The 144,179-nt window shown below is 34.4% G+C and overlaps 1 protein-coding gene across 1 annotated transcript; it reads right to left on the bottom strand.

Moving 5' to 3' along the window:
* Positions 1-65,705: 65,705 nt before the first annotated feature.
* On the bottom strand, positions 65,706-140,996 carry RSPO3 (R-spondin 3). Its single transcript, XM_039854342.1, has 5 exons — positions 140,330-140,996; positions 109,659-109,850; positions 107,971-108,117; positions 103,995-104,192; positions 65,706-66,922 (listed from the first exon to the last, which is right to left on the bottom strand). Exons 1-5 carry the CDS (start codon positions 140,424-140,426, stop codon positions 66,738-66,740), a joined length of 819 nt encoding a protein of 272 aa, XP_039710276.1. The 5' UTR covers positions 140,427-140,996; the 3' UTR covers positions 65,706-66,737.
* Positions 140,997-144,179: the final 3,183 nt, after the last annotated feature.

The raw sequence follows: 144,179 nt of genomic DNA, 5'->3' as shown, positions 1-144,179 counted from the left end.
CACCTATTAGGTTCCCAGCATATTATAAAAATATGCCATTTGGGACTCTACTCTGTCTCCATTCCAATTTTTATAATATTTCACAAGTGTTGTCTTGACCAGTTATAAACTCATGACTAAACTCTCTCAATTTCCTGTGTGCACATTTTGCTAAGCAACTATCTCAATCATTTTTTTTTCAATCTGGATTCCAACCTCTGGGACCATTAAGTATATACCCCAAACACCTTCCCTTATCAAGCTTTTACATCCTAGGGCTAGGAATAGCCCTAGGACAACTAGGAATAGCCCCCATGTCCTGGGATCTATGAACTTATTCAAATTAGCAATTCCACAGGGAGCCCAGCAAAACCTAGTTAACCCCATCCTGAATGCCAAACTTAAACTGCTTTCTGCAGCTCCACTTTATTGTTACTCTGTCCCTGGGTACAACCTTTTGTGTGGCACTGAGTGGTAGTCTTTGCTGGTGTGTAGCTGTAAGTAACAAAGAGTTTTTTCTTTCACCCAAGTGTCATGTCAGTGTGTTATGGCCATCAAAATGATTTTTAGGAGTGACGTCAGCAAGATAGCAGAAAAGGAAGCTCTGGACCCTGATTCCTTCCATGGCCACACCAATTCAACAACAACATATGAACAAATTTCTTTTGTGAGAAATCCAAAAACTAATTGAGAGACTCATATACCAGAGAAAGTACTAAACCAGCTATATTAAAGCCAGTAGGAAAGTTTGATATATCCTTTTGCCATAATCCTTACCTCTGGCACAATGCCATATAATCTTATAGAAATTCTCAGCTTCCAAATACTCACTTTCTGAGGAAGGAGAGTTGGCTTGTGTATCCAACGTTTCAACTTTTCCAAAGACTGCACAAGAGATTGCCTTCCATACCAACTTTTTCAGTTTATGTATCATTGGCATACCCCCAATGCATGGGGCCAGTGAGAATAAACACACCAAGCAAGAAATCACTACAGCCCTTCTCTACAGATCAGTGCAGTGTAACACCCTGAGATCTCAACTTCTCTGTGGGCAAGAGTTGGCTCACAGTCCGATATGCCAATATTTCTGTGGGCTATCAAAGGGACTGGTTTCTGTATCACCTGTCATGAAGCAATGAAAGAACTCAGCATATCTTAGATGCTTGGGGATGTTAAGAACCAAATATGGTGGTTTGGACTAGTATGAAAGTTTGAGAAGCCTCGGAATATTTGGCCAGGCTGATTGTTGAGGGTCTTTTATTTTATGAGAGTATCTCATGAAAACTGGGAGAGGTAGCTGTTTTCTCTAATGCTAAGATACCAATGCAAAGAGTTAAGGAAAATGAGAAAACAAGAAATTACTTCCCAAGCAAAAGAACAAGCTAAATCTCCAGAAAATGACACTAATGAGATGAAGATATGTGATTTACCTGACAGAGAATTCAAATAAATCATAAGGATGGTCAAAGAGGTCAAGAGAACAATGCATGAACAAAGTGAAAATTTCAACAAAGAGATAGAATGAATATGAATACACGCGCGCGCGCACACACACACACCAAACAGAAATATTGGAGCTGAATAATACAATAATTAAACTGGAAAAAAAAAATCACTAGATGGTCTCTACAGCAGACAAAATCAAGCAGAAAAAATAATCAACAAACTCAAAGACAAGTCACAAGAAATTGCCCATTAGAAGTTCACAAAGAAAAAAGATAAAAAATAGTGAAGAAACTTTAAAGGCCTTTTGGGATACCATTAAACAGACTAATATATGCAATATGGGAGTCTCAGAAGGAAAACAGAAAAAGTAAAAGGCAGAAAGCTTATTCAAAGAAATAATGGCTGAAATTTTCAAATCTAGGGAAGAAAATGGACATCTAGGTCTAAAAGCCAGAACTGCAGATATGATGAACCAAAAGAAATCCACACTCAAACACACAATCAATAGTAAATGTTGAAGACAACAAGAATTTTGAACTCAGCAAGAGAAAAGTGACTTTTCATCTATGAGGAAATCTTTTTAAGACTATCAGTGAATTTCTCAGCAGAAACTTTGCAATTCAGAATGGATTGGGAGGAAATTTTTAAAGTGCTGAAAAAAAATAAAAGTATTAAATAAGAATAACATAGCTGGTGAAAGAGTCCTTCAAAAATGAATGAAAGAAGCTTACCAAGACAAAGAAAACAGAGGGAGCTTATCACCACTAGATTTGTCTTACAAGAACTGCTGAAGGGAGTTCTTCAAGTTTAAACACAGAACACTAAATAACTATACAAAATCACATGAACATATAAAACTTAATGGTAAGGGTAAATACACAGACAAATACAGAATACTGCAATACTATAATAGTGGAAAAAATCACTTTTAAATCTAATGTGAAATGTAAAAGACAAAAGTATTAAAAATAACTATAACTATAAAAATATGTTAATGAATATACAATGCAAGAAGATGTAAATTATGACACCAATAGCATCAAATGTGAGGAAAGATGTAAAAGTATATATAATTCAACCATAAAAAAGTAGACTCTGCCATTCTGGAAAATCTAGATGGGCCTCAACTACAATATGTAAAATGGAAAAGTCAGACAGAGAAAGACAAATATTGTATTATCTTATTTACTTGAGAAATTTTTAAAAATCTGAACTCACAGAAGCAGAGAGTAGAATGGTGGTTGCCAGGGGCTGGAGGTAGAGGGAATGGGGACATGTTGGCCAAGGGTACAAACTTCTAGGTATAATAAAAATAAGCTCTGGAGATCTAATGTAGAGCATGGTGACTATAATTAACAATATGCACTTGAAGGTTTCTCAGAATGGTGATCTTAAATATGTCACCACAAAAACTAAAATGAGAATTATGTGAAGTGATAGATATGTTAACTAACTTTATTGTGGTAATCATTTTGCAATATATACAAGCATCAAATTATTACATTATACACCTTAAATTTACATAATGTTATATGTAATTGCTTCTCAAAAAAATCTGTGGATATGAAAAAGAATTAACTCAATCCTCTCAAATCCTTCCAAAATACTAAAAGAAACACTTCCAAGTTCATTTTTACAAGATCAGAATTACTCTAATATGAAAGCCAGATAAGGACATCACAAGAAAATAAAACTATAGGCAAATATCCCCAATGAACATTCATGCAAAACTGTCAATAAAATATTAACAAACCAAATTCGACAGTACATTAAAAGAATTATGTACCATGGTCAAGTGAGATTCAACCCTTGGATGCAAGATGAGTACAACATAGAAAAATTAATTAATGCAACATATCATGATAACAGAATGAAGAACAAAAATCACATAATACCAGAAGGAGCAGAATGAGAGGAAGGAGCAGAAGTAGTATCTGAAACAGTAACAACTGAGAATTTCTCCATATTAATGTCAGAATAATCCACAGATCCAGAAAGCTCAGAGAACACCAAGCAGAATAAATGCCAAAAAACTATGCACAGATATTTAAAATTAAAAAAAAAAAATCAAAAAAAAAAAAAAATCAGAGATAGTCTTGAAAGAAGCCAGAGAGAAAAAATTCCTAACCTGTAAGAGGTGGAAACATATGACTTCTACTTGGAAACCATGCAAGCAAGAAGAAAATAGAGTGAAATATTTAAATTGTTGAAAGAAAAAAGACATTAAGATAGAATTTTGTACTCTGCAAAGTTATCCATAAAAAAGATCAATAAAGACATTTTTAGATAAACAAAAATAGAGGAATTTTTGCAAATAGGTCTGTCTTGCAAAAAATGTAAAAAAAAAAAGTTGTTTACAGAAAATGAAATTTATGTAGGTCAGAAACTCGGAACTACCTAAAGAAAGTAAGAGCACTGCAGAAAGAATAAGTGAAGATAAATTTAAAAAGTTTTATTTTTCTTATGCTTAAATGATATAACAAATATCAGTTCAAAATACTACAGTTCAAAATATTTGATTATATATGATTCTATGTGTGCTCATGTGTGCTTACATATAAATGATGAATGACATCAATAATATAAAAGATAGGAGAGAGGAATTAGGAATATTTTGTTCTAAATTACATGCCTGATCTAGCAAGTGGTATACTGTTATTTAAAAGTAGAACTGAATTAGTTGTAAATAAATTTTGTAAACTTTAGTGCAACCACTAAAAAAAGTAAACAAAGAAGTATAATCGATATGTTAAGGAGAGAAAAATGAAATCATACAAAAATACTAAGTTAAAACTTCAAAAGGCAGAAAAGGTGTTTAAGACAAAAAGCAAGAACAAAGGACAAAGGCAACAAATAGGGAACAGTAAAAAATATGGTTAATATTAATACAATGATATTAATAATCACCTTAAAATTCAGTGATTTAAATACACCAAGTAAAAGCCAAAGACTGTCAGAGCAAATAAAAAAAAAAGACCAGCTATGTGTCATTTCCAAGAAACTCATTTTAAATATAAAGACACATATAGATTGAAAATGAATCGAAGAAGAAAAATATAAGATGCTAACATTAATCAAAAGAAAGTGAGAGTAGAGAGAAAAAAATGGCGTAGATGATAGAGGTTCTGTTCATCCCTCTGGTGACCAGATCAAAGTTGTGATGGAAACAAGAAGCAGCAGCAAGGAAAAATTGCCTGGGATCTTGATGAATAAGCCATACAACTAGAGAAAAGTCCAGGAAATCACCCTGCAATGGCAGAAGGTAGAACAGGGCAAGGACATGGGGCTGTCAGGTCCCATGAGGCTGAGTGAGACGGAGGCTGCGGCAGAGGTAGAAGCCTCTTAAAGGGTCTGCGTCTGCAAGGGGATTTTCTAGATTACCAATCTGCTTACTGAGCACTGTGTCAATTCACCTGAGCACACGGGGCACCACGGATTTACAGGGAGACATTGTCGGAGTGAGGGCTGAAGCGAGACTTGCTCTGTACAGAAATGCCTGCAATATCCATTGTTCTCTCTTGAGCCCTCCCTCTTCCCAGTGTGTGGACACAGTGCTGCCATAGCCCCATAGCCGTGAGGTCATCAGACTGGATAACAGAGGTTGCTTCATCCAGAAGATTTGCTGAAATCCCACCTCCCCTAACTTGCGACCGTACCCAAGACACATCTTGGTATAGCCTCAGCAAGTCAGGTGCTCCTTGCTGAGCAGCACCTCGACTCACACTGGAGGCAGCTGGCCTCGGTTTCTTGTGTGGCCTTTGGGACAACTATAAGCACAGCATCTGTGGATCCCTTGATGAATCTTAATAGGTAGAGGCTTGGACTAAGTTTGGCCTGCATCTGAACCCCTCTCAAGATTATGCCACTGGACACCTACTTAACAAATCCACACTAATAACTGGGGAACAGGAGCTTTGCTTAGTATGTAGAAACAGACATGGAAAGGCAGCCAAAATGAGAAGATAAAGAAGCAGAAACCATATGAAAGAACAGAATAGATATCCAAATACAAAGGAGGAGTCTTACAGATGTAATCTGTTAATTAATCTAACAGTTGCAGAGTTCAAAACACTGGTTATAAAGATGCTCAATGAACTTTTGGGAAGTGTAGATAAATTCAATGAGAACTTTAACAAAGAGATTAAGAAAACATAAAAATGGAAATGGAAATTATAAAAGGGAAACAGTCTGAAATGAAGAACACATTATCTGAGCTGAGAAGTATATTAAATGGAATAAACAAAGGAATAAGCAAAGTGAATAAAGAAAAGCATCAAATGCCCGATCTAGAGGACAGGAAAGCCAATCAGGACACTCAAGAATGGCAAGAAAAAGATACCAAGACTATAAAAATAATTTAAGGAGGGTATGGGACACTATTAAGGCTCCAAATATAAGTCTGATTGGTGTAACTGAAGAAAATCAAGATGTTGAACAGCTGTTTGATGAAATAATGATGGAAAACTTCCCTAACTTGGTGAAGGAAATGGACATAAAATCCCAGGAAGCTCAAAGAATTCCAAAACTCAGGGATTCAAAGAGGCCCACACCAAGACACATCATAATTAAAATACCAAAGATTAAATACAAAGGAATATTAAAAGCAGCAAGAGAAAAACAAATAATTATATATAAGGGAAAACTCATAAGATGGGCAGCTGATTTCTCAAAAGAAACTACGCAGGACAGAAAGGGTTGGCAAAAAATATTTGACAGGATGAAGACCCAGGATCTACAACCAAGAATAATTTATCCAGCAAAGCTATCATTTCGAGTTGAAGGACAGATAAAGAGCTTCCCAGACAAAAATAAGCTAAAGACATTTATCACACCAAGCCAGTATTTTCTTAAAGAAGAAAGAACATGTATCAAAAACAGGAATAAAGAATGGTAACAACTACATTCCTATCAATAAGTACCTTAAATGGAAAAGAATTAAGTGCTCCAACCAAGGGATGAAGTGGCTGAAAGGATAAGAAAACAAGACCCCCACATATGAAAAGGAAGGAAATGGAAAAGATATTGCTTTGATGAAACTAGAAGGTATTTAAGTCAGACAGAGAAAGATAAACACTATATAATTCCCTTATATGTGGAATCTAAGGAATAAAAAGAACAAGCTAATCAAAAACAGACTATAGTGGATAATTTGGTGTCAGACAGAGGGGAAGCGGGTTTGGGGAACTAGGAGAATGGGGTGAAGGGCTAAAGAAGTACAAATTAGTAGCTGATGGATGGTCACAGGGATGGGGAGCACGGCATAGGGAATGCAGTTAGCATTAATATGTTGACTAAGTGGAGGGTCAGGGAAGGAAATGTGCAATTGGGGGGATCATTTTATGAACTATATAGATGTCTAACCAATGTACTGTATACTTGAAACTAAATTAAAGTAGGAGTAGCTATAATAATTTCGGACAGAGCAGATGACAGAGCAAGGAATGTTATCAGGGATAAAGAAAGGCATTACATAATGATAAAGGGATCAATAATCCAAGAAGACATCACAGTAGGTAATGGGTTTATGCCTAACAAAAGAGCAACAAATTCTATGAGGTAAAATAAAACAGGATTGCAAAGAGAAACAGATGACTCCACTATCAGAGACTGTAACACCGTTCTATCACAAATGGACAGGTCCAACAGGCAGAGGCTCAGGAAGGACATAACTGAACTCAAGAGCACCATTAATCAACTGAATTTTAGTTGAAGTCTATGGACTTTAAAAGGATAATAAAGGAACACAATGAACAACTGTGTGCCTACAAATTTTATAATTTAGATGAAATGGACCAATTTTCTGAAGAACATAATCTGTTAAAATTTATACAAGAAGACATAAACAATTTGGATAGGTCTGGATCCAGTAAATAAATTGAACCAATCATTAAACCTTCCTAAACAGAAAACATTAGGCCCCTATGGGTTTACTGGCAAATTCTACTAAATATTTAAGGGAGAAAGTTATTCCAATTCTCTACAATCTCATTCAGAAGACAGAACAAAGGTAATACTTCCTAAATCATTCAATGAGACCAACATTACTCTAATACCAAACCAAACAATAAAATTACAAGAAAACAACAGACTAATATCTCTTATGCACATAGATGCAAAAATCTTCAACATATTATCAAATATAATCCACAAATGTATAAAAGAATTATATGCCATGACCATGTGGGATTTATCCCAGACAAATCAATTCATTTAATCTACCTTCTCAACAAGCTGAAGAAAAATCCCATGATCATATCAATAAATGCAGAAAAAAGCATTTTACAAATTCCAAAATCCATTCATGATTAAAAACTCCAAGCAACTAGGAATAGACAGAAACTTCTACTTGATAAAGGACATGTTAGAGCTAAAACCATACTTTATAGAGGGAAACAAACAGTCCCATTAAAATCAGGAACAATGCAAGGATGTCTTCTCTCACTATTGCTTTTCAACCTCATACTACAAGCCCTAGCTAATGCAATAAGACAAGAAAGGAACAAGAAAGGTATATAGAATGGGAGGGAAGAAATAAAATCATTTTTATTTACAGATGACATGATCATCTATGTCAGGGGTCCCCAACCCCTGGGCTGCAGACTGGTACCAATCCATGGCCTGTTAGGAACTGGGCCACACAGCAGGAGGTGAGCAGTGGTAAAGTGAGCAAAGCTTCATTTGTATTTGTAGCCACTCTCAAGCATTAGCATCCCACCTCAGCTCCACTTCAGACCATTAGGCATTATTCTTACAGAAGCACTGGTGTCAGAAAGGTTGGGGACTACTGATCTATGTTGAAAATCTGAAAGAATTTCAAAAAAACAAAACAAAACAAAAAACTCTTGGAACTAATTAGTAATTACAGCAAAGCTGCAAGGCTGAAGGATACAAAGTTAGTATACAAAAGTCAATTGCTTTTCTATATACCAGCAAAGGACAAATGGAATTTGAAATTAAAAACATAGTTTCATTTATGTTATTAATGAACCTCAATGAAAATCCCAGTAAGTTATAGTGTAGATATCAATAAAGTGATTCTAAAGTTTATATGGAGAGGCAAAAAGATCCAGGACAGCCAACTCAATATTGAGAGAAAAGAACAAAGTTGGAGGACTGACATTACCCAATTACAAGACTTACTATAAAGATACAGTAATGAAGACAGCATGGAATGTGTGGAAAATAGACAAATAGATCAATGGAGAACAAAGTCCAGAAATAAACACACATAATTATAGTCAATTGACATTTGACAAAGCATTAAAAATAAATGAGATAATAAACCCCAAAAAGACGTGGTGGAAACTTAAATGCATGTAACTAAATTTTTTTAAAGCCGATCTGAAAACTACACACTATACAATTGCAACTATATGGCATTTTGGAAAAGGCAAAACTATGGAGACAGTGAAAAGATCAGTGGTTCCAGGGGCGAGGCGGAAAGAATGAGTAGGTGGCATACAGAGGATTTTTAGGGCAGTAAAACTATTCTGTATCATGGATATATGTCATTATACATTTGTCCAAACTCATGGACCACACAACACCAAGAGTGAATCTTATTGTAAACTACGAATTTTGGGTATTAATGATGGGTCAGTGTAGGCCCATTGATTATAATGAATGTACCACTCTAGTGCAGGATACTGATATTTGGGAAGATCATAAGTGTGTGAGGACAGGTTATAATAAGAAATCTCTGTACTTTTCTCTCAATTTTGCTAGGATCCTAATAGTACTCTAAAAATAAAGTTTATTAGTGAAAAATTTTTTAAAAATTCAGACCCCTGGGTTTTATCTCCAGTGCACTTATTCAGATCTCTGAAGTTGAGTCCCAGACAATTACATGCTAAGGAGTTTCTCAAATTATGTTTATACTTAGAGTAAGAGAGTCACTGCACTGAAGATTCAGCAGAATCTCTAAAACCCAGTATGATCACAAAGTACAGTTAGATAATTATAAGCTCTTGTCCTGGATTATGAAACTACTGAAATTGGCAGCTATGAGATAAGAGATAGACTCAATTTCCCATAGGCATAGTGTCTGTTTCCTGTTGTCATTTTGACAGGAACTGTTCAAAATCTGGAAGCAGCAGCTCTGTCATGACATCTGGAATTTGCTTTCAGAGGTTTCCAGCTGTGTTTGCAAATTGAAACATCAGTTTGGCCAGATAATGCAGAAAACTTCTATGCTCATAAGAAGTTTTATGGTTTGTAAAATTATTTGAGCCATAGAATCAGCTTTTCTACCAGCAACTTAACCAAATTTAGTACAATCATATGAGAAGTTCTTTTATCAAATAGTCAAACAACAATAACAACAATTTTACACTTTGCTGAGAGCTAAAAAGCAGGCCTGCAAAATATCAAAAAGCAGGCCTGCAAAATATCAAAAAGCAGTGCTTTAGAAATGATTTCCTACCCGGTAAAATATATTTGATGCTATTTTTACTAGGGTCATAGACTGTGACGTAAGTTTATAAAAATAGGCACTAAATTTTCTAAGGGCTGTTCTTCAGGAACATCATGAGCTATTCACTCAGGTGTTTTAGTATTTTTAAAATATTCCAGACCATTGTTTCTGAATTTAACTTATAATACAGTGACACTCCAACAGGAGGGAAAACAAATAGAAAAAATAAAAGAACAATATTAATAATGAGGGAATGAGGAGAGCTAAGGAATGGGGTATGGAATTTTACTTTCTTATTGTGTCATATCACAGTTGGGAAGCATGGTACTAGATCACAGTTTTAGATTTTACTGAAGGTCTTTATTGCCTATAGCATAAATGCTGTAATTTTAAGTCTTGTTTATTCAAGCCTTAGTCATATGGAGTTCTTCTAATGAACATATTGTGTTAATTTGTTAATACTTTTTTACATTCTGTGACTCGTCTTTTGGCCTGTCCAAGGAGAATGCCAGTTGTTCCATAATTTCACAAAGAAACATCTTAGAGAATAATATAATTACTAATCAAGCAACTATAATTTATTAAATGCATAAAACAGTGGTGGGCACTACAAAGAATGCAGTAGAAATATGTAACAGGAAGTTTTCAACTGCAAGTAACAGAATATTTGTTTAAGTGTTAAATCCTGTGAGGACACATTTTCTTATGTTAAAAGAAGTCTCATACAATGGAATATTACTCAGCCATAAGAAGAGATGAAATACTGCCATTTGCAACAATACAGATGGACCTTGAAATAATCATACTACGCGAAATAAGCCAGACAGAAAAAGTTGAAAATCACATATCACTTATATGTAGGATATAAACCTAAAAGCAACAAATGAACAGGACAAACAGAGACTCGTGGACATGGACAATAGACTAGTAGTTACCAGAGGGTAGGGGAAAGGGGGTCGTAGGTAGGGAGGAGGTAGACGGGGGAGAAAAAATTAAATCATTTCTTCAATTAAATAAGTAAATACCTAGGAAGACCAGGTGCTGTAGGCGTAAAAATAAATAATAAATAAATTAATTACAAATTTTAAAATAATTTCTTCAATTTAATTAACTTAAAAAAAAAAGTCTCACAGGGCTGTAGGAGGGTTGATAATAGTTAATAAATACCTTTGAGGATCTAGTTCCATTCTACTACCCTCGCTCTCATTTGCAAGATGAGTACCACAGCTCTAGGTATGACATCTTGACACAACACCATCTTAAGACAGAAAAAAAAAGGGGGGGGAGGGGTCATATTATCTTTGCACATTTTTGTTGAGGAAAAAACCTTTCCAGAAATTAGTTCCTTTTGCAGATTTTCTTACCGGTTCTACTGGACAGGACTGTATCATATGCACATGCTTTGGCTGCAAGGGAAGCTGGGAAAGAATGGACCAGGGGTTTTCTGTCTCTAGAGATAGAGATAGGCTCTGTCATCTAGGGGAATTGCGCAGTTGGGTAGGGAGGGGAAAGGATAGATGCTGAGGTAATAAGCAATAACATCTGTCTCAAAAGATTAATCTATTTCAAACCCTCGATAATAACTGTGCTTTTTGCAGAATTATTGTTTATAAAGTATCTTCAAGTAGATCATCTCAATCCTTAAAATTAGCATATATAATGTAAACATATCTACCTCTATTTTTATACACAAGCAATCTCAGTATCACAACAGATAATGAATGATGAGTCATATAGCACAATTTAGGCTTTCTTATGAGAGTACTAGTATCAAGGGTCAAACGATATTAATTATAACATTTGAGTTCAGTGTGTTGATATAAGCATATATAGTACTGGAGCAACTGACTCTAGGCAAGATGATTTTGGCAGAAAGATACAGGATGAGCTCGGAAGAAAAGGGAATGTTTGAGGCAGAAAGACTAAATACAAGGCAGAGTTAGAAGCCAAATTTTCACAAGCTCTGACTTAAAAGAAGTGATAAGGAAATAAACAAGCCCATGGTAACTGAAATTGGAGGAATTGGTGACACGAAAATATTTCAGAAGAAAAAAAGTCAAGATTAGATAGATGATAGAAGAGATTGAAGGGAAAACATTAAAAAAAAGATCTATTCTGAAATAGAACAATAATGCTATCACAGAAAAGGGGCTTCTGTAACACACAAATTTAGAAGATCAAATAATGTCAAGTTTGAAATAAGCTAATTTAAGATGAGTGAACTTAATAAGCATTCAAAGGAAATCATGTAAAAGTGAAATCAAGAATCGAGTTATTTAGAAATTAACTATAAAAACAGTAATTTTTGGAGGGATGCAAGATAAAACAGTATAAACATGACATTAACAAGCAGAGGACACACTTGTGCTCATTTAAAGCTGGAAAATCTGTTGCTGGTCAATTTCTTCAAATGTAGGGATCTAAAAGCAAAATTAAGTAAAAGTCAAATTACATGGAGTCTTTTAAGAAAGAGCAGTGTCTGGTCACCTAGTATGCCACCCATCCTACACTCTGCTCTGCACGGCACTGGTCTTTTTTGTTCCCTGAAAATTCAAGCTTTTTTGCATTTGCTTTTGCACTTGCTCTTCTCCTGCCTGAATTCTGCACTTGAATCCTAGCTCTATCTCTTTCTAACGTATGATGTCAAGGAAGACAATATTTCTGAGTTTTATTTTCCATATTTGGGAAATAAGGATACTACATATATAATCTACCTTAGAGGGTTATTAGCATTACATAAATTAATATGCAAAAAATTTCTCAAAGAGGCATCTATATATACATAAGCTTAAAGAATTCTGTGACAGCTTAAGCATTATCTGTTTTCAAGTGTGTGGCAGTTCAGACCCGGATCAAGATAAGTATGAAAAGTTTAGGAAAATGCAACTTTATGAGAGCCTCATATTGGTCTTTTTTGTCAATATAGTGTGTTTTGTCAATATATGTGATCTGTTTGCTGTCAAACCCTCTCTGCCTCTGCCCATACCCACACAACCCCAAACAGTTCTTCCTAATTATTGTCTCATCCAAGACTAGCCAGGCTGGAACTGATTCCTCCCATGACAGAAACCACACAAAAGTCCAGAGCCCAAGGCAATGCTCTGCCTCCCTTGTCGAGTGTTCTTCCTTGTTACCAGTGATATATCTATTTCTCTGTTTCATTTGTCCTGCTTGTTCAGTTTCAGCAATTGCTGGCCCAGTTCCTATTTGCCCAGGTCTTAAAAAACCATCCTTCATCTTGGTGTCTAGGACAGTCAGGTCACTAATTGGTTTGCACAGCTGCTGCTTAACTTTGAGCATCATCTCTTTTCTGTGACCTGGTTCTGAAATCAGTACCTGAATGAACCCTCCTCTGGATGACTTCAGGGATTTCAGACATTCATCTCTGCTTTGATGACAGGTTTCTAGTTGGAGCTAAGTCCAAATCCTAACCATATTTATATCTTATCATAACAGTGTTCTGTTCTTGGGAGTTGTGGTTTGGTTTTGTTATCATTGTCCTCATTATGTATCTATGTATGTTTAATAACTGAGTACCTCCTCTGTTTTAGAGTCTAAGTGGAATCTCATACAGTACCCACTCCCCAACTTTGTCTGCAGGGGATACGTTCCAAGACCCCCAGTGAATGCCTGAAATCACGGATAGTACAAAACCCTATACTGTTTTTCATATACATACATATACTTTACAGCTTCTCTTTAGCATGTCCAAATTGCCAGCATCACTACTCTTGTGCTTTAGAGGCATTATTAAGTAAAACAAGGGTTGCTTGAACACAAGCAGTGTGATACCTCAACAGCTGATCTGATGACAGAGAGGCTACCCAATGACTAGTAGCATATGCAGCATGGAGACACTGAACAAAGGGATGAGTCACTTCCCGGGCCAGACAGAAGTGGATGGCACAAGGCTTCATCATGCACTTAGAATGGCGTGCTATTTAAAACTGATAAACTATTTCTAGAATTTTCCATTTAATATTATCAGACCATAGTTGACCACAGGTAACTGAAACTACACAATGTGAAACTACGATAAGGGGGGATTGCATTGTATACAAAAGATGAATGAATTGCTCTACTTAAATCTGGAGAAGATAGGGAATTTTGTGCTGCCATTTCCCTCTTCTCCATAGTGAATTCTTCAGAGACTGCAGACTTATATGGAGAACTACTTTCATCTTTATCTATATATTTCTGTATTTTTCTTTAAACAAGCTTGTATTAATGTATATCTTGTGTAATTTCATACACAAAAGAATCTGTGTTAGTAGGAAAGCTTTGACCAAGAAAGTTTACAATAATTATGGATAGACTGATGGAAAGAGTATCAGAAAGGTAATAACAGTCTCATCAAACAAAAAAAAAAATCAGGGAAAGGGCAGCAAAATGTAGAGTGTTGTCTCAGGATGATTAGGGGACACTGAGTAAATTTTAACTCCAAGAGAAAAAAGTCCATATTCTTGATAGACTTGTTCAAAGGATCTGGAGGTACAGCTGTGCTAATTTTATTTGAGCTCTATACACAGCTATTTAACAAATATAAAGAAGAAGCAAGGTAGTCATCATGCATCAGAATTACCTAGATATATGTAGTGTACTAGACTTGCTCTCCTGAGGTTCAGTCAGATCCTTGCACTTTGTAGGATGCTCTCCTTTATTCTCTTCCCACATGGATACATCTCCTACTGCTTTAAACTAAAGCAAACAAATGCTTTAAGTCTTTTTCTTCCCCCTCTGTATTAAAAAATATGAAAACAATGTTAACTTGGTTTTACAAAATGTGGCTAAGGCAGGAAGCAGGAATGGATAACTGACAATGAAGTTCAGGAGGAGATGAGGCAAGTGGGAGGCAAATTTCTATGTAACAGGGTAGCAAGAAAAGTACAAATGCAAGTTGATCTACATATTGAAACAGGACTCCAGGAAAAATAAACTGACTGGGACCCGAAAAAAGGGAAGGGAAGGGGAAGTGGAGGGGAGGGGAGGGGAGAAAGAAAGAAAAAGACTTCTGCCCTACCACTTTGAAGGCAAGTGGTAGACCCAAAATTCCTAAAGACAATTTTTACCTTTTAAAAATAGTCAATTTGTTTCATTCTCTCAAGATTGACCTGCATCTTTCCCTACCTCTTCCCTCTCTCTATATATACTTCTCTCCTCTGTTTGACAGAGGGCTTTTATCCTCACAAGCTATACTGCTATATTCGGCTCTCTCTCCCATACACGTAGGATTCTCATTGTTGGTGGAAAATTATTCAGTACTAAAAGACTAATGTGGTGGCTTGCTTTTAGTACCTCCGGATCCTCAGGTGTTATGTAGTTTCCACAGAAAGTTGTAATAGGCTGGCAGGGAGACCACAGTCTTAATTTTTTAGGCAACTTGGCCTTATAAATGTTCTATTTCCATCAATTAATATTTTAGGGTTTAATGTGAGTCAGAGTCCTGATAAAAGGGATAGCCATGTAATTTGGCATCTTGTCAGAGTTCACAACATATCAAAGAAAGGCACAAATTATATTACATGTGAAACCTTTTTGTCACTCTCTTTCAATTTTGTTTTGTATTTCTGAAAAAAATATAGAGAGAGAAAAACTCTGCATGAACATGCTATAGACAGGTTCTTGTGAAAATAATGCAAATATGAAGGGGATGCAGCCACTGGCAAATAGAAATGAGGTGTGGATATTTTACAGCTAGATAATACTATTTATTAAATGATTAAAGATTTCATTTAAGATAAAGTTGCAGTTCAAAGTTTTCTCTTAAAACATAAAGTAACCTTACTCTGACTTATAAGCAACTTTCTCCAACAAATTGGACAAATACTATGCTTAGCCTGAAAAACACTTTAAAACAGATGACTTCTACTTTTTGATTCTGAACTCTTCTCAGAAAAGCATCCTAAAATGAGTTTTTCACAAGGAGGAATCATAAATAGAGCAATGACAAGAGGTGTCTCTCCTTTAGTGTTCTTTGCCATCGTCTGACCTTCAAGCATATGGAGAATCAAGATTTGTGGTCTGTACCTTTTGACATAAACTGTGCTGAACACATGGTCTTTCCAAAAATACTTCAGGGAACAGTTTCTCTGAGTGTCATTCATCATTTCTTGCCACAATGATATCTCATAGCAAAGAAAAGTGAAAATTGTTAGGAGGTGGAGAGTTGATGAAGAATAGAAAAAAGTTAACTTGCTAGCTAATAAAAGACACTGAAAGATAATCTTCAGTGACACTGATATATTTTGTCTATAATTCATGCACCAGAGAGTGCATGGAAACCGGAGTTTTGTGAAGACAAGCAGAGGGACATGTATGCCTTCTCTCTTGGGACGCTTATCATTTATGTTTGTGATAATGCTTCTGGTGATAACGGAAATCTATTCAAACATATTTATGAAAAATAATTTTAAAGCCATATTGTGGATTTCTGCATGTATATAATGCATATCTTGAAAACAGATTAAATAAACATATGCCCAATATACTAACATCTTTTAGATCAACAGTGGACAAAGAAAATAAAGTATTTCCTTTCAGTTTAAACTAAATATCTAATTTTAGTTTGGATATATTTGGATAAGCTAGATTTATTTTTCCTATAGAAAGTTAAAATTATTTTTGAGGAATTATTGTGTGATGCGTTTTGCAATATGTTTTCTTTTTTAATAATCATATACCTTCGAGTTGGGGATTAAGATATTAAACAGGATCAAAATGGTTGCCAATGAGCCAACAGTTACTACATAGTTGGAGTAGAATTTGAACTTGGATCTGTTTGGTGCCTAAATCTTTGCCCTGTCCACAATACTACAGAATGGCACAGAGGCTGATCCGTGAAACCCTATTTTGAGTTTATAATAAAGGAGATTTAGAGAAAAGTTTTTGCCAAGGGACCAAACAATATTAGCTCTCAATTTGAAAAAAAGAAATATCAACATTAAAGAGGATTATAGGGTCCAATATCTGTATCCAGAATTTTTTTTCCCATCTGATTGGCTTGAAACAAAACCATGAACTTAGTGGAGATTACAGTTGTTGACCCAGCTCCCCTTCTGCCATGACCTTTCCCTCATTTGATTTCTCTGTACATCCTCCTCAATTACATTTGCAAATGAAGTTAAAATACAAACAACTCTGCATAACGCACATTAATTTCAACATTTCTTACTAAGATGTCAACATTATATTAGATCCTTAAATACAAATAAATGTTAATGAAGTACTGATTATCATGTTTTGATATTTTTCTGGCTTAAGAGGTAGCTACAATAACTGAGTAGGTAGAGAGATACACATCAACAAGAATTTTACCATCATACTAGTTGATTGTTTCCATAAAAAAACTTTTTCTCAAACAGAATGACACACTACCTCTCAAGGTCAAGCTTTGTAATTGAATCATCAATATAAACAGCAGTGATCCAGCAAACTCATATGTTAGGAGAAAGAACAGTGTTTACAGACTTTTATCCACTGTTGGAAGAGTACATATAGAGTAGCCAAAAATTCCATTTTTAAGTGACAATTCAGACCTAAATCGAGTATTGAGTATTGTCTCTATGTTCTCAAAAATCCAAGTTTTAATATACTAGAGGTCAATCAAGAATATTTCAAATATTTTTAAATCAATTTTCCTTTATATTTACATATTCATATTACTCTATAGTTTATTTCATTGGCTTTTACTTAGTCAATTATTCATTCAAAATGAATGATTAAGTCATCAAAAACCAGGAAAGTCTGAAACACTATCATAGTCTAGAGGATCCTAAGGACACATGACAACCAAATGTAATATGTTAACTTGGATGGAATCCTAAGACAGAAAATGGACATGAGGTAAAAACTAAAAAAAGAGCATAGAAAGTATGGAACTTAGTTAATAATAATAAAACATCGATATTGGTTCATTAGTTATAACAAGTGAACCATACTTAAATAAGATATTAACAGTGTGGTAAACTGATTCCAGCATACACAGACCTCTTTAGATTTTATGTACAATTTTTTCTATAAATCTAAAACCATTTATTATTTTATTTTATTTTTTATTAAGTTTATTGGGGTAACACAATACAATTATATAATTTTCAGGTGTACACTATAATTTCACATCTATATATTTTATTGTGTGTTTACCACCCAAAGTCCAGTTTCCTTCAGCTACCTAAAACCATTTTTAAATTAAAATTTGATTACAAAAATAAAGAATGACTAGTCCAAGTTGAGAGATGCAGTGGGAGAAAGAGCAATATTTATTGTGTCTATAATCTCATTAGGTAAAGCAGAACTAAATATGTAGCAATTAAATTATTTTACCTGAGAAACTAAAAAAGAAGTTATAATAAATCTTTGTTATCCTCATTAAACCTCCCTCTGTGTCCTCTTTCAAATTATGCTGCTTTTCAAACTATGTTGCCGACTCAAGGAAAATGTGGCACATGTTTAGTTTTTCCCTACCATGAAGATGATTTGTTAACAATCCAATCATTACCTTACTCAAATTGCCTCATTCAGTGTTTTGCACATTCAGTGTTACTCCGTATGGATATGAAGCAGGGTGCCCAAGCAGGTCAAAAGCCTGGAAATAAAGAATGGGCTACGTGGAACTCGAAGTCATTTTCAAGTGCTCAGCATAATCAGCAGACAACTCTAAAGAGCTATGTTAACAGACAGTTCTGTCTTCTTGCCCTTACAATAAACAGATGAAAAACACCCAATTTCAACCTGAAGGGTGAAAGAAAATGTGGGTAGCACCATGATTTCTTTTGACTCTGTAGCCTTCTACTTCTAATCAACAATTTTACTCTGAAAAATGACATACTTTTACAAAGGCATTTAATCATTTAAAAAAAAAAATACAGAGAAGCATAGTATTTGGCCAAGCTTTGTTTCAGGCAGCAGTCACCTGAAGTATTTCTCAAACATCTTTTGGCATGAATCAATACTCTAAGGAAATATGGGGAAAGTGGAAAGCCTGATTCTCATCTTCTACTCAAGATTATTCTTTACTATTTTCTTCTTAAAAGGAAGAGATCACTCAATATTAATCTATCTTATTTAATTTGAAATGGCATATTACTTGCAAATGTTACTCAGAACCAGATATAACAAAAACAAGGTTATTTCTGATACTTTCTAATCTTATCCAGACAGCAATTTAAGCATAATAACGTCTGACTTCCAAAGCTTCCTTATTGTTTTCTTTGCCTTTTGCTCAAGTATTATCCTTCCTTATTACTCTACCTCCCCAAACTCACCTGACGGCAATACCTAACATTTTCTCTCAGTTTCCTGCCATGGCACCTTTAGTTTCAGGAAAACTTATGTAAACCAGATAGTGGGTTATGATGTACTACTCCCTCATAATGCCTTTCAGTTCTGTGGGAGTATATTAGACCATATCCCATGCAATGGATCGAAAATTTCATGAAGCAAAAGTTTTTTTGCATATTATAATATTTCCAAAAGTGATATTTTACAGCAACCTAAACCCTGTAATGAGCAATCTTGTCAAGAGGCTCCTGGCAATTTGATTTAGAGCATCCTCAATGACGGTGTTCATAATCTAGGTTAATTGTTCTGATATTGTTATATAATTACATACATCTCATATGGCACATACAAGAATGTTATAAACCATATCTTGGTTTACCTAGATTCATTCTATGGGTTTATAATCATTATTTTACCTAATAATCAGCTGGGAAAGCTTACTGAGAATATTGATACTTCAGATCATTTCCTGGGGATTTTTACTTAGATTAGGGTAGTGTGGAAGAATTGGAATTTAATGAGCACTCCACGAAATTATGAAGCAGATGGTCAACTGAATGGGCTTTGGAAATACCTCTCTTCTCTCTGATGTGTTAGTCAGACCTAAGGTAAAAGAAAATTCAAAATATTTCCTGAAGAGTTTTACTTTAGACTATAATAAAATAAAACAAAATGCATAGTTATTCTTCCCTATGAACAACTATTAATAATGGGGAAAAAAAAACACTCACCCCAAATATATTTGTTCAGAGATCTGAAAGGCAAAGGACAACTGTGAATGCTGAGATAATAAAATGAAATGAACTTTAGAATATCCTTATTTTCTGGAAGCGATTTTAGGATGATGGACTAAGGTAGGAGAGACTCATCCATATCCTGAGTTTCCAAGATCTGAGGAGGTGTACATTGGAGTTAAGGGTGACTGAACATTGTGAAGCTGAAGTGAATGGACAATGTGGGGCAGAGTTTTAGAAACAAAGGGGCTATACAGAAAAAAATACCCACAAAAATCTTTTTAGAGTCCCTTTTAGAATCTGCTTAGTTAAAGGCTATTTATAACGTCAACGTCTGCAAAGCTAGTGAAGAATAACTAGCAAATAGAAGCCAAACAATTCCTAGAGCACAGAGAATAAAGATAATTCCATTCCATTTAGCCAGAGCACAGACTGATGAGTGCTAACCTGAGGTATTCAGTGGAGATCCAGAGGACTGATGCCCTAAGAGGAGGGCTAAACTATCCATACAGGGAATAATATTCTTGACTCATTCAAGGAAACTCTTTTGACCACCCAAGCAAGCTTTAGAAACAGGTATTAAATACATATGGTGACTGAAGGAGATTTGACTTTGGGTAGTGAACACGCAATGCAGTATACAGATGATGCATTATAAAATTGTACACTTGAAACCTATGTGATTTTATTAACGAATGTCACCCAAATAAATTAAAAATGAAAATTAAAAAAAAAATCCAGGTTTCAAATAGATCAAACTCATCCATAAGTAACTTCTAGTTTCTGTTCTGTTGGCCATAGAGAATGTAAACTTTAATCCTGGCCATTTTAGAGATTATAATTTTGCTAATAAAATTCTTTTTTTTTGTAAGTAGCTAGAATTTTATTTCTGACACCGAGAAATCAATTAAATGTACACTCAGCTCATTTCCTGTCATTAACTTTATGCTGCAGCTATATCAACTCCCTCTTGTACTGGCTGTCATGTTTTCTAATACTTTTGTGCATTTGCATATACCATTCCCTCAAATGAAGACCTTTCAGTCATTCTTGAAGACCATGCTCATTGGAGTTTTTATTCTTCCATAAAATTTATAGTGACTATCTTTACTCTCTTCCATGGCAATGTTTCTAGATGACCCTCACAACATGTATTCATAATTTATAAGGTCTCTCTCATAGTCAATGAGCAACTCGGTGAGAAGTGATGTCTTGTGCTTTTTATAGTATCTCAGAAACTAGCACAGGGACTGAAGTCAAGTAGTAGTAAAGTAGTAGGAGTAGAAATAACAATAATAATTGTAAATATGACAGCATATAGATATAAATATGTGATGCATATACTCTTCTAAGCATTTGACATGTATTAATTATATCATTTAAACCTCAATTATACAAGTGAAATATTTTTATTATTTTCCCTGTATTATAGAAAAAGAATAGGAAACAAAAAGACAGTTTTTATAACAAATTTTAGCATAAATTGAAAATGTTTAACTCAATATTTAGAAAAAAAAATTTTAAAAGTGATTCCTGGGGACAAAAAGGCCCACCTTGCCCATGTCCTTCCAATGTTACTCTTTCACATGTTCTTATTTTTCTCTCTAATTAAAACCCGCACTAACTGATCTCAATTCCTCCCTTGGTGCATCAAAAAGAATAACCAACCATGTGCTCTAATATCTTTGTGAAGTAGCAGGTAATATTTCTGAATTTTCAAAGCCTTTTACTGAGGACAATTAAAATGTTTAATATAAAATCTAGCCCTGAGAACAGAACACCGCTATCACTCTCCCACCCTCATGTAAAAACAAAGTTGAACTTTCTGTTCATGAACAATATAGTAACAAATATGATTATTTGCTTATATAGGCTGGCAATGCTTATTTCTCATTTCTTAAATAAAAAAATTACTAAAACTTTTCTTACAGCAAACAATAAGTTCTGCAATATGATAGAATCATGATTATTATCCACATTAGAATTAATGTATGCACTCAGAGAAAAAAAATACAAATTAATAAAACCTACATCTTCTTTTTAAACATGTAAAATAATTTAAATTGTGTGTTCTAGGTGAAAAAAATATTTATGTTTTATGCCCTGATATTATTAATGAAACTATATTGTTATATATTATAAATTATAAAAAAGGCCAGTGTAACTAAAATGTTAGAATGCAAAGGGAAAAAGCAGGCAAGGGAGAATTAGTAAAATTGGTATGTCATCGTAAATTACGTATGATTTACTTAATCTTTGTCAATATTAACCTCACAGTTTAGGTCATGTTCTAGAATAAATATTATTGTCCTTAATCCTTTGGTACAATAGACAGCAGAGATTTTGAACCATTTTCAGCTTTTGGTTTTATTGTCAGTAGGCGATACATACAAGAGAGACTTCAGGAACCTCTAAGTGTATTGTTAACCTCTAAGTGCACTATATACAATGCCTAATGGATCTGTATTCCGAGAATCTCAGCAAGTGTATTTTCAAGGAACTTGGAAATTCCTTTGGGAAAACAGCTATAATAAAGAAAATAAAAGGTATAATTGAGAAAGTTATAGCTCAAAATGAAGTAATACAATTTTTTGCTTAAAAATATTATGTTTTTCTTTCTTTGACAATTTTTAGTTTGAAAACCAAGATCGTCTTTCACCATAATAGGCAATTATATAGAATAAGATGTCTTGAAAAAATAAATGTACTAAATTTTTAAAGTCAAAAATTAACTTAATGCAATGTGAGGAGATACCCAGGTATATATCCATTTTTTTTTCTGAAAACTGAAGATATACTACTCCAAAAGCAAGTCAAAGTTGACCTTTCCTTCAAACAAACAAATATAAAATTATTTTTATCATTGCACTGTTTTCTTTGTCATAGTCATCATCATCATCATATCATTTTGATTATTCAGGTCCAATTACACAACTGTGTCTTATAACATCTTTTTTATTTTAGACAATCGAGCAATTATCAGGCCTCCCTTTCTCAGGCCTCTTCCAAGAACAGGTTGAATTCTCCCTGGAGGAGGAGAAGGAAAACACTGTCCTAAAGATTATTCTGTGGAAAAGTCAGAGATGCCACACACTCTCAGACCTTTTTCTACTCTCTCTAATTGCACTAAAAACTCTTCCATCTTAGAAGTAAAATTTCTGTCATGGAAAATGAGAATAAAGGAATAGATGACCCTGGCTTATAAATCTAACAGCATAAAATTTGAAAAATATGTTATATAGTATGCCTTATTTGAAAGCTTTCACTTCATGAAACACAAAAATAGAAATATTCTTTTCTTAGAAAAAAACATTTTATTTTATGGAACACAAGAATAAGAAAAGTAATCTACATGCTATTTATAAGAGACAGCTCTAAAGCAATGTGATTTAAAATCAATAGAGAGGAAGAGGTAGTTTAAAAATATTAAATGCAGCCTGATTCTGTCTGATCTCAGAAGCTAAGCAGGGTCAGGCCTGGTTAATACTTGGATGGGAGACCACCTAGGAAGACCAGGTACTGTAGGCAGAAAAATAAATAAATAAATAAAAATAAGGGATTGTAAGCTGCCAAAGTCCTTGCAATCTGTGAGGTCAGAAAGCAAAAAGGTTGCCTACTTAAAAGTGTGCAATGCTATAAAATTAAATGTTTTGAAAAGAGAAATTCATTATCACCAAGATGGGGTGTGAAAAAAATATAAAGGTATTTGAATGGTAGTGTCAAAATGAGGCTCCCACTGAGTATCAGAAAGAAAAAGACAAAATGGAATTTTTTGTGAACTCTAGTATGGGAAGTCTATGCTAATCGGACTCGATATGATGAACAGAGCAGACTGTTCATCATATACAGGGTCTTGAGCTTAGAATTTAAGAATTCATGAACTTGCAAAGACATAAGCAAGTTGACATCACCTTTAGAAGTATGGTTACTCAGGTGAGAATATTATTCATTGGTTGGCAGGCAAAGGCATGTTTATTGGTATGAGTTTGTTCCTGATTGGCTGACTTCCAGGAATCAGAGGGTACAATTAATTGACTGGCTTATAAAAGCATGTTTACTGAAGCTAGCTGTTGTTGACTGACTAAATACATTTATAACCAATCCTGAATGCTACTCATTGTCATGGCTACATAATAATTAGTCTTTTTCCAAGTTTGTGGAAACATTTTTAATTTTCACTAACTATAAAACAAAATTTTTTTTTAGTTTCATATTTTATTTCATCTTTTGGTTTATGTGGTAGATTGAATGGTGCACCTGGAAAAGATATATTTGGTACATGCAACTGTGACCTTATTTTGAAAAAAGGTCTTTGCAGAGGTAATTACATTGAGGATATTGAGATATCATCCCAGATTATTTTACATTTTTTTCTTTGACAATTTTTAGTTTTGAAAACCAAGATCATCTTTCACTATGATAGGCAATTATATAGAATAAGATGTCTTGAAAAAATAAATGCACTAAATTTATTAAAGTCATAAATAATAAATTTATTTTTTATAAATTTATAAATAAATTTATTTTTAGGGTAGAGCAAAAGTCTGTAAGAAGACAGTGGCAGAGATTGGAAACATACAGCCACAAGGAACTCCTGGTGACATCACAAGAAGCAGAGGATTCTCTCTTTGAGGCTCCAGAGGGAGTACAGATCTGCTGACACCTGTGTTTTAGACTTTTGGCCCCCAGAACTGTGAGAAAATAAACTTCTGTTGCTTTAAGCCTCAAGTTTGTGGTAATTTGTTATGACGTCTATAGAAAAACAATACAGCATCCTAGAAAAAAGCCTTCCATAAACTTATTTTTCGAGAGAAATGCATGTGTGGCATAGTTTATAAGTCCTTACATATATAAACTCTTTTGTTGCTAATACAAATGGAATCATCTGACTTATGAAAGAAAAAGGCAAATTGGTATGATCTCCATAACTATGCTACAGATTCTTTTATTATTGTCAAATATGAAACCACAATTTAGGATGCTATAGATTATTTTGGTCAAAAATGTTCCCTTTAAAAGCTTGTAGAGTTTGTTCCATGATGTTATAATTTTTAATATTTAATATGGAAGTAGAAGCTGAGGTCAATCTGATATTTATTTCTTTAGATATATTTGTTTTTATCCATCTAGATCAGTCTAAGATTATTTCTTTGAACTATAATTTTGAAAACTTCACAAGGGCAAGTTAAACTTATTTACAGTAGCTGCCGCTAGTGAAAACATTTATCTAAATGCATATATTTTTTTCCAGTGCTAGGAACAGTTTTGGCTATTAAATAGTTAATTATTTCATATGCACCATTCAGTTCTTCATTTGGGTTTGAGTATGTAATCTGAATCTTGAGCTGTTCTATAATCTTCATAGCTTTCATCTGCTATTTAATCCTTTTAATGAAATTTTCCAAATGCTCTGCTTTCAGGTAAATTCTCTCTAGAATATACTCTGTATAATTTACTGTTCCACCTCTTCTTAGTAGCAATTACGCTCTTTATTTCCTGTATCATTTATTTTTAGTCAGGTTATCAGGTGACTCAGGTTCTTTATATTTCTCATTTAAGTTTATTTTTCTATTTATTTCCCACTTACTATTTTTATTAAAGCTGTGTTTTACTTTCATAATGTACACATATTCTTAAATTTTATAAATTACATGAAATAAAATTAAATCAGTTAAAACTTAATTTGTGTTTCCTATTATAGAGATTTTAAAAATATTACTTTTAATAAAAGTATTCTTTTTATTTTTTTTATGTTGAAGAATCACTTTGAGGATCTAATATTCTTTTATTCTCTGTTTTATTTTATTTTCTTTTTTAGTCTTTGAGGTTAAAAATGTCCAGAAATTTTGCTTTTTAGATTTCCTTGGAGTTACTTAATATCTATTTAAATCTACTTAAAATTATCCTGTTAGAAATTAAACCTATCTGTTGATTGTTTTGTTTACTTTACTAGTCCAGTGGTTCAACACTGAAAGATTTACGAGGACAAGAGATATTTTTGAGTATATGTATTAGTTTTGGTAAAAATGTGATTCTGAGGACAATCTTTCATATTTACCTTACCTTTTGGTCTGGTCTCCATCCTGGTAGGTGATGGGACCTGCTCAATGCTGAAGCTATAGAGGTTATGACAAAGCTCTGCTACCACACCAGGAAGAATAAACACAATATCCACTACACCACCCTCCCCCCGACAGTTTTGTATTTAGGGAACTTATAATTTTTCTTTAGAATTCCAATACAACTCCTTTCAAATGCTGTTGATTTATAGTGGTAAAAGCTGTTGTGTTTTGACTGAAGTATGTCTCTCCAATAGACCAAGAGTTTCTAGAGGGCACGGATCTCGTAGAATTATTCCTTGAATAATTACCAATTATCATATTGTCTGACATGGAGAAAAATCTTGGTAAGTATCTATTACATGTTGAATGAGTTTTAATAAAGAATCAGAATTTAATGAAACATTTTTTAGTAGTGTTAAGGCTAAGACCAAGTGATGCAAATAAGCCAGTTGATACTGATGTCTTTGTCCTTTTTTTTCATCTTATTCTTTTCTTTCCTCTTTTTGTTTGTTTCCTTGTTATAATTTTGTTTCTCTCAGGTGGTCTAGTCTACTGCATTGGTTACTGAAATTATTAGAATTGAAACTAATTGAACACATTAAATTGTACTAAGCAGGTTTTTTTTTTTTAAAGGTAGGTTATAACTTCCTAATCTATATTACTCATAAATAGCTATAATTTTATATGAATCTTTTTTATGAATCTTTAATATTTTCTGTTTCCTGGGTTCATCAAAGATGAATCACTGAATATGTAGATATTTGTATCCAATACAAGTATTTTACTGCCTTTAAAATGTTATTGTATTGCCATATAAATGAGGGCCAAAATTGGAGCAAAACATTTCAGTTTATTTCATGTCAGTTCAGCCTAAAATATATTGGTGATTTGCTATAATACATCTGACATTCTAACGTGAGTGAAAAGAAAATATTCATGATGTACCTGCAGAGAGAAGAGGTTATGAATAAACTGATTGACTCATGACTGCCTGGAGTTCTTTCAGAAACAACTTAGATAAAATTATACATTTATATTATTCTTAACTTTATATGCCACATAGAAACAATTTTCAGAGTGTAGATGGAGAGATATACCATTTAAATAATACTAAATGTAAAAATATCTTAATTTTATTTTTACTACCACAAAATATAAAATTATTATAATACCAGTTGAAAAGAAAGCATTTTCAAACTATTCCTCTTATAATGCTTTTATAATTTCTATAAGAGTTTTATTAAATTGACTATATGAAATTGCTATTTTTGTAATAAAAGTCAAGTATTGGTAATTTTATATGGTTCAAACTAAATGTATATTTGTAGTTTGAATTTTTAAAGCCAGCCCAATGTAACTATATATTTTCATATATTTTTCATCCTGCACAAAAACACTGTAGAAGTTGAAATTTGCTATGATAGTAGAACTTAAATGTTCTCACCAAAAAAAGAAAAAGCAATCTGTAGGATGATGTGTTAATTAAATTGATGGAGGAAATCTTTTCACAATGTATATGTAAATCAAATCATCATGTTTTATATGTTAAATTTCTTACAATATTTGTCAATTACATCTTTAAAAAAACTTTAAAAAGTTACTATTTTTTAAGCTACAAATATAATATTTTGTCCAAAAGAAGGTTTTAAAAAACTGAGGTTTGAAAGAAACTGTTAATTGTCTGTAGAATATCCAGTATTTCTCTCTGCTAGTATTTACTGAAGTTTAAGGAAAATCAACCATTCTTCTATGCCTTCCAAGCTTTGAACCTATTGAGAGGTAGATACAAGAGTCAGAAATCCAACTTATTCATGTTAAAATTGGATTGGAGACTATTTCTTGTAAATTGTTAAAATGTCCTTCCTACTCCTCTTCCCTGCCCCAACAAATGAAATTACCCACACAAGGATAAATAACACAGCTAAACACTCAAGGTCTCTCCCACATGGATAAGGTCTGCCTGAGTGGGGAGGCAATGAGGAGGCAGAGAGGTAAACCTGTGAAGCATGCAGCCTGATTATCCAGAAGGAAAAGCACAGATATGCCTTAGATGTTGGATGTTTCCTCATATAACCAATCAGATAAAGCATTTCTCTTCCGTGGAGAGGAAAAATAGAGTGAAGAGTAATACTAGAAGTGTTCTACCAATACCATTTTCTCTGAAAAAGAATGGATGACACCTTGCCCCAGTGAAAATGTAAAGAATGGGTAAAAGAAAAAAAAATCCTGCATAAGTCTATAAAATATAATTCTAATTTATGAAAGAAAGTTTGGAAAATAAAGGCCATGAGATTTTTGATAATTTAGACAGATGATAGAAACAAATTTTACTGAAGATAAATATTGATAAGAGGGAAATTCCAATTAAAAATATATCTTTTTCCTATGCTATATATAAATTGGTTTTAAATTGGTATATATATTGAAAAATTGAAAAATAGTCTTCTTCATCATATCCCAAAATAACCAGGTACCATGTGCATTGGAATTAAATGAGGCACCATCAACACATAGAGCATAACTGCCTAATTCATTTATTTATAAATCCATTCACTTACTTACTGATATTTAGAGAACATTTATTATATACGAACAATGATGTGCTCAGTACTGTAGAAGTTATAAAAATGAAAAAGACATAGCCTATGCTCTCAAAATTCTTACAATCAAGTAGGGAAAACATAACACATTAATAAATGATTCTAATAACAACAATTCTTGAAAGTTTTGAGACACAGAGTACCACAATATTTCACATAGGAAAAGATTGCTATAAACTAAAGTAACCAGAAAAAGTTGATTTGAAGGCAATGGGCCTAGAGAGGAATATGAAATTGCAATACACCAAAAGGGAAGTGCTGAGCATTACAGAAGTTAATAGCATGTATAAAATTATGCAGGCTGCCTACAGAATGGACTATTTTGGACAAAGTGTTTAATTTTTGTTTTGTTTCAGAGTAGTTGAACATGCAGTTCGGTAGACTGGCTTCAACAACACTCAAAGATTAACAAGGCAATGCTGTGGTACATGAACCTGTGAGTGAGGGCTAGAAAGAAGAAATGTGTTAAGTAGTTCTTGCAATAGTTCAGATGTGTCAGAGACCGCAAGTTAACCCTGCTCTTCATTTTTAGTTTTTTCCCATTCAACATTAGAACATATTATCTGAACATATTCATGTCTAGAAAGAAGACTTTATTCTTCAGATGTCCTTGCAAATGGATGTGACCATGTGATTGAGGTCAGGTTATCAGGATGGAAGCAGAGATATTTGTGTTCAGCTAATGAGAAGTAGTCTAAGAGAAAAGCAGGCACACTTCTGCATCAATAGTGCTTTGTGGTATGGAATCTAGGCATAACAACTAGCACTGGGAAAGCCATTTTACATCATGAAGAGGCTTATATATGTAAAGCAAGGGAGAGACACAACAAAGAATGCACATACATCTCTAACATCGTATAGCAGCTTAACAGCCCTGAACTACCTAGTTTGTTTAAGCCATGGTTATTTTGGGTTATCTGACACATGAAGCCAAGGAAAATACTAAGTGATAATCAGGTATACCAGACATATTAACCATAATTCTTAATTACAAACAATGGATATATGTGGGCAGATCTATATATATTGGCTCTTCTTTTTTCCATGCATACTAGCACCTTTAGTTATAAAAACACAATTATGTAATACACATTACAAAAAAATTGAAGTCATTGAAACCTATTATCCTAGTTATACTTTGTCCATGTCCTTTTTGAAGTACAACCTGACTAACTTGATTAATATTAGACAGATTAGAGATACCCTGGCTTTGATGTAAAGATTTAGAAAACACTCTACACTTAAAACTATTTTTAGAGAAAGTAGCTAATGTTTTAGGGACTGATCTTGTATTTATTGATTTCCATCACTTTCTCAATGAAAAGGCAAAGTTTATAATTTTCTTATCTATAATCTGGAAATGCATCTAATTTTTATTCTAATAAACAAGTAATGATAAGAAATGATAGTACAACTCTAATCTGTTTTTTTTTTCCAAGGTGTATCACCATTATCATTACACATGTGTAAGTTTACCTTCACTTCTGAGTTGGGAGGTGGTGGTTCCCCTGGAATTTGTTTTGAACAAGGTGATATCTGGTAGAAGGTAGATTTCAATTATATCTGAGTCATAGAAATAGTTCATAGAAAATATTTGAAATGTAGAGTCATCAAATAAGAGTTTGCACTTGACATCAGGTCAATTGAGTAGTCTATGAAGGACTAAGGATGCATGATAATTAATGAAGAGAAAGTGATAGGAAAAGGAAAAATAGCAGAAAGAAGAGACTTTCTCCTAAATTAATAAGCATTTGTAACAAAGTTGAGTGAGCAGCAGGTAAAGAACATACATTTGTTGCAGGAGTAGAGAGCAGCATTTTTTGAGTGGAAGGCGATGTATAATATACAATTGACAAATGCTAAATTTTCAATTGGCATTCTGGTGTGGGGGAAGAATTAAGCATAGATGTTGATTTTGTGAGATGTGCTTCTTCATGTTTAGAGAATTTGAGACATAGATAACCTGAATGATTACCCAAATATCACATGTTAACTAAAAACTGTTAGATGGAAATATATCTCTGGACAATTCCAGTCTGGAATTCTTTCTAGAAAGAAACCACTTTTCCTCTCAAGAGTTTTGGCAGAAGTTCAGATGTTGATAGAGTTTAAGACTCCATAAGTGACCTTGTGACACTAGATTGCTGCCCTCCAGGGATGAGGTTTTTGTTTTTGGTCAAAGCCTACAGAAAGGGGAATTTCATGGCCAATTTGTAATACTCTGGAAATACTTGAGAGTCACTATCGCTACAGTTCACTACAGTTACTGTAGTTTTGAGATCCCATCTATTACTGCCACAACTTTTATTCAAGTCTACTGCTCTCTGATCTTGTCAGTAGACAGTAAAGTCCTGAATTGCAGTCTGATCAAAGCGGTATTTGAAGAAAGGGTAAGTGATGCCCAACCTGAGTGACAATGACAGTTAACTGTGACCATCTCAGATATGCCTTTTAGATGTACTAATCCTAGGTGACATAGGTTCATATAAATTTTATAACAACTCCAGGAACCATAATTATGTTAAATAACTAGAATCTAAAAAAGTATTTGCATACAGGCCATTGAATTGATATAAAGTTGTTTAACTTCAAAATAAGCCAAATGCTTCCAAATGAATGCTTATCTCTAAAATTTTGGTTTTTCTTCTGTATAAAATCAGGATATAAAGAGGTATGAATTGGGTGAAAGTGACATTTTTGATATATAAAGATAAAAACATTTGGAGAGTGGAGGAATCTCCCGTTTCAACTCAGTTTGATATGCGGCATTAAATATGACCCCAAGACTTTCACCCCTGATGTGCATATCTTATATAATCTTTGCTTGAGGGTCGGTGGGTGGGCCCGACGCAATCAAGTAATCTTTTTCAAATATGGTGTAGAGTTCAGATATAGCAAAAGTCAACAAACTACCACGTTGTGAAAAGAGCCACACGTTTGGGAATGGCAGGTGGTCTCTAGGATCTGATAAGGGCACCCAGTCTACAGTCAGCAGGAAAGTACTGACCAAGTTCTACAAATAGAACCAATTCTGCCAACAATCAGTGAACTTGGAAGAGATCGAGCCTCAGATGAGATTGCATCCCTGTTCAATCTCTTGATTTTGGCCTTTGGAGACCAGTCTCTGCCCAGACTCCTGATCCATAAACACCGTCATATAATAAATGGGTAGTGTTTTAAGTCACTAAGTTGTTGGTGATTTGTTACACAGCTGTAGAAAACTACTGCTCCTGGTATCATTATTAAATAATTGACCTTGAACAAGTTCTTTTACCCTCTCTGTGTCTCAGTTTTCTCACCTGTATGCTAAAATAAGGTTTAAGACTCATACCTGCTCTAGATTTAAAAATTCTATAGATGGAGCTACTTATTCATTGTTAGACTGTAGCCTTGGAAGAGAATAAAGTACTCTGGAATCAACCAGGAGTAAGCTCACCACCTTGCTCTTATTGACATTTCATTATATACAATGTGCTGATGAGAGGTGAAGTAAATACTGGCTTTGGTCTCTTGTTTGTACATTTAATCGTTCCATGAGAGACTAATAACAGACCAGGAATGAACACATAACTCAAAATATTCAAATGCTCTGAATGGTCTATTCATTTTATACTAATTATTATAAGGGAAATTTCCACTGATATTCCAAGAGACCTTTCTATCAAAAAGAGATCAGGAAAGTGTTTAATATCTTGATTCACTAAAACTTTAACATCAGGCATGATTTGGGATGTATTGTCTTTACAGGACACACATCCTGTTATTATTATTCACTTTGGCCATGTGGTTGATAATTTTAAGTAACTATGTTCATGAACAGAGTGTATTTCAGTATGAAATGTAATGAATGTTATACATAAACTAAGATTTTTCCAACATTTTATGGAAAAATCTCACTATGTGCAAGTTGTGTTATTATTTTATGTATAACAGGAAAATGCTTATCTGAGAATAAGCCCAAATTCATTCCTATGATATCAGAAAACTGAGTCAGGCCACTGAATCAGTACAGCTGAACTGAAAAAGCAACTATTTCTGGGATCAAGAAATAACAGAATAAATGTGAAATTTGGTAATTGCTATTTTTCCTTGAAATATGTTATAACCCAGACTGGTTGTGATGTAGCAAATAAAAATGTTATCCACTCTTCCAGTGTAGAATTACTTATGTGTTAGCCATAAGAATATAACAATGGGCTTAAGAACATAATAATAGGCTTATTGCATTTACTTAATAATTTAACAAAGTTTTTTTCCAAAAACTGACACAAACTGGTATAATGAAAATAGTTTGCAGCAGAGATCACAGATTCATTATCCTATCCACCATATATGGCTATTTAACTTTGGATAAGGTACTACTTATTTTGCCTACACACTCTACAATATGGTCTGAGTTCTAACAGCATTACAATGACCTTACGAATGAGCAAATATTTTGATTGATGCACAGAAAGCATAGGTGATAATTAATAAATAACTAATTAACTCATTTCTTTGTTCATTCAATTAATGTCCATTTAATGACTGGATTCTATTTACAGATCACTGTGCTATGTTCTTAGAAGGCACACAATTAACATAAGATACATTTCTTCCCATGTACAAGTGGTGACAGGGTAGCTGGGGCGACATGAAGAAATAAAATTTTATAAAATGCATAAAGCATTAAGTAAATTTATTTTGATAAAAAAAAAACACAGAAACTCCCTCTGGCTAGTTTTTTATTCATTGAATTGATGGCTAACTACAAGATAAGTTCATTTGCAAGAGGTGAGAATTATGAGACCAGAATTAAGATGAACACCTGGTACTCAAAATAACTTATAAGTCATTAAAAGAGACTTAATAGATGTCACTATAAGATAACAGGAGAAACTGAGTTTGAAACAGTATCAAAAAATAAGTACGATAGATAGAACTATTATCAGGGACAGGAGAAGGAAAAGAAGCCATATACAAAACAGCATGAAGGATTAGAAGGAAGAGAGAGATTTCAGAATAATTTGGAATTGAAAGAGAATGTTTTAAGAAAAATGTAGTCAAAAGTAACCAAATTCTGCAAGGAACTTTAGCAGGAAGAAGATTGGAAAGCATCAATAATTTAGAAGAAAAAGCCTAAAAAATGAAGAAGTCATCCTGTCCTCCCATATCAATTACAGTAGACCAAAAGCTGATTAGAGTATAGCATAGAGGTTAAAGCTGGAAACACACGATTAAAAAACTGAGTGTTAATGATAAACAGGTTTTCTTCCCCTTTCTCTGCTAGATGTGGAACATATGAATATGCTTGAAGTCAGAGACACTGGAAAGTGAAAAACTATGCATAACAGAGAAAAGGAAGAATAAGAACCATGATGATTTTTTTTTGTGTGTGTGAATGATATAAGATCAAGATTTTTGGATATATTACATTGGCTGTTGTTAGAATTAAGTGAAATGAGGCAACACAAAATAGCACTGTGTCAAACACAGAGAAGCCATTTAATAAAGGAAAACAGATTATTATTCTTTATTTTCTCAGTCTGATCCTTTAATATGTAAATCCTGATGTCTTACATCATTTATCATGCTGTAGTCTATATTATCCATTCCATGGATACAAGGTAAGAAGGGCTAACCAAGAGCCTTATCTACACACATACAAAAATACATGATAATTCTTGATCAGTAACACAGATTGACTCACAGTCTTTTATTAAACTATTTTAAAATCTAAAAAATTCAAAAATATTGCCTGTTGCAGGATAGCAAAGGGCTCAATAAGTGAAATGGCATTAGTATGAACCTACCAGTGGTTAAATCTATAAGAATCTTGATTTCACCCAGACGATTCATTTCATACCCCACAAAAAAACCAGTTCTCTAATGTTTTCCAGAAATTCCAGGGATTCTGGCAAGAGATAAAGACATAAATAATCTGGGTTATCAAAGCCTAAAAACTGGTGCAACAACAGAAGTTTCAGTTAAAAAAATGTTCAGAACGGACAGACCTTTGGTTTACTGTTACAGTCTTCAGAAACCTGATTCTGTTCATCTGTGAGGATATTTTCCCCCATTAAAAATAATTTTGAAACTCTACTTTTAAATACATCATCTCCAAGTCATTTTAAAAAAATCTATGATTGGCTGCAGACAGAACTAACCTATAATCAAAATCAGAACTGGTAATCATTTCAACACTAATAAACACTCAGCTGAATATTTTGACATGGATTTCCTGATGGATGACTACATGCCCAACACTGAATTCGGTTCATCTCTTTTTTGAAAACACAAGCTTTTCTCTTTTATTTATGATACTTCTAGTCAGCCAGTTCTAAATTGGGATCATTTTGATCATTTCTTTTTTGCTTCTTACATTCAACCAGTTGCCAAATCTGATTATTCCACATTCACAGTATCTCACCATTCACTATACGTTTTCTCATTTCTACTGACACTATCCTAGTTTGAGTCCCTGATATCTTTTGCTAATGTTGTTCAATGAACTTCTATATAACATTGCAATTCAACTATAAAAGTGAACTCTTCTTGTAGAGTTTTACTTTAACATTTACAACATAGTATAAAATATGTAGTTATTAACATAAAATTAATTTTTTTACAACACTAGTATTTTACTTCCTCTGTTCCTCTCATTTCCTTATCTCAGAAGTGCCAATTGACAGTGACACTAAATTGTAGAAATTCAAAGCTTGGTAAAATTTTCTCAGCTCTTCCAAATTATCCATTAAGTTTAATTTTTTACTGATATAGCATAATGTTAAAATATTACCAAAAGGAGTTGTTGATGAAACTATGATTTGACGGACTTAGTAGAGAACATTTTATTGCAACTATTATCATATACATCTTTTTAAAATATTTTCTAACTCACATATTCATCATAAAGATAGCAACTCACAAAAAGTTTGTACAAAGCTATTATGTTGCATGAATTAAATAAAATAATATAATACTGTTGTCATATGAAATGTTTTCATCATCCTGTGCAGCCCAAAATGTATATTTCTTTATGAACAAGTGTTTTCATTCTCGAAAATAAAATCAGTTACTGAGTTTTAAAATTTTGATTCAATATTCAAATATCATATAAAATTTGATAAATGTCCCTGTAAAACCAGTATCATTTAATAATAACAGTTCACTTTATAAAGATCACAATCTTAAATGTGATTGAACCTAATAAATAAGAATACTGAAATAGAGAAATTAAATTAGTTAAGTGACAATAAACCACCATATATCAAAGCAGATTTTATGCAGCTAGAGCAGTGCTTAAAGAAAAAATTAAAACTCTTAAATGGCTATATTATATGTGAGCTCTGAAGAATATATATAAAAAGTATAAAAGTGTAAAGCATAGAATACGGACAAGCAATAAAAAACAAAGTCAAAAAGTGAGTGAAAACAGTAAACTAATGCATAAACCTACATGAGACTGATTTAAAAAGGAGAAAACTTTAAATCATAGATATTAAGTGAAATAGGATATCACTCATGGTATCAGAGGAAATAGGATATCCTACAAACATTTAAAGATGATAGAATATATACTTTATACAAAAAATTTAACAGAAGAAATGAACAAATTCCCAGAGAAACATAAAAAAACAATCTCTAGGTCAGAGATTCTTTCCTCAGCCTTGTTCAGTTTACCAATGATCCCATCAAAGGCATTCTTCATTTCTGTTACAGTGTTTTTTAACCTCTAACATTTCCTTTGTTTTTTTCCTAAGGAGTTCTACCTCTCTGCTCACACTGCCTATCTGTTTTTGCATGCTGTCTACTTTATCCATTAGAACTTTTAGCATAACAATCATAGTTGCTTTAAATTTCCCAGTCTGATAATTCCAACATTCCTGCCATGTCTGCTTCTGATGCCTGCTCTGTTTCTTCTTGTGTTTTTTGGTTTTTGTAAGCATTGTCATGTTTCTTGATAGCCAGACATGATGTACTAGGTGAAAGGAACTCCCATACATAGGCTTTTAGTAATGTGGTGGTGAGGTGTGGTGGTGAGGTGTAGAGGGAGGGGAAGTGTTCTGTAGTCCTTTGGTTAGGCCTTTTAAAGCCAATCCTGTGCTCTGAACTGTAATTCTGGTGTGTTCCTCCCTTTCCCTTCCTTCCCTTCCCTTCTTCCTTCCTTCCCCCCTCCCTCCCTCCCTTCCCTTTCTTCCCCCTTAGTTCAGACAGAATAGCTGCAGCTGGATGAAATTGAGTGTTTCCCTTCTCCAGGTTAATTAAGTTGTAATAATACCCCTAAATTTAGGCTCTGCTTATAGTTTCCCCTGAGGGCAGGCCTTGTTAAGAAGAATAGAGTTCTGGTGAATTTAAAAGGAATCGTTTACCGCTCCCTTTGCCAGAAGCCTGAGGATTTTTCTTCACTATTTTTTGTAAGCAGGTGGTCAATCTTTTAGAGGTAAAATTCACAGTATGATGAGTTCCCCTTATGACTGGGTCACCCTATAGTTTTTACCTTCCAGATTTGTCTACCCTAAGCCTTGGACGATTTGTCAGTTACAGTTCAGGCTTTCTTCCCTGGGCACTGGTTTCCCCAAGGGTTCAGTTTGTGAGTTTCTGCTCTGGTAAGCCATAATTCACTGTATTCACTTCTCTGTCTTCTCAGTCTTAGGGGCCACTATTTTCCTTGTCTCCTCCCCTCTCTTATGGGATCCGAGAAGAGTCATTTTCCAGTCTGTTCGGCTTTTTACTTCTTATTAGGATGGAGTGGTGACTTCCAAGCCTCTTACATGCAGAACCCCAAAACTTGATTCAGTTTATTTTATACAAAGTTTATATGTGAAAATAGATGGTGTTTAAAGCAGAGAAGGTGGAATAATTGAATAATTAAATAAAAAAATGATAATTCTACTTCATTTTATATATAAAAGTTATTTTGAAATTACTCATGGGCATATATACAAAGCAAAAACTATAGTTTTCTTTAAAACACACACACACACAGACACACACACACACACACATACAGGATATTATCATTGTGACCTTGTGGGTTTTCCAAGAGAATTTTTCAAAACAGGTCAAAGAAAATAAAGAAACGAAATAGATTCCAATAATTTAGATCCTATGCAAATTAAAATTTATTTGTTAAAATGTTACGAAAATGAATAAGTAACCCACAAACTGGATGTGTGATGTATGGTAATCGAGACTATAAAATATTTTATAACTCAATAATGAGAATAATGAGACACAAAACTCAACTAAAGAAAGTATGGTAAAGATGAACAGTTCTCAAAAAAAGAGAGATGAACGGCCAATAAGTACATGAAAAGGTACTCCACATCATTAGTCACCAATGAAATGAAAACTGAAGCCACTAGAGACACAATTTGCAACAACTAGAAAGGATAAAATCAAAATACTGCAAAATACTAAATGTTGATGAGGGTATTAACCAATTGTAACTCACTACTTCCTAATGAGTACCTAAAATGGTGTAACTATTTGGAAACCATTTATCATTTTCTTATGAAAATTCAGTATACAATTATGACTTGAAATTCCACTCCTATTTACCCAAGAGGAACAACATGTACATATTAGCCCCAAACTAGAAATAAACCTTATTCATAATAGCCCCCAAATTAGGAAAAAAATCCATCAACAAATGTATTAAAATATATATAAATATGTATATTATATATATTCATGCCATAGAATCTTACTAAATAAAAAATGGATTAACAACACATAAAAAAAGCATGAAAAAAATCTCAAAAACTTTACATCGAGGGTAAGAATCCAGACTATATTAACCACTGTATAATTCCATTTATGATAATTTCAAGAATAGAAAAACCCAATGTTTGCCTCTGGGGTAGAGGGTATTGACTGGAAAATTATAACAAGACTCCCTGGTAGGAGGAAAATGTTCTATATGGGGATTATTACATGGGTACTGATAATTGTTGGACTTCATAGAACTAGGCACTTAAGATTCGTGTATTTTATTATATGTAAACTATAGCTCAGTTTTTTAAAGCTCCAAAATATCTGTCTGATATAGGTTATATTTAGATTGTACTTTCCTAAAATGCAAAATGGAGCCGCCATACAAAAATGATTAAAATATTCAAATGGTGCATTTCTTTGCTTACAAATTGCTTCAGCTAGAGTGTGAAAAAGTAAAAAAAAAAAAAAAAAAAGATTTAAAACCTAATTTCTATTTACAGATAGCTTTCTTAACATCTGAAATACACATTTTTTCTTGACTATACATCCTCAGACGCAAAAATCTATATTCATCTCTAGCCCACTATTTTCTTTTGTCTTTTGGAAATATCAGTTTTTGTTGTCTGAAAGTGTTCCCTCATATAGGAAGCAATAGAGTTAAATACACGTTTCTAGCTCAAAATTTTATTCTATTAGGGATTTACTATATTAAAAGCTATAAGCTCCTTCGCAAGAAGTTATTGGTCACTGAAGATAATGCATTACTTAGTTTAGTCCTCCAATTATTCTGCTCCTCATAGAGCAACAGGTTTCCCAGACTGTTAGTTTTCCTATGAATGAAATATATAGAGAATTTTATATTCAGATATTATTGTTGTTTACTATATGTGTACACTTATATTAGGTCTCTCTAGGAATATGTTCTGTATATTTAATATGATAAATATTACACTGGAGTTGAAATTGCTATTTTATATTTACACTTTATAACATAATCTTTTTCCCCCAAAATTATTTCTATTTTTAAGACAAGTGTGCTGTTAATTTCACTTGGTATATATCTTAAAGCTGGTACACACTGACATATAGGCCTAAGATATGCACTCGAAATCAAATAATCAGTTTTCAGTTATAAAAATAAGATATTTACATGCATTTTTCTCATGTAGTCTTTTTAAAATGAAAAATTTTAAGTAAATGTTTCAAACATTATTTTTAAAGCATGAAATAACTATTGTGTAAGATTAAATGAATACTAATCAAGATAAAATTTCACCTATCTCAATACTAATATATTTACAGAATGACTTTTGAGCTTGAGGCAAATTGTGTTACCAACAATATATCCTTTTGTAAATATTTTAACTTCCAATTCTGTCAGGCATAAAAGTGGAAAAGACAGGGATCTTAATTTTGCCTCATTTGCTAATTATTTACTAGATATATATCCACTTATAAGTTACTGACAGAGATGAGCCTTAGATTTCAACATCAATATAATGAGAACTAAATCGACCTCACTGAAGTGTTGTGAAGATTAAATTAGATCCAGTAAATTGCTGATTAAACATTAGGTACTCCAGAAAAATAAAACCATCCCCCTCCTTTCTTCTCTATTAAGATGCTTCATAGTATTGTATTATTGTTTCTACGTGTGTTTTTGTGATTTTTAAATGTTCATGTAGTCTTAAGCATTCATAGGGAATGATTACACATATATGACAAAACATTAAAAGCTGTTGGTTTTGTCCCTTACTCTGCCTAAAATCAATGGTTTTCTGTATTGATTTCTAGTTCATATCTCTACAAGAAACATGAATCACCAATTCCAACATGGAATATGATAACCCTACAATATTAATTTATTTTTAATTCCAAAACAACTATTTGCCCTTTAGAACTTTAAGAGATAAAGGATGTCACAAAATTGAAGATGGGATAAAGTAATAACATGAGCTAACAGTTACATGGTGTTTATTATGTGCCAGGCATCCTTATAAAAGTGCTACCTACACTACTTTAATCCTCATACCAAATATATGAATTACATACTTATTTTTATGTAACAATATATTATACATATCAATTCTTATCACATAGTTTTAGCTTATGTTTAATAAAGCATTATTAAATTTTATAAAAAAAATACAATAGGTTGTTATCTAGTCTTCCATTGCTAGGATTTAAGCATTGTAAATAGAGGATAAATATGTTCTGCTTGATACATTTCAAATATTACTCTACTATGTGAAGACTGAATTGTAAGGGCCAAGTGTGGAAAACAGAGAATAGTGTTTGAAGGCTATTGTATTAATCCAGTCAAGAGATGATGGTGGCTAGAACTATGATGGTTTTAGCAGTAGAGATGGTGAGAAGAGATAAGATTTGAAATATTTTGGTGTTAGAGTACACAAGACTTATTGGCAGATTTAATATGGCTGCATCAGAAATAAAACAAAAATGTTTAGGATTTTCCCTGAGCAATTATACAGATAATGGTACTATTTAGTTATAAAGAGGAGGCTTCTGGGGACCAGGTCACCTTTGCTTTGGTCAGCTTGTTTGAGATACTAAAAACTTAAGAGGAAATGTCATGGAGGCAAGTGGGCATGTGAGTCTGGGTTTTCAGAGAGAATCCAACCATGCGAATGGGAAAAGGTATTTTACCATCATATCAGTGTAACTAAGTAAGATCACCTAGGGAGAGAATGTAGATAGAGATGAGAGGAAAACAACAATCACAACAAAGTAGGACACAGATCTAAAAGGAAGAAGTTAACACCAAATATCACTGACAGAGGGCTTCCAGTGACACAGAGCATTTGGCTTTTAACTAGGATCAAAATCTTAAGGTAGACCCTTAAATACTTATACAGAATATTATGAAGATTTCCTAGATCCTTGTAATTTATAACACCTCAACTCCATTTACATTGAAGTCATACCATAATCCCTAGTTGCTTCTTCAGGCTTCCTGTAAAATGCCATTATGTTCAGAACTCACAGCTCTTGTTTCTATTTTTTTAAATAGAAGAAACTTGAGGATTTGAAAATGTTGCTCACTTCCCTTGAACACTAGGTATTTTGTCTGTGATAAAAAAAAAAATGGCATTTTGAGAGGACTTGATTTCCAACTAGAGTATAATTTCTCAACTCTAATATAAAAATCTGCTTAAAGACAAATCTGTTATTTAATAATGGAATTCAACTTAAATGCTATTTGCATTGAAATCAAATCTGCTTAATGCCTCCTTACCAAGAAATTTGGATCCGGAGGTACATAAAACCTATAACCAAAGAGTAAGCTTTTCTGCTTTTCCTTCCCCATTTATTTTATTGTGTAAATGCCAGATTTTTTCACCCATAATTTGAACGTGGAAAGTCTATGGAAATTATCCTTTTACACTCATCAAAGAAAAGGAGTAAAGTTAACTTTCTTTTTTGTAAGCTGAAAATATTACCTATAATTATTTTGGCTATTTGAATCATGATAAAAACTTACTTTTAGCCTAGATTATTCCCTAATTAATGTTTTAGACTTATATTCCCATTTTAGTCAGGAGGATTGGTTCCTACATGATACAGTGTTTTTTAAAGATCCAGTCTGGCCACATCAGATTACTTCAATAGACACATTTAGAGGATGGAACTCTGGATCTGATAGTGTTGAATGGAATTATTTTGCAGAAAATTTTGGACAATAGGGTACAATAGGTGTAGAAAGTAATGTTAGAATATTCTGTACCCACCCTGTGCTCTATGGCATATTTCAAGGGAATAGTAGTGTGATCCTAAATCTTTAAATCCATAAATTTGAATTTACGAAAAACTTTTAGGTGTTCAGTTGTGTTTTTCACACTGCTTAAATGTAGAACATTCAGATGTTTACTTTTGCTCATTTTTTTTTTTATCATATGCATGTTTCATTTGACCTGTGGTATCATTCTAAACTAACTACTGTTTCTTTAAATCAGCTTTATCGCAGAAGATTCATGCTCAATTTGGTAGTCCACACAAAATTACTACCTATTCTTCTACCTTCTCATAATAACCAGATACACCAAAAGTTCAAGGAAGTTCTGTGTTGAGATCTACTTAGTGTCTTAAATATATTGAGAAAAACATCTTCTGATTTACTTCAAGTCTCTCAACTATAATTCTAACACAAATTGGCTAATTCTTCCATGACAAAGAATTGTCTGATTCTGCTTATAGTATAAATCACTATTTCTTTTTCCACGTATTTCAGTAATTTTTCATTTCCTGACCAACAAGAGCAGTTGTCTGAAGCATTCCGTATAGGCCACAAGGAATCAAATGTCAGGTATGAGGGCAAGAAGAATCTTAGAGAGGTAAATAAAAGGGGTTAGAAAATGAACAAGAAACACATTTTCACGCTAAAGTCATAGGACAGTTAAAAAGTCTAATCTAAAATCCCTTAACTAAGTCAAAATTATTCTATTTGCTTTTAGTGAGATTCCTTAGTCCTAGGTAAAGTTCAAGAGGTCCTCTCAATTGTGCGTGGCAGACATGCTGTGCGCATAGAGAACTTCACCTGCAGCAGATCGATTTTGACAACCTGGAGTTAAAGAATGAAAAATTAGACTGAAAGAATATACAAATATCTATATATTATTAAAATAATTATTCTATATTATTTTTTTCTGTAATTCATATATGCATAATTGGTTATTGAACTATTATGGAAAACATGATTTAGTTTGGGGTTTTGTGAAAAGGAAGGTAAACACCTTTGATGGCATACAACCTTCTAGTTCAGAGGTCAGCAACTATGGTCCAAGGTTCCAACCTGACCCCTGGAATGTTTTTATTTGGCCTGTGAGCTAAGATATTTTTTAAATTATTTTTTAAAACTTATAAAAAACAATAAAGAGAAAAAGAGAAAAAATGAATATATGAGAAAGACAGCATGTGGCCTATAAAGCCTTAAATATTTGCTAAATGGTCATTTGCAAAAAAATGTTTGCCAACCTTTGCTCCAATTCATTATTTAATGGCATTTAAATTGTTTTTATTTAGAGCTAGAGTTCCAGGTATTTTTGCATGCAAACACAAATATACACGATTGTTTGAATCCTTACTGTATTCATATCCCAATTATAGTCCTAATTTACTACTGACAGACACAGGTATAAATAGGTACAGACACTCAAATATTAAATGCAAGCCGGGTTGCTGGCGGATACAAGGTTATTTCACCTGGCAATGGAAAAGAAGTCCCCATCAATGCTAAAGACTCACCATTCACATTCCAGTCACTAATTAACCCCTAATAAATATATAATTTTGCATTTTATATTGTTTTTCTTAAGGTTTTTCCTCTGTTTTTGCACCTCCCTCCCCCCCCCCCCCAAAATTACTTGTATCTCCTCTGCCAATAAAAGCAGGGATTATCTTCTGAGTCTTAAGGATGAGAACTCAGCATTTTCTGTTTAGGACGAGATGAAGTGCTGCCTCTTTAATTGGCAGAAGCATGTAGAAGGAGCATATCTTTAATATAGTGTTAGGGTATCTCATTTACACCCTGCCTGACATCATCTAGCACTGAAATAGTATCATCCACCACACATCTCTCACAGTGATGGCTCTCCTTGCCAGATGAGAAAAAGTATAATTATAGCCCCTATGCCTCACTTCATCTCCAGCAACGCTGGGTAGGTCTGCAGGATCCCCTCAGCCTGGAACAAAATATTGTCCCCGGGTGGAGAGAAGAGGATCACACTGCGATATCTCCCACGGTGTGTAAGTCCAAATAAAGCTGGCTTTTGGACTACTCCAGGGGGAAAAAGGCTGCTGGCCAGGCTGCGCTTGATCTTGGCCAGGCTGCGCTTGATCTTGGCCAGGCTGCAGCTGGGAGCGAACAGTTACTCCAGGTCGCCCTCGGGCTGTAAGAAGTTGAGGGCTGAGGCTGAAGTTGACGGTCAGGACTGCAGGCATTTTGAGGAAAAAGACCAGACCGGTGCGGGCTCATGCACAAGCCCAGCCAGTGGCAGAACGACCAGGGCCCACTGCGAAGCCCCTGCTACAGAATCCTCCACCAGGCCTAGCACAGTGACAGGGGCAGCACAAGACCCCCTCCACTCTTCATGAGGGCCACTTCACTGTCGCCAAGCCTCCGCCACCCTAGCGGTCCACACCAACCCCTCCCAGTTCGGCATCAGCTTCAGCTCTCTCAAGCACTCGCTTTGCCAAGTGTTTTCCAAGGCGCACGCATTCCCTGCTCTAAACTTTTCCAAACACTGCAGCAAGTGTTACAAGTCAGCAAATACGGAAAGCGGGCAGCTTCTGGCCTGCCTACCACTACTCCTGGCGCCCCTTTCCCAATTCCGCAGCTCTCCCTGTGCAAGCGGGTGAGTTCCATCTCTAAACCTTCATCTGAATGCAGCCCCCACCCACTCCACCTGGACCCCAGCCTCTTTGGTGGAGGAGGCTCATGCAGGAGTCCTTACACCATGTAGATTTCCTCTCAGCCCTGAGGAATTGCAGTTCCTAACTAGAGCTGTAAAAATGCAACTTGAATGTTTTCCACTGGCTAGGTCAGAGAGGGGTGGGCGGTGAAAAGGGAGAAACACCTTCCTTAAAAGTGTGTGTGTGTGTCCATCCGTCCATCCTCACCTCTACCTTGGCAAGAGAATGGAGGAGGAAGTGAGATGATGATGGCTCAACAAGATTGGAGCTACTTTGAGCCAGAGAAGCTGGCAGAGGGTGGCTTTGAGAAGACAGCTTTGAACACCTTCCAATATCTCTTTATACACTAATTCTGTTTTGATTTGATGACAAGAAGCAGAGAGGGTTATGCTGCATTTCTAACAAATCAGTGGTCACGGGTTCTTTGTGTTGTATCTCTCAAAACCTGCACCTGCAGGCTTCAGAGAAGCAGAATCTCTGTGGGGCCCCTGGAGAATCCTCCACCAGGCCTAGAAAATTCTCTCTTGAGAATTTTCCCAAGAGAGGGGCTGGAGAGGCAACCTTGACTATGCCAGCTAGTTCCCCCCTCACTGAAAGTTCAAATGTATGTGGTCCACCTTACTCATTCTTTATGATCTTCAAAACTGAAAAAAATAAATAAATAAATAAAGTTCTTACATTCATAGCAGCACTATTCACAGTGGCCAGGACATGGAAGCAACTGAAGTGCCCTACAATAGATGATTGGCTAAAGAAGCCGTGGTGCATATATACAATGGAATATTACTCGGCCATAAGAAGAGATGGAATACTGCCATTTGCGACAACATGGATGGACCTCGAGATAATCATGCTAAACAAAATAAGCCAGGCAGAAAAAGTTAAAAATCACATGATATCACTTATATGTGGGATATAAACCTAAAAGCAACAAATGAACAGGACAAATAGAGACTCATGGACATAGACAATAGACTAGTGGTTACCAGAGGGTAGGAGGTAGGGGAGGAGGGAAGAGGTAGACTGGGTAAAGGGAGTCAAATACAGAGGGTTGGAGGATGGTGAAGTGGGTAAAGGGGATCAAATATATGGTAGCTGAAGAAAACTGGACTTTGGGTGGCAATCACACAATAGAATATATAGATGTAAAATTATAATGTACACCTAAAAATTATAAAATTGTATTAACCAATGTTACCCCAATAAATTTAATAAAAAAAAGAAAAAGAAAAGAAATAGTTCTTAAAGCTGAACCATTATCTCAAGGTGTAATGGGTTCTCTCCTGTCTCCCATCAAATCTGACTCCCTAGACTTGGGTAGAGGAACACTTTTGAGAGGCTGAGCTCCTTTTCTTCTTTGAGGTGAAATCCAACTGCAAACTGGCTACATTCTGGTTATATACATTGGTTGTTTCTCCAAAGGGAAGAGAGTAGTGAAAAAGAGGCTCACAATTGCATTTGACAGAAGAGGGAAACGTGATATATCCTATGGAAAGGAAAAAAATAAAACTTCTAGAGAGCTCAGTTACTTCAACCTTGGTAGAAATATCTTTGAAGTGCTAGAAAGGTGTATTCTGGGCATTTGTGTATCCAGAAAGATTTGAACAATTTTAACCAATTTGAGGCACATATTGGTTCATTTTAATATTTTGTTTATATATTTGAAATTTCTTAAGATAACTAAAAACAAGAATATGTCTTTCTACATTTACACACACACATACATAAACAACTACTCTTTAGTCCTTGGAATCTCACAAGTCCATGTTCTTTCAGAATAGAAAGATAAATTGAGATCAAAATCTAAGATTAGAAATAAACTGAACTCTTTAGCTCTTTCAAAGTTTCATACTAATATATTTCACTTATTTATAAGATATAACTGATTACCTGATAGCAGCACATTATTCGATTTAAATATTATATCAAGTACCTGAAAACCATACTATATGAAACTTCTCAAATGTGGCTTTATATCGTCTTACTAATTTGTTATTTTAATTTGTATATCACAAATCTAAGTGAAATACTATTCTTACTCTAAAAGTTTTACAATATCCGTGATCAATATTTTAAAAAGAGAAAAAAAGTATACAAACTCATTTATCATTCACAATGCATTTTGCATTTTGGATCATTTTCAAGAAGGGAATATCTAGATGTCCTTCCTCATTTTAAAACACAACTAATGTCTGCAAAAAAAATTCTATATGTGCCATATGTATTATACATAAATATAGTATTTTAATATTTATTCACATTAAATTTATCTTCTTTAGTAAGAATCTGGATTTTCAGATATTTAATGTAATTTTTTCAAGTACTTAAAACGGTTTCCCGTTAGTTCTCAACATTTGTAAACCTTCCTGGTGAATACATGCCACTTCCTCACTCACTTTCCCACCACACCTTGCACATACCTCACCCTCTTATACCGATAATTGTTCCTATCTGCCTTCTGAAATGGAATGATGAATTCTTGGGCAATGTCTGTATTGTCTAAATCTATATCACTGGCTCCTAGTACAATATCTAGCAAAATATTGGTGAAGGAAAATAAATCCTAGGCCAGATTCATTTTGGAAAAGGAAAATAAAACCATTAAAGATAACCGAGCCTTTGGCTTAGATACCAAGGTTGTTCTTTGTGGCTGGTGCGATTATCTCTTTTCCTGTTTGCCTTGTGTTCCTGCATCCTTGATTTCCAAGTATCTCTGGAAGCCTGAGTCTTGTTCAGCTCTCTCTGCCAGGCCTCTTCCTCTTACCATTTCTGCAGGCATGCATTTCTCATTCTGTTCTACACTTCTGCAACCAATGCTGTTGATGGGATTTCTATATTTTTTCCTCTTCTTAATTCTTTTTAGGATCTGATGGCTCATAGATTGCAAGAGCACGTGTGAAAAGAGATGGCTATAAAAATGAAAGACCTTGAAAAAAATCATGTACCTTCAATATATTCAACAAACATTTAATTTATTGTTTATACACTGTGTGAGAAGGCCTTGGGATGGAAAGAAGTAGTCAATATTCTCAGAGAATTTACAATAATGTTAAAATTCTGGGCTTCAGCTAATGGTCCAAATTTCAGTAGAAAGAAAGTAAAGGAGTCTCAGTATGAGTGATATAAGATTTACAGTTTAGAAAGAAAAGGGTTGCTGCAATAAAAGAATGATCTGGAAAAGGAAAAACTGGAGGTAGGAGTACCAGTATAGAGCCTACTGAATTAGTTTTGAAAAAAGACAATGGCTGAGGGAATTAGAGTAGATACAGAGAGAATCAAAAGGATGTGAGAGTTACATAATAGCAAAATGGACAGTACCTGATGATTAAACATATGTAAAATAAAAGTGAAGCACTGTAATTCTTGAATGCTCAATTTGCATATATGAAAATAAAAGCAGCATCACTAATATTCTAGCTCTGATTTTAATCATAGCAATAATACTGAGATATGAGAATAATGGACACTACAAGTAAACACACCTAGGTTAAAATATTAACTCATGTTTGTAAGTTGTGTAGCATAGGCTAAATTATGCAAATATTCTAATTCTCATTTTCCTCAGCCTTAAAATAGGTATAATAACAATATTTATGTCATAGGGTAATAATGAGGAATAAAAGGAGATAATATATTCAAAGAATTTAGTACAGTAAATGGCAGATGATACTCAAATATTTTAATTACTTTATTATTTTGCTATTGCCTTCTAGATACCTAATAGCTACAATGGGAAAAAGTATATACATAGGTGTACATATATATTATGAACTGTATATGTATATGTATATGTCAATATCAAATAGTTGATAAAATAACAAGCAAATATTTGATAAATAATGCATAAAAGATTAAAACAAAACTTGTCTATATGTTTAATAGTTGTGCATAAGATATGTATAAACAGGTTTTTTAATTACTTTTAAGAATTTTATGGTTTGTTTAGAAAGCGTTTTAATTCCGAGAAGAGTTTTTGAGGACATAAACTAAGGACTGAAACTCACATTTGCTAAGTGTTTACCAGACACTGTACTCCTACTTCATACACATTACTTCATTTAATCCTTACCGAAATTCCCATTGCATGAATAATATTCAAATTTTTACAGATTTTTAAAAATTTGGTGGAAAGGTTCAGTTTACTTGCTATGGTCCCTTGGAGAGGGGAGATTCATAGCCAGTCTAATGCTCAAACCAGTGTTCTTTTCACTATATCAGAATGTATTAGAATAAAGTGACAGAAATTTCTGGTATATTATTTTCATACCTTTGTATAATAATTTTTCTCTCATATATTTTAAAATTGCTTAGCCATCTATCTAAGGTAAGTGTTTTCTGGACTCTGCCAGTTCAGCCTTTCGGCATAATTGCTGTTAAGGCAGCCAATTTGCAACAGGTGCCTCTTCAATCAGCAGTTTTCATGACTCAGCTTTTCAGAAAGTAAGCACAGCTGGAAGTGCTATAGCCATAAGACTTTGCAATGATAAAAGACAAAAAGTAGCCAAGATAATGAAAACCCATACATATTTCTTGCAATTGCCAACATTTTTTAGCACCTTACATTTATTAATGAATATATAATCCTGTCAGATTCCATTCAATTTCAACTACATCAGAGTGTCTGCCCTTCATCTGTACAAAGAAAACAGTTCAATTAATTATCAATAAGCACATGCAACTTTGTAACGACAGCACTCAAATATTTAGAGCAAAATTATATTTTTGAAAATGTCCTCCAAATCATTTTTTATGTTAAATTTATTTCTAATGGATTTTTTTTATTTCTGTCAAAGTAGAATTAAATAAATGCATAAGGGGCATGATGAAAAATAATTGTCATGTCCCACTTATTTCCAACAGCAATTCTTGCTCCCAAGAATAAATACTCTAATATTCTTAGACATTTGTTTGTTTAGTTACTGCCATATTGCTAAGTAATGGTATATTTTTATGTTTATGCTCATTAATTTAGACCATTTCAACTATCTTTCTTTAGATAGCCCCAGATCTAGATCTAGTTTTTATTTTCCACATATTATAAACTTAATATTTTTTCCTTGCTTAAAATTTTAAGAAGATGCAGATAAAATACAATTATGACAATGAAGACTGTCATTTCTTGGTACCCTGTATATTCAAAGCATGGAATGAGCACTTCATAGACATTTTTCAATTTAGTGCATATATTAAATGTGAGATGTGCAACAAAAAGGAATCCCAGGTTTTAGATTAAACTAACCATGTAACTGATAGAATCAACATTGGAAAACATTTCCTTTTGACTTCAAGTTCTATGTGCTAAAAAATCTGAATTGTACAGGCTCTGAATGAAAACAAAAAGAGAAATATAAATATAAGTTATCCAACCAGAAACATTTTACACTTTATTATATACCCTTCCATAATTTCTGTACATAAAGAGAGTCATGGTATAGCCTGTTTTTCACACACAAATATATACTAAACAATTTTTCATGTTGATAAATATTCTCTTACATTTTCATATGTAATAACTACATATTATATTTCATTATATGCATGTGCCTTAACTTATCTATTATCCCATTTGGAAATATTTAGTTTCTTTTACTATTTTCTGCAGTAATAAAAAAAATGCTGGTTTCAATTCTAGCTAAATCCACACATCAATAAGTAATTTTTTCCAGATAAATTACTGGGAGTGTATTGCTGCATCAGTACATATCTACGCTATATATTGCCAAACTGAAATATTGCATCATTGTACACTTTTATTAGTACGATGTTATTTTTAATGTAATTTTTTCATATAACCTAAGACCTGGATTAGATCCACTAAGCATTCTCATTATTCTTTTATTAAACACATTTCATTAGAGACTTATCTGGAGAAAAGTATAGTTTAGCAGAGAGAGAGAAGGGAAAGTTAATATATCTACTTTCAATTTTTTATGGCTATCCGTGTAATTTAAGTCTCAGAATTTTACATCTGATTTCAATGTTATGCTGTAGGATCAAGGGTATAAAAGGATTATTTGATTTTTTTTTCCCTCTCAGCTTATTCTTCTAGTGACAAGCTCTATATTTATAGTGATACTCTCTCTCTCTCTGCCCAGAAGGCAGCCAGTCTTCATGCATAAATGTCTTGAAGTAAGATGTTTTTGTTTGCTTATTTCCTTATTTCTCTGCTTTGTTACTCTCTTTGGCCTCTCTGATACCTTTGGTTCTTTTTTTTTTTTTGGTCCTTCCCTTCTCCTTGACTCTATCCATTCCAGAACTTCTCTGTCTTCCCAAAAGTTCAACATAACTAATCCAATAACATGAGCAGTGTAAAAATGGTAGCTACCTTTAAAAAGATGATGATTTATGTGGATGGTAAATAAGCATATGAGAAGATGTTCAACATAATGTTATTGAGAAAAAGAAAACTAAAACAATGATATACTACTACACATCTATTAGAATGGCTGAAATACTAAACACTGACAACACCAAGTGCTGCTGAGGATGTAAATCAGTAAGACCTTTCATTCACTGCTGTTGGGAATACAAAATGGTACACCCACATTGGAAGACTACTATCAGTGTCTTAGAAAACTAAGCATAACCTTACCATACAATCTATCAATTGTACAATCTTTTGCTTTTAGATATTTACCCAAATGAACTGAAAACTTATGTCCACATGAATACCTGAACAGAAATGTTCATAGCAACTATATTCATAATTATCCCAAATTGGAAGCAACAAAAATGTCCTTCGAAAAGGGATAGATAAATAAACTCTGGCACATCCAAGCAATGAGATATTATTCAGTGACTAAACAAAATATGCCATTGAGCCATGAAAAGACATGGAAGAACCTTAACTGCATATTGCTAAGTAAAAGAAGACAGTTTTGAAAAGGCTTTATACTGTATGATTCCACCTATATGACATTCTGGAAAAGTCAAAACTATAAACACAATAAAAAATCAGTGGTTGCCTGGGTTGTGGAATGAGAGAAGAGAATGATGAATAGGTGGAACACAGGGCATTTTTAGGGCAGTAAAACTAGTTTGTCTGATACTGTAATATTGAATACATTGTTTTACGCATTTGTCAAAACTTTTAGAACAGTACAACATAAAGAGTGAACTGTAAACTGTGGATTTTAGTTAATAATAATGCATCAATATAGGTTTTTCATTTATAACAGATATACTGCACCAATGCAAGATTTTAATAATAAGAGAAACAATGAAAAAAAAAAAGGTGAAGGAGAGGGTGTATACAGGAATTCTCTGTACTCTCTATTCAATATTCTGTAAATCTAAACTGCACAAAGAAATAAAGTCTACTAATAAAAGAAATTGTGAATTTATAATCCTAGTAATGAAAATGATAGCTAACATGTAACACATTTCTATATTCTGGGCTAGGAAATTTAAATGTATATGTTATTATTCTCCTGTTATAGATTATTATTATAAAGCTCAGAGAAGATGTAAAACTTACCTAAGGCCATAAACTAGTAGTTGGAAAAGCCTGGACTTAAACCATGTCTGTCTTTATCCAAACTTTGTATACCTTTAATCCTACAAATGCCTACCACACTTATTGAGAGTATTTTTTTTTACTGACTTTCTAAAATCAGTGACCCTGTCTTTGATGACTTACTCTTTAATAAAAGAAGTATAAGGGGAATATTAGACTAAAAAGCATCTAAAGAGGAATCTAGATTTTTATCTCTTACATCCCACATCTGGTCATCCATCAAAATAAAACCCCCAGGCTAAAAGCTGACTTTTACACAAGCTTATCTCCTAAAATCCTTGCTTTCTTTTTGCCTTTGTTCTTTGCATATTTCTTCTTATTATAGCTACTCAGATATAGATAGATAATTGATATAGATAATATATCAATTGATATATGCAAAACTACAAAACCATCCAGTCTATCAACATGTTATGCTAGCTTGGGCTGCTATAACAAAACACTATAGAATGGGTAGACTGAACAACAGACATTTGTTTCTCATAGTTCTGGAATCTGGGAAGTCAAGGTGCTAGCCAACTCACTTCTTGGTAAGGGCCCTCTTCCTAGCTTGCAGATGATTCCTTCTTCCTGTCTTCATATGAGAAAGAGAGAGAGTGAGTGCGAGACCACAGTAGCATGCGCGTTCTGCTCTTTCTCTTCTTATAATCCACCATGGGGCCCCAACCTTCATGACTCTATCTAAACCTGATTACCTCACAAAGTCCTCACCTTCAAATACCATCCCATGAGGTAGATTAGGGCTTCAACATATGAATTTGTGGGCAGAGGACACAAACATTCAGTTCATTACAAATATTTTATATCTTGCACTGGAAGCATCTTTAACAGCATTCCCTCTAACATCTTGAAACAGAAGTTCATCATAAATTTTGTGTGAATGTCTCCAAAATCAGATATATAGTGGATTTTTAATTTCTTACTTCAAAATGAATTGAATCTTTCTAGTCTATGGACTCCAAGTCATTTTGTTCAAAATGTGTAAAATATGAAGAATAATTTTTATGAGTAGTTTACCCACACTGCTAATTTAACATTTGCAGTAACACTTCATTCCTCTTATCCCACATAATTTAACATATATTTTGAAATAATTAGACTTTAAAAATGTAGCCTAGTAGTATTAAAAATTATCATAACACTTTACCCAGTCCCAAATATTAACATTTTATTATACTTAACTTGTTTTATCATTCTGTGTGTGTAATCATATAGATATACACATGTGTAGCTAAACATATGGAAATAAATATAAAGATTTAGATGTAGATAAAAAATATACACATATACTTGAGATATTTGTGAATAAGAAGCAGACAAAATACCTCTTTACATCCAAATACTTCACTGTATATTTTCTAAAGACGAGGGCTCTCTGTTCTATAAACACATGTTATCAAAATCATGAAATTAACGTATTATAATATTATCTAAACTATAGACTTTATGGAAATTTTATCAATTCTCCTACTAATGTCCTTTTTCTGGCTTGGGATTTAATTCTGGATTAGATATTGCATTTAGTTATCACATCTCATTAGTCTCCCTTAATCTAGAATCATCTTTAAATCTTTTTCTATGTTCTATAGTTTAGAAAATTTTGAAGATTACTGAATTGCATTTTTTAGAAAATCTCTCAATTTTTTTTTCATAATAAAATATTGGAGAGTAAAAAATTATGTTTCTATTTCGAATCTCAAAACAATATTTTACATAGGCATTATAAGTCATGAAACTCTCAAGATTATTTCTTGTTACTATTACCCCCCAGAGAATCTCTTTTGCTATTTCCCAGTCAAACCAATCCCCAAACTCCAAGATAGCAAATTTTTGTCTTCATCCACACAGATGAATTTTTCCTGTAATAGAATTTCTCTTTTGAGTAAAATCTTTTTTTTTTTTTAAATCTGCACTTTCTTCCATGAGAACAAAATAAAATGTTTACATGTATGTGTTATTGATTTCTGGTCTTTAGTATTAGAAAAGAACATACTTCCCACCACTCTAATCCCCTTCTTGGTTTGTGATATTCTTGCCATCTCGTCTCTCACATAGTCCTAAATATAGGTAAGGCCCAACATTCCACTGACTGCAGCTATCCCCAAGCAAAGAAGACTTTTCTGACATGCCATATTAAATAAAAAGTTTCTGAAAGGAGCATAAAACCTTTCATCCTTGAATCTTAAGTTATTCCAAAACATTTTTTTCAGAACTTATGTAAGAAACATACTGTTGAATACAGAGTTATAGAATCTTGGAGATTAATGGTACTTCAAAAGACATCCAGTCTAAGCTGAAAAAACTTGCCCAAATTAACCCTCTTACAATCTTAGCTTAAGAATGATAAAGCAAAAATATCAATCCATAAAAAACATTTCTGATTTAACTATAACTTTATATACTACTTTCTAGTTCTGAGCATAACATGTTTTACATGGAGGCAGAGCCAGGGAATTGGGGCAGGAATATGGTAGGGGCAAGTTGGTTTGTAAAATGATGGGCCAATGATAGGTGCCCTTTAGAGTTCAAATTTAAGAGTTGATGTATAAGAAAAAATTAAGCCCATGATCTTTCTTATAATGCTTGATGATAGAGGTAATTTGCTCAGACATTTCTTTTCATCAAATCTGACTCTCTCCTCTCAATTTGATAACATCCTTTTTTTCTCTCTTCTTCTTCCCCTCACCCACACCTATAAGTCATCCAAAATTTAAAACATTTATGAAAGAAGAAAGGGAAGATGTAGAATATGTGAAATAACTTTTAAAAAACAGTTGTGACGAGCGGTTAGGACATGATAAAAACTTTTATATCTCTTGAGAGTAAGAAAACATAATTATCCCTGAAAAGATAATCTTTATAATCTCTTTTTTGTGTCTATTTTCCAAAATCTAGGCAAGGCTACAAAAATGGAGAATAGTGAATGATGAGCTACTTACTAATATGAAGGGTTACAATAATACAATAAATTATGTACATGAAAAACCAAGGGTAATAGTTTAAATAACTGATAAATAAAATACTTTCCTCTGAAAATCTTACCATGTAAGAGTTAGAATTGCTTTAGTGAAAATCCAACCACTTGTGTGTGATACAAATCAGAAAATTTAGCCTCACAGAAGTTTAATGACTTGCCTGAGGTCACAAGGTAAAATATTCCATCTCAAATTTCTCTCTTTAGGGCAAAAACCCTGATGTGTTACAGACCCTCACATCCAGCTACCCTAGTGGATTATCTCCAAATGGAAGACAAATGGTCTCAAATTTAACATGCCCAAGCCTATCTCACTATCTTTCCAAACTCAACCTGCTTCTTTTCCTGTAAATTTTCATCTCGATAAAGATATTGTTCCCCTCAGGTCTTATAAGGGAGAACAGTGTCCTGACTTCTCCTGAATGCTGTTAACTATGCTAACCTGAAATCTGGAGTTCAGAAAAAATGACAAAGTTTAAGTTTCCTTGTTCTACAAGGGTAAGCATTGGACAGAGCTATTTAATTTAGATGCTAGCATAAGATGGAATGCTCTCAAATAGAGGGTTTATCTACAAAACTGTATTTTATGGGTGCTACATATTATTCACTTATATTGTTTTATACTATGTAATTAGAATACTTAATGTAGAAAATCCCACGGAGTTTTCTCAGAAATTATAATTGGCATCTGGTAGAGTTTATCTAGAAAAATGCCAAAAAACTGGTAGAGTTTACCTAGAAAAATGCCAAAAAAATACATCATAAATTTAATTTTTAAAAATATGCAGAAACCACAATAAGGCTGTTTCTTATATAATATTTAAAAACCAACTAATATGTTTTATAAAGTCAAAGAAAAAATTAAAACTCTTTTTTGAATGCAAATATACACAAAATACTAAAAAACCTATGTTTTTATCATTTAGAATAGAATTCACATTTAAATACTAATAAGTGACAAATTAAGTTGCCAAAATAAAGAGGTAGAGATTCACATTTAACAGATGAAAAAAAAATAAAGCTCACAGAGTTCAATTCATAATATTTGTAAATATTGAAGTTGGGAAGTAAACTCAATCTATATGACTTTAAATTTCATGCTCTTTCTGCTGTACTTAATTTACCAATTAAAAGACATTAATAAGGTATTATTAATCTGACACGTGTAGATCCTTGAATCATTTGACAAGCATTTATTGAGTCCCTTCAGTAGACCAGATGCTGTTTAAGACAAAAATATAATAAATTCAGTTTCCGCCTTCTAGGTGTTCACACTCTATCTGGCAGGAGAAGTGAGCCCATGACAACTCTACCATAAGAGTGAACAGAGATTAAAAGTAGAGTGTCATTGAGAGGAAGAAAAAGATCAAAAATTAAGATCTAAATCTAAGTTGACTAGAAATTTAACAGCCCCCAAATCTATAAAACTTTAAGCAGGACTAGTCATTCTGAACAAACTATGAAGGTAGGAAGGAGAAGGTAAAGGTGTCCCTTTCATGCACATTTCTGAGCAAAAGAAATAAAGAGCAGAAACCAGATGACATCAAGTGCCAGGTTGGAAGCCGAAGTCCTGAACAGCATCCAGCACAAGAGAGCAGCCAAGTACACATGATTTCCCTGATCAGGGAAGCCTAATTCTATTCCATAAGGTTAAGAGAGCATATTTCTGCTAGTCAAAAAAGTATGAACAACTGAAGAAAAAAATGTAGAAATTCGAAAATTAGAAGTGATGCTTCAGATCCAAGAAAACACTAAAATAGGTACAAACTAGATAGACAGAAGGAGGCAAATGCAAATCTCTGAACTATGAAATTGTCATCCTTTAAACAATAGTAGCCCTTTTAACTATAAATGACCATATAACACTAACTGAAAGATGAATTGCCTTAACCAGAACCAGCCACTCTGTTCTTCACTAACCTTAGTTCTATCTAAATAATGCCTGAATAGCTGAGAGACCAGAGGAGATTTCTAAATAGTGGAAATAAAACATGTCATCAATATAAACTATGAACATCGGGAGCTATACTAGATACCATGCAACAAAAATGGTCCAGTGGGGTTGCTTTAAAACAATAAAATTTGTTTTACAGTTCTGTCACAGTTGGTGGATACAGTTTTGTTTTTTCATTAAAAAGAAAGTTGAATGTAAGTTTCCTCCTCAATTAAAGAACATTTTCATCTATTTTTAGTTGTAAATTAATTTGTAGAAAAAAGACTCCCTCTCTTTCATTTGAGAGGATGTATCTTTCCAGCAATAATGAAGTAAACTTAGTTAACATAAACAGAATTCTAACTTATAATGCTCACTTGAGAGGGCTCTTCAGTCCCAAGGTTCTCAGTAGAATTGTGCCAATTTGCATGACTCCAGTCCAAAAAGAAAAAAGGGCTTTCAGATTAGAAGATAGGAACTTGGTGGGCATTTTGTCTAGGATCTCTCCTAATCCCTACTGAAAACAAAGACATCTGTCTTTGGCAGTGTGTTAAAACTTTACTACAGTGACTGAAAATCTTGCAAACATTGCTGTTCAATCATACCTTTTCCCAAAGTCGTCACAAATTAGCCTTTCTCTTACTTTCCAAGTCAGATGCAGGCCACCAATTTCTGATACTTTTTTACACATGGCAACAGAAACATACCATTTATTTGAGAGACCCATTAGAGGAAGAGAATAGGACTAGAAATGTGGAAAACTAAACTGTAGTCCAGTTTCCACCATTTTAACAGAGCCTTGGTGTAAAGAACTCCCCTTTACTGTGACAGAGGAATGATATTGTTATAGATATAGAGCTTAGGGAACTAAGTGAAATAGAAATGGCATCAATTTTAAGTCATGAATAAGGATTGAAAGTCATGGGATACAAGGTGTCAGCACAAATGACATTTGTAACTGTGTGCAAATCCCTTTGCCTCTATTAAATTCATTTTCCTCGCCATAATATGAAGACAAAGAGAATTTCAAGGTACTGTCCATCACTTACAAAATAACAGTTACCTATTCTTGAGTATATTAAAGGATCAGATGGTCAATGCACCCAAATCATGTACATTTTGTAATGAAAAAAATGTAATGGGCTATATACATTAATTATAACAGGAATTAAAAAAAACATATATGATTAATTGGGTTATGCTAATATGCCACTCATGGTTATTAGAGTTAAATTTTTTTTGAATCTGTGATTATGATAATTCGTGATTTTCAAAAATTCTGGTAATGTACAAATATATTTCCTAGATATAAGTCCAGTAATAGGCATCCCTAATATTAAAGAGAAACTGGAATGGAGGGTACATTTTGAATATACCCCAGGAGCAAACATTCATAGTAACATAACCAAAATTTAAAACCATCTGGATTTCCCAAAATTCTGACTCTGACCATAACAAAACTTAAACTTTTTTCATGTCAGTGTTACATTACAGCTTTTTAGCCAATCAGCTACAAACAAGTAAGTTTACGCATTGCTACTAAAGAAACGAAAATTTCTAATCATCAGTCACAACAGAAAATAATGTACTTCTTCATTTATACTTTATTAAGTGAGCTATAAATTCTAAGAATCGAGCTTCTCCACCATTTTTGGTTTTGAACTTTCCCTCTTTGCAAACAGTTTGCTTCTTGCTCAATAAAATACTCATATCAAGTAAAGCTCTCTAGATTTTGTTTTGACACTAATTATTAAGTTCCTTATAATTGGAGGCAGATGATATAGGCCGGGACCCTGGAGATTTGAGGTAATGTTGCCTGGTGGTTGTGATGGTGGTAAAACAGTGTAGAGACCACTACAAACCCCACTCCTGGGAACTTGATCCATGCTTGAATGTTCTGTTTTATTTATTTAAAAATTGTGATGTTAATGGCTCCATATTTGAGCTTTTTACAGATTCTGACATTTTACTTTTGGTAGAAATGCTTTACATGCTCCAATAGAAACCTGGATATAGTACTAAATTAGTTTTTTTTTTTTTTTTTTTTTTTTTTTTTTTTTTTTTTTTTTTTTTTTTTTTTTTTTTTTTTTTTTTTTTTTTTTTTTTTTTTTTTTTTTTTTTTTTTTTTTTTTTTTTTTTTTTTTTTTTTTTTTTTTTTTTTTTTTTTTTTTTCTTTTTCTTTTTCTTTTTTTTTTTTTTTTTTTTTTTTTTTCCTGTCTTCCCTGTCTTCCTTGCCTTCCATGCCCTTGCCTTCCTGCCTTCCTTTCTTTCTTTCTTTAAATGATACCCCATTAATGAATAGTGCTATGGTCTGAATGTGTCCCCATATGCCCAATTCATATGTTGAAATTCTAATGTCAAATGTGACAGTATGAGGAGGTAGAACTTTGGGGAGGTACTTGAGTCATGAGTGTGAAGTCCTCATAATTGGGATCAGTGCACTCACTAAAGAGGCTCCAGAGAGCTTCCTAGCCTCTTCTGCTATGTGAGGACACAGTGAGCAAGTGCCATCTATGAAGCAAAAGTGGGCCCTCACTAGGCACCAAATCTGCCAGTACCTTGATCTTCCAGCCTCCAGAAGTGTTGTCTATAAGATACCAGTCTCTGGTATTTTGTGCTAGCAGCCCCAAACGGACTCAGACAGATAGGAAATAGTTCTATTGACTGGTTTTATATTCATTTCCTACAGTGACTATATTAAAACTAAGATAAGTGATGCTTTTCTCCAGTCATTTTGCTTTAAGTCATTAACTTTTATTATTCTTTGTCAGTTTAGTCTTTATTAATTATTATGTAATTGACTGTTTTTGCGGGGGAGGGGCAAGGGTGGAAAGGGTAGAGGCAAGGAAACTGATACTGGTTCCGAATTTTGAATTGCGTAGGCATGCAGAAATGTTTATGACCAAACACTCTATTTTGATGATTGTGGAAAGGATAATTTTCATAATAAATTTGGAAAATCTGGAGACCTAGAACAGCACATTCTAATGGTCTCCTTTTTTTCTATAAATAATACCATTCTGGATTTGATTGGATCATATGGAAATACAAATTAAGCACTATTGTCTTGACCTTTTCACGTGTTGCGTATTAAGCTGTGCTTTAAATATTCTACAGTCAACAAGCGGAAATATTGGTTTACCACAATAATTCATTCTTCCCCCCTCCCACTCTAAAAACTCCAACATTTTAAAGGAGACTAAGATGGCAATCAAGAAAGCTAGAATTCATTTGCATGAAAATGACTCACTTTCCTAAATTGACTCCGCTTGTCTATGTCTTTTTGGAATCATAAATTATTCCCGCTGCTGGTTTGGATAAAACTAAAACCAATTTTCCTGTAACATTTGGTGTGTTCCTAAAGTGAATCATAACCATTTTTTACTACGGGCAAAAAGATCAGTAAGGGCAAACTCAGTGATAAAAGGGACCTACTTCTAAATAGTTACCACATGAGGAAAATCCATTGGATGTTAAATACAAAGTGTTTTTATTTTTATTTTTCTAAATTTCTTTTGTTTTGCTTTATTAAAATACTGCTTTAAGAAGTGTAAATACTTTGTTTTCCTTGGTATTATATTAAAAGTAGAGGAAATTACTAATTATTTCGTTTCCAATTTATTCTTAGATAAATTTTTAAATTAATAGGTATTTTTTTTTTCCCCTCAAACTAGCTGACCAAAAAACATAAACAAACAAAGTACAGGACCAGAGCATGGAAAGAGGCCAAAAGCCTGAATGACTGTCATTGCCACCGTGGAGGGTCCAGTGCCCCAAGGCTAGTAGAGTGGCTTTTTATTTTGTTCTCTTTTTCTTGGCATAGCATTCTAGGGGAGCGGCAGTACATGGTTGTCACTAACTAGCTATAAGGATGAAAGTAAGAGCCCCTTTCTTTTGAAGATCACAGTTTTCTTTTTCTTCCAAATCTTGAGACTGTCATGGCCAGATGGTTAGCTGAGCTATTGCAAAACTTCCTATCTCCTGGGAGGTGGGACCCACAGAGAGTGAGCATGATCTGAGGAGAGAGAGCATGCTTGTTAGCATCAACTGGCTCAAAAATGTCTCTGGTATAGATTCAAGACTTAAAGTAGTTTATATGATTGTGTTTGGGCACCACGAAATTTACAAAGCGAAGTGGTGCCTCCTGCTCTACCTTTGACGTAGCTCCGGTGCCAGCAGCTACAGAAAAACATGCCAGAAGCAAATGCTGCATGCTGCATTCTCAAATTTGCGGCCACCTCAAAAATTAGTGCTTTTATTAATTCCTTCTTGGGAAGGATATGGATAATTTCCTCTAAGAATAGTTTTTAGTGATGTCAACAGTATGAGGAGTGGGGAAAGGAAACCTGTTTCTGTAGTTAGTGAATGGCTAGCAACAATAGTAGCTTATATATTTATCGTGCTTTACAATTTCAAAGCACTTATAAATGTATCGTTTCAGATTTTATTATAAACATAGATGCCACCGTAAAATTTTTAATGAGCTGTTAAATTGATTGAAAAATATACCTGTTGCTTAAAATTTACCTGTGATAGAAATTCGATAGGGCTATCTAAAATAGTAACTGATATTAGCAGTATAAAAGCTAGTACATCAGTTGAACTTTAATTAGCTAGAAAACTTTGGTAATTAAAATTATTATTAAGCTTTGTTTAAAGACAATTCTAATATACATTTGCCAATTCTCTATTTTTAAAAGTAAAACTTAATCTTTAGTAGATGATTCAATATCTTGGATTGTCTCAACATCATTTTGAACATTTTCCATTATACACAACTGTAGATCTAGAAGTGTAAGATATTTTTCAAACTGTTTATCAATCGTACTATTTTATGGTCATATAATTCTGTCTTCTGAAATTATGTTGCCAATTTTCCAGCTCATGGAATATTTCAACTAGTAGAGGTTCTCTTATAACTGTATTTTAACAAATATGAATAAAAGTGGTTAGTATTTTTTGCTTACTTTCTTCTCTGTTCCCTTCCGTTCCCTTTTTTAATTTTCCTTTTGAAAAATCCTGTTTATACGGTACACATGTTACTCTGAATTACTTGCGAGGCAGAATGGACAAGAAAAGGTATGTGGCAAAATACTGATAAAGAATGTCTGAAATACCTGGAAGAAAATGAGACATTATCTGAAAAAGTTGTTTTGGCAGTTCCAATAGAAAAGATTTGTTGATATTTCTTCCTGTATTGTTGCAATTCTGAACAAGGACCCAAGAAGAGATAATAGTGTTGGCAAATATACTGCTTACACTGAAAGAGAACTGAATTGAGAGTCAGTCCACAGTCATAATGGGCTAGAGCAATCCAGGACATTTTTTCAGGAGCCAAAACTATTGTCACTTTCTGTCTGAATTTTGGTCTTTTTCTGATGGCACATAATTCTCATTTTTCCTTTTCCCTTCAAGCATACTTGCCTCTTCTCATCCACTGCCCACCAGCCATCCCACAGTCCCTCTGGAGCTCACAAACACACACACACACACACACACACACACACTCTCTTTCTCATACATACACAGTCATATGTGAGCTCAGATGTAGAGTTAAGTCTTATTCTGGGATGAGCTCTCGGAAATTTGACTTCTCGAGCTTCTCCTTCATAAGGTTCTAGTTTAGATCATGAGAAAATACTTCCATCATGTGTGTCATGGACATTCTCGGAACTATAAATAAATGTGATTTTAAGGGATACAATGTGGGGAAAAGTGTAGGCTTCGTAGTCACTCAGAGCTGGGAGTGACTTCCAGGATCATTAGTTGCTAACTGTGTGACTTTGGGTACTTCTCTGTGCTTCAATTTCCTCATTTTAAAAACAGGAATATCAATAATGCTTTCAGGGGGCTTTTGGAATGATTACTCAATATAAATTAGTCAAAGGTAAGTGGCTAGCATAAAGGAGATATAGACAATTTTTCTTCATTTTTTTCCTAGTAAATCTAGAAACATAATAAAGGTAATAATATACATTTAGTGGATTAAATGTTATTGCTTGCTATGAGAAAAGTCTCATTTGATCCAACCACCAGCTTTATTTAATCTTATTCTTTCAGTGGAGAATAGATTTATATTGGCTTCCAGAAAACTTTATTAGTATTATAAGAAGTAATGCCCTATTAGTAACAAATTAGCTTTAAAAGAGGCCTTTTCCCCCTAATTTGCCCCAAAATAGTAGCAGTTATATTGAGAAAGTCTATTCAGTTCCTCTTCTATTAAAATATATCCATGGAAAAGATGGAGTGTCTATTTGTGCTACTTATAAAAATGCATACTTTAAAGAATAAGTAATTTCTTAATTTTATGAAGATCCAAGCAAAACTGATAATTAATTATATTTTAGTTACGATTATTCATTTCATTCCCATTATTCTCACATATATACTATTCCTTGAAAGTATCACATGTGTACACTTATATGAATATTATCACATATCATTAATCAAGAAATTAAATCGATTTCTATGTGTGACTTGTAGAATTAGTCATTACTTTTAATTGATATTTATTTATGCACAGAATAATTATTATTATAATGAGTGATTAACCTTTCAATTCTCATAACAACCTTACAAGATGGGTGTTTCTACTTCCTTTTTGCAGATGAGAAATAGAGGCTCTGACAGACCACACAACTCACTCAAGTTCTCACAAGTTATGACCAGTTAAATAACAGAACTGGGATGTTAACATAGGCTGTCTAATTTTAGTTAGCTACAGTGAATTTCCCACTTTCTCTGCTGCCTCCCTTTGTAGGAATCAGCCTCTGTTCCTGACATTAGCCATACATATACATATATATTTCTTCTTTCCTTCTCAATGTTATTCATGTCAGTATTTTAATAACTGTTAGTGTAAACAACTTTTAATAATATCAGAGCAGGAGTTTAATCTGTACACTCTTAAGAGCCTATACATTTCCACTTGTGGGAAATGCAGGGTTGTGGAACCCAAAGGACACTATCACTAATGAGGACTCAGTAGGAGCAGGATCGTGAACCAACAGAAGTGTCACATGCTCCCCTAACTAGGACTACAGTGGTCATTTCATGCTTCTCTCATATCATATATAAGAAGTAAGGACCCAGAGCAATTAAGTAATCTGCCAATGATTAACACCTGGGACTGGAACCTAACTCTACTGATAGAACAGACTTCCCCTTGGTCATAAAGCAGAGACCAGAGCAGGAGTGTGGATCAGACATAGACAGATTTTTGTTGCTGTTCTTTCTCAATTCCCTTTGTAGTAAGAACTTATCAGCCATCTGCTATCATCAACAGTTTACCAGATCTTAGAGACTGAATCGGAGCAGAAGGTTAATGCCTTCTGTGACCAGAAGTTAACCAGGAGATTTTTGCTCCAAGTTGAGAGGGCTGCTGGTATAAAGATCATAATGATTTCATGTGCCTAAAGATCTATTAAATGTGGATTAAAAATTAGTTAAAATTGATGCTACCTGTGTCTGTGTTTATGTTTCACCAATGTATAAATATTAATGTTAGTTTTCATTTCTTTTTTCCTTTGTCATTATTCTACCTTTATTTAAGTGCTGCATCAAGGATTTAGATGGTCTATCATTTTCCAGAGGACCACAGGGTAAAAGTCTTGAGTTGAAACACATGGGAAGATGTGATAGTCATGTGCCACAATTGTTGTGTTCTGGTTTATTTAACCCTTTTTCCAGGACTGGATATGTAGGCATAGACTTTCCTAGTAATTGCTTGTTGAAAGAATGAGGACAATGATAAACACAGGAAAACACACAAAAGTATTTTGGCCACTTATGCTTCACTAGATAAGACTGAGGACAAAGATGATGTTTGAAACCAAGCAAAAGATCTAGAACATGTGAACACCCTTCCACCTAACATAGTTCTGCAGAAAAATATTTGTTTATCCTTGGTAACATAAGTTGTAGTTGAAAATAGAATTTTTATATATTGGGAATAGATCTAGTTAGTTGAAACATTTATTTAATGTAGACAAGAAAACACCAGAGTAAGAAACAGGAATACACCATTCAAAAATTTTGGATTTTGGAAGAGCAAAAGTGAAGTGGAAAATGAATTAAGCCAATCAGTCAACATGAACAGTACGGTTGTCAGAGAAAGAGTGACCAGGGGGACAGGCAGCCAGAAGACCAATTCAGTGCAAGTTCTTCAGAAAGCAGTGACCTTTAGAGGGCTAGGAAGCATGGTGACAGAGCTGGGTATCCTGACATTACAACAGGAAGGTTAAGGTAGGTCATGAGATTCTGTGCTGCATGCTCAGAGGTTCCTTCTCTTGCCTTAGGCTGGCTGTACCCTGTGTGAAACACTGGTAAGGCCTCCAGATAGGGTGACTTCAGTCCCCAGTGAAGACTACACACTGAGAAAATATGGAGAAGAAAAGGCCAAATGTTCAAGATGCAGGAGGAACCGACATATAAGAAAAAAATAGTTGAATAAATATCTTCTAATATCCTATAAATAAATTTCAATCGGCTCGCATCCAAAGTTGGATTCAAAAAGAAAACATTGGAAAATGTAATATGTTCTGAATTACATAGGATACAAAATCTTCTTTTCTAGTTCATAAGTCTCTTAAGAGTAACAATTTTCAAAACAAACACAAAAAACAAACAAGAAAACAAAACATTAAAAACTATCAACAAATATATTTATTGTGGTGGCTGTCTCCTCTACTAGATACACCTTGTTAGAAAGTAGCATCCCTTTTAGTTCCAGGTGGACCATTAAGCAGATAATAAAATTCTTTTCCCCTTGTTGAGAAAGAAAACACATGACTTTGCAAACATGTTATATTCTCCTTGCTCTGGTTTTTGTTTTCTATGAAATCAGAATTTTCTTCTAATAAGTACAATTTTGGTTTTGGAAGTAAATTACAGGTACATGTTTACAGACTTATATAACCCAAGGGGTAGCAGAGACGGAACCACACAGTGCTGACATAGATTGGAGACCTGTTCCAGGTAATCACAACCCTTCACAGTTTTGTAAAGCACAAAAGTTATCTCCAATTCTATGGTTTCTTCCGTATTTTACCTTTCTCCCATACAGTATATTTAACCCTATATGCACTCTCATGCTTCTTGCAGAAAGACAGGATGAGGGCAAATAGAACCGATCTTAAAACAGTTGTTTCTGTGGTGATAATTCTTATGATTCCAAATGCCAGGCCCTAATAACTGAGCGCTCTCTAGATCTCCTGGACAAAGCAACACTGTCCTTTAAAAGATGTTTCTCTCCTCTGATCTCTTATTTGTTTTGAAGGGATATTGTATCTTTGAATTTGTAGAACTATCTTTTGCTTCTTAAAACAATAGCTTCAAAAAATATTTTTTATAGAGAAAAGATGTTGTTTCTCCAGATGTCATCATTATGTTGTTACATCTTATAGCCTATTGATAATTATGTACAAAATTTCTTGTCTCTTAAAAATGCACAGAAGCATGTAAGATAACCATTCAAAAGCATCCCTTCTTTGAACTTTGGGCTCTGTGTTGTTAACTAAGCTTGCATGAAGATATAGCAACTATTTGGAATGTTGTTTAGACTGAGCAGTAACTGACACGTTGTCCATTTGTGGTCCTAATGGCTAGAGCATCTGTCCTGGGCATCTGGTTGAGATAGCAGCATCATGAGTCTACGAAAATCTCATGGGACCCTCTAGTGTACAGTGCTGATGGATACCGATTTCTGTTTATCTTGGACCTTCCGCTTCTTTTGCTGCTGTTTGTTTTCTCGTTGTTCTGGGGTTTCTCTGCTGGGTTCCAGACCTTTGTTATCGGGTATTGCGTCCTTATTTTCTTCTTTATTAAGTTTTTTTCTTTTCCTCTCCCTTCCTTTTTTCCCTGAAATGAAAGGATGCACCTTTAAAAAATACATTAAATTATGTTCTATTTGGTTATTCTAAGTTTATAAAAATGAATTAAATTTTTCTTAGGTTGCATACCATATCCATAAATACCAAATATCTACCATTTGTCATTCACTCAAGTACTCTTTATTAAGTCCATACTATATTTCAAGCAATATAAATGTGAAACTCATACAAAATATAATGAAGCAACTTATATATAATCGTTCTGAATTCTATAGAGTTCTATTGTTATGTTTTGTAACTATTTCACATGATAATTATTTAAGGATATTTATTAGAAAGTTTTGAATAGATTTCTTGCCACATAAGAATTTATTAATGTGTATATGTTATCTGGCTCTTATTAAGGTACCATTTTGTATTCTAATTTTTCCAAGTAGCAGTTACATATTTGCCATTTGCAGATATGTCTGCTTACCATGTACTAGAAAAGAATCGATTTGCATAACACATTTACAAATAATGGTTCACGAGGAATAATATCAGGATAACTGTATGTACTTTATTTTAACACAAATATTTATATGTTGAAATTAATTTCCATTGCAATGTCTCTACATGCAGGTGTGGCAGTGGCTATCAATAACTCCATGGTAGAAGCTATTAGGGCAAGGACTTTATGTCTCTATTAATCAAATCAGTAGATAATTATTGCACATATACAGAATTCCATGGAGACATGGAATCCTGTATATGTGCAATAATTATCTACTGATAATTCGAAGCAGAGATTTTAATTTAGATTTGCACCATGAGGCTTTTTACAAAGTGTAACAACACAACATTAAGGATTTTTATGTGAGAAGGCATATTGCAAGGTAGATTGAAGGCAGGGGGAAGAACTGAATTTCATTCTGTTGGCACTGGAGAACTCTGAGAATTTTAGAGGAAGAGAATAATTGATCAAAGTGCACGAGCCCGGCACCAAATGGGATGGATAGTTTTTATTTATTTCTAAAAGTGAATTAACTGGATGTTTTATTGTTATGTCAACATTTTAGATATACTATCACCAGTGTAAAATAATTTCTAAAAGCATGGTTTCAGTAACATCCATTAATACAGATACCCCAATGAGTAATTACTGATTTAAATCAATATCATAATAAGTGAAAACTAGGAACCAACAATTCCTTGATGTGGAACAAATTCTGATAATTTGCATCCCCACCTACTAAACCATGTAAAAAATTGATATTAGTCTCTGTCTCTAAAAAGCCACTTTGGACAAAAGTATTTTGGAGAAATTATTTGCATGAGAGAACCAAAATATTTTCACATCCTGAAATAGGCTGCAAATATTGAATTCAGTGGTTTGGCTTTCCTTTTCTTGAGCTCTGGTTACAGAATCCCAGGGAGCAATATTATTAATAGTGCATACGTGTACTCAGCCAATACGGTCTCCTTGGATTAATGATATTTTGTCACAACTAGCTTTGTCTGAGACTGTGTTTACAAAACCTTCCAGTAACTTTATGAAAACCTGCTTTGTTGGACTCAACATAACACATCTCCAAATTCTGGACTCTAAAAGTACAGTTAACAAAAATGAGAATTCAGACCACTATAAAGCAAATATCAAATTGTTGTGGATATGTAGAGATGAACAAAAAAATATTAGAGCCTACTATTATGTCTAGGGCTAAACTAGTTGTGCACTGTTTCACCAGTGCCATTTTTCTTTCTACTTTAAAGAATATTGCTGGGTTAATAAGATTCCTACTGACGAAATCCATGTTTTGTTTTGCTTTGTCCCTCCCTGCCCTCAAATACTGGCTGTAATTACTATACAGTTGAAATGTTGACTTGTACCTGGTAACCAAGCAGAGAAAACTAGAATAAATTTACCTTCCTGAATATGCAGAATAATTTAATTTTCATAAAGGCACACAAACTGAAAGAGAGAAATGCCAGTTTTCATGGTATGTGCTTGATTTTCAGAAGGACATGACTGTAGATGTTAGATTACATAATATTTCCATTTTGAGGAGCATTTTGGAGATGTTCAAGTTCAACTCTAAAAAAAATTGTCAGTAAAAATCATTCCAAAGTTTCATTAAAAAAAAAACAAAAACAACAAAAAAAAACCTACTGACCCCAAACAAAATGTTATTTTTATGGAAATCATCCAAAAGTTCAGTGTTTGACATTGTTCTCTTGATGATGGTCCAACATCTTACAGCTGTGATTCCAACCATAATGTTTTGGACACTTAAGGAATATATTGTTTCTTTCTTGGTCACAGATTGATTTATATGTTTTTCAGCCATATGTGACAACATACTTAATTTACAGAGCATTTCTGCTTATTAGCAAACTGATATAATTGTTTTTTAAGACAGGCAGAAACATTTTGGGAAGTAGCTTGAAACTTAGCATTATAGTTTTATCCCAGGAATAGCTATTTAGTCTGGGCGGTGAGTGAAAGGGGACGCTCTAGCAAAGTAACAGGAAACTAACACATTGTACATTGTTGTTGCCTAACAGAGGGCTATTGCACAATAGAAAAAAAATGGGATTATTATTTTTTACAGGCCATGTGTTAGTGGTTGGAAATGCTAACTACTCTTTTGCATAAATAATATATTTTCCTCTTGTCCAAGAAATAAAATAGAAATGCAGGAGAATGGCTGTAGTCCATTAAAAATCACGTGTAACTTGGGAAATTTTGCAAGGTTTTCATTAAAAGGGACTTTTTTTTTTCCTATTCTGGTGACTTTTTCATTGATGTGGTCAATAGTTATTTTTATACTTTTTTGGATAATTTTGTAAACTAAGCATCCCAGTTATCATGACCTTACATATATGCCTCTGTGCTGTCATTCACTGATTATGTGTGTGTGTGCACACGTGCCCCAGATTTGGGCTGTAGAGCATTCTTATGATTAAAAGAATGTTCATCTTCCCTTAATGTTCCAGCTATGAATGTGGTGTTTGGATAGAGACCATTAAAGGGAAATTGTCATTAGCAATGAAGTATAATCTGAGCCCTTGTAGGGAAGCACTATGGTGTAATGTTTAAGAACACTGTCTTTAGAGTTAGAAAAACTTGGTGTTCAAATTCTAGGTCTGTCACTAACTAGCTGTGTGGCTTTTGGTAAATTGTCATTATCTCTCAGGATTAATTTTCCGATAGTTAAAATGTGGACAATCAATGCTACATGTTAAAATCTGTAAGAATACACAAATGCTCATAAAGCACTTAGCATAGTACCTGGTACACATTAATCATGGGAGAAATGAAAACAAGTGTTAATAACTCATTACATAAACATGAATTAAGTCTACTCCATGCCAAAAATTGTGCTAAAACCTGGGGATACAAGTGAGATATGGAGACAGACAGAATAATTACAGTCACAAGCTAATGTTAAAATAGAAGTATGCACAACATCCTACTGGGAGCATAGAAAGGAAAGCACTGGACTCTGGCAATGGAAACTGAAAAAGACTCCCCAGATGGGAAGATGTTTGACCTGAGCCTTACTGAAAGAGCAAGAGTTTGCCAGGCTGATGAGAGAAGAAAGATATGTGGGGCAGTGAATGATATATTAATGGCATGAAGGCATGCAAGGGCATGATGAATCTGGGGAACCGAAAGTGGATTTCTTTGGTTTGATCAGAGTCTATATATAGGATATTACCCAGAGAAGCTAGAATAATATACAGGGCTTGATTGCCATGTTAGGAGTTTGTCCTAAGGACCTTTGGTACTAAAAACTGGAGAAAGGCATATATCAGAATCTGAGAGCAAGGTAGAATTTGGATGTGTCTATGAGTAGTTTAGAAAAGACCAATAGATTATTTTGACATATAATATTATTTTCTATTTCATAAAAAATTCTGTAAGTAATAAGAATCCATAGAGGGAGTATAAGCAGTGACAGGTATTTATTCTTGAGCCTTAACTTTTCAGAGTAACTAGTATCTGTGCAGACCATATAGCCACATATTGTTTGATTTTGTTGCAAACCAGTGTCATGTAATTGAATGAGTAATTGGCATTTTTGAGATTCTGAAATTAGTTCCTATTAATACAAAAATAGATTCATTTATATAAATACCTCTTAGGGCTTTCTATAGACCAAGGAGATTTGCTCCTGTTTCTAAGCATAGATGATGTTGAAATGCATATTCTTAGGCCCCATCCCTGGAGATTGTGATTCATTAGTTCTTATGATGGGCCAAGGAACCTGTAGTTAATCATAAGTTCACCCCAATTTATTCTGATGTGCAACCACACTAAAGAACCATAGGTGTAGATCAATAGAAGATCCAATTTTCTTAATCATAAACTCTCAAAATTTATTTCATATCATATGGTTTCTCATAACTTCTTATATTTTTCCCCCAAGGGATATAATATATTTTTTGACTTCCTGTCTACTAATTTCAAGGCAATTTTTCTAATTAGGTATATTTGAAATAGACACCTAGACACAAAAGGAAAATTTGTTGCTCATTGTCTTTTTTAAACCTGCTCAACTAGAAATATTAACTAAAAAAGAATAAACATGTAAAAAAGAACAAAGAGAGAAGGAAATGATCCTGAATTATTTTTCCTAAATTATGTATTGCATATTTAAGTTCCAAGTGAAAATAAAAACTATAAAAAATGCTCAATTACCCTTTTAAATGTAATGTGCTTATAAAAAGTGCTTCTTTATAATCACAAATAGAATTTATTTATTGAGAATTACTCAAATTATGAATATCAGCTCACAATTTTCTGGATGTTTAGAAACATCTGTTCATAGGTCTTTATAAAAACAACGGCTTGGTGAATTTCTTTCAAGGCACCACTAAGGGGAGCCATTGAGCTTTAAGTAGCTCCTCTTCTAAAACAAACTAAGATACTCTTTCTCAAAAAGCTAAAAATGAATCTACAACTTGAACCAATTAAATAAATATTCTATTAAAAATTAAAAATTTTTTCTAGGTCTTTTCTCTATTGAGTGTGGAATAAAATTCAATAGGAAGGAAATCCATGGCTTTATACCTTCAAAAAAAGCACAGAAGATGTGAAATTGCAGTTAATCTGATAATTTTTTAATCTAGAGTTGGATGTGATATTTATGTATAGAGGATGAAAATTTCAATTTTTGTTCCTTTTAGTTAGGAAATCACTGGAGAAAATTTGCAAAGATGGGAAAATTGCTGCCGTATAATTTCTTCAGCAATTATAATTTACTGTGTAGATACATATGTAAAGGCCTTTGAACTGTGGGCTATGTAGAAACAGGACTGCCTGACCCAGCGGTGAATAAAATAACTGAAAGTCACCAAGGCCAAGTTTCTCTTTTTTCCCCATAAATTCCCAATAGTAACCTGTTGCAATAATCAAGGTGAAGATGACTTGGGTGATCTATTTTTCAAAATAGGAAGATGACTTGGATGATCTATTTTTAAAAATAGGAAGATTTAATGAACACTTAAATGCACTAGGCATACTTCTTAGTAAGAGAGCTGTGTCTACAATCTCAATAGTAACCCCCATTTAACAGATGAGGAAAATAAAGGCTCTTAACCATTACACTCTTCTGTCTCCACATTATGTCTCGATAGAACACCACGTGACATGGCACCCTTGTTTTATTTCACTTTTAAGCTACTGAGTTTAAAAAAAAAAAGGGCAAGGAAAGTGTCTAGGTGTGGACTACCAACTTATTGAACAAACGGGTTTTACGAAAATTAAGATTTAGAACTTAACTACTTAACCTCTTGAAATTTGAGTTTTCTGAGCAACTTGCTCATCAGAACAGCATTTTGTGTCAGCACCATTTCATTACTTCATTGTTTACTCTCTCTCTTTTTTTTGTCTATTTTTTTATTGCCACAAGTATATTTATTTTTCAGTATTTCTATTTTTCCCTCAATAATATATAGATAGAATATACTATATATATAATTTGAAAACTACTTTTTATAGTATATAATTTATCTCTAATTTAGAAATTTTATATTACTTTTAAACTATCATCATTACATTTTGAAATCCTAATAAAATTATCGGAGATTTTTATATTTTGTTATATTTAATACCAAAAAGGAGATAGAAAAATTGTATGAGTTTAAATCCCAAAGAGGTTTGAATGCAGTCCTATCATTTCATTTTATAACAAACACCATAATATTAAGAATCACATTTTTTAGAATCTATATTTAGAATCTATGTTTAATTGTAGAAATCTATAATCTACTCTAGCATAATAAACTGTTTTTGCAAAATCAAATATTTTTCTTATGAATTGATTATGTCAATAGGCCTTTACAGATTTTTTTCTTGCCTGTTGTTTAAATAATTTCATTACTCACTGAAGACTTAGGGTCTAAAATTTTAAATTTTGGCTCTATATCTTGACAGATGTTTCCACAGCCCTGTCACCCAAAGTAATTCCATTCCACCTCATTGCTTCTGTTATCCAGAACTCTAGCCTGGACTCCTTGCATTCAAAAGAGTTGTTAACTAGAGTCCAAAAGAAACTGTTAAAGATATTGACTATTTCATGCTAGAATGTCTTCTTGTTATAAATCATGTGCTAAGAGAATAGTTAAAGGAACAAAGAGAAAAAAATACCCCCCAATTTTTTACTATTTGCAATGTTTATAATTTATTCATTATAAAAGTAAACAATATCTTGTATTTTATTTTATACTATTTTTAAAACATACAGCTTTATAATTTATATTATATAACTATTTTAAGTTTAGTATTCTTAGTTACTTCAATTAAAAAAAAAAGCTGTCAACCCAGCTAAAATGTGCTATGAAAATTTTAAAAAGTTTTGTATTCTTTTATGTGGGTTTATTTCTCTCGAATCAACCTCTTTGGGTTAAAAGTTCATGTGAAATTAGTAATTTCAGTGTTTCCTTTTTTCTCTTTTTTTCAAAATCTCTTAATTTGACTTTGAAATTCTATCCACCACATTAGGCTAGATTACAAAACTCTCAGAAACTAAATTATACACATTAATTTACATGTTGAAAATTTCTGGATCTAAGCATGTTTGCATAATGTGTTTTGAACTAGATTTTGGGTCTTAGACAATTGTATCTATTGGATAAGTATGTTAAAACTGAATTTACTTGCTGTCAAAGGGTATGATGATAAATTTCACCCATTAAATCCAGTCAAATTTTGTTCATTACTTTTGCCAAAAAATGACTAGTTTGTAAAATGAATATTATTGCTCCAAAAAAATTGACTATATGTATTTTGATTGTTTTATACACTGTTTATGAACTTATAGTAGGGGGATTTATAACATAATCTTCAGCAATTTAGATAGTAGTATGGCTGACTCTCCTTTTTAAAAAAAAAACATTGACACCTGTCTAGTAGCACTGTCAAGTGTCATCCCCCAAATTTTCTGTTTAGAGCAGTCTTCTCAAAGTATTTATGACTATATCAAAAATGAATTGATGTGTTTATCTTTACAGAACATTTATACTCTACCTTGCTTCCTTCCTCATTGCCCACCTTGGACTCGAGCAGGCTGCTGCTATAGACCACCATCTCGCATCTCAAGGCAGAGAATATAGACGGGTCTATGAAATGCTTGCGTCAAATATTTCTTTCATATCATCCTTTAAAAAAATCTATTTTAGAAATTTAAATATTAAGAAAAAACAGTGAAATAGCCTCTGTAGACATTTCTATCATCCATATACTGCCTAACTTAAAGTATGTAAGTAGTATCATAGATAGGTTTTCCTATAAAATTATTTTGAAGAAGAATACACAATTGTATTCCAGACCATCTATTGAGTGATTTCTGTAAGAAGTCTGGAAAAAGTTATATCTTTAGTACTTCATTATAATTTTTTTAAAAATGTTTTTCACATTCTTTGTAATAAATTAGTCTGCCTAATTTTATGTCAATTTAAAATTTAAATGTAACAACTTTATTAATATTTCACTAATTAACAAAGAAGTTGAAAGTACTGTCTAAAGTATAGATTGCTTTGAAAATATTTGTTTTTTGGTGAACTTTAATTTTTTTTTTGCTCTAAACTGAGTTAACAATTATGCTACCCCAGCCAATAACACATATTAAAGTAACACAATAAAGAATGCTTAAATTTGATGACTTATCCAATTTATTTACCAAAGAAAAAAACAGAAACCTCACTTGTGTCAATATTTGATTCTGAAACTTAACAATTTTGTCTGATGTTTTTCTACCCTTACATTTTCCTCTCACAAGGGAGCACAGTGATAATGAGTTTTTGTGTAGAGCTTAGAATAATACTGGTGTGAATTTTCTCCATTTTTCTTTAGTTAGATGTGTAGGCTCACAGTTCAGTATTTCATACTTGAAATACATGTTCTGGAATCTGTTTATGGTAACTACCTACCAAATGCCCCCCTCACCCCCCTCTCTCTTTAAGAGAATCACTAAGCCAAGAGCACTGTCTTCATCCTTGATGAAATATAGCTTTCCAATTAACAGGAAAGTCCTTCATTTCAAAAGGCTGAACAGAATGCTACTTGAAAATTCATTCCAGCTGGTTAAATTGAAGAACTGAAAGAATTCCAAAGAAAGAATATCCTTTTGGCATTCGTCATTTGATTTTCATTTGGATAAATTTCCTTTTGCTCCAAGAACTTGTCTCAGAATTTTGTTCTTCTGAGACAGAAAAAGAAGTGTTGATAGCTATGTTTGACTGTGCTATACTTCTTCCCTTACTCAAATTGTCTGCTCCATTGAATTGACAGGAGAGGATGGCCTCGTACTTGCTGACAGACTTGCAATGATTGATTATACAAGAAATGTTGATATTCTTCTAGTCTCTTTCATCATTTTATACATTAGTTGTCTCTGCTGTCTAATTTTCATTCTACCATAGCCTAGTCTTTCTTTTCTTTGAAGCTTTTAACTGTTCTATGGGTGAAAAATATGTAACTCTAATCTGGAATTACATCGCAGGGGGAAAAACAAATAAATCTCTTACTTAGTGTGTGTTATCCCATGATATTTTTAGTAAAGATGTCACACACTTTTATGGCTACAATTTAATATTTTCAGCTATTTATTTATTACCTATATAAAGCTAATTTTTTAAATACTCCTTTAGTACATTCTCAAGTGTTTTTACTTTCCTTGAGTATTTTCTTTTTTCTTCCTTTTTTTGTGTGACAGTCTCTATCTCAAGCTATCGATTTCTTAACTAGTTTGGAAAACAGAAAATCTCATTTAGCCTATATTAAAACCTGTAATAAATATTAAAACATTAAAATCCGTAATAAATAAATTTTATTCACAATATAAATAAAGTCATAAGGGACATATTTCACCTCTGGAAGATAATGCAAACTTTAAAATGCTTCTACTCCAACTCTATTTGTTGGTGCAAATATCTGTTCTTAATTAGGAATACTTTCCACATGCATTTCCATTACCAGCAAGATAGCTCCTTGTAATTACTTCATCTATAGTGGTTACGTATACTTGAGTGGAATACAGCAAATTTAATTTCTTTAATTTTTTTTTGGCAGTTGAGAGTTCAATAATCTAGAAACATCAACCCTATAACTAAGTAAGTATAATTAATATTAGTAAGATTTTATCAATAAAATCTTCAATAATTCTGAAAAGAGATTTCATTTGACAGCTTCTCACTGTGCTCCCTTTGTCACTGTACTGATGCGTGTTAGCATGGAGGAGGAGAGTTGGGAGAGTAGACACATGTGCAACAAATGTGTGTGTATGTGTGTGTATGTACATATAAACATATATGCACATATTTATTTATAGGTCCCTTCCCTCCACAGATGGAAAAGTTCTATTTTCCTGGTGAATTTAAAAATATCAATTCAAAGACAGAGAGTTTGTTTTCCAATTTAATTTTCAATAAATCTGAAAAGAGATTCATTCTATCACAAGAGTCCTTCAGAAACTTGAACCCTTAAAATTAAGAGACTTTGATAAATTATATGCCTTTTAACTTTTTCTTATCAAACACATTTCCCATACATTAACACATGCAACTTCTCAGCTTTTGTTCTTTGCAAATGTTCAAAATGTTGTGGGGAAAATAGAATATGGTCTTCTAATAAGCACCTGATTAATGCAGAAGAAATCAAAGAATTACTTTCATTCTTTAGATACTCAACCTTTATCACGTGGACTTTTCCAACACTGACATTATCGTTAAAAGTTCAATAACCTTCCTCTTTCTTTGCTACTTAGTTCATTTCCTCTCATTGTTTTGATTGGATCCCTGAGTGTATCACAATATATTGAATTTCAATCTATATTTTAGGCCCTTTTGTAATTTGTCAGGTGATAATTGACTCTATTTCTATTTTTTTATAATAGGAAGAACGATGTAGTAATAACTTCAAATATAATAAAATTATCTTTATAGAAACTCAACCTTAATTTGGATTTCCTATAAAAATATTTAAAAAGAAAATATAATTTACAACACAGGTTATTTTTTGATGGGGTGAGGTGGATAATACTGGGGCTTTTAAGTGGGTTAATGATTCATTTGCATGCTTTTATGCACAGAGAACCTCAGAGGCATATGAGGCCCACATACCTGGTACACTAATAAACATCGCTATTGTTGTTTCAAATAATGTGGTAGCATGGCTTTTCTCTTTGGCAAGAGTTTGTACACAGTAGCTACTCAATAAAAATATTTTAAAAAATTAAATGAAAAGTTGAATAATGCTCTCTTTTCTTGATTTCATGCCTGTCATTCTATTTGAGGGAGAGTTGGGGAAGGATGGGCATGGAAAGAGATGTTTTGGGTGTATTCTCACATGTGCAAGCATGCTGTGATTACCCAGTATTTCAAACAACTTGTGTTAATGACTCCCATTTATTATAATGGAGTCCTCAGCCAATTAGTCACTTCTGTTCCAATATTAGCTTCAAGTGGTTACAGCCCACTCCAGAGAGCTACATCATGGTCTCGGGGAAATAATTTTGACTTGTCATGCTCCAAAAGATCATATTTGGGACCAAATCAATCATAAATAAATAGAGCGTCCCTAAGACTGCTTCAAGAAGAGAGCTTATAAAGTCCAGGATGCAAAAGAGAGGTTATAGATGATTCTACTTTTTTTCTCTCATTTTGAGAAGAAATTGAAATTCTAGAGAAGTTTTAGGAATTTGAAAGCTCTAAAGTTTCACTGAGGTTGAGAGTATGGACCAGAGTCCATTTTCCCAGCTCCAAACTGGGAAACAGTGGCCTAACACATTTCAGAGACTGGAGAATAAGAGGTGGTCAAGGAGAGGGACAGAAAGAGGAAATAGAGGAGGAGAGAAAGGGACTTTGGACAATTCTGAAAAGTCAAATGATGGCAAAATAACCTTTTCTTCCTTAAATTATCTCTATAGCGAGAGTAAATGATACATTATCTGGTGGAGTTGGGAATGTAGTCTTCTTTTAAAACAATGAAATATAACCCTGGCTCATCTTGGTCCAATCTTGGGGCTTTTGAAATGGCACCACATAGTCTCAGATTCCTGATTTCCTCTTTGGTTTTGAATGATGGTGGCTTTTGTTATAATTCAATGAATTTTGCTTTCAGTGGAATTCCATCAAAATAAAGGGCCATTGGGTAGTATGATGTAACTTCCAATTTAAGAGGGTATACCAAGGGCAGAGATGACACGTCCAATGCAATTGATGGGGAGAGAAAGGCTTAGAAAAGACTTAAGCAAATGAGCTGAAAATTAAAGAAATTGTGACAATTACTAAAAAAATAAACTCTGTCTTATTCAGTCTCCATGAAAACAAACATTTATTGACCTATTGAATACTTAAGAATCAAATAAGATAATCTTAGAAATAAAAATACCAAATAAAATAGAAAAAAAAGTTTTAATGGGGATAACTAGTTTTCAATAACCCATGTTTTGGTTTTTATTTTCTGAGCAAAGTGACCAAACTTCCTGTGAACCTGAAGACCATATTAAGGTAGAAAGGGGAATATGTGATCAATAATTATATATAAGCTCTTCTCTTACCTCCAGGGAACTTTTAGGAAAAGAAGTAGTGGTCAGGAGGTGATTAAAAATACTGGGGAGTAAAAATATTTAAGGAAATCAGACATATTTAAAGGTTAGCAAATTTGTCTCTGCTAGGTTGGAGGGGTAGAAAGAAAAACAGTTTTCTCCTCCATTACACCTTGGCCACCTTTAATCAAGTGCATTCTTGGGCCTTGCAAACTCTGTTGGTACTTTTTAGCTGTAGAAGACTTGAGAAGTTAAGCACAAAATGTCTCCTGGGCCTCCTTCCTTCAGTATGAACAGATCTGGTTGTGGGTATATGAATTTGCTCAAACAAAAAACGCTACCAGTGATTTTTCAAAACCAGCAAATATTTCAGAGATTGTTGAATGCTCTAATAGATGATTTCCACTGCCACTTAAACACATGGCAAACAGTTGTATTCTTTACGTATGTTAACATATTTAACATTTTTAAATTACACATGGACTATTAATTAACGTATTTTATAGTACTGGTTGTTAAATGTTTTGAAAATCAGTCTTTGCCTCTATACACCCTTCAAGATACATTTTAAAGGCTGCTTTCTCCATGAAGTCTTCCCTGACCATTCTCCAGCAGGTGAGGAGGGTTGCAGTAAAGTATAGCTTCTATGACCTTGGATTCTGAAGTTAGAAGGATCTGAGTCTGATTCTCTGTCAAATTTGGTTATTGTCTCTTCTTGAGGGTGGTTACTTAAACTCTCGAGACCTAATTTTTAAAAATATGTACTTAAAAAACACGTGTGACATTAAATTCAATGTCAAAAATCTGACATTGGGTATCAGAAAATGTCTATTTTAGATTTGGTTATATTACTTATCAGCAACGTGACCCTCAGTGAAGTCCTTTAAGTGCTTCCGTTGTCACATTTATAAATTCGAATGGAGGATTCTTATTATTCTCTTTTTGGGGTAGGTGTGAGGAATGAATGATATATAAGTACTTAGAAAATGCAAAGAAATATGGAATTGTGACCTCCAAAATGATGATGCTGATGATCCCTATGAAAATACAAAATAGCTGAGAAAATCATGTCACATTTGAAAACAAAACTGCCTTAATCTGACCAGGGTAAAACCTTAATTCCTTTAAGACTTTTGGTGAAAGTCCTTAATCCACTCAAGCTATGTTAATTCTTACATAGCTCTCAAATATGTTATTCCCTCTTCAGTATCATTTAATTCAAGTCTCAATCATCTCTACAATGTATTTTTGCACAAACCAGGCCATGGGTGTTTTTGATTCCAGTTGCTTTCCACCTTGTTGTTAGGTTATCTTATAGTACAGAGGGCTGATGTGTTGTTCCTTTTAGTCTCTTGTTTTTAAATCTCCCCAATGCCTGTACTCCTACAGTTTGGATTATATGGCTTAGAAGTCCCTCTAGAATCTGTTTCCAGTCTACTTTATAAAGCATTGTGTCTTTCCCTAATTTGCTTTTGCTTTTGCCACACTATATGTCTAACTATTATTTGATCACATCATGCTCTTTCTTGCTCTGTGCCTTAGATACTTCTCCTCAATGGAAAGGTTCTTTAGCTAGAAAAATCCTACTCAGCCTACAAGAGCCAATAACAGTTTACCTTCTCTGTTTTCAGAGCATCATACTCATCCATCTACTTTGCCCTTAAAATTATAAACTCTCAAATGAATCTCATACATATTTGTATATCTTCCTTGTCATTTTCACTTTCAACATTTAGTAGAGTTCCTAGCATATAGTAATTAGTCAATACACAAAGTCGAATTAAAAGACAAAAAGACAGAATTGAACAACAGAATCATGCAAAGCAAGACAAGTAGTGATACCACAAGGCTTAAACAACAAACAGTTTAATGACAATTTTTTTTTACACATTAAAAACAAATTTGCTAGTTGGACATCAATTTATTTTATTAGACTTACTAGTCCTCTGTCACAGTTATATTGTTTTGTTCATTTCTTCATGCTGTTCCTAGTATAGGAATCTTTGCTTTTGATGATGATGTGACCCAGTAAATAAAATTGCTCTATATGAGGCATGGTGTCATTACATCACCCCAGCTGGGAGCAGTGAGCATACAAGGCTTACTCACAGTATCATCATATCCAGCTTCCAACTTCAGTTTATCCTCTGATTAATATGCACAACACATGCATGCAAGCATTAAGGATGATAGATTCAGTCATCTTTTTCTACAGTTTGTTTATGAGAAAAATCAATTTTCCTTTTTAAATCAGTAGAAGATAGTTAATAGAGAAACACAGAAAGAGTAATGAAAGAACTGGGCAGACTTAGCTGAATCTGTCAACAATTTCTCATAGAGAAAATTATCACAGTGAGTGTCTACTTCATAAAAATGATTAATTCCAGTTCATGTTTGTCCTTGGCTTGACCATTTACCTAGGGTCCATTAAGAGAGTATTATGTATAGTGAAGGCCCTTCAGATTTTAAGAAGCATGACCTGATTTTCTGGAACAGCTCTGTGGTAGAAAGAATAATAGCCTCCTCAAAATGACAATGTCCTAATCCTAAAACCTGAGAATATGTTACTTTACGTGGCAAAAGGGAATTAAGATTGCAGATAGAAGTAAAGTCACTGATCGGCTGACTTTGAGATAGAGAGGTTATCTGAGATTATCCAGGCAGGCCCCGTATAATTACATGGTTCCTTAAAAGTGGAGGAAGAGGCAGAAGAGGGAGTCAGAGAGATGTTGTATGAAATGAATTCAACCTGCTATTTGTGGCTCTGAAGACAGGAGGGGCCATGAACAAAGGAATGTTGGAAGACTCAACAATCTGGAAAAGGCAAGTAACTGGATTCTCCCCTAGAGCCTCCAGAAAGAAATACAACCCTGTGGACACTCTGATTATTTTAGCCTGATTAGGCCTGTGTTGGACTTCTGACTTATAGAACTATAAAATGATAAACTTGTTTTAAGATACTAAATTTTTGGTAATTTATGGCAGCTCTAGAAAACTAATACAAGTCCAAATTTTGTAGTGGTTTTCTTATATTTCAGTTCATAAACATATGACAAAAACAGTTTTGAAATCTACCTACTGTTCGGATGCTCTAGGTAACCTGAATGGATCGTCCTGGTTAAGAACAGCAGCTAACTTATCTACACAGACTGTTAAAACATAAGCACTTTAATTCCCTTTCTGAAAACTTTATTTCAAGAAATTCAGAGAAATTGAATTTATTGCTGACCCACTGCAAATTAATAGATAAAAGGCAGCCAAATATCCAAAAGAACCACATCTTATTTTTTTAAGTTAATACATCTAACATTTATCCAATTGAGAACCAAAAATTTGCTTTTCCTAAAAATTCGCTTTTCCTTAATTATTAGCCAAATTTTGAAACGAGGTAGATCTTCGCCATCTTAGTTTTAGATATATGGTAGATACAACTTTCAGTGTCAATTTGTGAACAAGAATTCCTATTAAGCAGAAATTCATCTGGACTATATCATCTGCAAGACTAGCTTTGAAGAAATGGAAGAATGTGAAAACAGGGAGATTCTTTAAGAATGAAACCATGCCTTCCTCCATGTGCCCACACCAATGTGCTCACAGAACTTTGGGGAATTTATTCCCATGTTTTCTCTACTCTCGGTGTTCATTGCTTCAGTTCTTACTATTAGAACCTCCTGAGGTCAGAAAGTTTTGCCCTTTTTGGAGACTTTTTTCAGCTGGTGAAGGCTTCTGAGTTAACCAGAAATCAAAATGGGATGCTGCATTATGTCAGAACTGCATGTTTAGTCTGCTTTCTTAGAAATAATCACGAAAAGTTATATGTGAAAAGACACAGATGCTCCTTTCTCAGAAATAGTTTCATACTTTTGAAGTATAATATAAAAAAAGTAGTTGAAACCTAGAACAATACGTATTTTGTATATCTACATTTTTATTGATTCTATTTATAAAAGTTCACAAAATATAAACATCCCTTGGAAAATGGATGATTATATATATAAGATTATATAGATATATAAGATGTATAATTATATATAATATTGTTAATATATATAGTATATAATATAAGGCAATAAATGTTTATCATGTTGTACTGACTTTTAACCCAGCATGTGTTTCTTTGAAAATTCATATGAAATTGATATTATACTGTTATTCTGATTTATAACTGAGCATATTTGTAGCATATTTATTTATTTATAAGATTTCTGATTATTTTAGGAAAATCTTTGAAGAAGTACCTAAAATTAAGTTGCCCAAAATTCAATCATTTTACTTTTTTTATTTTTAGAATTATGCGAAAAAATAGAGCTCAAGTTAAAGCTGCTTTAAGAAATATATTCTGATATAAATTTTAAATTAAGAAGCATATGTGTATATCTGAGAGAATCTCGAGGAGTTGTCTGTGACACTTATAGTTGTTGTCCAGACCAAATTATACAAAATGCTTCTGCTTGTTGACTACAGTATCATCTGTTTAAAAATCTATACAGTAAAATTAATTAGTTAACATTTGGTATTTGGATTCAAGGTGACTATAAAGACTTTCATAGGATGTGCAGCCCTAGAAGAGCAGCTAAGTAAATATTAATTAATATTTAATGAATACCAGTTTCATTTCACACTTCATTTCTATTTCAGAAATGAGTCAAAGAAAGACTATATCCCAGAGATTATGAGACTAATACTAGTGTAATAAAATTTATTTCACCATTATATTTTGGGGGGAAGAAAGGAACAACAAAACCCCAAAAACAAAAACCAAATTTTTAGACCACTATTTGGCTTTCTCTGACTCCCTTCCCTGGACAGCACTTACAATTGACTTTTGAGGAAAAACAAACACATTTGTAAAAATGTTTGGCTTCTGTGAGTCCTTTCTCACTTGTCTTCATCTCTTTTATTAAAGTTATAAAAAGAAGGACAGTAAATGCAAATCTTTTCAGTTTATATTTTTTAAATCTTTTCAGTTCTGATTTCGTCACTTTAGTTTTTCTCTCAGCTCTGATTATTTGTTCCTACAGCTTATGATGTACTAAGTTCATACCTTATCCATAATTCGAATAGAATATAGAGTTAAATTCTAATGACCAGCACTTCATATTGGCATGCGATATCTGGTGCCAACCACAAATCGATTTTAGATTACATTTGCATTCACGTCCTTTTTCTGACAGGGCACAACCCTCTTCTATCTTAGGGGCAAACATGCACCACCTGCCTGCTCTATGACCAGCTGGGTTTGAGGCAGAACCTCATAGTTGACAGCTACCAGATGAATGTGCCTCTTCTGTACAACTGAGATACAGAATTGTCATTGGTGAGCATTTGGTATACTGTGGTAGCTTGAAAAGCTGGGAATTCACATTTGTGATATTTAAGCAGATTTTAGTTCCACTGGCTTAATCCCAAGAATTGAGTAACATGTTATAGTTTTTAATGATTTGTTGGTTATTTGTTATTCTTTTAAATTCCCAAAGAATGAGGAAAATATCCAGTAGGAACACTGACGTGAGCAATAGACTTCACAGTCACTTTCATAAGCCATCAGCCGTGGCACTTCTCATTAAAAGCCCCAAAGGCAGGCCAATCTTGCGTCACAATTCTCCCCAGTTAGAAAAAGGCTTTACTATTAAGGAAGGACCAAGTTCAAAGAAGTCTTGGCTTAAAATGTAAGGTTTGAGAATCTTAGTACAGTGGAGCAGGGGGAAACAAGTAGTGTTTTTGGAAATAAAAATGTGCTTCTATAAGGAGTCACAGGGATTATCAAGAGTACAATAATTTAGCTATAATGAATTTATTTTTTTTCAACGGGTATCACCTGAGCTAAGTGAAGATGAGCTTTGATTTTATTTGCAATTAAATACATAGATTTCTTTTCTTCTTTAAAGTACATCTTGAGTTTTTTCATTGTGCAAATTTTAGATTATTATAAAATCACCTAAAATTACTTTCTGGTGACTTCTAAGTTAAAGTACCTTTTTCCCCCTAACAACATTAAAACACATTGTGCTCTTTTAAAAGCGTATTCTTTTCTTCTGTTTGACCATAGCAATAATAGTCATGAAAAATAGCTGATCAAACAAATGGGATTTTAGGACTCAAAGAAGCAGATAGTAAGGAGTGAGTATTTTAGTTCTATTCACAAAAAAGGAAATAAGTTCCCTGACTTTGGAGCTCCAACTTCTTTTGTTACAGGCTTGTACTTCAGCTTCCTTTTCTGCTTAGTCATTGCTTTAACTCCCACTCTCAAATTAATTGCATGACCCTTGGAGATGAATGATCTTCCACTTAATCTTAGCCAATACAATCTGGACAACCTCAGGGTTGGTGAGGCTCCTCTTGGGTGGTTTTCATTTGTTTTAAGAACATTAAAGCATCTCATAAATCTATATTTATTATATTGGTGAGTAATCTACTATAATTAAATATGAAATGCTGAAGACAATGTTAAGGTAACATTGGGGTCACAAATCTCTTTTTATGGTGGTTACATGGCTACAAAAATACTCTGGAATTTGCTTTTGTCTTTATGTTTGCATCTGCTTAACATTACAAAGCATCCAACAGCATATCATTTTCAGATGGGCACTTTATAAGTGTTTTAAAATAATAGTGATGTTTTTGATGATAAATACATAATTCTTATAATAAAACAATTTAAAATGAATCTTAGAATATGGCTAAAAATACACTTATTCAATATAATATGTCCTCGCTCACCAGTATTAATTTGGTGAATCAGTCTTATATAGTCTTTAATAATATCCAGGTTTGGTAGTAGATCTCTTCTTACTAGTTTTTAGAATGAGTCTAGTATAGAGATGCAGAAATCAGGCTGAGTAATTAATGAAAAAATCAGCTGTGGATCCATGAATTAGGAATCTGTGATTCAGAAAGCGATATAAGTGTGCTAAATTGACTTTAGCAATATTATCAGGGCGAAGGAAGATTTGTTAAGTACCTTAATATTGAAACAAACAGTTGTTTTCAGAGGTATTTAAATTATCAAAAAGTATGAAGTTTTCTTATGAAAAAAGAAATTCAATGTTAACAGGCAATATATTACATGATAACTGAAGCAATCTCCTATGACCAATATCCACTTGGCAGCACTAAATTAACCATATGCAACTGAAGAAAGTAACACAACTGCATGCCTTTCAAGTATATTCTGTAATTCACACTAGCAAAGCTCTGCCTTCTTTAGATTTTCTGAATTTTTAATATTCAGCAGGATGCATTCCCCACCTCCACCCCAACAAAAACTAAATACTGTGCTTTGGGACTTTATCTTCATAGAAGAACTCTATTTTCTAAGTTAAAAACACAAACAAAAAATAAAGAAGAGATGCTAAGGGTCAAATATAGGGATGAAACTACAAATCAATAAATCTATCCTGGAAAAATGTATTGTAAGAGGGGACAAATGAATTATAGAATATAAAGAGAATGGTGAGGTGAGCACTGACTATTTTCAGTAAACTGTGGAAATCCCTTCTTTTTATATGAAAATGTTCTATAAAATCTATTCACTAGAAAGTTTTAAAACTGAATAAATTTTCATGCATTTGTGCCTAAAGTCAGGTATGCAAATGAAAAAAGTCTAAAATTCTCTCTCATACGATTCTATGGCTAGTTTAAAGAGTTAAGATAAAGCTGCCCAAGGGTAGAAAGCTTCTCCATAAATCCAAATAATACGTCTCAGAAAACAGGCTTAGGAAAATTTTACTGAGTACTTCAAATGAAAATCTATTATATAACCGAGAATGAATACAGATAGGTCATAAAATAGGTTTTGTTTTAAAAAATGTGTTGGTGACTCTGTTTCTAGTTCTCTGACTCCATATGTATTATTTTTAATTACCATGTAGCACACATACACTTAATTTTTGAGTAAAATATAGTAAGTCTAGTTGCATTCTAATGACCCTGAAGAATATGGTGGCAGTGAGATCAACCTGAAAAGCCATGGTCCTCAAAAAAAGCCATTTTCCTAAGACAACGGCAGCAAAACAAATCCAGCAAGATGTATTTAGTTTCATAATATGTCTATTCCCCTGATTCCTTAATGTTCCATGTTTCTTTTACTCTCTTCACACCTCTTGGACTTTTCCTAATGGGAGGGAGCATATCCACTATTCCAAAACGAGGCTAAATGAAGTGTTTGTAAAAATACACAGGCAATGCCAAAATGACAACCACCAATTTGTTATTTCCATTAGAACATCTTTGAATTTGAAAAAAAAAAAATTAATTACGTTTCAAGTGCTTTAGAAGGCTTAATAGACTGCTAGTAGGTTTTACCACATCTTAATTCTAAAAATCTGTATATAACTTAAAGAAAACATATCCATGTGTTTCTGACTAACTTGCCATTAAGTTTATTTTGTGAGCTCAATTTCATGTCTAAAAAAATATTTAAAAGGCTCTTTAAGTTTTTAAGCCTTTGCTAAGAGCAAGGTATTACAAACATACATGCCATTAGAAATGGCTGGTCTTTGACAGACCAAACTAACAGCTGTAAATAGATATCTAATAATACTACTACAGGAAATAAACGCTCCCATCTTTTTGCAGACAAATAGATTACTACCCTCTGTTTGCCAACTTGGATGAACATGTCATACATTTATAATGATAGAATAAAACTCACATTCTGTTAACAGTTTTCTTTGTTTCTAAGGTTAAGCTACTATATTCTAGGAGAAATTCTTCATCATTGCCTTAGCTTTAAACTCACGTGCTTTCAGCAGATGTCTCCAGCAACTGAGAGCAGCATGCGATTTTTCCATATAGTCGTGAGTTCCCAAAGAACAAACCAAAAGTCATGCTGCATCTGCTTTATTCGCACATGCACATTGTGTTCTCTCTTGGAACTCTATCCACTTCAGGCTTGGAAGCCTCCTGGGAATGGAAATTTGCTCCATGTCTGGCGTATTCACTGATTCACATGACACTTGGGAGACCATATATACAGTACTTCATAAATTGAGTTCAAAATTTGAACCTTTGAAATACATTTTTTAGTGAATTTCGTTTTATGTCTTCAATGTTATTTTATAGTAGTTGGATGGGGTATTGATTTTCATGACCTTTTAAAAAGCCAAACAAGGATCTTTATTAGGATCCATATTTAAACATAACCTCGCAAAAATTGCATAAAGCACTTAAAGCCTGAAGTCCACTAACTCTATTGACTGACTGTTTTTGTTTAGACAGAATGATGCTGCTAACATAACCCTTTACTGCATTTGAATATGATGTGGGAAATTTGTGAAAACCATTTGGCTTTAAAACATCCCTGTGATTTGAGGCGAAAGGGAATCACTGGCCAATTTGCACATAAGTTCAAGTCTGTTCTTTGAATAATAGAATGATTATAAAACAGAAAGAAAGACTTAGCAGTTTTGGTGGTAGAAATGGAACACTCTCAATTTTATCAGCAACAACAATAATAAGAAATAGTGGTTAACGCCAACCACACATGTGGTGCGTATAAGTAGAAAATGTCAGACAAAGGAATAAACGATCATCTTGAACATGTGGCAAAAGCGTTGAAAGACATAGGAAGAAAGTTGGATTAACACACAAAAGATCCAGGTTCTAGTCCTGATTCACTTGTTTACTAGTTCACCACACTCCTAAGGTAGTTATAAATGGTTTTCGGCCTTAGTTATTTGGTCTCACTAGACCTGAATAGAGTCAGGTCTGGATTTGAGTCCAGTGTCTATCACTGTGATTTTAAGTTAATTATACTCAATGCCTCAATTTTCTTATTTTTAAAATGGAGTTGATAATAACAATGAATGGATGCCCAAAATATTTAAAGGGCTACATGAGACAAATATGCAAATTACCAAACTTTAGACAAATTATATAATTAAATCACAGCCCAATCAGAAAGAATCTGTCAATGGATACGGTTATTTGATTTAAATAAGTATGTACAACTCAAGGAAATTATTTTTCTGTCTTTTGGCTTTTTGTAAAATGATTTGAGGTCCACTATAATTCCCTTGAAAAACCATTTTTACTCCTTCAATAACTAGAAGTCTCATTTCTATTTTAATCTTCTTATCAGGTTCCCAGAATAATATAACAAGGTAACTAAATACTGTGTCCTAACTCCTTAGTGTCCAGAGGTGAATAAATTCCCTTCCAGTTGTTATATTATTTAGTGGGAACCTGTAGAATATTAGGATTTAAATCAATTCAGAATTTGAATATTATTTTTTAAAAAGTTTATGATTTTAAAAGTTATACATGTTAAACAATTTGGTTTTAGACTGTAAGATCAATAGTTAATAGCATATTATTGAGAGCAATGTAGGCTTGTAAAACAGGCAATTTAGTTTAAAGGGATAGAGTTTCATGGAAAATCAATGTTTAATATGATGGATTAAAAATACTTTTATGTTTCCTATGAAACTAGGTGTTTGCAGTTAGAGGATTCTGGGTCACATGTTGTAGTTTTATTCTTTTCATTATTCCAAATGCATATATTCAAGTTCTTTGGGTCTTAAACTAACTTATTTTTAAATTTTAGTATTGTGCACATAGTTTTACTTAAGCAATAAACATCTGTCATCTGCCATTTATTAATATTAATTATAAATGGTCAGTGGCTCATAGCATCCAAGTATAGCAGCTGAGATTTTTCTAAATCTGACCTCCTCAGAGTTTATATAAAAAATGTTCAGAGTAGTTTTCCTAAGTTCTGTGCCAATTTAAGGCTGGTTTGCAACCTAGTGTTTTAGATTATGCATTTAGCAATCAAAAAAGTACATATAAATGACAGAAATCTTGATAAAAGCATAGTGCCAGGGGATTATATGGGACAAATAACAAGAAAAGATATTGTTCAGAATGATATCTATATCATATATTAAACATTGCTACAAGTTAAAGGTTATGTGTACAGTGCATAGGAATGTTACAAAATTTCATGTCTCTTTTCTATAGTGTTGCTGTTTCAGATGACAAATGTGGAAGCAACATTTTCATAAATAAATCAATATCAATTTGAGGAGAAAACCAAGAAACAGACAAATACAAACCTCAGTATGTTAGTGTATCTTGAGAGAGGTAGTGTTCACAGCTCCTTATTTCTTGTCGCCCTAAACAAACATCCTACAGCTACAGCATAATATATACTACAACATCTGACATAACCTCTGTATGATGCCTTAGGGGACACACTGATATGTTCTTCTTTTCTGAGATTCAAGAAATTTTGATAAGAAACAATATTGTGCTTTACTACAGTTAAGAGTCCACAGGAATATCAAGTTCAGGTTTTAACATAAAACATAAAAGAGATTGGAAATCTTCTTTAATGGTTTCATACTCTAGTGCAGGACTATTAGTTGGCCCTTGCTTCAATAATGCATTTCCGTATTTTTTAAATTATTTTAAATTGTGGTAAAATGTTCATAACATAAAACTTTCCATTTTAATCATGTTTAAGTGCACAGATCAGTGGAATTAAGTATATTCACAATGTTGCATAACTATCACTATCTTCTATCTCCAGAAAACTTTTCATCTTCCAAAACTAAAACTCTATACCTATTAAATAACAATTCCCCATTTCCACCTACACCCAGCCCCTGGCAACTACCATTCTACTTTCTGTCTCTATAAATTTGATTACTCTAGGTATCTCATATAAATAGAATCATATAGTATTTGTTTTTTTTGTGACTGCTATCTGTAGATAGCCCAGCAATGTATTACCAGGAGCAAAGCAAGACTCAGTAAAATGCCCATTAAAAAGATTGCTCTTCTCCCTGTAAGAAACCTCTTGCCTGCCTCTTCACTACCATGTGTGTGTACTCCTTCCTAGACCATCTTTTCAGGTAGAACTTTCTTAGCCTAATGCTCAAATCTGCTGTCCACAATACTTGGCCCTAAGCCACCCAAGTGTTGAAAATAAATTTACTAAGAAAATTCTATTTTATTGAAGGGAGACTGTCTCTTTTCCATTGTAGCATCTAAGCATAGCTCAAGTAGGCGGCTCCCTTTCCTGTTTAAAAATAGAGCTGATAAGAAATGATTAAAAAAAAAAACAGGTATAAAGTTAGTACGGTAATACATTATTAATTATCTGTATGGCTCCACAAATTGGATTAGTAATATCAACACAGTTGTTAATGGAAAGCAGTAAAACAATACTACAGAAAATTTGCGGAAATTGCAATGCACCAGGACTGGGACAAGGTCACTTGGCTAAAGTAATTTAATCTCTTCAGGTGTTGGTGTCATTTATTGTCAAAAAAGGATGGTGAACTATGCATCTTTAAGATTCCTTTGACTCTCTCATTTTTGATGTTTCATATGTTGCTCTTACTATACAAGAGACATAAAATTAGTAATAATACACATCTCCTTTTAATTACATTAGTAGAGGAACAAGTGAGTTTATGAGGGATCAAAGGCAAGAAAGCTTATGTATATATATGGATCACCACGGGTACACACAAATACATTTACACTAGTGTACCTAGCACTGTCTAGCACGCAATTATTAATAAAGGTTTGTTGAATGAACACCTACACATATAAGATTATAGTATTTAACAAGCTTTAAAAATAATCAGCAAACCCAAAGGAAAAGTTGTGATTATTTGAAAGATAGGAAAACTTACTATAAGTATAGTCAAATAAATAGCAGAGTACAAAAAATATTTGCTATACACATTAGGTTAATAAATTTGCTATACAAAAGGTTAATAAACTTACTATACAAAGAGTTCTTATACTGATTCAGAAAATTACTTAATAGGAAAACAAGCAAAACATATAAATGAGTATCCTGTAAAAATCCAAATAATGAATAAAACATGATTCGTCTTACCGATACTCAGAAAACTGCCAATAATAAACTAATACCATTGTTAACACATCAGATTAGCAAGAATTAAAAAAAACTGATAACATCCAGTTCTGGCAAGTATATAAGAAAACAGGCATTTGTGATACACTGCAAATATTAACTGTTAAAAACTTTTTGAAAACCAATCTGGCAGAATACCTTAATATTTAAAATATGAACATACTTTGATCCATCCACCCAATGTTTGGGTGTTTTATATTAGATCTCATAATTATTGAATGCTTACCATGTGCCAGACAAAAGTCTTAAGAGTTTTATATAAACTCATTAACCACCCCCACACACTACATAATGTCTTACTATAACTGTGAGGTAGTTACTGTTATTCCCCTTTTACAGATGAGGTAAGTAGGGTATACAAAGGCTAATACTATATTTAGAAAGTGAGTGTATCAGTTCATTAACGTTATAAAGATTATTATAGTAGTAAGACCAAAATCCAGGAAATGATGTTACTATACACGTATACCATTAGGGTATATTGTATATATACTACTATGGTATCTATACATATCATAACATGTAACTGTTATTGATATTTAAAAACAATGCTTTTGTGAAAACTAAACAACAAAACAAATAAACGATTAATCCAGAGTTGAATCAAGATGGTTCTGCCTTTTACAGTATTTCAGTATGTTTTCACCTTACTAAGCTGACACTGCAGGTATTAAACATTATATTTTAAAAATTGCGAACACAAAAAGAAACAACAATTCTAGGAGTAGATAATTCTTTGAAAATCAAAGGCATGGGAGGAAAGGATAAGGCAAGAGACGTTCACTAAGGGTATAAACACAGTAGGAAGCCAAAGGGCTGAGGACGAGAAATTAAACAGAAAAACTCCCTTTCCGTACACATTTCAGAAAAAAATTTGACAGACTGACTATGTGTGAATCCACCTTAGGTATGCCCGTGGAATACTTTAGTAAACTGTGTCTTAGCTATTGAAACAAACCAAATTTGAAATAACCAAATTCTTTTATGATTTTGGTGTTGCATGGAAAGCAGAAATACATCATATCAGATGTTTACAGTGTGTATTTATTATTCTGAGGGATATTTCACTATCATATGTCCATATTCCATAAAAAATTATTAGCCATATAATTAACATTCTACTAATTACATTATGGAAAACCAGGTTATTATTTCTGTCAATTAGGGTAATAAGGTTGCAATTAGATATTAACCGCTGATCCTAAATATGCATATATTTTCTATGTCTATCTTATTTTTGGAATTCGCAATTATTTACATTTCCCAAGTGTGAATTTAATGTGTTGATATTTCCTTGCCTAAACTGTGATATTTTTCAAAATATCAGTGAAAAATAAGTGACATTGTGCTTCTAGACATTAGATTTTATATAAAGTAAAAGTAAAAAAATGGACATGTTTGCATTGAGATATAAAACGTAACTGAACTCTGTTTAGAAATTCTTTGTTAAATCTGGTCCTTTGCAAAAATAAGAAAACAGACTTTTCCAGCAGAAATAATAAATAAACAAAACAACTCTTTACAAGCCAAATTTCTCAATTATGACTGCCTGGCCTCACAGAGGCTAGAGTTATGACCTGGTGGTATATACACAATATAAACACAAAAGTTCAGTAATTAGGTTTGAGTTAATTTTAAAGTTTCAGTGGCCTGGTGCATAATCAAGCAAAAGGTCATTACCCATACTGGTACATTTCACACAGAACACTCAGCAGCTAGAAGTGGAAATGGTCATGTCTTTACTTAAGCTTGTACAAATCAATCCCAGAAACCACTCACATGAGTAGTGGATTCTTTTTCTATTCATTTCAGACTCAGTTAACTCACATTAAAAATGTTTTTACCAAACTAGAGAAATAAAAAAAAAAAAATTAAAATATTATTAGCATTCTGCTGGACATGTCTCTCTAGTCTAAAATAGATGGAGAAAAACTTTGGTTATTCTTCCTCACTTAATTTTTTCCCCCATAAATAATATTGGACATGATTACTCTATAGAAAAGAATAAGCTTCTAGATTTTGTAAATTTTAAACTTATTTTGGAAGGGGGACATTTGCATTGTTTTGTCAGCCTAGCACCCTTGTTTCTACATAGAACTGCCACTCAAAATGGTCCACATATTCTTGGCTTCAACGATGGTCATGTGACTTGGGCATACCAATCACAGTACTCCAGTCTCCCTGTTTCAGTGATTAGTTCAAGGGGTGGACATGTGACCCAAGTAAGGTCAATTTTAGTCCATTCATGAGATTGGATGAATGGACACTGGAAGAGAGAAAACTATCCTTTTGTATTGAGAGCAATATAAATATAGATTTAGAGCTGCTGGGAGCCAGCTTTTCCCTGAATAGAGAAAGTTTTTCTGAGTAGAGAAAGGCTTTCTGCAACAGGGGAGAACAAGGCCAATAAACAACGAGAAACAGAGGCAGAATGAATTGAAATGGTGAGAAAGAGCTAAGTAATATTGTTTGAGTATTTAGAGCAAGCTGTGCCTAAAGTCAATAGTTTTCTTTTTGCTTACGGTAATTTGAAATCTGTCATTTTCAACTAAAATGTCCTGATGAATACAAAGGGGATAGATAACAGTGAGCTTGGTGAAAAAAGGTTATCAATGAGGGATAAATACTGACATGTTGTTTTTTCTGTTCTACCAATAGTTACACATATTTAAAAACAATGTTTTTGGAGAAACTGAAAGATAGAAAAAATTATAGAAAAGCATTTCCACTTTAGGACATGAAAAACGGAGTGCTTTAAATGAAAGGTAAAAGGGTCTGAACTGAAGACTAAATGGAAAGAGGAATACACATAATAAAGAGCAGAAACGTAGTGGATTAAGAGGTTTTCAAGAATTTGTTATTTATACCCATTTGCCTGTTAATAATAATAGCCTACTGGTGCCACGCACTGTGCTAGAAACTATGCTTCGATTTTTCCATCACTAAAAAAAACAGATCTCATTCTATTTGGAATTTGCTTTGACAGTACTATAAAAGGATTAAACCAGCTGAGTGGTACATTCCCATTCATGATGCTAAAATGATATAATTTTAATGTAAACGAGTTTGAGAATGTTTCTGTTTCAATGAAATCACAGAATCTAATTGTAACCTGATTGTATTTGCTTAGTCACACCTCTTGGGAAGCCTAAGGACACAGTATCCAGCCCTCTCTGCCAGGCTGTAACAATCTACAGTTAGTCTGTAACGCTTCTATGAAGAAGTTGCTGGAGTAGATAAAAGGAGAACGAGATAATGATCTATGGAAAGAATAATTCTTTTGTGCCTTCGAATGTGAGGTATCTTCTCTGCCAAAGAGGTTTCAGCAGCACCAGCAGTTTCAAGGAGTGACTGTATTCTGGAGGTGGGAAAGAGGACAGGGGCATGAAAGGAGGAAGTGTCTTTTGCTGGAGAAATGTTTACTTTGTAATTAGCAAAGGACAAGAAGGACCTTTTGGAAACTATACTTGGGGGTCCAAAATTTAAATTTATGCTGATGCTCTCCTAGTCTCTCTCTAGAGAACCCTCCTAATTGGCAGGGATCTCAGTTGGCTAGAACAGGCTGCAAATGAAGCCAAGGTCTTGGGGTCATTTCTCCAAAGGGCCTGTTAACTCAGCTCTGTTCCACAGCCACAAGCTGGATCTTTAACCCTACTTAGCCATCTTGCAAACACTTATTAGCACATCAACGTGGCCGTCACAGAAAAAAGTCAATATTCACCTTGTGACCAAAACAAAAAGCATGCAGAGATATTTCATCTTGCCAGAATAAACAAATGTCTTCGTAAACGTGTTAGCAAATTCTAATGAAGACTGCAGCTACTGATGAAGCAAATCCCAAAGAAAAAAATCTGTCCATGTTACAAGTGAGCTGATCATCAATGCTCATTATCTTATAGACCAATATAAACCATGGTGCCAAGATCTAAAATATAAGATTCATGATGGCAGGGAAATTTGTGTTTTGTTTGTTTCTTTTGTTCATTTTATATCCTCAACACCTAAGGGCGTCTAGCAGATAAATAGTGCTTTAATAAATATTTGTTAAGTGTATGAAGGTATCTTGGCTTTGCCTTTTATTTATTCTTTCTATTCTGCTCTTTATAAATTGAAAAGTACAATAGGAATAACCTCTTAACAACATCTATATCAAACATTGAGTGTATTTTTACAAAGGAAGACAGTACCTTAGATAGTAAGAGAACTTTGAATGAGCAGTCCTACTCATCTCACTGCAAACAAGAGAAAAGGCCTCTGTGGTAGGTTGCAAAAGAGGTTACAATTCTCCACTCATTTCTGTATATGCATACTGACTTGCAAAATAACTTTATGGCTTCTCCTACAAGAGACACAATCTATTTCTTCAGCTCTTGAATCAGGACTGGCCTTGTGAATTGTATAGGCTAACAGAATGTGGTGAAAGTAAAATTATGCTAGGTTGAAGCCTCAAGTGAAACTGCTTCTCCTCTCCCTCTTAAAACTTTGTAGAACCCCTAGCCACCTTGGCAGTGATAGAAACATAGTAGTTTCTTCAGTCAGTCCTCAGCCAGCCAACTACATGAGCGAGCCCAGCTGGAATTGCACGGAGGATCTCAGCTCAAATTGCTCATCCACATTTATCGTTATTGTTGTTTTAAGCTTCTATGTTTGGGGATTATTTTTATGTAGCAAAAGCTAACTGAAACAACTTCACTCTCGTGCACAGGATGTAAACAATGACAAAATTATTGTTTGCTTGGGGGCTAAAGAATGCTTTTTCTACTATAGCTACTACTCTATTCAATAACCTGACCCATATGTGTTATGTTATACATACTGATGGATCTAAAAGCTTTAGATATTTACAAACATTATTAAAAAATTTGAGAAAATATAAGCATTTGTCTGGATAATTTATTATAAAAATGGTTTTAGAGTAGGGATGCTGAGGTATACATCAACACAGCAGAAAAAGCCTAAAAATGATTATTCTTTCACCGTAGCAAGGAAGGGACTGCACAGATAATCGTTTAACTCTTAAGTATTTCCCATTTGAACTCTCACCACCATGAATAATATCTCCCGAATCTTAAAGAGCTTGTAAAAATAGAATACTATGAATTTGGTATTAATTTTAAAGAGATAACTGCTGGTTGACTCATAAAAAAATAATACAGTACCTAAGATTGAAAGGCATGAAATAAAAGGCTTCTTATTTTCTGCTGAGCCTTTCCTTTAAGATTGAGAAGTTTTATAAACCACAACAGGATTGTGAAATATTTTAGAGGCAAGAAACTTTACTATTGTCAATACATTTTTTTCAACATTTATCTAGGTGCTGGCTATGATCCTTCTACTCCATTTTTAACAGAAGGAAGTAAATGGTAGTATACATAAAGGATCTCGGTGTGGTTTTCAACCCACGAATCTAGGAAACTGAGAAGCTTCACAAAGATCCTGTCATTGCAATGTCAATGGCAGAGAAAACAATGAGAGAGGTTGGGATCTGTTGCAGAGGCTATAACATTATTTTGGCTATATGGATAAGAAAGTATGACACATAACCATTGAGTTTGCAAGCCGATGCTTCATGGATTAAATTGGAGTTGGTAGAAAAGAAACCAAAAAGAGTAAGAGTTGAATAATCCAGCTAAGGAGGGAAAACATAATCAAATAAGGCCAGGGAATATAGGCCATGAGAGAACATGACTGGAAGGGATCTGAAGACAAACCATGATTTTTATGGCTCCTATAGTACCTACATCCCTTAAAAACAGTAGTACACCTGCATTAATGTTAAAAGCCTGCCATTTAAGTTAGGTTGTGGTATATACGAGCTGTAACCTTTTGATCAGCAACAACTATACTCTAGGTCTGGTTCTAGTACTTAAAAAATTTAGAGAGAAAATTTTGAAATATTAGGTGGAATTATATGAAACTGCTAATATTTGGCTGTTTGTGACTGACACAAATGGCAGCTTCATATGGTTCAACCTAATGGAGAGGAGAGCATTAAAAAAGCAAGAGATAGTTGTAATCACATAGTAAGTCTTGATGAAGAGAAAGGTAAATAGTAATTAAACAACTGGTAGGCTTCTCCACTGAGGACATTAAATGAAAAATTGGGCTTAGCCTTTAAGAGGAGATATATACATTTATATTAGGGAACATCGCTCTGAAAGAATGTGTTATTTACTGTAATGAACTACCTTTCTAGGACGTTTTAACATAGCTGAATATTTTCGTGTGGTAATAAAATATTTTAAATGAAAAGAACATTAATTTTTAATAAAAATTATAATTGCCTTTGTATGGATCGGGGAGCAAAATTTCCCCTCTGTTCTACCATCTTGTCCTTGTTACCAAAGCTTTCCACCAAGTGCAGGTTTTCAGTGGTGGCAACAGGTCCACCACAGAATCTGAACAACCAACCTATTTGGGTAGGAACTGACTAGACTCCAAGAAGGAATAACAAAGAGAGGTCACTGAGTTTAGAACAGGGTTCCTCATCCTTGACATTAGCAGATAATTTTTGTTGTGTGGGACTGTCCTGTGTGTCGTAGGACATTTAGCAGCATCCCTAGTCTCTACCCACTAGATGCCTATAGCATTCCCGCTGCTAAGTTGTGATAGTCAGAACTGTCTTCTGGGGAGCAAAATCATGCTGATTGAGAACCACAGTCTCTAATGTCACTATTATATCAGCTTTGCACTTTGTTGAATTTTCTCCAGTATATCAAAGGGCTAGTCTACTGATCAGGTAGAGGGAAAGAGCAGAAAGTTCCCATCCTCCAGTGCTTATGCAAGATGAGTGTCTGTGGGCCAGCTGGTCCTCCTCCATGAACTGAAGGTGGGGAGAGGACATCATCAAAATACTCTAAGCCAGCTGGCATCCTACAATATTGAGCTAATGAATCCATCTATTTAGATTTTGAAGACTATTCAGGAAATATTGGATAAATGACTTATTTCGAATTTGAACAAACATTTAAATAAACCTTTCCTGTAGAAAACTCAACTATTCATGACTGGAATAGGTGGTATAAAGATTTTAAAAAGTAAACTAAAAAACAGAGGAGCAAACCTAGGAAACAAGCAGGCAAATATTTTTTATTTGCTTGATTTTTTAAAACTGTTTTTTTGCTGTAATTTTAAATGTAGTGCTCATGATAAATATAATGTCTATTTATAATATTGATAAATATAATGTATATTTAAGGTATGATTAATAATTTGTAAGCTAACATATAACACTTTTGCTTTATGTAAAACATACTAGACATTTACTACCAGACTTTTTAATTTTGGGAAGGCACATAAGACAACCTATAATATGTTCAAATAATGCAATAATCCCACATATATTTCTTCCGTGGAAATGTCTCTGGACATTTTATTTATTTATGTTTTAAGAGATTCCTTTTCCCTTTCTCTGCTGGGAGGGATGCTATTTCTTCCTGACACCGAGAAAGCTGATCCTACCCCATTTCATCTGTGACTGCTCTTCTCTTTCCTTTCTATCCCAAGATCATGCGCTGCATGTAATTAATTAGTGTGGTCTTCATGCAATTAGCCAAGGAACAAAATTTCTTTCATTCTTTGTAAATTGCCTCAAAACCCAATATGTATAAAAAATTCTCTTCACAGAAAACAAGTGTTGGCACCCTCACGCACTGTTGGTAGGATTGCAAATTGGTACAGCTACTATGAAAAACAGTTTGGAGGGTCCTCAAAAAATTAAAAAGAACCACTTATGGCCCAGCAATTCCACTTCTGGGTACTTATCCAAAGAACACCAATACACCAATTCAAAAATATATATGCACCTCTATGTTCACTGCAGCACTATTTACAATAGCCAAGATATGAAAGGAATCTAAGTGCCCATCAATAGACAATTGAATAAAGAAGTTGTGGTAGATATATACAATGGAATATTATTCAGCCATAAAAAAAAAAATTTATTGTTTGCAACAACGCAGATGGACCTAGAGGATATTATGCTAAGTGAAACAAGTCAGACAGAGAAAGACAAATACCATATGATTCCACTTACATGTGGAATTTAAGGAACAAAATAAACTAACAAACAAAATGAAAACAGATTCATAGATACAGAGAACAAACTGGTGATTGCCAGATAGAATAGGGTTTGTCGGGAGGCTAAGTGAAAAGGTGAAGGAATTAAGAAGTACAAATTGGTAGTTATAAAATAGTCACATGGATGTAAAGTACAGCATAGGGAATATTGTCAATAATATCTTAATAACTATGTACAGCGCCAGGTGGGTACTAGACTAATCAGGAGGATCACTTCATAAATTATATAAATGTCTAACCACTATGCTGTATACCTGAAACTAATATAAAATGATATTGAATGTCAGCTCTAATTGAAAAATAAAAACTTAAAAACAAAAGAATAAAAAAGAAATTCTCTTCAGTCAATTAAGGAATTTACAAATGAATGAGAAACATGTTTGGTGTTCTTCCTTTCTCTTTCCCTACCCCCGATACACATATAAAAATCACCCTTTTGCATTAAAAGCAGTCACATATATATTTCCCTGTCCTGTTTCACTCCCCCTTATCTAAGATGATTACACCTAGTATATCAAAAAAGTCAATAAATGTAAGTTGACAACCATTGAAACCATTTCTCTTTGCTTATTTTTATTTCAATATATTGTTTTAGTGCATATGTGATAGTACTCTATGTATTAGCCTTTATAATCTCTTAAATATATCCTAAGTATCTCTGATATTTTAGGTATATAGTTTAACTGAGATTGGCTCAAGCTAGAAACTATGGCAATGGTAGTAACTTCTTATCAAAGCTAGTAATTGTTGGAGAAGTTAAGATTAAAGGGTAGCATGTCAGGTAAAGGGAAATAATCTTAAATGATGCAAATAGTACATCAGATAAAAATTCAGACTTGGGGCTACAGAAATTACATTTTTCTCTGCGGATTCATTTACTATAACTATTCTAAGCATAAGAAGAACATTAGTAAAGAAAAATATGTGTGTGTAAGATTAGCAATCATTTTTTCTACTATATATATATATTAAAAAGTATCTCACTACTAGAATAATCCATACTGTTACTAAAATCTAGTTACTTCTATTCATCTGATTTGTGTACATTTTGGAAAGTCATTTCTGGATCTTATCATTCTTCTCCAGAGACTTTGCCTCTGGAAATTACAAAACAGCAGAAAAAATCCTGAACACTTACTCTACACCTTTTCCAAATATGACTTATTTACCTCTGCCTATTGTTAACCTCTTAGGCAGGGATGATAGATGTAAGTTTAAAATTAAGATTTTGGGGCTAAATTTTATTTTTAAAAACCTTATCTTTTAACTTACTCATCTAGAAATGCTCAATCCATGAACCTAAATGATCTTATTTTATGAATCTATAAACCTATAGGAGCAACTCAAGTAATAGCTATTCTAGTGACAGGAAAAATGATCTTTATCATTTTATTGTGTTTATGTATTGTTTAACACTATATGTATACACATATATATATAATCTCCACATATGTACACACATACGTGCACACACATATACACATTATATCTCAGAGCCTAAATGAGAATTTTCTGAGTAATAGTATTTTGATATGATATTTGATATATAATGGCTTATCCAGAGGTGATAAATACTTTTATATTTGGTTTCTTCATGTTCAAATAGGATATTTGATAGGTTACCATTAAAAAAAGCTAAGAAAACTGCTAGGTTAGAAAGTAAGGAATGAAGAAAGAATTGGTTCCCTTTCTATTTTAAATTTTTAGGCTACATGAGAAAAATTTTTGACACATAAAAAGATGAATGAAAATTAATAAAAGTGGAACTAAATCTGGAATTTAACTATAAAATGTAACCCATTATTTCCTACTTGGTTGTCTACACATTATTAAATTTGAAGAAGAATAAACATCTACATTTTATATTTGTATAAAGTTCTTTTTTGTAAATATAAAATATCACCATATTCTATCGGAGGGGAGGTAAATAGATCAGAAAGAAACTTTTAAGCCAAGCTTATGTCACAGGTTACTATTTTAAACTTCTCGTGGTATTATTTATCTTATCCATTCTTAGTTTTAAAAAGTGACATTTTTAATGTTAATGTTTAAGTCAAGTGCTAGCAGAACATATTAGGAGACCACATTCTCAAATAAAAGAAATAAAGTGTAATTAATACCATAATTTAATTTTTCTATTGAATAAAATTTTCTTCACTTATATGTTAAAAGCCAAGTATACTGAATACTGATTATTAATGTAGAATCTTTGTAGAAAGAATAATATGAGCAAAGACCACCTGTAAGTCATTAAATTTCCAGAAAATTTAGTAAACATAAGTACATGTACGGGTATGAGAGCTTACCAACAAGTAGAGTGATGAAATATTTGATTTCCAAATCCAACTTTAAAATCTAAGATGTTTTAAATTAATTGGTAACAAATGCCAAAAAGACCTTTTCCACTAGCCAACTTTCATTCCTTAAGCCTAATTTTAATCAAAACCTCTTACGGATTTATAAAAGCTTGAAGTTCCCTTTAAAATAATTCATGTTTTCAAGGATTTTATCACATTAACTACTTGATTACTAACGGCAACAATAGGCTCTATACTTTTTGGTGATGGTATAGTGCAAGACACTTTGCAAAGTACAGGTGAACCAAGTTCTTTCTTGTATGAGTGATATTCAAGCTTGCACAGCATCCCCTCTGTGTTCGTATTGAACTTCATTGACACACATACATTCTCCCTTACTATACGGTATTGTGATTATCTATTTAAACACCTCAGCCCTCTATTGTACTCTGAATGAACGTTTAGGATAGAAATTGTACCCTATTCAGTTGTGAACCTCCAAGACTTAGCACTGTGCATAGTCATAAAGTAAATTTCAATAAAATGATGCTGAATTAATGAAAGAATGAATGAATGAAATATGCAAAAGAAATTCAACTAGAGGCAGCCAAACTCCTTTTAAGCTATAATTAATTGAGAAGATCATTTATTGACTCACCAGATAATTACCGATAGTATTTTAAAGCTTTATAAAATATTTGTAAGCAGTGGTGCTGAAGACATTAGTGAGAAAGATTAAAAAAAATTAAATTTTAAAAGTCAACAGTTTCTAGGTGGAAGTTTAATTACCTTAAAACATCATATTAAATGGTATATTTCTCATTGGCAATTATAAGATTTTAGAACAAGCCCTGACACAGAATTATTTAATATTGATCTAATAGGTTCTGTAATCTGGTATATAAATTAGTGAAATGTGAAAAAAAAATTGGGTGAATCAAATGTCATTAACAGTTGCATTTTATATATATATATATAAATAATATATATATAAATAATATTTAAATTAAATATTTAAAATATTTAAATGTATATGTGTTTTAACGTTGACTTTACATGTGAGGTAAAAAAACAAGGCCATATTATTTATATATATATAATATTATATATATATACAATTTATATATGTTTTAGAAATTTAAACTCATTTGCCACACATTTTTTCATATGCTTTTCCAGTCACTTTCAAGTATTTGAATATTATATATATATATAATATTATATATATATAATATGGTCTTGTTTTTTTACCTCACATGTAAAGTCAGCGTTAAAACATATATACATTTAAATATTTTAAAAATCCTCTTACCTTTAAAATATGTTTATCTACAAAAGCCTACAAACTAACTGTACTCCTTTGGTTTTTAGGCAATAAATAAAGGAGTATGTTGATTTTTGGTATCTTTTCACCATGATCTTGTACCACATGGTATTAGATCTGGTGTTTATGAGGCTTCCCAAAGGTTTTCTAGGAACTAGGAACGTGGATGATAAGAAAGATAATATACCCCCTACCCTCCCACCTGTCAGACAGACCTAAATGCCTGTGAGGTAGCCTCCTTCATCAGGATTCAATGAGCACACTTCTATAGTAGTTTAGAATTCTGGTATTGGGCTCCATTTTTTAAAATTATACATCTATATTCTATAATTTACAGCCCACATATTCTGTGAGTGGCATACATTTTAGGGTTTTGGACACAGGTGATAATATTAAATGTGTCCCAGGAAAAAAGTGAAATTTGCTCAAGTTATGAAGATTCAAATAAGCACATTTTGTTAGTTTGATTGTACCTCGTTCTCCCTTCTGACACTTCTTTCTTTGCACTGTACACTTTCTTGTCTCACTGGTGGGGGGACACAGGTTACCCTTTGCTGACGGATGCTGTGTTATTTCTCGGACCCTTGTTTCAGTCCCTCTTTTGAAGCCACATGTTTTTCCTTTCTTCATGCAAGGACTCCAAGGACTCCATTCACTGGCCTCACAGTGCACTGAAACAGAACAGCAGAAACAGCATCAGCTGGCTCACCAATATTGTTACGATTGTTAAATAAACAAAAAAGTGTGCTTCCATCAATTCTTGCCCAAATTCTGAGGAGAAATCCTGTAGAATAAAGCTGGACAAGATTACTTAAAGATAAAACAAAGAGAAAAGGAAAGGCAGGAATAGAATGTTTTCAGTTTTTTAGTACTCATATTATCAGGTAAATTTATTCTTGCATTAAATTTACTTTTCACTCTAGATTTGATTAACTCATAATATTACTCACAATTGATGATATAAGACGCTCTTTCCACAAAAATAAGTTTCTAGTAAATTTTCTTGCTGACTTCTGATTTAAAGAATCCTCACTTTAGAACAGAATGTTATATTTCATACAACCTCAAGGAAAAGAACCTAAATGTTTTAGAAATTTAAACTCATTTGCCACACATTTTTTCATATGCTTTTCCAGTCACTTTCAAGTATTTGAATGCAACACAAAGTTAAATGGAAATTATTACATAAGTGAATTTAACTTTTTGTGAACTTAAATGCTGTTATACCATTATAGTTCTGGTTAAAGAATAGAGCAACCTAGTCACTTAATGATATCATAATCTTTTGCCAGTTAAGAGCATATCTTCTATATTGATATTAATCATTAAAAAGCAGTGAATCTTTAGCACATACAAATAAAAACACCTCCAAGAAATCAAATAGAAAAATAAAAATCAAAGTCTGTGAGCTGTCACTTCATTCAGTATCTATGTAATGACAGAAGTAAGAGGGCTAAACTAGAAAAAATTATATGATGTGGAAATGATTAGAACTTTCATAATTTTTAACAATAATGAAGGTGGTTTATGCAAATGTATACCTAGACTTCAGAAAAACAGATTTTAAAAATTACAGTGTAGTTAGCTGTCAGTTCTTAGTCACATGATGAATGGTTCTAAAAATGAAATTCTAATAACAATCTTAGATAACTCCATTGAGAAAGAAGAAGGGAAATATTCAAAATTAATGAGTTCAGACAGTAAAAAAAATAAAATGGTATAGCTAAAAGTCTCAAGAGAAGGAGAATTCTTTTCTAGAAAAATACTGTAGAATAAATCTATAGTGTTAGTGCCTAAAAATATTTCTGAAAAAAATGGAAACTCTGGAAAACATGTAAAGACAAAAGATAAGGTTACTTAAGTTAAATTCAGGTCATTAAATGAACATCGTAGAACTAAGGCTCTCTCTGGTTAACAGATAATTAAGAAAAATCAGAACTACTCCACTTTGGTATTTATTTTATCTTCTGTATTAAGAACCATCTTAAAACTGTAAATAAACTATTCCCTAATGAACCACATGTCTCAAAAAAGTAATTATCTCCCTGCCCCTCAAGTGGTCATGCTGTGGTTGATCATCACTCTGGAACACTGTAAAAGAGATTCTTGAACTAGAAGGGAAGTTCAGTTGGATGTCCCGTCAGTACTTAAACATCATTACAACATCATTACTTGTTTGCTCTCATTCTTGTGGACCAGCTACATGGTACCATAGAGAACATAGCAAGGACATGTTCCTTACTACTCGCTCTTTAGAGCTGGGTATCTTCCCTTGTTGACTAGTTAAATAAAGCCAGGTTTCTAAGAGGAGCAATAAGAATGATAGATTGACAGTACAGAAAGGAAGCAAACATCTGGAGCACAAAGTAAATGAAATATGTTCCTCTATAAAATGGGATTTGGTGGACATTTATACTTAATTTGACCTGCAAACCATGGGGAATGGTTTCCTCCCAATTGAAAATCTAGGTAAGAAATAAGTCATATAGTGTAGGTTTTAGCAAAGAGAGAAACACATTCTTTAGTCTCTTGGGTGAGCACTAGAGAGCTAGGGTTAAGGTACTAATGATAGCACTGAGAATAACTCACTTGCCTCCTTGGGATCATCTTTCCAGCTCTCTGAGTCCTAGTTTTCATATTTGGTAAAGGAACAGTCTTTTATGGTCCTTTGTGATAATTAAGTGGGTCATCACTTTTTGTGAAATTCTGAGGCAAGCCCATGGGCATGGCCTGTGCAATGCTTGCAGGCTAGAAACCATGTGATGGATGAAATCCCATATGGAGTGAACGACAAGAGCCAGTCCTGAAACAAGTTGCTGATTTGCACCACTAGTGTGTCCTATGCCATTTATACCTGTTCAATGAGTCAGATTTGCTAAATGGCCTTTAGATTGCTAGCCTCTATTCTAAAATATATAATTTCTTAAATTTTATTGTGTCAAGAAATAGTCTTTGCCTCAATGGTAGTATAATTTGCCAGAAAGCTTTAAAGACTAATCCAATAGTGCCAGGTGTTAAATGCTCTCTATGATAAGAAAGCATTGATATATTTAAGACAAATAGCCTTCAAGGACTGAGTGCTACATCTTCAACAACTAAGAAAATCTAAATATGTGCCCCTTTTCCTGGGTAGAGAAATACCACAAACTCTCTGCAATCCATTCTGAATTTCTGAATATTCCACAGAATTGTTTTCTATTTTTTTCGTGTTTGGAACTTGTTACTTCTAATCATCAAAGCTCAGTACCTACCAAAAAATATAAACTTTTTGAAGCTTTCTCATGTACCTTTTACCCTATTTCTAAGCCGTTTTTCTGTTTTTACTGACTAGAGAGAAAAAAGATTGAACCAAAATGAACTATGAACTGTTTCAGGATTGTTGTTTTCCAGATGCTTCTGAAATTATCTTTAAAATATCATCTATTTATTTCATTCTGCCAAAACCTTTGTTTAGAAAGAAATGTTCCATGTGGACCTGAAATGGTTAAACCACTACTTTAGAGTTATTACTCCAGCACTTTAGATTCTAATGGGTCAGTCTGTGGGGACCACAGGGGAGTCCTGGAGACTATCTTGTACCGAATCAGGAGGACATTTGTGTGGTTATGTCAGCATCAGCGCAGCATCAAAGGTTCTCGCAGCTCTTGCCCAGGGGATTTTGAGATTTAGTATGCTGTTTTCCCATTTGGTTTGGCATCTGCTCCCCAAGTGTTCATCAAACTTGTAGCTCTAGTAGCTGCACAGCATTTAAGAGAAGGAAAATATAGCCTGACAGTGATCTGTTATTTAGACAAACAACTTGTCTGAGGGACCTCCCCTCCAGGAAACTCAGCCTGCAATTAATCAGACCCTGGGACTGTCTCCTCTGTCAGTTTGAGTAAATCCAAAATTCTCTCCTTGTTTCTGAATACCTGCACCAGCAGAACATTTCAGCAAAGCAGTGTGAAAGAAAAAAGTGAGATTTTTAACTATATCAGTTCCAGTTCTCTAGGTCTTTGATCTGTCTACTGAGCATTAATGGGCTGTATCAAAAGAATATGTTTTCCTCTCCTTGGAAAATAACATTGGTCACTGATTGAGATTAGACCTAGGTGTTTGTGAAACTCTTGTCCTAAGGTGGATACTTAGTTCAAGACCAAATTTATTTATATATATAAATTACTGTAAGTAAAATTCCATTAAATTGTAATACAAAATAAATCTATAATGATCAGAATAGTTGAACAATTATTAAAAGTCCCTAAGAAATTATGGAGCACCCACAGCGTGTTACAAAGTACCATGATGCATGCTGGGTAAAACTATGGGAATGCCAGTAACATGGAAGGATGGAAAGAGCCTGTTGCTGACAGTCCCTCATATTCTCATGAAACAAGACTTTAAGAAGCTCTTCCATGGAGAGTGACATTATCGTCTGAGGTGTTTCTATATCACAGAGTTCCTCCTTACCAATACTGACGCACTCCATAGTGTGGTTGTTGGCTTCCAACCCTTCTGGGCAATTGTCAAGGCACTTTCCCAGGTGTAAGTAAAATCCACTTTTACACTTTGTGCAGAAATTTTTGTTAAAACAGGTATCACAGTCAGCTTTGCATTCTGAAAGAGAAAGAAGGAGAGAGAAATATGCTTTCATTAACTTCACTTAACTATTGTTGATCCAGTTCTGTATGCTTACAACAGAAGGACATGCGACTTTTGTGCCAGACAGTTAGGGTTCAAAATTACTTTGCCAAAATAAATTAAGGATTCATCCAGTGTCACTTAATTGATGTATATCAGTCATTGATTTCAAAATTATTGTGCTGATGGCCTTATAAAAAAATTTTGGTAATATGTCTACTGCCAAGAATGTTTATAAGACCGAGTATCTATTTATATTAATTAAATGATAGTGAAAATGTTTCATCAGAACTTTCATGAAATATACTATGGTATTGCCTTTGTGCTATTCTTGAGGTCTATTCATTCGTTCAGCAAGTATTTGCTTGTCCACTATGCGCCAAGTATTATTCTAGGTATTGGTGGAAAAACAGGCCCAGACTTCACAAAGCTTATATTCAAGGAGGAAAGAAACTATAAAAATAATAATAATAATAATTAACTCTTATATGGTGATACTATAAGTCAGACAATGCCACAAGTATTTTGCAATATTAAGTAATTAAACATTACAATAACTCATTGAGATGCTGCTATTATGATTCCCATTTTACAGATAAGGAAACAGGCTCAGCAAGGTTGTGTAACTAGCCTAGGACCACAGAGCACATTGGTTTTTAGAACCAGGTTCCAGAGTAATAAGTGCTGTGGAGAAAAATAACAACAACAAAAAAAAAAGGTAGGAAAAATATATGAAAAATGATAAGGGGAAGGGGTTGATTATTTTGGAAAAGATGGTTGTAAAAGGCCTTTCTGAGAAGGTGACATGTAAGCCAAATCTCGGATGAGAGGAGAGAGCCTGTCAAGCAAAGGTGTAGGCAAAGAGCTTTTCATATTGCCAGAACAGTGAGTTTAGAACAGTAACTGCAAAGACTTTGTTGTGGAAAGATCCTCTAAGAAGGCCAGTGTGGTTAGTGGGAAGTGGTTGAGGGGCAATCATTAGAGATGAGGTTGCCAGTGTAGGCAGGGCTACCTATAGTGTAGGACAGAAGAGTGAGATTTCCTAATTTACATTTTAGAAGGTTACTAAGTCTACAGTGTGGAGAGTAGGTTTTCAGGATATGACGGTGTTTCCAATATTTATTCCACCTAATAAATAAATGTTTAAGTTGCTATACTGTAATCCTTCTTGAAGTGAAAATAGCTGAATTGATTCTTTAAGTCATTAAACACTTATATTTTTTTAAGTAATGGGAACTCAGATGGCACTGATGTTTGCAGTATTTTCCTATAGGTTCAACGAATAATAACCATGAATGAAACAATGAAAAACAAAACAAAACAAAACACTCTTGAGTGTTCTCTATAAGTGGTGAAAGTTTCCTGCCCTGAGGGCTAAGTCCATGTGTGGTTTAGCCTAGTTATCAGGTAAATATTATTATTTATTTAACGCTAGATATCACAAATATCCTAGAAGCCATTTAGGATCTGGAAAGTCCTCAAAGATGATTCAAACATAATTTTGTGTAGGCACTTACTTGTACACTTATTTATATCTGGATATCGAGTTCCATAATATCCACTTGGACACGAAGAGAGACACACTCCAATCTGCTTCATGCCAATTCTTTCCAGAACAAAAAATAGTCTGGGCTTACATGACAAACATCCATTGTAATCTGAACATGTTGCACAGCCTCCTTGGCAGCCTTGACTGACATTAGGATGCACTGGGGGACAAATGTGGAAAGACAAAAACAGAGATTAATCATAAATATAGAAGTTCAATGACATTCTCTAGGCAGGATATACATATTCTTCCATTAGCTTTCAATTTGGTGATATTGAGTAAATGAGTTGGCATTTTTTCCCTTTTCTTTTCTGTGATCTGGTATTATATATATATATATATTTGTTCAAACTATATATATATATAAATATATATATAAATATATATATAAATTTTTAAAATTTCAAAAGTTCTTAAAAATTGAGCATTTGTAAAATAAGAATATAATACCTCCAACTATTTATAGAATATATGTATGAATATGTATAGTGAAATATACATATATTTACAGTGAAACTATATATAGATATCAAAATTATCCTCTATTTAATTAACAGCCTGGCAGATTGGAGACTGGGTAATTTAATGTTCATTTATTGAAATAAATACACATTCATTTTGCTTTTCATTTATGTGGTGGATGATAAGCACGTCTCTAATTTCTTCAAGCAAGGATGACAACATAGACTGCGGCTTAACTTGAGTAAGGACACTATGTTCTAGGATACCTTTTTTCAACTATGATCTATTAGAAAACACAGTTTTATACTTTGATCCAACACAAATTGATTCTGGAACTATGTGTGTTTGGTACCCCATCCCTCAATGATTTCCTGAAATATTGCTTCTCACATGAGTTTAGTATTTATTAGTTTAAATTGATATAATGTGAAAATATGGCATTTATCTTACCAGTATTTCCATGTGGTTCATATGTGAGTATTTATAATAATATTTGTATTAACTTATGTTCAGCATTTTATCCTTTGGAAGAGAAGTCTTACAGTTTTCGTGCCCTCATCTTCCATTTACTCAGGTGAAATATATATTTAGGATGTGATCAATCCACACTAAGGTGATTGCTACACATGTTCCTGAGAATTCCAAGGTTTCCAAGAGTAACCTATTTCTATGGTAAGTTTATTCATTAGCAAGTCTGAACAAATATAAATCAACATTTGGAAGATTTGTGTCTACTCGAGATCTTCACAATTTTAAACCCTCTTATGACTAACTGGTCATTAACACCTCTGTGTGAACCAATGAAAAATTGCTGACTAAGGTGAATCTCTCATGTAGTTGGTGTTTGGAATGATTTCTTCTGATGTAGTCTCTACTTAAATACAATATTCATAGCTTTATAGTCCTTTCAAGAATCCAAGAGGAAAATATCCTGACCTTTATGAGAAGCAAATGTTGATGCATAGGAGTGTAAAGGCATCTTGGTGTATTTCTGACATCTTTTGTTGGTGGTAGGAGGGACAGGATCTGATGGACCTTGACATTATTAAGGCTGTCTTCACAATGATTTTTGATTATTGCTAAGTTCTTTATCACAGAAATAAATCCCACCAGGCTTAGTTAGAAGGGGTATTACCCATAAGCCCGATCATCGATACCGCAGGGGTACATGGGTGAGCTACAGAGAGGTCACTCAGTTGACCAACAACCTCTGCCTAGAGGAAACCATCCCTGAATCAGCCACAGGAACCACAAGCAGCTCATTCTCATTCCAAGACGTTTTGTAAATAAACTGAGGAAATGCGTGGGGGGAAGGGAAGTCTGCTTTTCCTGTACATGCTCCTCAGTGGGGTGGGGTGGACATATAAAGTGGCACAGGAGGTTTAGACATTATAGGACCTGAGGGACTTGTAAGAGAAAACTGCTTTCCAAGTAACAGGGTAATTTTTCATGCCAGTAACTCAGCATTGGAGTCTTACAGAAAATGTGTACATATTTTAAGCAGGGAAAGACCGTAGAGAGGAAAAGGGTGAAGAGAGCTCCATGTGTTCTGAGTCTAATTGAACCCATTTTAAAAAGCAAGAAGTGTAGATAAAAACCTGTAAAACTTTTTCATAAAAACTCTATGGAAAAGTGAAACTCAGTCTGAAAGAAAATCACTCCAAGCTCAGGGCACTAAGGGGCTCTGTGTTTAAATGATGATGAATGGATTGGATTGGTCCATGCTCATCTATTCCTATCTCTAAAAGGCAGCTGCTCAAAGGAAACAAAATTAAAATTTTGAGCACCCTGAAACGTTCATCAATTATGATATAACTTTAAATAAATTAGCTATGAAAATAAATGTGACATGCTCAGAACCTCAAAAATCAACATATCTCAATATAAGTTTTATTTTAAAAATTGGGTTTTGGATATTTCGAAACTTCCCTGGAGGAGAGCTGTATAGGTCCCATATTTGGTAACTTTTGCATCAAAATCTTGAGAGTGCCCAAGCACCTTGCTCATTTTCCTCTTTAAAAATTTGACTGATGGAATGTAGCATTGTGCTACTGTCATTTTTTCTGCTTGCTTTCCTCTCCTATATTTCCTTTTTATACAAAAGTTTTTGACCATAGATTTTTGAAAAAATAAAGACATAATTGTCTTAACCGGCAAAGAAAATTCCTGTTTTTCTTTTGAATTTTGAATGTAGGCAGATACAAATGATAGCAAACTTTATTTCTGCAGGAAGGTTTAAGTATTACATTTGTGTGAAATGAGAAAATTGAGACTATAAAGCTCGTGTTCTATAATTCTAGATTTTTTTTTTTTTTTGCAGTTGAGTAGCACAGTGATTGCTTTCTTGAATGCTGTATAAGGATCACTCAAATTATACAAATCGGTATTACACAACTAGACACAAATTTCCCATACTTTATCTTAAGGCAAGTGTTTTTACTTTTTATATGGAAACCACAAAAAACTTTGGTCTGAATTGACTGTAACAACACTTTCTGCCTTGAAATCTTATAATGTGAAGACAGAAAATAGAATTCTACTTTGTCATGCTTCTTTTTTGTTCCATTCTAATAATAACTTCATTTTATATTTCTGAATCTCTTTTCACAAACGTTTTTGTACTAGTATTTTATATGCACAATGGAGGTGCTATACGTGAAGAGGTTTCATAGAATATCTAATGTTTGTACTTAATTTTAGAAAAATGAGTTAAAATTATCAGTATGGAAGTAGCCATGATGGGGCTAGAAAAGGGAACGCCACAATTGCCACATCAAGAAGAAGACTGGTATGAGTTCAGTGCTACCGATGCATAAGTAGAGGTCAATAGAGGAGGTATGAGGCATATCAAGGACCTTGGAAGCACAGGGTGGACTTAGACTAGAGAACCCTTGGCGGGCTGTGCCAAGGAAATTATTCTGTAGATATGAGGGATTTCAATCTGGTGAGTGATATGATCACATTTGTACTAGAAAGGTAATTTCCCTGACAGTGCGACCTGTATGGAAAGCAGGATAAGACTAACGTAGTGAGTGATCAAGGTAAAAGAATGACGATAGCGTAAAAAACAACAGAGGCAATGTCATGTGGTGAGGAAGGTATATATATCCCAAGGATATTCAGGAAATGAAATGAAATATGGTGGCTAACAGAATGTAGACTGAATAAGAAAGAGAATTTGAGGTATTTTGAGTTCCATCCAGTAAATAAAAAGGATAGGAATGGCTGGGAGATTGGGGGGGGTGCGGCGTGAGGGGTGGTAAAAGCCTTCAGTTGGAGGTTTGGGGCAAGATACATAGACTAATAAGGACTAAATGTAAGCATGGCTTGGGAATCACTGATTTTGCAGATTTTATGAAATATCCAGAAAGTGATGCTTAATAGATGGAGCTTCATTTTGTGATGGTTGCTAGAGATACACATGTGAGTCTTTGGTGGTACCTAATTAATTAGAGGAGACATCTTGAAAGGAGAAGGTTCTGAAGAATGCCAAGAGAAGGAAACATAGTCTAAAAAAAGGGACATTTGGTAAGAGAAAAAGATATATTATCAGATTATTTAAATAATACTTTGCATTTCTGTACCACTTTTGCTTTCAACACATGCATTTCACAGATGACTAAATTAACTGTGGTAACTGCTGTTAGTAATGGTTGAAGTGATCACTGTTATTTATTTTGAAACTCCAAGCTTGGACTCAAAGAAACGTTACTGGACAAATAGTGAGTTTAGATCAAAAGTTAGAACCTAGATCTTTGATATCTCATACGAATATCTTTATATATATAAGTAAACTTTAAATATGCAATGCGAGTAATTATAAGTACAAAATGGGTAGAATTCATGGGAACTTTAAATTGGGATATTTTAATTACATATGTGCAAACACGAGGTAAAATTAGTATGCCTTTCTTCAAAATTGGGAAAAAGGAAAGTATCTTTTCTTAATTTGTAAATGAAGGTGAAGTATAAAATGAGTCTATATTAATGCATAATTTAAATCAATTTTCAGTATCTGAACTGTCAATACTCTGAGTAAGTAACTTCAGTTTTTTTAGTTGTTAAGCAATCTTTCCTACTATTTCTCTATTTGATAATCTTGTGATGCATAACTGATGCAATAATTGCTAAAGACTATTGTCATGAGTTAATTCAACTTTTTTGATAAGATATCTGAACATAGAATTTTAAATGGTACTAGAACATTTTCTAAATATAAAATATTTAGCTATTTTCAATGTTTTTGATATATCAAACCAATTACAACATTTGAATCCAAGTTCTGCCTTTGTAACAATTTAAGTGCAAGCTTCAAGGATTTCCCTTACTTTAATCCCCCCATAAAGCCCAACTCAAATGTACTAACATCTATTACAAATTGCTATGTGGAAGAAATTCATTATTGTATCCTGCCAATTACCTCTGATCGTCATTTATTTGTGGCTAGAGTATTTCCAAAAGTATGAAATTTAATAGATTTTAGGCTTATAAAACAGGTTTGACTAAGTTTAAAGGAAGTGCTAAATATATGATATTAACTTGTTGGTTTTATAATTCAGATAATCAAAAATTAATAAATTAAAAATTTGATGTTATTTTTAGACCAAAAAAACAAGGTTCTCTCTAAAGCATTCTTATCTTCACAACATTCACTGCTTGCTCTTCTCTATGTTGTGGCCTAAGAGACAGGGTAGGGAGAAGAGACCAATGGAATTCTATAATTCAAGTTATTTTTACATCTGTCCTTTTCTCCATGTCCTCCCCTTTTACAAGGGTGTTCATATTGACTGGGAGGTTCCTGAAGGCAGGAGTCTGGTTGGTCTTGATAATTTCTTCATAATTTTCTTGATAATTCCCAGCTACTGTGCAGAGGCTGCTGCTTATTAGATGAGTTCTCAATAAAGAATTTTTGATTATTGAATAGATAAAGGGAAAATATAACAGATAAGCTATTTATTTGTGTTTAAAAAAAATAATATAGATGTCCAAACAATAAATATTTAACAGAAAGTATCTGGAAAATCTATTTTAAGTGGGCTGTACCCATGCACATCTGGTGAAAAACCAAGTATCAAATCATATACACTTTAAGGGTGCTTAATTATGAAATAAATCATTCAAAATAAAGTACTGGAAACTTTTCGAGGTGCCCTTTACTTCAGTTAACCATTCACCTAGAGAAAAACATTGACTTTTTTTCTTGCCTAAGTTAGGACAGCACATTTCTAACATATTTTGAGACTCAAATGTTATAGAATCATTTTTAAGTTTAATGAAATGTTATGGTTACAGAAAGAGATGTTTCATGGTTCCTCTGGAATGTCTGGCAATATTTACTTTAAGAAAAATCTAATGTAAAAATTTGAATTACTTGGCAGTCTCTTTTAAATTTTATTGAATCCCAGAAAACAGTGAGAGTTAATATTCCTTATTTGTTTATAATTAGAACATCCAAGGAAAAACTGACAATGGCTAGATCTGCATAACCATTTGGACAATTTGGGAATGTTAGGTATAGACAGTAAAATATCAGAAGGTGTTTGAATAGATATAATTACTTATTGGGCATACAACACTCCTCTACATTCTCACAATGATGCGTAGTGAATAGAGATCGATCACAGTCCTCTATTATTATTTTTGACTAATAATTTGTTAAAACAGCTACATGTTTATATATACAAACATATATGTTTTGATATTTTTGAAATACTGTGTATCATCTGATGGTTTTAATGTTTTCATATACTAATGCTTTAATCATTAAATTAATTAAAATCTATTTATATTATTTAAACATACATATGTATGCATGAGTACATGTGTGTATATATATATATATATATATATATATATATATATATATATACATAATTAGACATATGATGCACATACACATTCAATATGTTTTTCTATCAAAGTCAAGAGCACAGACATTAATTGACTTGAAGCAGTTAGGATAGTAGCCTCTGTCACATCTTTTGTCCCAGTAAATCAACCTTGAATACTCTGAAAGTTTGTGCCGACACCAATGGGTTCACTAAATTCCTAACAGTCTTAGAGAGGAATGTGTTCACTAGTTGCTGAATATAGCCCAGTTAGGCCTCCACCATTATTACGTGGGGAAACATATTGTTTTTAATGGAAACTATTTCTTTGAGAACTTGGAAAACCTCTTTCTCTTACTGAATAATAATTTCCTGAAGGGAGTCTAATATTTATATTCTATAAATACTTTAAATAAAACCACAGCAATAAAACAGACCTAACATTAGGTAGCAATTAGCTAGACTTTCCACTAAAATCAAGCCAGCTCAAAATATCAAGAAAATGGCTAGCAAATGATGGCAGATATAGAATTCCTGAAATCTAAGATATGATGGATATTTGGTAGCTAGATGCCAACTTGGTGGCTGGTGGCTGTACTTTACTTATCCACTAGCCATAGAAACAGAACTAGAAATAAAAGTTAAGATAAAAGTGGGCTACTTTGTATATACTTTGTGGAGACTATGATTAAGGTTTTCAACAAAAAGTTTCTAACTCACTATGTATCCAATACTATACATGATGCAGAAAACGTAGGAGTGAACAAAACATCAGGTTCCTGACCTCATGATGTTAAACAGTTAATAAGCAAGTAAACAAATAATTGATTAAATATTGTGACAAGTGTTGTGAAGAAAAAAAAAAGCAGATGGATAAGACAGAGGGTAGTTATGCGGAGCTACTTTAAATATGGTGGTCAGGGAAGGTCCTTTCAAGAAGGTTACCCTTTAGCTGAGACCTGGAGAGTAAGAATGAGTCTGTCATGAAAACCTGAGAAAGAGTATTTCAGGTGGAGCATCAGTGAATACAAAGATTTTAAGACTTTGGGGAAAGACAGAGCATGAGGAACAGTACATGAGGAAGAAATGAGGCTGCAGTGCTGTGAATGGTATGAGATGAGGTTAGAGAAGGAGGTTAAAGGCAGATCTACAGAACCTTATAGACCAAAGTAAATAGCAGGGATTATATACCAAGCACATTTAGATTCTGCATTGGTGAGTATATATCAGAAGGAAAGGCAAGAACACATTTTGCATGACATATTTATTCATTTTAATTTTTGTTCATTTATTGGGTCATGGAACAGAACCAGCATCTTGTATTCCATGAAAACATGTTCTCTTATTAATTTTTATATTAGAGGAGAATGTTCTAACTAGCCACAACTTGGGAATTTACATTCAGATTACAATCTTTGAAGAGACTGTGCATTGATCTACATGTTCTTTGCTCTTGGGAACATTTTATTTCTCCTTTGTTCCTCCCATCTCCTTCTAGCAATAATTTTAGATTGTTTTGGAGCTTTAAATTTTCATTCTTTTTTACTAGTGTGTGTGTTTGTGGGGGTGGTGGTGGTGAGGAGAAACAGGAAATTTATGAAATATATAAGAGGTTATAAGAGCAAATAAAGAGAATAAAAAGTAAAACATTTTTCAATCTTGTATATAATCTTTTTGTATTTTCTGAATTCTTGCCATTAGTAATGCATAGTGACACAGTCTAAATAATTTAGAGCAACAACACTACAGTTTTCACTTAAACTGCAACAAAAAGCATTTGTAGGACCAAAAATAGTGTTTTTTTTCTTCCTAACCACAAGTAGAAATTCTATCATAAACTTAACGCACTCTGCTATGGCTGTAAACGTAAGGCACTGAATCAGCGTCTCCAGCTGTTGCTAAGGGAGAGAAAGCTGCCCCTTCTCCAAGAGGCCATGTTCCCAAGTGGAGGTGAACAGAGGACAAGAGGGTGTGGATAGGGGTAATGGAGACCCAGATTCTGCAGAGAGCCAGGACCTGTTGATGAGTTAGTGGGTGGTAATAACAGCGTTTATTCATGAGACAGATCCAACAGTGTTCATCCAACAGTGGGAATCATTATGTGCTCTGGTCTGGCTGAGAACCATTCCCCCCCCCCCTTTTTTTTAAGGAGAAAATTAATTAGAAATCAACATAAACAGAAAATGTGATAGTTTAATGGTAATGAAACTGCATGAGTGTGATTCCATAACTAAGTTCATATTCTTAAATGAAACAAACTTCAGTTTCTGCTAAAAACAAACTCCACTTTGTTATATTATGAATAAACTTGGATTTTCTTGCCACATAGCATGCTAAAGTAGAATATCTGATGGCTAAAGTCTTAGCATAAGCAAATAGCAGACGAGGGACTTGTGGTATTTTAACAGGCACAGGAAGATGTGCAAATAGTGAGTATACCATTAAATAAATCCAGCTTTATATGTCACATCTAAAACCCTCAGCTGAAAAATAAGTGAATTTTTCTCCCCGATTCACAAAACTGCTAAGAGAACAAGAGGTGCTGACATGCACCCTTGTGAGTATGGCACATTTTTATACTTATGTACACACTCACTGCATCATCACTTTATTCAGAAATGGGCTCTGAAAACTTCCTAGAGGACCACAAGGACTAGGTGGTGGAGAACCAGCTTTGGATTCATGCAGAGCTCTGACATTTACTAGCTGGATAGCAGAAATTTATCTCTTCATCCAGCTATTCATTTAAATAAATTATGCAACATTCAGACACTGTGTTTGTTAGTGAGCATCCAAAGATGAATAAAACCAATAACCCATGTCAAGGAGTTCATAGTCTGATTATTTACTTAGACAAAAGTTGCTTACCTCTTTGAGCCTAGGCTTCCTCTTCTGTAACATGAGCATATCTACTTGACTGGGGAGATACTGGGGAGATTACATGAGATCATATGTAGTGCCCAGCTGTCTTACAGGCAGTTATTACAAATTAGTAGGTGTAAAACATTTTGCTTTACTCAAGAAGTACTCACCAGATGCTTGTGAGTATTTCCACTCATTTGAAGCTTTAATCAATAATAATGCTCTCAGAAACCTCCGAGCAAGGAGGCCGAAGAGAGGGCAGATGCTGATGCTTCTTTCTAACACAGGAGAGTTGGGAAACCTCAGGGGGCCAGGGACTCACTCACTGATAGTCATAGGGAGTGGCTACTTTTGAAGGACAGCAGACCTAGCTGTTTTTGTTTTTGTTTTAGTTAAAATGGTAGATTTTATTTATATATATTTTATCATAATTTAAAAAAGTAATAGAGGCTTATTGGAGAAATTTGGAAAAACTTACACATATACAGATGAAAAAACACTAAAAACCTGTATCACCCCACTAGAAAACCAATATAATCACCATCTTTTTTCTGTCCATCCATATAAATCTTTTTCCCATCCATTCATATAAATCTTTTTTTTCCTATCCATTCATATAAATATACATTTAACAAAATTGGAATTTATCTGTGGATAATTTTGTGTTGTTTCTTCACAGAACATTATATTAATATTGAATATCACTTAATATTTTTTTAACAGGAGAAAATAAAAATTTTAATACAAGCACATGGAGAATTTGCATAAATTTGAAAATTCCTACACTTAATAGTCTCAAAAAAAGATTTTTTTCAACTTTATTTTAATTTTAATAATTAGGACCTGGATTTGCAGGAAGAAGCATGGGTCTATATGTGCACAGACACAGCTTTTAATGGGTATCATTGGTGGTACCACACAACATTCTGGGCAATAAGTCCTCCGAGACTCTACATGAAAGACAAGGACCTGCTTAAACAGATGGAAAGAGGTAAGGCATGCTATAGAAATGATACCAACATGGTATACAGAACTTGAAGGTCTATGCCGGTGGTTCTAAAACTTTACTGTGGAGTACTTTTTGATAATTCAGATGCATACGTTTTCACTCCAAAAGATTTTGATTCAGGAATAAAGAGGTGGACCCAGATAGATGCATTTATAAGAAGCACCCCCAGGTGAATGTGATACAAGTGATACAATACTCCCTGTTCAGTACCACATCATTGCCAGCTTTACAAATAAGTATTTATTCAGTGATTATTGGAGATACTCTCTTGGGACTGAGAGATAAAATAAGGCCTCTACAATACATTTAGTAAAATAGTCTTTTTATATTTCAGTGAGCCATAAATACATAGACTAGAAATTAAAAGGCAAGAGCAATTACTGATGGTTGAGGTATCTGAAGACTATAGAGAACAGTTAGGAACAATTATGACACTTAAAGGAAAAGAAGAACTTAGACAATTGAAAAGAGGGAAAGAGAATGTTATGAACAAGAGTGCTTATGTAGAAATACACAAAGATTTGAGAGAATAGTGACTATAACCGTGGAATTTAAAAGGATCTTAGAGTTCTTCCTTCTCTGTTAAATTTCAGATGAGAACACTGAGGTCCATACAGTTAATTAGCTTCAAGCTGATAGAATCGCAAACCTTTGGAAATTTAGAGAGATTTGGTTCAAACAGCTTCCTCAGAAAGATCTCTTTAATCATGTCTAGTAAAACAAATCTTATGACATTTGGGGGCAGCCAATATAATTATTTTACAGCATCTCCTCATATTGAACATCTTAAAACATCTCCCCAGATTAAATGTCAACCTGTCTTTCAGGAAGTTCTACTATTACAGAGCACACCCAATACATTTTCTCCTATGTCAAACAATGCTTGGTGCTTTAGTTGGAAAGGTGGATAAGACCTAGCAGTTCGAAGTATGGTGAGAGACGATAAACAAAGTAAAGCCAGAGTGGTAAATATTGCATACAAGACCTTGGCAGAAAGGACACAACTAACCACTTGGAAGCACGTACCTGAAAAGACCTGATATTGGAACTGAATTTCGAAAAAAAAAAAAGGGAAACTAGGTAGAGATTTGAATTTAGCCTTATATGCAATTTGGAGGAACTATTTATGGACAAATCAGTAACATGATCTAATTTGGTTTTAAGATCTGATGTCAGGGAGAAGAATCAATGGAAGAGAGATTAAAAGTTGAGAGAGTCAATGAGATATTATGTTGTGTATCTGGCATAAGACTATAAGAACACAAGCTGAATAAGAATGGCATTGATGGTATGCAAAAAGAGGGCATGAAATTTAAAGTTATTTCAAAGGAAAATGGGCAGGATTGACAAAATCTGATAATCAATTTTAAAGGGGCAAATGAAGGAGTAATAAATGTTGATTTGGTGATTTCTAACTTAGGAGACTATTCTTAAAATAACATAATTAACTGAGAAAAGGGGATTCAGATATCAAACTAGAAGGATAGGGAGAAAAGCGGGTAAAAATGATCATTTTGAGGACCTAAGGGCTCAGACTTGTCTTATTTCCCCTTTATATCCCAAATACATAGCCCAGGACTAGGCATATTAACAGGTTTGTAATAGATCATTAAAAATTAATAAACCCCTTCATTTTATAAAAAACAATAGCCCCACACCCCACCTCCCCTCCCCACCCAAATCTGAGGCTCATGTAGTTTTGGTGTCTTGACTAGGATCACCTAGCGTTAGTAGAATTCTTGGAGGTTTTTTTGGTTTGATTGAAATGTAAAATTTATGGAAGCAGAAGGGAGAAAAAGTTAAGACTAAACATAAGGAGCAGGCTAAGAAGTTTACTTTGAATATAACAAGGAAACAACACTATTTTAAAGGTGGTGAAAGTTTAGGAGATGTGGTTCATGTGTTACAGGAGTTCAGAAAATAAAATTGGGGGGATGCTTCCAACCCAGCTATTCAACCATCACACCTGAGCATGCACAAATTTAAGTATGGAATCTAAGAGTTTTCCAAAGCCAAAGAGAGCTAAACTCCTGGAGTTAAGTTAATTTCTTAAAATGGAAATATCCCATTATATTTTCCAATGATTGAGATCATTCCACGATGCTCAGTTCTGGGTGAGTAGTCATTGTGGCGACAGGACCTGGAAAGTTAGTCATGAAAACTGCCTGGAGTAGGAGCAGAGATACTGACAGTAATTCCTTTGATTTTCCATCTTCCTCATAGTATAAAACAAATTTTCCTGTGGTGCCTTATAATGACCATCCTACATTGAGACTACAGAGCCAAAACCTTTTGCTACTAAAAGATCCAACGTGGCTCATTTTCCATCACACCCAACAGGCATGTTGCTTTAGGAACTCTGCATCACCAAAAGGCTCGCTGATCAATTTTAATTAGGGAACTAATTTCGGCATCTTAATTCATTACCCTATATCTAACAAAAATAATGATTATAGACAGTGAAATAATAAAATGAGAAAGTTGATTTTTCTTAATAATTTTATAAAATAATACATAATTATGAGACTTTTTAAAAATTATTATTAGTTTATAAGGACTGTTAGGGGAGCCATGGGCCTAGACTTTTATTCTTAGATTTGGAAGTATTTTTGTTCAATGAGATACCATCTCACACTTGTTAGAATGGCTATAATCAACAGGACAAGTAATAACAAATGTTGGAGAGGATGTGGAGAAATAGGAACCCTCATACACTTCTGGTGGGTCTGCAAATTGTTATGGCCACTATGGAAAACAGTATGGAGATTCCTCAAAAAACTAAGAATTGACCTTCCATATGATCCAGCAATCCCTCTACTGAGATTACCCCAAAGACTTGAAAACTTACCCCAAAGACTTAAAAACTCATATTTAAAAAGATATTTGCACATCGACGTTCATAGCGGCATTATTCACAGTGGCCAGGACATAGAAGCAACCGAAGTGCCCTATGATAGATGATTGGCTAAAGAAGCTGTGGTACGTATATACAATAAATTATTACTCAGCCATAAGAAGAGATGAAATACTGCCATTTGCGATAACATGGATCGATCTCGAGATAATCATACTAAACGAAATAAGCCAGACAGAAAAAGTTGAAAATCACATGATATCACACATGTGAGATAAAAAGCAACAAATGAATAGGACAAACAAACGGAGACTCCTGGACATGAACAATGGACTAGTGGTTACCCAAAGGGAGATGGGAGCGGGGAGGAGGAAAATAAAAAAATAAAATGTTAAAAATATTATGTATATCTAGTGTGAAAAGAAATAAATTTGCATTTGAAATATTTTTGTTCAGTCTTTAAAATAGCTTATTTGGCACCCTCTTCCTTCCTATCTCCTTCCCCCCCATGATGAGCTCACACATAGGCATTCAAATGGGAAAATATCTTAAACATTCACCAATTCATCTTGTCAGCCAATAAGAATAACCTCGTCTGAAAAAAGATTTCCTCTAACTTACGTGCTTTTTATGTCAAACCCAAAGACATTATACTAATAGCAGGAACTTCACAGGAGATAAACAGGGATATTGGCAATGCAGGGAAGGCCATGGACTTCTAGTAAAACAAAACAAATATCACCCTATAAGAAATGTGAGGCTGAGTTCTTCCACTTACTAGCTTTACTATACTATACTATACAAGTCACTTATCTGTAAAATGAGAATGGTAGAACCTGCTTTGCACATATTACAAGGATATTGAACAAAATTGAATAAGTAGTATGAAATTATAATGATATGTTATTGTTACTAATGGGTGTGATGATACTTTACCAATTCAGGGCCAGACTCAAACCTGACCATTCCCAAGAATAGAATAAAAACACAAATGAGAGGTCTGACAACTGAATTAGATGAGAATATGTGTAACTATCTTTTTTAAAATTGTGCCCTATCATGAGTCATGTTAGACCAGGGCAACAGGTTATAGTAACTTTTTAAGATTTGGATCTCATGGAGTAAGGAAATAAAGAGATTGTGAAATAAATCTTCATCCAGTGAACAGATAATTCTCTTTGAAATGACCATTAATTAAACAAATAAGAAATCAGATTGTCAGAAGGGCCACAGAGCACTTTACAGGAATGTCAGTACTTGAACCGTCCCTCTGCTGTGTGGTGTTTGGTATTGCAGAATGGCAGCAGGAGTTGTTTCTGCCCTTTGCTCCATTGCAAAGTGACTTCAATCAAGTAACTTACTTCTCCAGCCTTTCTTTTTCCTCAAAAATAACATCAGGGGCTTATGCTATATGCTATATATATTATTCCCACAAATCTTCCTTACTATTATTAAAACATGTTGAACACCTAAATCCACACCTGTCCTTTTTCTAGTATTTTCTATTTCTCTAAATGGCACCATCCAGTTACTAAAATCAGAAATCTAAGAAGCCTCCTCAGCCCATCTCCATTCATCTTTTCCTATGGATTCTACCTCCTTAATTAACAGAGCTCACAGCTTTCTGTTTCCTACTACCACTTCTGCTACCATTTAGCAATTAGAATGATCTTTTAAGAACAATAGTTGTGATCTTATCAGGCTCCTGCTTTAAAAAGAATTTAAAGCCTTCTTATTGCACTTCCCAAGTAATCACTTCTGTCAAATGAGGCTGGTTTACACTCTCTCACCCTCACTTTTTGTCTGAGGAGGCATTAGTAGTTCAGTCTGAGTTGCAGAAAGAGAACTCTCCATCATTTAAACCTCCTCTGGCATTCTCCTTTAATGGGCTTAATGAAAAGCAGAGTGCAGTGGAGAAAGCTGTGCTTTCAGCCAGAAGATCTGGGTATACACTTAGTTCTACCATTTCTGGCTAAGCCATTTTGGTCTGTTCCTTAACTATTCTGAGCCTTAGTTTCTTCATTTATAAAATAGTTGTTATCAATATATCGTGAGATTGTTGTTTGGGTTACATGTGATAACATAAAAATACCTGATACTTACCTTTCTTTACTCAAAACCCTTTACAAGTTAGTAATAACATACAGAAAAGAACTGGATCACATTATTTTCAAGACTTTGAATTCTGGCAACCGACATCTTTAAAGCTATCAATTAATGTTAAGAAACATCATCAAGAGACTTACATGAGAAATCCAAATATCTTGATATGCGTTTGCCAGACTGGTGCTGTAAGTAGATTGGCTTGTATGTTCCATGTAGTGGTTGAAGGTTTACCATAAAAGGTTTGAAAAGTGCCTCAGAGAGATGGACAAAACTGCACTATTTTTAAACAGAAAATATTTTAATGTTTGTTTGGTAAAAAGTAATTCCAGTTAATGAACTAGTGTGAAAGTTCAACTATAGAAATTAGTCAATGTGCCGAAAATGGAAATTCGCTCAGCTAACTATGCCACTCCATTACAAGCTTTACCTAACAATGCCAACTACGTTTATAGTGCGCATAGCATATTTCCTATGATTGTCACAAACGTCATGCTAAATGATGGCTTCTGTTCATTGGTCATAAATTTTCAGACAAGAAAACACTGGGAGGCCCAATAAATTCCAGTGTTTTCAGTTGATCTTCCGTCTACCTTCCTGCTTCATCCTCATGCTGTATAGAATCCTTGTTTTCCAGAGAAGAATCTGGGTGAACATTAAGCTCATTTGTAAATTATCTAATTAATTTCCAATTCTATTTAAACAAGCCTTTTAAAAAATATTATAGAGCTTATAAAGACCAACAGTTTTAATTTATCTTAAGCCAAATATTTTTTAATTCTGGCTCATATTTTCTTTCCTTAACCACTGTGACAGGCTCCCAGGGCAGATTTCATTTGTGTTTTGCTCACTTTTGTAATCCCAGCACATACTAAATGTTCAATAAATGGCTGTTTAATGAATGAATTTATGCTGTTTTAATTAGGGTTAATTTCAATTTTTCCCCATAGTTTTCCCCCAACAAAACTTCTTTTTTTACTTACTAGCTTTCCAAAAATATGATCGAAAAACTCCATGAAAGTACAAAGAGAAACTTATGCTTCTGAATTCAAGTTCTAACTCCACATTCTTGAAATTTTGACAGACAACTATCTAAAGTTAGAGAGCATACTACAAGAAGGAAAAAGAAAAGCTCTTTGACTTACTGTTGGAGGGCCTTCAAGATCAGTCTCCTGCTTTCAGGTAAATAAAAGATTGTGAATCCCATTTTATAGTAGATGCAACTAAATCACAGACTAAATGATTTGTCTAAATCATATTATATAGCAGAGTATTAATTAAACTAAATTATATAGCAGAGTGTTAATTAGAAATCAATCCACCAGCCCCCTATTGTGGGATTTCTTTAACTAAAGTCCAAATTCAAGAAGATCTAGACTCTAAAAAGGCAATTAGACAGGTGCTATTCTCCTGCAATGAAATTTATAAAGTTTACATTTCATTTCCCTAAAATCGATTTTTATTATATTCTTTGCTAAATTATAAACAAATACAAGATTCTAGTGGGTTTCTGTTGGAGACTCAGCAGTAAATGATTGTCATTATTTGTTTGAAGTAAAAGAAAGAGAAATAAAATCCCATTATAGATATTTTAACATTATCGACATAGCATCTTTTTTTCTAAAATGCTTTTCTATAGAAAAAATCCTAACGTAAAAGAAATTCCTACTCTTGTAAAGAAGAAAAAACTGCATATACTAATGAGATATCAGATTGTGACTTATCAATAAATACACTGAATTAAAATTCATGGCTTTTCATATTCTAGTGTAGACCTTAAATCACCAAGGGAAGGAGGAAACAATAACTAGTTTAAACAATGTACACCTGTTCTAGTGAAGTATCACAGTAATCATTAATACTGTAGAATTAATTTAAAACCCAGTCAAAAAAGCCTCTGACGCTTTAAATTATTTAGATGTGTAATTCCCTAGCATATAATAAACTCTTGAAAATACCATCCAAACAGGAAAACACAGAAGTGGAATACTGGTGAGCGTCCTAGATGCTAGGGTACTACCCTATTTTAACAAGCAACATTTGATATAAGCATTAGAGCCCAGCCATTATCCTTTTTAATAGTTCTTGAATAATGATATAGATACCAGAGCTCACATCAGATGGGACCTCAAATGTATTACTTCATTTTGATGGAAATATGGAGAAATTGTTAAGAGCTGCATTTGAATTGGCATGGGGATAATAAGATCTGTAATTGCCCCCCACTTTTTTAAACCATTAAAACACCAATAGCAATTTTTTTGCTATTTTCAATTTAAATGAACTCATTTCCCCTACATTCTGTGCATTTTAAAACATATCATCTATATAGCGATAACTTAAAACAATAATATAAAGTTCAGATTACAATACTGTTCAATCTAATTCCTGTTTTGATTCTTTTCCCCTTAGTCTTTTCTTCAGTGTACAGTATTGAATCTGTGCATCGGATAGCATAAGGCCTGCTGTTGCAAACATTAATAAGATCTATCATTTAGGAACAGTTACTTACACTTTGTTTTATCTCTAATGGAAAGGATTTCTCTAAATATTTACATCAGAACAGTTGTCTGAATGAATCCTGCAAAATTGCTGGCATACTCCCAGGAACGGGGTCTGATGTATGGGAGAGGGAAAATGCCTGGTCCCTGGCCATATAATTTTAAGCTGCCCTAGAATTTCAGGGAGCTGTTTGCTAGAATATCAAGAATTTGTATTAACAAAAAGGTACTTCGGTATGCAGACCAGATTAAGGAGAGTATCTAATCAGCCACTTTCATTTATTGCTCTTGTAAAATTACTCTCCATTTGCTTCAGGTTTAGAGGGATTATTTAGGTTTCAGAGACCCAGTAAATAAATCATATCTGAGGAAAGAAATCTGTATGAAGAGTGTGAAGAAACACCAAAGTTATTCTATGCAAGGGTCCTCAAGGCACTTAATATATAGAAACGACTTATTCCTTCCATGAGCTGCTGAGTGAGAGTCAACGTGCAAGAATTAGAAAAGAGAAGGATTGAAATCTGCCAAGATAAATGCAACAGTGTTTTTTATAAATTAACTCGGCTATCTGATTGTTTGTTTTTTCTTTAAAAGATTCTAAAATTAAGGCTGTTCGATTCATCTTAGTAGTGGTTTCGAATCTGGAGAGTGGATAAGGAAGTGAATTTGTGCTAAGAAGGGTGGAGAAAATATCCTGTACTGGAAAATCAGCGATTTTTATTTGAAATGTGTTCTTATCTGATGAATGATAGCACTTCTGCTCCATAGCCTGTGATTTAAGTAGTTTGGTTAAAAATTATTACATAAAGTTTTCTAGGATTATAAGCCCTCCATGTGTAGTATGGGCAATTTATTAAATTCAGAAACGAACAGTTTACAATGAATTCCTGAAATGTGAGATGTCCACATGGGTACTGAAAGTGGAAACAGTAGCCCGAAATGGTTTGGAACTCCTCCTTCTGAAACTCTTCTTTTTTCTATTAAAATAGAACTTTGAGGTCTGGGCACATAATGCCCACAAGTTTGAAAACACACATGAATCGGGGCTGGGTCTTGGCGGCTCAGAGCTGGGTGGAATGGCACATGTTATTGATTGTATTAAGGCTTGCTATGCATCAACATGGTCCTGCAAGCATAACTGACTTCCAGGGGAATCCTACTGATCTGTATTAAAAGCTTGGATCTACGTCAAGTTCTGGGCAGACTGGAAAGTTGGGCGGATGTCTGAGAAGTATCCTATAGAAAAGAGAGACAGCCCCTTTTAAATTATATTAGTCTTTGCAGAGGAGGCTAAGAGTTACCACCTTGAGATGGCATGAAATGAGTGGGTGAATTAAAGCCAGAGGAGCTGGGGATACCACCTTTGGACTTTATTTCTTGTTACTAGACAGTAAGGAGGGTCCTTTTGGACTTAGATCAACAAATTCATCATAATTGGAAAACAAGACTAAACTCTGTAAGAAACAAGTATTCAGCTGCTCAATATATGCTCATTTAGTTTGTGGCCAAGCAGCATTTGTCTATATCTTTTGTATTTCATGGCAGAAATTACATGACATCAAAAAGCAGTGATATAAGTAAATACAGGTGACAGTTTTATTTCTAAGTTTCCAAAATTTAGGATTCGCCTATTCTTAGATTATCTCATGATCAAAGTCAAGACTAAAAAAAATCAAATATATAGTTCCCTTAGATTAGCAATATATAGACTGCAGGTCATTATAACTCTTTGGTGTGCACAGTGCAGAGTCAGGGTTTATTTGCCAAATATTACCTGGAGATTGCCCATTGCCAAAGAAGGTGGGCCAGAAAGTGAATCTGCCTGCTTGTCTGTGGATTTAAAATAAGCAATACAGCCCATCCACATGTTTAAACAGAGAGCTAGTAGTCGAAGGTCATATGAGTACTGAATATACTGAAGTCATTCTGAAGCATAAAGGAATGTGAAACTTACCACATTAAGCATATAAACAGTGGGAGCTCTGTGTCTTTGTTCCATTAAAGATCAATCACATGAGGTGACAGAGCATCTTTCCTGGGTATCTGAGGCAATGCCAATAGTGTCAAAAGAGTATTTTATTAAGCACAGATATATTCGTGCTACTTGAATATTTGCCTATAGAAAGTTTTAAAAATTTCCTAATTTCTAAGATATTAAAAATTTAAAACCGGAGCACCATTTAGTTATTGATAAATTCTATTTAGCTACTGATAGGACCATGTTTCCACATGGTATTGTTTTTCAGAACAAGAAGTCATAAGTTTATTCTTGGCCTTTTCCTAGCTCTTGAGCTTTTAGAACTTCTGTCCTCGTGAATGTACTACTATTTCTTTTTATTTCCAAATGGTATGCTAGTAATATTATATCTAAACTAACCTTAGGTTGTTTACAAGGATCCCTTCCTTTCCCTTTCCATCCTCATCAGACACCTCTTTTACAAAGACTCAGACTAAATTCCTTGGATTCTTTTTATCTACTCAGGAAGGGAGGAGGAGAACTTGGAGTGATGACGGCAGGAGTTTTGTATGTGTGTGTTTGTACTCATTGAGGCAGACAAGGTGGTTTATAAGACGATGATGACATAAACTGTGCACGTATACCAGTGGCGTATTTACATCGCTTGCATGCTTAGGGTGAATAACCTATTGAGAAAAAAAAATTGGTGGAAAACATTGTTTTCTGGTGGATTTCCTGCTCTCTGTAACTCATGATTGCTCCCAATCCTTAGGGACATGTAACTAGGTCTGACCATGGAGCAATGGCTCAATAGTGCTGTGATGACCCTCCTCCCAAGAAGCCTGGCTTTCTTCAGTCTAATTACTTTTGGCAATTGTGTTATTGAGATTTGGCCTAGTGACTCACTAGAACCCAAATTTTCCCAAGGAGCCCCCTTAACAAGCAGAATTAAGTCTGACAGGAAGCCCAGACTTCCACCTCACTTTTACATGGAGCTTTCCCTGGTTTATGACAGGGTCTGAAAATCCTTCATGGACTAGAAAAGAATAATAAACAAGATTTAATGAAGATAGTCACCCAAAGAAGAGCACATTAGTAGAGAAGTAAAAACAGTACGTTCATGATAAACAACCTACAACAAAACTTAACTCATTAAGATGAAGTTAAAAATTACGCTATTTATAGTATTTAACTGATAACCAGTAGTCAATCTAAAGTTGGTCAGAAATTATAGAAACTATAAGAGAAAGGGATGTTTAGTTATTGTTAGGAGGTTATTTAACCATTATGTTTTTCCTAAAATCTCTAGGGCACATTACCAATCATCTAGTAAGACATGAAAATTGTTGCTTATTATTAAATAGCTTTGAAAAACATTTTTGGTGTGGCTGATACCGCATCTTTTATCCTATGTACTGCCTCAGTCACCCATGGTATTTAGAGTTCAATAGCAAGAACACTCGGCCCCAATTTACCTCACTTAGCAGCAGTGTTCTTATTCTATGAAGCCAATATCTGTTAAACTCATTATCATGTCCTAGTGTGTGAACTTTGCTCTTCAACTCTTTGGCTGAGACAATTCTCTATCAGATAGTCTTGTCTGCACTAGTCAGTGCTCCAAGTTTAACTATATTTGATCGATAAGCAATATGAGACTATCGGACCCGTTTGTATTTTAAACTCCTATCTATTCAAATGACACATAATTCATTTTTTTTATCATACTCTGCACAAGCCTATTTTGTGTAACTCTCATGAACTGCACTGTTTTCAACAGTTGCTCAGCAGTGATAGTTATTCTTAAATTAAGAGTCCAACAGTAGTTGGCTGCGCATTAGAATCACCAGGATTATTTTTGAAAATACAGATGTCCAAGCCCCATCCCCAGACACTGTTTCATTTGGTTTAGGGTAGAGTCAGGCATTTTTTCCCCCCCCAGGTGATTCCAATTCAAAATCAAGGTTGAAAATCACTGTACTAAAACCCATAAAGCAAAAATTTGGAGTGGAAGTTACTATTAATGCTCATGGTAAAAGTAATATAAATAACTGATTTTATGAAGCACCATAAAGATAACTTTTCTGGATAACAAAAACTAGCCGGTGAAATATCTATTGTGGTTGTAAATTACATAGAAGGATTTTGATATTTAACTGCAAAATTATAGACTTCACCCACATCCTCATGCCTAAGTTAATCTTCTCTTGGACACACACACCATAGATGGGAAGAATAATCTTAGAGCATTTCATATAAACTGTGCTATTCTATTGCTTCTAATGAAAAAACAGCCAGGAACTTTTTATGTTTAAGAATCATCAAAGGGCAGGTTTAAAGAAAGAGAGGAAAATGGGTAGAGAAAAGAAAAAGATGTGGGAGAGAGTACTACTAGAATACCAAAAGCAACTTCTATAATAAAGATTTGAGAAAAGATTTGTGGTTTGTTAAATTAGGAAGAAGAGATATGAGCAAAGTGAGAATAAGGGAAAGAAAAAAGAAGATGGGGTTTGAGAAAATGCCTCCATGATTGCCTCCAGTATCAATCTCAGTAGTTGAGGTGATGCGAAGAAATCAAGGAAGGACATAGTCTTTAGAGTCTGCCCTGAACTGGCATCCCAGGTCCACCATATCTCAATTGAATGATCTGAGGCAACTAACTTGGGACTATTGGCACCTTCCTTATAGGGTAAGCGTGAGGACTAAATGAGATAATATTTGCAAAAACATCAAGTACAGGATCTGGCACAGATGATTAAAATATGGCTGCTATTTAAATAATAATCATTATCACAACATTCACTTCAACAAGTAAATATAAATGTATATTAAGATAAAATGTATATAAATATAACAATGGTTCTGAGAACTAGGAAGCTATAGTTTGCCGTGAAGCATTTACACACACCTTAGCATAAACATTTTACCTCCTTCTTATCAGCAAAATGTGATACCGCCTCTCCTTTTACGACAGCTTTTGTTGAGATGATTGTGCTCATATCTGTGAGGTCGCTTCGTATGAGAGAAGAACATAACAGTGAGAAACTAGCAGTTCTTTTTCTTACTAACTTATCAAGCATATGTTAAGAAAATAGTGTTCTAAAATAAGCAGCTCACAAATTCTGTTATTTTACATTGTGTGGTGGTGGTTTGTATTATGTGGTTATAAAATGGGGGCTGCTTTACCACTTACTCTCAGGAATGTGCTTTGTATTGGGGTATAATTATAAATATGCTTACCAGCTAGTTTTCTGAGGACAATTTTTGGGAGTGAATATAGTGCATTGCATTATTGTGTATTCATTTTAGAAAGATGTTTTAAGGTAACTAAACCCCATGTCCATGTCAAGGTCTCAGAAGAGAGCTAAGAGAATAGACACATGAGAAAATAGAAATCTGCTTCTGATACACAAGGCCCAAGTTGAATGGGAGAAAGAGAGGGCATGGGGCTGGGTTGTCGCAAAGGCTGGACAATTACTTGGCAAAGATGTTGCAGAGGTAATCCCTGTTCTGTATAGATGGACTGAATTCCTTCAAGTTTCATCCCACTCTGATGTTCTCTTATTTTATGAGAGCATACTTTATAGAGAAATCTACTTGAAAGTAGAATGCGACTGTTATGAGTAGATACTGGATCAAAATGGAATGATATGAAAAAAATATTTTTATGCCTTAAGGAAACTTATCTTTCATTACCATAAAGTTTTTCAGTTTTCCTATGAATTGTGGCAAAGTCATATAGTTCCATAGGTAATGAGACTTCTGATATGATCTTCAGTTTAAAGATGTGACAACTTAAAACTGTAGCTCACATTACCAGAGACCATTCTCTTACATAATACAGAAAGTACTATAAAAATGAGAAACCACAGTTGAGAATGATATATTAGACTCTTTAAATTAGATAAAGCACCTTAATGTAATTAATATTATTTTGATACTACCAATAAGTGAGTCTCTATGTCAGCACTGTAAACACTTTTAATAATAAACAAAGCACTATTAGATTGTGTCTCATGTATTCGGTTATCCCCTTTACATGAGTAACTCCTACATACTTTCTCTCCAGCCCCTGACACTCTCTGAAACTTTGATTTGAAGTTGCTAAATGCCCTACTGGCTCTCAAAAGAAAAATAAGTTTCCTACCAAATCTGCTTCTTCTACCTCCCCACCTTTTTTTCTCCATTATTTTCCCATCCACCCAGATCTCAGTCCTCACATTTCAAAGTTTAGTGCCAAATATGACCTTCTTCTTGTTTTCTCTTTCAACCCAATTAGTTGCCAATTTATAACTGTCATAGCACCTTAAACCTGGGCCATTGTAATTGCTACTTCCATCCTAGCACAGGCCAATTCTGAAAGCCCGACATGGTAGGGGAGTTCTGAAGCATCTGTCTAGCTGGTATTGCAAACCAGCTTCCTGACTATAAGCCCAAAGATAAGATAGATCTGCTGATGGCTGAGTATGTTGATCCATCCTATGGCTATGGTTTTCAGGCATTAGGAATTGAGAAAATGGGGAATATCATAATTTATTCATTATCTACTTTGGTAAGTTACTTATTAATTAGTCTTTATATAAGGAATTCACTTATAATAAATAGATACATATATTTGTTTTCATTCTTAATCTTCGTTCACTAAACTTAATTAAAGAAAACAACTAAGTTTAGGACTGTTTAACTCCCTAGTTGTGATTGATGTGCTCCAAAAGACTAAAAGTTTAAGACTATAGGAGTCACCTAGATCTAAATTTTTAATCAATCGCCTCATTTCACAGATGAGGAACTGCAGCCCAGTGTGGGTAAGGGACTTGACTGAGTTATCCGGATCTTATTAGTTGTAGTACTAGATCTAGAGCCTAGTCTTCTACTTCTCAGTCTACTTTTTCCAATATACACCGAGGAGCCTCCCTCGATGGCTTCTTAAGTCTCCGTCTCTACCATGAATTTCTAATGCTTGCTATTCATCAAATTTTTAAAGATCAGATGAAACCCCAATAAGGCAGTGTTTTGAAGACTGGATTAGATTCTTACATAAGGCATAAAGACAGTTAAAAGCTATAATTTATATATTTAATTGGGCAATAATATTCTTTAGTACCGTTGAATTTTCTCTAAAAAAACTACCAGAAGAATTTTAGTGAGAGCAGATGGTAACTAAACCCCTTCCCAAGATTATAGATAAGGCAGAAATGCCCTTATCAGATAAGAGGCACCTGTACCCATATTTTTAAATGAATTTTTGAAATTTCTCAAACTTTTCACAGGTGAAATAATTCAAGTATTTTGCTTAAAAGTTTCATGTTGTTGAAACGCCTTTGGAGCAGAAAATGTGATTACTTCCTATTCAATGGCACTTAGATAGTAGCATTTTTAGCACTGCCATAATTCTTGAGAATGAAACATTTCATTCTTTCCAGTATTGCTGAATGAGTACTTTAATCAGAATACTGGTAATATTCCCGAATGGAAAGATCTGATGGGCAGAATTAAATAAATAGAAAAAACAAAAAACAAAAAACAGGCAGCATATACTATAGATATATATCTTATAATATTTTATATAATTTTGTTAAAGTAAAATCGCAAAGCATTTCAAACTCAATAGGTTGTCCATCAGATAGTAAATTTTAAGATAATCCGATCATTTTAAACTTTAAGAAAAAATTTATAGCTCCACATTATTCTTCAAAATCAAAAGCCAGGCAAAAAGTCTAGATAATTTATGATGCAACACTTTTTCAAATGATCATTTTCAAAAGAATGTCAGTGTACAATGCACTGTTCAGAGAAGAAATAGTCCTAACCAAGTAAAACATATAATTTCAACACACTGTCTTGCATGATCCTTACCATGCTCTCAAAACTGAATGATGTTTTCCTAATGGTAACCAAAGCTGATTCTTACATTTCATGAAACATAATACCCATTCTGATGGCATTTCAAGAATTCACTACTTGGAAAAAGATTTTTCAGGGAGTGCAATGACTGAATAGTAAGGCAGTGGGAAGAGAGGTTAATACAATGTCCAAAATAAAACATTTAGATAGAGATAAAAGGGAAAGGAAAAATGACTGAGTAAATCGCTGTATGTAAAATAGTTTTAATTTTTGATAGTTCATTCTAATAACTGCAGAGGGATCATCTGGTCTTAATTTTACATAGGGTTCCGACAACTCCACATAGTGTTCTATCAACATTAAAAAGAATTAGAAAAACTATTGTATTAAAAAAATTAATCATTTACTTTTAAAATACTTTTTATATTTAGTAGCAATCTGGAGATCTCTGTTCAGATTCAAATAGTCTAGAATAATCCGATGACTAATAAATTCATTTGTGGTAGTGTGGCAAGGGTTTCCCCATAATGACTTGAAAATCAAATTTAACTGCATGTTGTAATTTCTATTCATAGCTTTCTGGGGACTTAATTTGTAGAGTATTAAATACTAGGAAAATAGTTAATGGAGAAATGGTTTAGCAAAACTTATCTCCTTACAAGTTGAAATAGTGTTCATATTTCATGCTTAAAGGAATATTGAAATGAGTACATTAAATCAATTTCACACTTATCCTTATATTCTCAATTACTTTACATAGAATAACTTGGGACTAAAAAGACAATATTTAAAAATTATCATTCTTAATGGTAATAAAATCATGCTATTGAAGTAATAAAGAATCAAAATAGTATAACAAAAAGGTATTTTAAGAAACAATTCTTATAGTGTAATGACGACTAAATTGGAATTCACAAAAATAAGTGTCTTTTACTTGTATTTAGATGTTGCCATTACTGCCTAAGAGTTTGAATGTGTGTGATGCATACAGATATCACATATGTTGGGGAATATATTTTCTCCAGCAAATTTTACTCATGTCTCCATCTATTAAACAATGGCTCTCTCAAAAACAGGTAGACTGGTAAGAAAAGTAGACAGGTGAGGAAATGTGTCGCAGCCAATATTCAAACCGCACACTCATTTAAAACTAATATTACAAAATGTATAGCAGAATAAAAGATTTTTCTACTTCATAGTTACCTTGTTATTTTCCAAGATAAGCAGTGTAATCACGAAGAGCGTATCAGAATCTCAAAGAATGGCTCAACATCTGAAACAATGTCATGAGCAATAACCAGTATATTCCAATAAGTCAGTTTTTATTTTATTACCATTAAAATTACTTCCCTTGTATTCTTATTACTTTATCTCAAACATGATTGTGAAAGATTTAAAAGTTTTATAGATTATGCAGTGGGTGCTTTGTAATTATTATGCTTACGGTGGTTTTTCCAAACTTGCATTTATCTAGAATCTAAACAATTAAAACTCAATTAATAGATGGCATCAAATAAAAAGAATACTACAATGGCAACTGATGTTTCTAACAATAGTCTTCTGGTATAATATGATCCTACAATATCTTCTAAATAAACAAATAATATTATAGTTAACAAGCTTCACTATTACTATTAGGTATTTAATTCTTTGACATTGGTCATTAATGTATAACATATAATACAAATAATCAGTTCAAAATTTTCCAGTCAACCAGAACAGCTTATTTTTCAAAACATATTGGAGACCATAATATTTATTATTTAACATGCCTGACATCTTCTCTTGGACATGAATCAGCATATACTATAAATAGCAGGAGACAAGCTTCACTTACTAGTTGCATGGCTTTATATAAGTTACTTAGCCTCTGTTTCTTGAGTCCATTCTCTGTAAAATGGGAACATTAATTCCTGCCTCTATAATTCAAGTGGCTATTTTGGTGCCCAAGTGAATAATTCAAGTGAAAATGTGGTGCAATAGTATGGTATTGTGGTTTTAGTATGGCAAATTTGATCATTATTTTTATTAGTAGATAACTTGGAATTCAGAAGTTACTGTACTAAGTTGCAAAGGCTGATTTGGAAATGAGTTAAAAACTGGGTTCAGGGTCCTTGATTTAGCATCCTATCCTTAAAGCTAAAGCTTCTCTCTGAAAAAAATTACTGCCTGGGGATTTTTAAATAATGATTGCATTTCATTTTTATCATGAATAAATTCAATTTAGTCATCTCTATCTATATATAAATCCAAATAGGCAAAGCAGTTATTGGGCATTCACCCTTAACTCAACAGATATTTTTAAAGTACAAAGCTCCTGTTAAAGATGTCATTTCTATTACAACAATAAACAACAGCACCAGTTTACAACAAAACAGAGACATGGTATAACAGTCGTTTTAGGGAAACAGGATACTACTGATATCGCTTTATCAGCTATATCTGAGGATTAGCCATGGTTCCGTACACTTGGCAGTATTTAACACTACAAATGAATATCTTTTTTTTTTTGCAAGATACCCTTTTACTAAAACATTCAAGAGATTGCTTTGAAAAATGGTTTTTACACCCCCCCTCTTTTTTTTTTCTTTTTTTTATCTTTCACATAGTTAGGATTTTAATAGTTTAGGAAAACGAAGCTATTAACTACAGGCTAGAAGGGATATTCTTAAATATTCACTTTAGTTATCTCTTGGAAAAGCAGGAAAGGCCGCTTCTTCCTAAAATACCTTTGACTATTACCTCATTTTTCACTAAAAACAAAACAAAAACAAAAACAACCTTTCCTAGTCCCTGTTTGAGAAAAAAAAAGATGCATTATGTGTTTCTTTCAGATATTTTCAAACAAATGAGTATGTGCACATGCAATTTGATCTTGAGTTTCTGGACATTTAACAAAATCTCTCCTTACCCTCCATCCCTTCCTCGTTCTCAAAAAAAAAAAAAAAAAAATCATACTGCACCTGCCAAGAGAGTCTCGCGTGTCTCCTCGAAAGACGCAAGGGGTCGCCCCTCTCCCAGGATTGCACCAGCAAATCCAGCTCAAATGCAGACTCAAGCACGGAGGAGTAAGGAGCATCCCGGGCTACGGGAGCTCTCTCCCAGCCCCACTCTCACAAAATAATTGGAATTTCAACCCAAGTCCACCCACTCCTCTCATCCCCGCTACACAACCAGAGGGCGCCTTTGACTTGGCCTTGAGACGATTAAGGCAGGTTGAAAATGAGTTGGCCTTTTGAACTCCGCGATTCCTCTCTAGTTTGATCCTAGAGGTGTATTATCCAGGTGCTATCTATCCACAGCCTTGAGGCTGCCTCACCCGGCAGCTTCCCGCACTGTTGTACCCGGTGAGGGGAGGTAGGAACAAATGGATAGATGGCCAACTTTCTTTCCTGTGTCTTCTTTAAGAAAAAGTGGCCCCAAAACTTCAATCGGGGGCACCTCTAACACTGACACCCAGGTCCCTGTGTGGCTTCTGGCCTTGCAAGTTCTCAGTGCGGTGAAGGAGACAGTGGGCTATGGGCGCCGGGTGGGCACCGACTGGAAAAGTGATGGAAGCAGGAAGCTGCGCTTATGTTCGGCATCCCTCTCCTCACTGACCTGCGATTCAATTCCTGGGCCGGACCGGTGAGAGGAGGCGGGGACCGTCAGGCGCGAGGGCAAGGCTTCCGTGAAAGGGTGGTTGGAGGAGTTACGAAGAATACAAACCATTCAGAGGCCAAGAATAATAAATCGGATGCCCTGACGTGTTTAGCTTAGGTCCTCCTGCCCCCCGCTACGCGATCCTAGAGGCTATGAGGCCGAGCCAGAGCTCCTGGCGCTCCAGCCCCGCCACGTTTTTTAAAGGCAATTTTCAGGTGAATCAAACCTTGTCTGCCAGAGGCGAGAGGCACAAAGGCAGCTTTCAGGAGACCCTCACGTCCAGGGGCAGGGCAGGGACAAACAGCGGAGGAGAAGCGATTACTAAATCTGCATCTCACACAAGCATGTGCTGTGTCCTCCGCGCTGCACTCGCGCCTGCACGAAGGTACTGAGGGAGCTCCCCGCGCTGGACCAGACGCTGCCAAGCGTCTTTGGCTCGTCCACCCGGGAGGTCTGAAGGGCCAAGGCAATAGCATCCCTCTCTGCGCCCCAATAGCTCCAGGAGGTTTCTCCCTCCCTCTCTCTACGCCCCCCGCCCGCGGAGCTAGGATCGCCCCCAGCTCTACTATTTACAAAGGGACACCCCACGCCTCACAGACGCCAGAGCAGCCCCCGTGCCTGGCTAGCCGGGAGCAGGGACCCCTCATCTCAGGACGATGCCACCTTTTACACAGACCAACCTGGGTTGAGAGTGCTCTGGGGGTGCTCGTTTAATCTCAGCTAGGGCACTGTTTTAAGAAGTCTTCACAAGCCAACGTTCCAAGTAACAGGAGTCGGGGTAAGAGGCAGTGAGGAGAAGAGCATGAGTCTTTAGGGAGAACCCCACCTTCGGTTTGCGTCTGCCCCAGGGGACCCGCTTGAAAGAGCCTGAAATGGTAAACACGCTCACGCGTGACAAGCAAGGTTGTAACCGGAAACCCAGCTCCCAGTGGCCGGTTTGGAGGTCCTCACAGCCCCATCAGTGGGACGGCGAGCGGTTCTGAAACGCACAGACACGCGAACCCTGAGCGCTTCGTACGCCTTTCTGTTCCACTCGCTCGTGGCGGGTGAAAACAGCCGCGCAGGGGCTCGCTCTCTGCTTCCCTAGCTGGCCAGCGGGCTCTTCGCAGCCGAGCGCCACGGGAGGGCCCTGCCAGGTCCCCCTACGCGAGGCGGCGACGCGAGGTGCCAGGGCGCCACGGAACGCGCCTCTCTTGGCGTTTACTCAGTGGTCGGGGGGGCATCCCTGGGACTCGAGATCCCCGCCTGAGTCTCATAAGAAAAGCATAAGTCCCTAGAGCTAGTCAAACGAAGAACCGAACTTTTCTGCGAACCTGAAGTTAGGAGGGGGCGGGAGCCACATTAGCGTCGGGTCCGCCTGACTCTGGCATCCGCGTGGATGCGATGCGGGGTAAGAGCGGGGCTCGGAGAGGAAAGCGTGAGACGCCGGTAATACCGGAGCCTAAACTGTTCCCTCCTTCGGAGGCGTGGGATGCAGGGCGGGAAGACAGCTGCGCTGGGAGCGGACTTCGGACTGGCAAAGCGACCCGACAGGTGAACGCGGCCGGAGGGAGCAAACGCGTAAAAAACCCTGCACTTACTTCTCCGCTGGCGCCTTCCCCGGGAGGCGTTTTGGCTGCCGATGTATTCCATAAAGTTCAAAATGATAAAAAACCAAGAAATCAGTCGCAAGTGCATAGTAACCCAGTAATGTTTCCCTTCCTTTTCTCCTTTTTCTTTTGATTGTTAATTATATTGAATGTTTTAGAAATATATGTAGGTGTTAGGCGTAATAGAGAGAGAGCGAGAGAGAACCCAAGCAGCGGACTTCTCCACTCTGATCCGATGGGCGTGCTGGGATGGCAAACGAAGCGGGTCGGGTGGACTGGGAAACCAACTATTGTACTTTCAAATTGTCCGAGCCCTGAACTGCGGCGGCTCCGCTAGGGTGGCTGTCAACGCCGCGAGCGAGGGTTCCAGGAGCAGCGAGCGGCCTCGGCGGGGCGGCCGCAGGTAGCATGGTGCGCAGCGGCGGCGGCCGCGAGCGGGATCCGGGCGGGCGGTGGCGGCGGCGGCCCCAGGGGCTCAGAGGTTGCGGTGGCGGCAGTGGCGGAGGCCCGGGGAGCGTAGGGGAGCGGGCGCCGTCGGCACCGCGGCCATGGCCAAGGGGCGGCGGAGAGACCCCGAGCTGCTTCTGGCGTTCGCGAAGTTGGGCTGGGCTGCCAGGAGCACCCCAGAGGGGAGGAGGGAGAGAGAGGGAGGGAGAGAGAGGGAGGGAAGGAGGGAAAGACAGGGCGAGGGAAGGAGGAGGGGGTATGGCTGCGGGGGGCGGGGGGAGTTCGGGGGCGGGGAAGGAAACTGCTGGAGCAACAACCCTGAGCGACCTCAATAACTTTCAATTTCAAGAGGGAAAGAGGGAGCTGGAAAAGTACAGGCGTTGCGATTTGGCAGAGGGACGGGAAGAGGCGCCTAAGGGGTCTCGGGTCTGCAGCGGAGCATCTCTGGACCCTGGAAAGAAGGCGGGAGAATACTAGCCAGGGGGAGTGGGGGAGGCACTGCGTGCGGAGAAGAGCCCTCCAAAGCGTAGCTCTCCCAGGGAGAGGTGGGCGCACTGGGCTGGGAGTGCTGAGGCCGAAGGTCGAGCGGGCGCGAGACCCCCGCCCCCACGCCCTAGTTCGGCTGGTCTCCGCTACCTCAGGCTGGGCGCACCCTGCTCTCGCGGGCAGAGCTGCCCTGCATCGCCGCGCCTTCACCCCCACTGCTGGCGCGCAATGGCTGGCCTTGGGCAGCTCGCCCCTCGCCCGCTTGGCAGATCGCTGGAGGGTTTCTGGGGGCGAACTCCTTTCCAGTTTTCTTTAGCCCCTCCTCTGTCGCTTTTCTCTCTTTCAATAAAAGCTGCAGTTGGGCACTGGGCGGGTGGTCCGGTGGAAGCTCCATGGCCGCGAACGGTCAGCTCGGCCGCGGGTTACCTGCCTGGAGGGGGACAGACCCAGGGGTTTGTGCGCTCAGGACAGTCCCTTTGGAAGTTCAGTTGTGCTGCGCTTTCTTCCAAACTGAGCCGTCGCTGAAGCTCTGGAAGATTCCTCCTCCCCTCAGGCAGTTTCCTCCGTAGTAAGCTTGCCCGCGCTCGGAGCTCTTTCACCCTCCGTCTCTCAATCTTCTCGAGAGGATCTGTTGTGCAATTTGGTTTCTCATCTGGGGGTCTGGAAATGATATTTGGATACATTTTTCCCGGTCTTGAAGGAGGAAGGGAGGGTCCACTATTTCCTTCTATTCTCAGAGCAGGTAGGGGCCCCATGGCAGCAGAAAATAAGGTTCGCCAGTCCACCCAGGAGAGGGAGAAGCGTGGGCCGGCATTTTCTGAGTGATGTACACACCCTGGATGTTATTAGTCAATAGTAAGCTTCCCACCGCTTCTCCAGCAGCACAAGTCGATATGCCTCAAGTAGTTACTTAGGAAGTATTCAGTTTTATGTCACAAACCCCCAAAGTGGTTTTAATATAAACTTGTCCTGTGTATTGTATTTAACAGAATATCTGAAAGAGTGCACCCTCTAGCATTACAGTTTTACACAGCTCCAAACTTCGGAGCTGTCACTTTGAAAAAGTCTCTGGTTATAGACACCTTGCTAATTCTTATGCTCAAATAATTTGGGTTAAGAAAATAGCTAAAGCCTTGGGGAGAAACAAGTAAGATTTGTATTCCTCTCTCTTTCCTCCATTTGTAATCCCTATTAGTGAATTGTCTTCAATTTATGCGTTGTTAAATGAGAGGAGAAAAAAAGATATGGCTTCTGTCCACCCCATTTTGCAGGCTTGCAATGCTTCGCATTGTCCTATGTCTTTGAAGTCTTGAATAGTGTAGTTGTTATGCTACCTAAAAGTAAGGATCAAGGGCATGAAATGGTCTGGATGCAAAAGGAAGGGAGCATGAAATATAAATTCTTGTCAAGATGCTAAAAATTAGAATCCTGAGAGACTGGCCTTTCCATGCATTAGCTAATTTCTTAATGAAAGCACTTATTACTTTGCGTACCTGTATTGGAATTTTGAAGTAGTAATAGTTTACTTTAGGTTTTATGTTATGGGAAAGACAACAACCCCTTCAAGACTATGATTTTGGGCTTATTTTTAAAAATTCTCACTTGCAACATTCCTCTTTCTGGGGTGGTTTCTCTCTCTCTCTCTCTCGCTCTCTCTCTCTCTCTCTCTCTCTCTCTCACATACACACACACACACACACACACAATACTTTTATCTGTTGCATAATGTCCAGTTGCAAATAACTGAGTTTATCACTGAACCAGAAAAGTTACAGATAACAGGACAATTTCAACAATGATTATCCAAAAAAGAAGCTATTCTATTTTTCTGTGCCCATCACAGTCAGCTTTGCTTTCCTTCTCACTTAATGCCTCAGATCCTGAATATCTGCACCATAAAATGTGGGGGATTTAAAGGCTGTGGGAGGCTCCCTTTGAAAAGGACTCCAGAGAAGGCCTTTCTAATCCAGGATACTTGAGCCGGATGGGATGAGATTGCAAAAGGGATGTAAAAAAGCAATTTGGTGAACAACTTCAGGGAAATAAACATGAAGAAAGACATTTACTTTTTACTGTGTGTTGTGCAGACATATGTTAGCTTGGATGAGAACAAGAATGGCAGTGTAAATAAATAAACAAACACAGTGAGAAGCCGCAGTTCTTGAGCCATCCCAGAAAAGTACTAAATGCAGTGGGCAGGAAAAGCTTGTCAAGGAATAAGCGCTGTTCTGAGGAAACATAAGGAAAACATTAAATAAACGGCGAGTGTATTTTTTCTCTCTTGACGCTATGCTTTAGAATAACTTTTTCCTGATCCATGTTACTATACTATTAAATGTGTGTTTACTTGCCTGGCTGAATCTTACATTCCCTCAACTGTCCTAGCAACTTACGGAAAGCATGCCATGGCCTATTTCGTACAACGTAGTACCCCCACCCACCCACCCTTTTTTTTTTTTTTTAATCAAGAAAGCAACACTCACAGAAGCCTGTAGCTGCCAATGATTTTCAGGGCCCAAGCCTAAAGCAAGTTAAAAACCATAGTCTCAGCACAGAAATCAACATTCACTTGTTATTTTTCTCCAGCAAACTAAAGTCCCGGGGAGTTTGGATAACCAGGAGTTTAAGAGAGTTGGGCCAGAAGAATAGAATAGTTTTGGACAAAGGCAGAGGATTAAACACATCTAAATTAGTTAGTGAAACTCTTCATCTCTCCTTTACCACCTCCCCCACCAGTGACAAGTTATTTTTGTCCATTGCAGCAGTGGTGCTTTAAGAAGAGAAAATGATTGTCATATTGTTGAATCCATACTGCAAATATGTGAAAGGGGGTGTGCTCCAAAAAGAGAGAGCAAGCCCCACAGTTTGGAATGGGATGTAACTGGTAATGATGAGAGATGTTTGGCAA

This window comes from Pteropus medius, unplaced genomic scaffold (genome assembly GCF_902729225.1).
Source record: "Pteropus medius unplaced genomic scaffold, Ma_sr-lr_union100, whole genome shotgun sequence".
Lineage (NCBI taxonomy): Eukaryota > Metazoa > Chordata > Mammalia > Chiroptera > Pteropodidae > Pteropus > Pteropus medius.
Note: the sequence above shows the minus strand (reverse complement) of the source record. Positions and strands in the feature narration are given on the sequence as shown.

Excerpts from the sequence above, each read along its gene's own strand:
- RSPO3 (XM_039854342.1), bottom strand. The coding sequence starts at position 140,426 with ATGCACTTGCGACTGATTTCTTGGTTTTTTATCATTTTGAACTTTATG. Across the intron at positions 104,193-107,970 it reads TATGGAGTGCGTCAGTATTG|TGCACTGTGAGGCCAGTGAA; the intron begins GTAAGGAGGAAC and ends GTTCTGTTTCAG. Across the intron at positions 66,923-103,994 it reads GTGTCAGAAGGGAGAACGAG|GGAAAAAAGGAAGGGAGAGG; the intron begins GTACAATCAAAC and ends CTTTCATTTCAG.